Consider the following 144,179-nt stretch of genomic DNA (forward strand, 5'->3'; position numbering starts at 1 on the left):
TAGTGATCTTCCTAAAAAATGAGGCTACAATATTTAGGCTTATGTTTGGAAGCATCATCAACGGATGATGTTGGAGGATCCTGTTTTGGGGTATCATAATTTTATTTTCCTTTACCCTTATTTTTACCTTTTAAGGCTTTATCTGTTGTTGAGTGATAAAAGGTGTCATTTTAACTCTTAATTATCTTCACATTAATTGTCAACCCAGGGAGGATTTTTTATCTCAAGAGTGTACTTAGTTTGAGGCGGCTATTTACTCAAGAGTAATGTTTTGCAGTGTATAGTGCTTTAAAATGCAAATATAAATGAATGTTGGAAACAAAATTTAATTGGAATAGTAAGAAACTGAAATGTTCTAAACTAAATCATTCACTCAAACAATCATTAATCAAGGATTCAATAATGATAACTCTCTCCCCTATAAACTGATGCAAATAAAAATTAATCATGGGAAAGACCTCCAATCTGAGAACTTAGACAGCTATAGTCAATGTTCTTTACAGTTGTTGATCTTTCAATCCACACTAAAGCAAATAACTGGAAATGGAAATTCAATTGGAAATGCTTACTAAAACAACCTTGCAGAAATCAGAAAGATATAATACAGAGAAGCAGCTTAATCTACCAAAGGCTAGGCCCTTAGCCACCAATGAACGTTGCTGGGCTACTTCAGATAAGATGAATGAACAACAACCCTTTTATTTATTAATCATCAAATTGTGAAATCATTACAACAGTGAAAGCCTTGAGAATTACAATGGTAATGCAACAATCCCCCTTTCCTCCTATTCTATCCCATCCTATCTCTAATAATCCCTGACTTAATCTCTCATAATCTATTCCATCATGAATAATCCATCATCCCCTTCTCTGATCTCTATTCTCATTTAAATACATAAAGAGCAGAGAGAAGTTATAACAGATATGATTACAATATGATTTCTATTACAAAGTTGGATTGTTCTCAACAAATTGATAAGCAAGATCATAGCTAAAATATCTTTCAATCAATCATTCAACAAGAACAGGTCGAATTTGGCATTGCATTTGGGATAATTTCGAAAATAGATACACAGCGAATCTAAGAAAAAAATCTTCAGAGAACCTTCCTTTTCTCTTAATATGGACCAAATTTGGGAAAAATAATCATCACAAAACTAATTTAGTCCGTTTTGAACAAAACCCATGTTTCGGATTTTCCAGATTCTTCTCCATTTGCCCAAAACATCCAATGAAAAATTGTCACTTCCTATTCCAACGAATTTCTGAGTTGGCACATTTAATGATGGGCTAGAGATCAAATCTTCAATCTGGAAAATATCTTGGAGGCTAAAAATGGTGAGTAATATTACAACCAATTTATTAATAAACCATCATTGGTAAAATCATGCATAATCATCAATTTATTAAAAATAAAAGATAATAAATAACATTTATCCATCAGAGTATAAATAATTATAAAATGAAATTATATGATAAATCGTGATAAATGACATGATAAAGAAGAATAGAAATAGATGAAATAGGTGTTAAAATCTAATAATAATAATGATATATTAACAATCCAACATACCCCCAAACTGAATATATTGCATGTCCTCATGCAACAAAAAAGTAAATATATTGCATGTCCTCATGCAACCCAAAGACAAAACCCATGTGTTAACCAAACAATAAAAAATTTGTTCATCCCAACTCATGAAATAGATGGAACAAATGAATTCTTACTCAAATAATGAATATTCAATTTTAACAATGTTGATGAAGGCATAAAAATTTTTACATTGACGTTCAAGTTATGTGTATATGAAGTTGCAACAAAATATGATATAAGTAACAACAAACTTCATTAACCATTTTCTCAAAAACTAAAAATCAGATTTTGTTGAAATTTGGCAAGTAGATTTCTATTATATTAATGTTTCTATGATCCAAAAATCAGATCGTTTTGATGCACAAATCATGAAATATAAACAAAATGGCTGTAGGTGATAGTGCATGATTTCTGAAATTTTATGAACCAATTTAACATAAAATTATCTGGATTTGTGTATTTTAATGATACGTTTGTGTTTTCCAGAAATCACAAGAATTGAGTTCATAGTTTTAAAAATATATGGAAACTGTATAAAAATGAAATTGCATTCCTTAAATGATAAAGAAAGTAGAAAACATCCATCATGTGTAGCAATTCCTCCCCCAAACTGAAGAATTAGCATGCCCTCATGCAATGCTAGAAAACAAATTAAGGTGGTTGCTACCATATTTTGAATTCTATGCTTGGTGTAAAACAACATGGAATAAGGGGGTTTTGAGAATTAATAAGAAGATCAATGGATGATAAAGACATGGTCATAAGAATGAAAGGAATGAAAGCAACACTCCCCCAAACTGAAAGATGATATGCCGCTAATGGGAAGTGGTAAATATGTGGAATGAAGGATGATAAATAATGCTCAATGGATTTTCATGAAATTCTCCTAAATTCGTAATAAATCAGAAAATTATGTTATTTTACCTCAAGTTCTACCTCTGAAAAAAATGTGGAATGACATATATGGACTGACATTTGTTGAAGCTAATGTAGGCCGAGTTGGTGTTGAAAGTGATGCAAAAGGTGGAATCCATGTAAGCACATCATGTCTGAACAATTGTTCATGTTCGCGAGTTGCTCGAACCTCTTCTGTTAGTTGAAATAATGTGGTCATGCTGCAAATAGTGTTTCCCCTCCATACTTGTCGTTTCCTGTAAGAAAATCAGTGTTTTGCATACAATGTTCTTGAATCCACAGTGTTAGTTTTGAATAGAAACAGATAAGATGCATGCAAAAACTTCAATCAAAAAAACTTTTGTATACATGCAATACTAATATTTTGTCAAATCAACAAGTTATGGCAGAGTGCAGTAATCATATCGCATGCTATCCCATAATGCATACATTCCCCCCTCCAATTGGAAAATGAATTTCATGACCATAAAGCCTATGAAAGGTGTTATGCTGACGACAAGGCAAGGGAATGAACAATACACCAGTAAATGAAGCAGAGTACACATATCAATGATAGGACAGAGAGAGTTATGGTTATAATGAGAGCAGAATGTGTAAAGATAGTTATGAATAAGAGATAGGATTCTTTGGATTGGTGATAAGTGATGCAAAAAAGAAAAAGGACAGCAATATGCCAAAAAGATGCTTTGTCGATGGTATTCTAGCTGAAAATGATGCGATTGATCTGAAAACAAATTTTCATGTGTAAAAGTTCAAAACAAGGAAAAAATTAAGGAAATAACTTCTCTGATAAAAAGAAAGAATAAGAAAATGGTATTATAGTAATAATTGACGCTAAGATATAACTTCAATACCATAAGTAGAGCCTCTGCTACCAACAGGTGTCCATAGCCTCAGCAGGGTTGCTTTTTAACCCGTATGAGCCAGGATCCTCAATTTAAAAATGAAGACTTCCAATGTTGTTCTACAAAAGAAATCAATGTGCTGGCGTGGTAACCAGATAACCACAGTTCCATTCACTAGGATGTAGCGAAAGTGATTAGGCCAGCTCTTGATGAGACCTCCTGTTCCAAGGATAATTTGGCTATCCAATGGATCATAACCCTGGTGTGGTGGCCATAATGGGAATGTCACTTTGTTATAGCCTTATGAACATGGTAGTCTGACTCATAATGAGACCCCCTATCCTTTATCTGCGAACAAAATTTTGTTGTTATTACACATTTTTATGATAAAAAGAGGGAGGCGCAGTATTCCTTAAGAGTGGGGATGGTGGAAGAAGTTGAACATGTCAATAGAAAAATAATATACCCATAATCTCATTTATTACAAACAGAGAATATTATAACTAGGAAGGTTGGAACTAGCATGGCATTAAAATGATCAATCAGTATCATGTACAACAACAAACAATGCAGTAAAATAGTATATAAATAATTGTGTCCCTTTTGAAAATAATTTATCATCAAGGATTTGTCATGTTAAAGATCATAACTTGAATGATATTAACTCGCTTCAATAGAATCCATAATTCTTGTCCTCATAAAAGTACTGTACTTCATGCCATGAAAAGGGAATCAGTAAAATGCGGTTGAGATGAACTAGGAATAATCCCACAAGAGGAAGGAAGGGTTGTTCTCGAAAATACTCCCAAAGTATTGCTCCTTTGAAGGAACAACAAAAACACTTGAAAAAGTGATGTTCCTTGTAGCGAACACAAAAGAAAATGCACGCCAATAGCAAAAATACACACGAAAAATTGTTGTTCCCTGTAGGGAACAGTGGAAAAAAATACACCCAAAAAAAGTGTTGTTCCTTAAAAGGGACAGCAAAAAAATGCATGCGAAAAAGTGTTGTTCCTTAAAAGGAACAACAAAAAATACACCCAAAAAAGTGTTGTTCCTTTGAAAGAAATAAAAGAAATGGGTAAATGTTGTTGCTTTGAAAGGAATAGCAGAAATGCGAAAGTGTTGTTCAAAAATGTGAAAATTTTGTTCCTTTGAAAGGAACAGCAAAAATGCGAAAATGTTGTTTCTTCGGAAAGGAACAGTAAAAATGCGGAAATGTTGTTCCTTCGGAAAGGAACAACAAAATGTGGAAGTGTTGTTCCTTTGAAAAGGAACAAAAAAATGTGGAAGTATTTTTCCTTTGAGAGAAATAGCAAAAATGCAAAAGTGTTGTTCCTTTCAAAGGAACAACAGAAATGCGAAATGTTGTTCCTTTGAAAGAAACACAGAAATGTGAAATTACTGTTCCTTTGAAAGGAACAACAAAAATGTGAAAGTGTTGTTCCTTTGAAAGGAACAGAAAAAATGCACAATCATAAAATGTAAGTATGCAAAAAATGAATTAGTTGTTCACTGCATTAATGTTGAGGATGGGTTACAATTTGAAGGAAGAAACACTTGAAACAAAAAAATATAAGAGAAATTAGAAAAGAAACATCTTATTTAAAAACAATATGTAAATAAATAAATTAAGTTATAACAACTATGATGTTATTTCTTAAGGCAAGGAAAAAATGATCTCTTTGAAAAATGTTTTGGCAGCAGTGACATGACATGAATCTTCAAATGGAAATCAATTATTTATTTCTTCTGTTATGAATCCGTTGGGCAATGAGTTGGATGAAATTTCCTTGTTTCATTAAAATTTCTTTCAAGAATCTCTCGTCCACAAATTGATCTTTTTTATTCTCCTAGTACCTGCAAAAAAACGAGTGTCTACCTACAATAAAACATTAAATCATAGAGAAAAAGAGGTGATCGGGCTCCCCTAATCCAAGAATTATGCAAAAAAAAACAACAAGTAATTACTCTGTATAACATATCCACGGAGAAAATAACAAAGTAAAATTTATTTGTCACCTGCGGGAGAGCAGTGGTCGACCATACTAACCAGCGGTGTTTTTATCACAACTTCTTTGTTCTTCATCCAAATGGAGTGATTCCAAAGCCATATGAGAGCTAATTCAAAGGTATATCTCCAATTCAATGATATGATATGTCAGTTTTACTTAGAACTACCTGCATAACAGAGTCATTTTCGATTACCCCACTTAGACCAACAGTGGATATTTTAAGCATAGATTCTTCATTTGATGTCGGATTCAAATGATTCGAATTGGAAATGAATGTAGATTCATTTATTTATCTCCAATAAAAACATATTTTGAATACAATAATAATTGATAGGTAAAATACTCTAAGGAACAACCGGAAAGACAAAGTTTTAAGAGTGTTGATTTATGATAGACAGGCAATATTTTGATCATAACTTCCTCATAAGATATCGAAAATGAGTGATTCAAATTTTTTTGTAAACTAGATTCATAGGGGAATCTACCATAGAAACTAGTTTTAGAAATTCAATCATTTAGGCCTTCAAAAATTGACTGTCCCAACTCTGTTCCTGAGCTGCCCGCTAGATATCTTGTCAATGTTTTGGTTATAATTTTTTTGTTTCAGATCCAAATTGAGTGATTCAAATTGAGTTAGAAAGTAGACATCAAGGGATACTTAGGATAGAAACAGGTTTTAAAAATATAGTTATTTATGCCTCCAAAAACGGATTGTCCCAACTCTGTTCCTGAGCTGCCTACCAGACACCTTGTCAATGTTGTGGTTCTAATTTTTTTGTTTCAAATCCAAATTGAGTAATTCAAGTTGGGTTGAAAAGTAGACATCAAGGGCTACTTAGGATAGAAATAGGTTTTAAAAATATTCCCTTTTTTCCCTTTGAAATATGACTATCATGACTGTGTTTTCAGACATTTCATCAAGCCCACAAGCCAAAAAAATATGATATTCAATAATCTTTTTCAAATTGGTGATAAAAGTGAATATGAATGTTTGTAGAACAATTATTTCCATTATAATTTATCTACATACGCAAATTGATTAAAACATTTACCACCAATGTTGATTTTCACAGCATGTTGCAACAAAAAGAACTAGTTTTACATAAAAACAAAATGTATTTATTTATGTCCTTATTTATTTATTTTCTACACTAACCTACTTTGATTGAAAAATGAATATGACTACGTATAAGAGTACTTCCAGTGGATCCATTTTTGAAATAAGGCTTTAAGCATGCACATACCCAAATTTGAAAATTGCATGTTAATAAATATTAGGGTATGAGAAGCTAACTTCCCTTGAAAAGATGGTGTCAAAAATTGTTGAAGTATGGAGTGATGCTGCAAGCAAATGATGGAGTGAAAACAAATGATGGAGTGAAACCAATTTTCAATATATCCTTTACTTTGTTGATTTCCCATATCCATCATATCATGAAGTTCTTGAGCTTTTAAAATGGTTTGTTGATGCAAACTAAAAGAAACCTCATTTTCTTCCATAACGTCTACAATTTTTGAATTTGAAACATTCTGAATCTCAATATGAGTTTTTTTCTAATGGTGGATGTGAGATAGAATGGGTGAGATAGAATGGGTGGAAAGGGTGGGTAAATTTTGCAGTTCAACACTGTAAGCATGTTGTGCTAGTTATTATGGTGAGGGTGTGGAATGAATTGAGCAGGAAATTGTGTACGAAATGGAGCATTTTGATGATGTAGATGATTGGGTTGAGTGAATGATTTTGATATGAAAACAGGATGTTGTGGAAGAGCTGGTGAAGAATATAGAGAATGTGTTTGTGCTACAAGATGAGGGAGATTGTCATGCCATCATAATATGAACCATGCCAAACTTGTAGACAAGATTGGTGGTGGTTATATTGAGATTGACATGGCTGCCCTGACACATTAGTATTCCATAATGATTATGCAGGTAAGAAAGTGGAGAGGAAGTGTTTTGAACCATACCTGTAGACCATGATTTCCATGGTTTTGACCTTGTCGTAGCTTCCTCATCTCTTTAATATGCTACTTCCATCCTAGATAAGGAAGAGTGAGTATATATGAGATGCTCCTTTTGGCAATGAGGGAAAAACACTTCTTCAATTTCGTGACTTTCTTGAACCTGCAAAACATTCAATTTTGAATTTAAAGATTAATAAAATCAACTTCAAAATTTTCAAATAAAATATTGAATTCAGCTCTTATGTCTCATGTTCTTGTAGCAGATTTTGAAAAGAAAGCATAAACGTCTCTAGAATTATTACCAGCCTTGGAGATTCCTTTTGAATACCTTGTGCACAATTCATAAACATAATCATATGATAACTGAAAAACATCACCTTTTCCTATCAGATTTAAGAGTTCTAAAAATTCATCTTTAATTCCTTTGAGTAGGATTGTTTTTAAGATCTCTTTTTGCAAATACTTATGCTTTTATTTTTGAAGGTTGTATTGAAATCGATCTACATAGTCCTCCAAGCTTTCATATTTCCCTTGTATCATATCAAAAATATCTTCATTGTCCTTGCAATAGCCCTGGTACTTTTTCAAGAATATGTTCTTCATATCCTCCCATCTTTGGATGCAGTTCCCACCTAGGCTCATTAACCATCGGAGAGCTACTCCTTTTAGAGTAAGAGGAAACACTTTCAACTTTTCATCATTAGTACAATAATTATATCCTCTACAAAGTATTTCGAACTCAAATAAGAATGTATCTGGATCTTCATTTGTCAAGCCATGAAAATTTGGTACATAAGATGGGGGAATTATGTGCATTTGTGTCACTCCTCCTAAATCTTTGACAGGAAATTCAAAAGTAGAAATGTGAGCCATTTCTTACCATAATATAAGATGTTCTTCATGTGTTTATTTGAGGTTCCTTCTTCAAATGTTCATGTCAATTGGTTAATGAAATGGGTGGTGCTTATATCACCACTTGAGTGAAATCATGAGATTTGTTTTTCAATATTTCTATTTTGTTTTTTTTTAGTCATTCACACAGAAATTCAAACATTTATTTCTACCATAAGTTCTTTAACAATTCTGCTGGAAAGCGGGCAGAGGAGCAACGCTTTTACATTCTCCGTACGCAAGTTCCTACCTTCCATTTTTAATACCCAGTTCTCTCCTAATAGGCACTCATAAGATGCACACTACTTAGAAATTGCTACACTCTCCCTGGCAACAACACCAAAATGTTGAGTGATAAAAGGTGTCTTTCTAACTCCTAATTATATTCACATTAATTTTCAACCCAAGGACAGGTTTTTATCTCAAGAGTGTACTCAGTCTGAGGCGACTATTTACTCAAGAGTAATGTTTTGCAGTATAGTGCTTTAAAATGGAAAGATAAATGAATGCTGGAAACAAAATCTAATTGGAACAACAAAAAACTGAAATGTTTTGAACTAAATCATTCACTCAAACAATCATCAGTCGAGGACTCAGCAATGATAACTCTCTCCCCTGTAAACTGATGCAAATGAAAATCAATCATAGGAAAGATCTCTAATCTAAGAACTTAGACAACTATAGTCAATGTTCTTTACAGTTGTTGATCTTTTAATCCACACTAAAGAAAATAACTCGAAATGGAAATTCAATTGGAAATGCTTACTAAAACACACTTGCAAAAATTAGAAAGATATAATACAGAGCGGCAACTTAATCCACCAAAAGCTGGGCCCTTAGCTGCCAGCGAATGCTGCTGGGCTATTTAGATAAGACGAATGAACAGTAACCCTTTTATTTATTAATCATCAAATTGTGAAATAATTACAACAGCAAAAGCCTTGAGAATTAAAATGGTAATGCAACAATCCCCCTTTCCTCCTATCCTATCTTATCCTATCTCTAATAATCGTTGACTTAATCTCTCATAATCTATTCCATCATGAATAATCCATCATCCCCTTTTATGATCTCTGTTCTCATTTAAATACACAGAGAGAAGAGAGAAGTTACAATAGATATGATTACAATATGATTTATATTACAAAATTGGATTGTTCTCAACAGATTGATAAGCAAGATCGTATCTGGAATATCTTTCCATCAATCATTCAATAGGAATAGGTCGAATTTGGCATTGCAACTGGTATAATTTGGAAAACAGCCAAACAATGAATTTGAGAAAAAAGTATTCAGAGAACCTTCCATTTCTCTTAGTACAGACCAAATTTGGGAAAACTACTCATCATGAAACTAATATGATATGTTCTAGACAAAACCCATGTTTCAAATTTTCTAAATTCTTCTCCATTTGCCCAAAACATCCAATGCAAAATTGTCACTTCTTGTTCCAGCGAATTTTTTAGTTGGACCATTTAATGATGAGCTGGAGATCAAATCTTCAATCTAGAAAATATCTTGGAGGCTAAAAATGGTGAGTAATGTTACAACCAATTTATTAATAAATCATCATTAGTAAAATCATGCATAATCATCAATCTATTGAAAATAAAGGAGAATAAATAATATTTATCCATAAGAGCATAAATAATTATAAAATGGAATTATATGATAAATCATTATAAATGACATGATAAAGAAGAGTAGAAATGGATGAAATAGGTGTTAAAAACTAATAATAATAATGATATATTAACGGCCCAACATCTACCGTGGTAGATTGAACAACATTGACCTGAGCGGGTTTACCACGATTTGAAGAGGGTTTCAAAGGAGGAATGGACACAGTATTCGAAATATTTTTTTCTTCGAAGAAGATTTATTGGAAGTTTGAGACACTGATCCAATAATACCATCAACGGGTGGTACGTCCGGAGATTTAGAAGATGCTAGATCCATAGATGGCCTCAGAGCATCAGGCAAGAGATCATATAAGATGCCAGATTGGGAATACACCAAATCGAAATATTGGGCATGGGCAATGGCTTGACATTGAGTAGCCCAACCTCCCATTTCTATGTCTGCAACCATTTAATTGATGTATGATTTGGTAAAACATTCAATTAACAACTCATAAGGTATATCAAACTGGATAAGGCGACGTAGATGTCTCCATTCATGGATGTGATCAAAGATGTGGGTAGTAGTATTCTGTTTCAGAGGCATAATCAGATGGGTACCAGTTTCATAACAAGTTGGTAATTGGAAGTGAGTAAGGACTTCCATGGCCAAAGAATTGAAAAGTTCATAAGGAACTTCGAGGTAAGTCGATGTACCACTTCACGGCAGCACCCATCAAGGTTCGCTAAAAAAGGCGTAGATGAACAAAGTCTTCAACCTAGGAATTGGATGAACACCATAAGTGGTAAGTCATGACATGGGCCTGGGGGTGTTCTCGAGACTTTCCTTCAAACTTTGGGAAATTGCTAGGAATCTTAGTGAGAATCAAAGTCCAATAAGATGAATGAAGTATTGGATAATTAGTGAGCCTTGACACATCTGACAGATCCAACGTTGCCAGAAATGGAAATTGTGGATTGAAAGGCATGGAAGGCCTTTAATAACGCCTAGCTTGTGGATTCCATCGTTGCTAGTATGGGTTTTTCCCCAAAATTGGTGGATTTTGACCATAAGAAGCTTGATATTACCCACACTAAGAGGTACCTAGACCATACAAAGGTGGATGTTGCACCCACAAAGGTGGGTTTTGACCAGGGTAAGGTTGATACTAACCTGCCATAGGCAGTTGAGAACCACAAGGTGCATAAAAAATCTGTGTGACATATGAATTATAAGGTTGTTGTTGCAACTATTGGTCCTGGTGATAAAAATGATGGCCCTGCTACTATAGGGCTTGACCTTGTGGCTGCAAGGGTTGACCTTGTTGATAGAAAGGTTGGTTCTGTTGCTGCAAGGGTTGTCCTTACTGCTGCAACGATTGTTGGTAAGGCCCTTTTTCTACATAAGGTCCTTGTTCAATGAAAGGTTGTTGTTGTACATAAGGTTGTTGTTGGTAAGTTCCTTGTGGAATCTGCATAGTTCCAGGTTGGTACTGATAAGTTCTAGCTTGACCAGCTACCCCAAATGAGTGATTTGAACTAGGTAGCATCTGGAGGCCTTCCTTTTGAGTAAAGGGTGGATTTTGAGGCTTGTGAGAGACATACAGAGGGTACGGTTGCTGGTAGGGTATCTGAGCCAAAAAGGGTTGTTAATACCGGATTTGTCCTAATCCAGATGGAATTAATGATCCACTAGGATAAGGTACACTACCAACATTTTGACTAGCTCTAGTAATGTGAGTTTGAGGTGTATTGAGATAAGGTCCACCTGAAACAAGAGGTACATAAGGCAGAGGTGGTTTTTGCCCCCCAAGCGGTGGAATAACTGGTGGCACATATTGTCCACTTAATGGAGGATCTTGGGAACTTATAGGGACATTGATTTCCCCAACCGTAACTGTCAGTTGTATAAGAGCTGATGAAATTGTAACTTGTAGAGGAATTTGTGAGGCTGCATTTGAAACAAACAAACTTGAAGTAGGCATGGCGCCTAATGACCAAATGGAATTGTGATATAGTGAAGGGGCACTTGGAGTACCTAAAACCAATTTAGCCAATGACATATAACTAGGTGGAAATATAGCCCTGCTGCTTTCAGGGGGTGGTGGAGGTGAAACACATCCCACATATGGATAACCTTCAGGTGGAGAGTCATATTCAGAATCATTATCAACGCCAATAGTATGAGTAACTAAGACTTCTGGAGGACCTTGAGAAGAGGCTAAGAAACTCACCTTTTGAAGCCATGGGTGGAAACAATTAGCGAGGAGGAATCCGAGATGGACGTGGAAATAGCTCCAAAGGAACACTAGGATTGTTGTACTATAAGGTTTTTGAGGAGATATAACCAACAGATAAAAAAGAAAATTTAGAGGGAATAAAACAAACCTCTGTGGACTCTAAGGTGTTTCTAGATTAGATCCCTAATATGAAGATGAGTCTTGAGATGGAGGACGAGAAGTAAGGGGCTGGATTCTTTGGATTATTACAAGTTCAAGAACTTGGGCTTCAAGTGACTATGAAAATTGAGGATGAACACCTTCTAATGACCCTTCAGTATCATATGATGAAGGGGAAATGTAAGGTGAACCCAATGGTTCAACCACGATCACCTTTTTCTCAAAAACAATAAAAGGGCTGGTTTATTTGAGCCAAAAATTTAAAATATGCTATTAATTAGGCAATATGAGGTCAAGGATAACCTCACAGGTAAGTCATGTTATCATGGGCAATTAAATTTTAGAACTTAAAACAAGAAATAAATCAAAAAGGGTGTACTAGGCAAGAGGGTTTACCAAGTATCCGTGAACCATTATATACACATTAGCCAAAACCAAGGACTTAACGTACAAGGACCGGTCTCCTCGAATGTTGTGTTTGGTGTACCACGTTTACAAGGCAACTGACTCAGTTACATGTGGCTAAAGGATAGGAACCTAATGGAGTCTCCCAATATATACTTGATGGTACGGGGAGTACAGTCCGTGTTAGTGTTGTCTAATGCATAACCATTCGACGGGAGAGTTCTCGTATGCTTACCATACTAGAGTGCCTCTGATATACCCTAGAGTACTGGAGAAAATCTGATATAATTTTGTACTGGAATGACATTTCAGCCCTGGGATACAATGAAGGAAGTTAATGAAAGCTCCTAGGTTTATAAATGTCAAAGCACGTCTATAACATAGACCTCTAAATGTTTGTGTTAGGCTCCAAATTTTCCTTAGGTTATTTTAGTAAATTTTAATTTTTTTCTGGATTTTGGTTTCAATTTTGGGCTCAAACGATGTCACTTGAATCCTAGTATGAAACTATATGAGAAAAAGGAAACCTTTCATTTCAATTAATTCTACGCTAGCGAGGGAAGAGAGTACAATAAATTAATGCATCAAACAATATGCCTCCACTAACTTTTGCAAATGAAAAATGCAAGAGAAAAACTAAACTTCACTTCCACTAATGAATATGCAATTTATTAGAAGCAAAAAATGATATTCATTTCACTAAAATGAACTTTTACTTATATTATGCTTTTTGATTTTTAGATGTCTATATGCAACTAAGCTCAACTAAAGCAAAAATGAAGATTTTATTCCAAAATGCTCTTAAATGGAACAAGCCATCAATCAAAATAACACCAAATTCAAAGCACTTCAACAAAATGTCTTTCACTTTATCTTTCAAATAGATAATAAAATACGTTCATTTCTGTTTGCAAACCAAACAATTTAATATATGCTGGATAAGCAACAAAGATCAATTTCAAAATGCAAGACAACCTAATACACATGAAAAACAACTTTGCACAAAACAAACTAAAATCAATGCAAGTCAATGTTTCAAGCGATTTTACCAACAGAACATACCTAATCATTAGCAAACCAGAGACTCAAAGACACCTATAAGAGACAATAGGCAACCAATCGACCTACAAACCCTAAAATCAATCAAATTGCACTCATATACTTGAAAGTCCAAAGAAGTAAACATTCACAAATAAAACAAGGTAATCAACCAAAAGTAGTCATATAGGACAGAACAAGACTCTCAGGGGCTCAAACACAGAGGGATTGACACAAAAACCCTAAATTTTTCCAATCTCAAGGATCAACGCGAATGTCAAGGCCAAATAGGCGTTGAACAGGGGATAAGCGTGACTTTTTCGAGAAAAAGCATGCAGGCAGTGCGACTGTCAGATTCAAAATCGTGCTGGTCAAGGAAACAAGCAAAAAATAAAAATAATTTCACAAAATTTTCGAGACTGAGCACTCCAAGAGAGTATATAGTGATTGTGCAAACCTATATGAACCCAAACTAACTAAGAACACGATGGTTGGTCAAACTAATAAAGAGATCAGTTGAGAAAGGAGGATGAAAAGGTTATAAACTACCTAGTAGAGTCACCATTTTGTTGTGAAGCCAAATCCCCTTCGCAAACAAAGGTGATCCCTCTAGCGTAATGAGTGGGTCTAGCAACAACCAAACAATCTAATACTCACTTTCCTAAGTTATGATTGACAAACGAAATCAGAAAGATGAACCTACCTCACTCTGATGCTAATTGCTCACTCTGTAGATATGGCTTTGAATGTTTCACTCCAAGCCTCGCTCCTAACCCATTCTTTACATCCAAAAACCTGTAAGGAAGTTCAAAGTACTAGACAAGACACGGAGCATATATAACATCTATCAAGTATTAACTACTCAATAGATCAAGTAACATTAAGCTAATCGCATAAATATTATACAATTATGGAAAGTGAACATCAGATGTATATATTAAGAAAATGAAAAGGGAAGCATACAACATATGCCTTGATTTTGAGGCCTTCCTTTGAGTGGATTTCCAAGTCCAAGAAAATACTCTTCAAGAACTCTTTCTCCAAGCTAGAATGGGAAGCATGTAAGCATAATCTCAGCATAGAGATGCAACAATAAATGACCAACCATTTGGGAATGGAATGGGGTGAACTTCTAAGAAGGGAGAGGGAGTTAGGGATCCACAAAAGAGGGAGGAAGGTCCACATATCAAGGTGAAAGCCCATGATGATAAGATCAAGAGGTCCAAGTGAGATAGCTTTACCATATAGAAAAAAACCAATATCCATCTCATTGTTCACGAAGGTTCTAATGAGCAAAGCTTCTCCTACAGTTTGGGAAACCCTGCCAGAAGGAGTTCAGTGTGAATTTTGCTATGAAAAATTGCACTGGAAGTGTGAGTGTCTAATTGAGCAACCTGCCATCAGTGCGGGCATGTAATGGAGCAAAATGCGTTGATGCTAAAATTAGGTTTTAAGGCAACTTCCTCTAGAATGATTTTAGGGCAGCTTTCCTTTGATTCTTCAAGAAGGTTTTAGTATGTATATCATGATGGATATTCTTCACAGTAGTCAACATTTTGGAACTCTAGGAGATGGCACAAGAAGTGAATAAGAGACATGACAAAACACTGTGTAACAAATAGTAACTTGATAAAACTAATGAACCACATAATTACCTATTTTTGAAATAAAATGGTGCAAACCTAAAACTTAGATGTATATAATACTTTTACTAGTATGTACACTTCTTATAAAGTCAAAGGTATATTAAGGGAAAATAAAGAATAAAAATGAAGAATATCATTGAAGAGAAGACATAGGATATGGAGAACAACAATACAGCCATGAAGAAGCAGTTACAAGCTTCAATATTAGCGTAGAAGAGATAGATTCTAATGAGCATTGAAAGATTATAGAGTCATTATAGAAGATAGAAACTATAATGAGCTTGAATATGAAAGTGTTGATATGAAGAGATGATAATGAGAGGATGTTTAAATCCAAAGAGAAGCAAAATCTGTCTAACACTCAACAACCACAAAGATTTAATGATTCAGGTTTGAGGTATGAGAAATGATGTAGAGTCCATTTAAGAAGATCGTAATCACTAAAATCATTTTAATGACATTAAGAAACCTTGAAGCATAAAACATAAATGGAATTGATATATAAAAAATAAATCTTATTTCCATATTTATTTATGACGTTGAAAGAAAAAGAAAAAGAATATTTATTATATATTATGAACTTGCAATACCTCTCTTAATTTTTTTAGCATAAAAATAAAATGTTAAATATATCTATGTAATATCTTACATTATTAATGTTGGATAAACCATTATGATATTATATTATGGTGATCATCAACATCACCACCACCACAATGATCATCTTCATTAACAATATAAAAACTACATATATGCCATTTGATTGTATATGATTTCCATTCACATTAGAATATCAAAATCACTTTCTTTTCGACAGGTAAAAAGGATATTTTTAAAAGGATTTACACCTATTAACTTATAATGATGACATTGAAAACATCTATCATAATTTTATTATAACCATCTTTTGTTCCATTAGAAAGTTCCTTATCAAGATGTCATATAAAAAGAATAATAGAACTAACAATCCTTGGTATGATAATGACTATAAAGTTTCTTCAAAAGTGATTGGGGATGCTCCTAATGGATCCTTAAAGATTGATAAGATAAATACATACAAATACCTTATTAAAATAATGAAAAGGTAAATATATAAATATAAATCAAGAGAAACTACTACACTTATCTAAATTTAATCTTAGAACGTTTTGGAGAAAAATTCTAACTTGTAAAAGTAATCAAAATAATTGTATTCCCTTGAAGAACTAGAATCCCTACCTTAAAAGAATTTATGAATTCTCTATGTCCACAGAAACCATTTTTAATGCCCCTATATAGGATGATATATTTTCTTTGAAAGACATTGAGTTTGGGGTTAAGTATATTGCTAATATGAAAGCAAAGGATATTGAAGGCTACCTAGTAGAAACTTTTAAAATGGGAGGATCTATCCTCATGCCTCACATACAATTGCCTAGTTTGGAAGTGAGGCAAGGCTTATGTAACCTTTGGGAGCAGAGCCTCATTATGTCTACCTTTAATGGTGGGGATAAAATCATTCTTTGTAATTAGAGGACCATTATAATCAAGTACATTTTATCTAAGTTGTATGAAGTTTTTTTTGAAAAGAAGATTATCTTATGGCTAGAAATACATGGTAAAATAAATAAAGGCCAATATGGGTTTAGGATATTCAACTATGGACCACCTTATTACTCGAAGGATCATTGCAGAGGAATGTTTCAACAATAAAACTAATACATTATATTGGTTCATTGACTTTATAAAAGCTTCTAACACCATTTGTATGACAAAGCTAAGGAAGAGGATGAAAGCGATAATGGTTCCTCTTTAGTTAATGGTTTTTGTGACAAGGCTATAGGAGAATGTTATCGCAAAGTTTAGGACTATTGAGTATTGGTTAGAGGACACTAAATGGAAGATCAATGTCAAGAGAGGGTGTCCTTCATCTCCTACCGATACTAGAGCACATATTGATAGTTTATAAGAGTGTTTGGAAGATCCAAGTTATGTTTCTCCCATGCTCATTAGTGTATTCATAACACTTCTCCTTTATGCTAAAATATTGTTCTTTTTGGCTACGAGCCATTATGTTCTTGGAAAGAAATTAAAAATCCTCTAATATTTCTGCTCAAAGATCGGTATCATTGTTAAGGTTGACAAAAATAAAAGCATGATACTTAAATAAAAAAGGATCACATATGATACTTTCATATATTACAACAACTACTTGGATGAAGTTCCTTCATTCATATATATGGAATTGATATCCATGACAATCTCAATTTGAATTATAACACTGAGAAAATGATGAGTGGAGGAAGGAAATCTTATTATGGGCTTCAAAATTTTTTTAACTAAACATATCTTTAAATATGTGATTTAAAAAAAAAAAAAAAAAAACTCCTCTTTAAGACTGTTGTCACTCCTTTTATTTTATATGGACGTGAGGTATGGGGTTGCAACATCTCCAAAATGTTGTGGAGCAATATAGAATATATCCAAAAGTAATTTATAACCTACAAACTTAAGATTGAAGGAAGTACTCCCTATCCTATCCTCTTATATGAAGAAACCCTTTCTCTCATTGACAACATAGTTAGGACTAGGTTTCTTATGTATGATAAGAATTTAAACAACATGGAAGTCGAGATGTTGCTTAAATTTCTTTTAACTCTAATCAAAAACCCCACCTTCAGCTAGGATGGGATAAGGATGCCTAGTCCTGGTAGACCATTGGGGGATAAAGGAGTAGATAATTTGTAGAATAAGCTTAATATTATAAATATATATACTTCAAAATTTAAGGACAAATTATGGACTGATAAGGAGTAACACTGAAAATATGAAAGTAAGGTATTATAAGGCAGTGATCAATTGACTGTTGAAAAAAAAAATGTCTATCTTCACATGTACTATTATGAAGAAAATGGGCATTGTTATAATAAGAACAAATTCTCATGAGATTCATAGTGAAATTGGGTGTTGATCAAATCTCAAAACACCATGGGAGGAAAGAGTCTATCACCTTTGCAACACTAAGAGGTTTGAAGATGAAAATCACTCTCTTCAATTATTCATCATATATTCACATGCGATCTAATTTTCAAAATTGTCACACTTCCTTCATCCTTTAAATCTGCAAAATTATGATGATTTTGAAACGTCTCTCTTAATTCTCTTAACCATAGAAAAAATTATTAAAAAATTACTCATAATCTCTTACCTTATTTAGATCCAATAAAACATATCAATCTTAGTAGACATCAATCATGACCATTATTATCAATTTTCATTTTATATTTATAAAATATTTAAATAATTTTAAAACTAATTGCATTAAAGTTTATATTTCATTTTAATGAATCTTAATGTTTATTCTTTATTAATATTATTTTAATTTTTCACTTTGAAAAATTTTATATTAAAATATATTTTTATTAAAAAAAGTCTATCTAAAATAAATATTTAGCCGAAGGCTTTCCTATATTGGCCCCTGGTGGATGTACTGTCATTGACCTTTTATTTTTTTTAAATCAACAATCTGGATTTCATGATAGTTGAATATTCTTCATATGATTAAGCATCGAAGGGTTGTTATTAAGTCTATCATTTCATCTCACTCTTAGAAACTTAAATAAATATTTTATCAAATTGGAAAAATGATCGGTAGGTAGAACAACAATCGGTAGGCGAAAGTGGAAGTGGCATCGCTTCCATTATCTCTTTTGCCTTCTCTGATGTGATGGAACGTGAAGTGAAATTTGGTCTGACCCCGCTATAGATTCTCTCTGAGAAACGACCTGAGCATGACCTTTGTAGGTTGCAATTGGGCATACTTACTGGCACCTATAAGATTGAAATAATTCATGTTGGCTCCTTTCGAGATTATAGATATCGTCCTAAATTTTGTTGAAAAGACGAAGGCAACAAAGCATGAATTCACACATAAAACATGAGATGTGGCTCTTCTATTGATCACAAAAAACATGATGCTTATAATGAATCGGGTGAAGGGTATATGTCCTTTTCCAACTAGCTACTTGCCTAAAATATGTTGACATGCATCCACTTGCAACCACACACTAAAAGTCGTCTATGATTGAACTCGACTTGAATCAACACTAAAATACTCAATCACTCAATCACTTAGTTAACTCACTCACTATGTTTAGATAACTCCACATGCAGGAGTAATTACAATTTCTAACACTCCCCCTTAATTACGATTGTATGACTCAACATGACTCAACTATGCCTGGTAGGATTATAATAGAAATTGACTTAGTTATCACTCAAATTTTCCTACTGGTCTATGTCTCAGCTAGGCTTACAATGACTCAAGACTTCCACACTTTTGCATTTTATTTTTCTCTTCTTCCAAATTTTATATCCTCGAAATTGTTTCATTCTCTGTTGCGCTTTCTTGTTGTAGGCTTTATTCACTTGTTGCTGCTGCAATTTTTCTTTTACTTGTCTTGAATTTGTGCTATAAAAAAAATTGATCTTGTCCACTACATCTACCTCTTCAAGTATTCATTCAACCATGGACTACTACCATAACATTGCATCTTCAAACTGTCTTCTTTTCTTTGCTTTTTGCGCTTCATATTCCTGACTTTCTTTCTGCCATATTTCTTGATAGCGGAATCTTATCTCTTCTTGACTCCATTGTTGAAAAATGGTTTCAATGCATTCATCTTTGTCTTCAGAAACATCCATGTCATTCTTTTCACTTTCACCATCAAGTACTGTTGTCTTCTTCCTGTAATCTACACACTCAAGATCAATATTCACCATTTCATTCAATTCTTTATTCTGGCTACTGCTTTAAGACTCACATCAATTTGTTCTATTGGTTTTTGAATCCATTCTTCAATGAGCTACAAATCTTCATCAAATATATTAGCGACCTTGCTTTCAACTTCTGCTCCCATGATATTTTGAACACCTGCATATTCAAAAACAATGTTAAAAACATATTTCATATGACTCTCTTCAGTGAGAGCCTCCTGCTCTACATCTGCCTTCTTTTCAACTGCATGGAGGTTGTCTTCCACTGTTATGATATTAGTGGATATTCTGATTCAAAACTCTTCAATCACTTTATCATGTTCTTTATCATCAACTGCTGCTAGATGACATACAACTTCACGAGAAGTTTCAACTGCTTCATATCTTGTTGCTAGAATAACAGCTTCACCCTTCAATGTTTCATCAAACATTGTGCTTACCATATTTCCACAATCAATCCATGTTTCAAAAAACAAACCACACATATCATCAATATAATGTCCATCCACACTTTGCCGGGATATCTGATCATGCATGTGCTCATTGTCAATTTCATTGACAATTTCAATTTCACCAAATCCATTAGCTGCGGCTAGATTCACCAATTCACATCTCACTTTTTATTCATCATCCACATGCGTCTCACTATAGTGGGATGCACCATCGTCTATATTGTCCACATTACAGTGGAGTCCTTGAGCATTTATTTGCTCTTGTTCTGTTTCACACACAGAGGCTCATGCTTCTCTCTCTGCAATATTTGTTGCATCCTCTTCATCCATATTCATCCTTGCATAATGGGTTTCAATTTTATGGTATTGACAACCATCATCCACATTTGAATGGGATTCTCTAAGCTTTGTTTTCCTCTCGGAGTCTTGCCCATCTATGCTCAGAGCTATGACTGACTTCTTTGCTTGTGACATAACCTGTTGTTGTATGTCACTCTCCTTTGTGCCAAACTATGCTTCCAAGATCTTCCATGCTTCCTTGGAAGCTGTAGCTTTTCCTACTTTACATAAACACTTCTCATCCAATGCATATTTTATAAAATTCAATGCTAAAACGTCACATACTACATCATATGGGTTATTAGATTCATACTCAATTAACTCTTTAGCTTTAAGAAAAGTTAACATCTCGATAACCCAATGATCAAAATATTCACCTGTAAACATAGGAGGTGGTAGCAAATCAAAGCTACACCAATCACCCTCGATTTCTTCTTTGTCTTCTACTAGACTTCTCAGTTTCTCAGCGATTGTCTGAACCTCTCTAACCATGGCAATGATCTTTGCCTCTTCTATTCGATTTCTTTTCTTAATATGCTTCAATTGCGCTTTGCGACCCATGACTGCGGTCTTTTCCTTTCCTTATAGATTCTTTTCTGATTGCATAAGGCTATCTTCCATATCACCCTCGAAAGAAAATATCATTTTCAATATGCGCCTACATAAGGCACAATCTTCACTCAAACACTGTCATGCTTAACAAAAAACCATATAATTTTATAAATAGACAAACTTTATAATAAAAACCCTGTAAAAAATTCTCCTTTCTGATTAAAAAACAAAAGTTTATGTTTTTTTTTTTAAAAAAAACTTAAAAAAAATCGTGTTCCAAAACCCTTTTGAAAACTTTAATAAAAAACCTTTTCAACATAACCTACGTTTGTCCAAATCTTTTTTTCAAAAATTATGTAAGCCCTATTTAATGGCCTACAATAAAAAAATTTCTAATATGATTGACACGTAAGTTTCAAACCAAACCTTTTGAATGACTTGGTGCTCAATCAAATTATACCCTTTAAAATGACCTTGCCCACTTGACTTTTCACGTCTTGACTTTCTCGGGCTCACACGCCTCTCGATAGATCACGCTATTCTCTCAAGGAAAGAGCTAACCAGTCATATATTGGGTATTGCTCATTCCTGTGTTATCAATCTAAGTGGTGTGCTGCTATGAAGACATTAAATACCCAATATATAACTGATTAGCTCCAACCATTCCCTCACAGACTAAGGCAAGAGGAATTATGACCGACACACGATGCCAGTTTTCTCTGAGCTATGCCTCGACTCTCTCCACGACAACTTCTTTGGGCGGTTCTACAGGCTAGTTTTCATTCACACACAGATAGATAGTTCAGGTTATTCCCTCACGGGCTAGGGCGAGGAGTTATGACCGACACAGGATGCCAGTTTTCTCTGAGCTATGCCTCGACTCTCTCCACGACAACTTATTTGGGCGGTTCTACAGGCTAGTTTTCATTGGCGACGGAAATTACTTTTGACTTTCGGTCATGACAGTGGCTCTACAAACTTTTATGATTTTTTTAACGCTGCGTACCTTCCACGATAACGAAGAGCCCGTTAATGATTTAAAGCCCCTGCTTAGTTCACAGCTGCGTCTGCGTCTGCTTCTCCAAATCTGATAGGTTTTGAAACCCTCAAAGAATTTGGGAAAAATATTTTCACTAAATAAATCTTCGCTTTTGTGAAGAATAACGTGGAATTCACGACCAAGAGTCTGGCGTTACTGCTGTAACCTTTCCAACGAAAGATCGACCAGCACACGGACGGTTGTTAATCCGTTTTCTGTATTGCTTTCGATTTCCTCACACTGCCCTGCAAGCTGCGGCTGCAGGTTCTCTCACTTTTTTAGATCTGATACCTACTAATTTGTTGAAAAGTAGGGAAAAACAAAGCATTCACACATAAAATACGAGTTGTGATTCTTTTATTGATCATATAAAACATGATCTTACAATGAACCGGGTGTAAAAGATATTTATCATTTTCCAACTAACTACTTGCTTAAAATATCTTAACATATGCAACCACACACTAAAAATAGTCTATCACTTAACTAGACTTAAGTGAAATACTCAATCACTTAATTAATTCATTCTCTATATTTAACTAACTTCACATGCTAGAGTAATTACAATTTCTAAGAAATTTCAACGATTCGACCACATACGAGGCCACATTAACAAATGACGTAGCATATCCATACCCATCTGGAGACCCTGTCAACAATCTGAACAGCAAGATCATGAAATTGGTCATCGAAACCACGCCAGACACCGTGAGTTCTGGTGAGAATAGATCATCCAACCAGATCCCTGAAAAATGGTTGAATGTCATTGTCCCCTAAAGAAAAATGCAACAAAGAAGAGGTACGTGGCCATGTATGAATACGAAAGCGCTTCAGGAGAATCGACCCATTTGCTCATCAACGGATTACCCTTCGACCCACAGGTTACAGGTTACCCTTCTTGTCCAGTTTTCTCCCTTGAATTCTCGACATTGTTATCTATTTAATGCAAGTGCGCAACCAGGATAGTCTATCAGTGGCATGTAAGTCATTTTTCCTAATTTTCATTAATTTTTGGCGGATGGAACCAGTGTTAATTTAGTATGAATGATTTGGGTGTGGAATTGCAATTCTTAATCACAAAGATAATGAGATGATGAGGCCTCTCATCAAGTGGACATGATTAAGGACAATACACGAGTCATTGAATCGTATGTGGTGGACATGCCAGAGGTGAATAGCCCGAGTGATACACGCATGTTCGTGGACACCATTATTAAATGCAATTATAGTCACTGGCTCACATCTTACTGTTGAGTTCTATAGACCTGATGGAGCTTTAATTATATGCGTTGATTACCAGAGCCCATCTTGGATTTAAGATGCAGAGAATGAATCAATGAAAAGATTGCATAACCCAGTTAGTCGAATGTTTTGAAGGTCGCAGATGCCTTTTGCGTATGACTAATTCTGTTTGAAAATTTTCAGGTCATGTGAAGAATTTTATATTCTTAAGAAATAAAATTACCTTGGTAAAATAAAATAAAATTGGGGTGACCAAATTATCCAGTGCTAACTCTTACAATGAACAATCCATGGACTCTACAATGTTTTAAATGGAAACCTAACATACAATAAATAATTTAGAAAACAAGACCTTTCCTAAGGTATTAAACGCATTCACTAATTTTCCATGGATAAGTGCCATTAATCCAGTGGAAATAATTCATATCCAAATCAAAATTGTGAAGTTGAAATCAAAACGGGCACTGAAATGAGTTAAAGTTTGGTCATAATTAATTTAATCACCCCCTCATAACTTAAATATAAAAAAATACTTTTATGTGTTGAAATGGAAAACTATTCTCAAGGAAAGAATCAAGGAAATAACTAAAGAATCTTTATTTTATTAAATAACTAAAGAAGGAAGGAAATATCATTACTCTTCTTTTGTTTCACTGCAAATAATCTCATGATTTATTGGTAAATTAACTTGGTTAAAGCTTTAAAAAAAATATTATTGTTTCAATGCCAAATATTCCATGGTAAACTACTTAAATAAAAATGAAGAGAAATATTTATTTTTTGATTTAGAATTTATTTTTAAATCACTTATTGAAAACTTGAATAAATCTTTGTTATCCATATTTACTGCAAGTTAGTGCTTTGGTTGAATTTTTGTTGCCATTTCCTCTCAGCTCGGAGAAGTGAAATGCTTTGGTTAAAAAAATTATTATTGTTTTAATGGAAAATATTCCATCTTAAACTAAAATAAAAATGAAGAGAAATATTAATTTTTTGGATTTAGAAATAATTTTTAAATTACTTATTGAAAGCTTGAATAAATCTTTGTTATCCATATTTACTGCAAGTTAGTATTTTGATTGAATTTTTGTTGCCATTTCCTCTCAGCTCATAGAAGTGAAGTGCTTTGGTTGAATTTTTGTTCCCATTTCCTCTCAGCTTAGAGAAATTGTGTTGTTTCGCAAAATATGAGTCTCTCACAATGATTTCATTTTGTAAAAAAAAATTCATTTAAAACTTGCTTATATATATTGATCTTATATGTAAAACAATAGCGCTTCCATTTTAGTTTGAGATCTATATTGGATCTTCATAATTTCGTAGTGTATTGTTTTATTGATCTATTTTTTTATAAGTTTTTAGGATTCTACCGTTCTGAAGTCAAGTTGTTTTTGAAGCGTTGGGTGAATTACAAATTCGCTTTCATAGTAATTTACTTGCTTGTTTTTGGTTTAATAAGATGTTACTATATGAAAGAAAGTTGGAATTGAACTTATTTATTCAGTGAAACTTGTAATTGAATCAACTATTCGAGCTTACTTATCAACATAAATGAAAGAGATAGAAAAATAAATGGCAATATAGTTGGCAAAATAAGAAGCAACTAAAGGCACTAATTCATTTATTTTTTTTTTGTGGTTCAAGGACATCTTGGTCAATGGGTGGTCGCTACGTCCACGGAAAAATCTGCGCTGATCGACCCTAAAGAAAATCTAGCCCCATAGCCCACTAGCAAGGCCTAACCGCAAGGGCTTTGGGCAGAATGGACCCGATGACTTCCCTGTAAGCGGGGCACTGATTTTGAACAACTAAGCTAACCCTTGGGCTTGGCACTACTTCATATATATATATATATATATATATATATATATATATATAGTTTGAATTGATAAAAACCTAAAATAAAAGCATTTGTTCATTCTTTGGTCTTCCAACTACAAAGTAATTAAAATGATAACTATAAATTAAATTGTAGGGGTTACTTTCGAAATGTTTATTTTTAAAATGAAAAATCTATAAACAAAATGATTAATAAAAACACAATCCAATATGTAAATTTATATTAATTATAAAAACGAGATAAAGTTAAATATGTCAACTATATTTTATATTGATGATATGCACAAAAATAAGTGAATACAAATAGTAAAATAACTCTTTCCTTTATTTTCAACCTTTAAAAATTTTAGTTAGTATTATCTCCATTGGTTTATGGAAATTCTTATTGTTATTATTATTCTAGATAAGAGATGATGTGAGAGTAAAACAAGTCAACCATGGTCAAATGTCAAATTGGTCAACTATGGTTGAATGTCAAATTGCAACAAAGATTGTCTCAATATGAAAATCAACCATGGTACAATGTCGCATTTAGACAAGGATTGTCTCAATATGAAAATCATCCATGGAAAGCCATGGTCAACTATGGTTAGTCATGATCAATCATTGTCAACCATGGTTAACAATGGTCCAACGTTGCATTGTCATAAATATTGTCTGAATATGAAAATTAATCATGGTGAACCGTGGTTCAACATCATATTGTGCCAAATAATGTCTCAATATCTAATCAACCGTGGTCAGCCATGTTTATTTTAGCATTTATACTATTTATCAAATGGTTTATATAACTTGGCTTTTAATATTTATCTTAGGGTTTATCATAGGATTTTCTTAATATCAAAATCAATCATGCTCAACCATGGTCATCCATGGTCCAATGTCATATTATGACAAGGATTGTATGAATATTAAAATCAACCATGGTCAACCATGGTCAAACGTTTCATTTTGAAAAAAATCGCCTGGATATTAAAATCAACAATGGTCAACCATGGTCCAATGTCACATTATGATAAGGATTGTCTCAATATGAAAATCACCCATGGTTAAGCATGTTCCAACGTTGCATTCTGACAAAGATTGTATCAATATGTAAATCAACAATAGTCAATCATGGCTAATTATGGTCAATCATGGTCAATAATAATGATCACATTATGACAAATATTGTCTCTTGGTGAAACGTCACATTGTGACAACAATGGTCATCCATGGTCAACCATGTTCAGTTATTGCATTCTTACAAAGATTGTCACAATATGAAAGTCAACCAATGTCAACCATGGTCAATCATGTTCAACCATGGTCACATTGTGACGAAGATTGTCCCTTTGTCCAACGTCACATTCTGACAACATGGTCTTCCATGGTAAACAATGGTCCAATGTTGCATTGTGCTAAAGATTGTCTCAATATGAAAATGAATCATTGTGCAAGGTCGCATTCTGAGAAAGGTTGTCTCAATATTAAAATCAATAATAGTCAACCATAGTCCAACATCGCATTGTGACAAAGATTTTTTCAATATGAAAATCAATCATGGTCAACCATGTTTAATTTAGGGTTTATCATATTTATCTTAGGGTTTATATAACTTGGGTTTATAACCATGATCAAACATATTTGGCCATGGTAAACCATGGTAGATGATGGCCCAATATCGCATTGTGACAAATATTGTCTCAATAAATGAATGTTGCTTAACCATGCTCCAACGTCGCATTGTCACAAAGATTTTGTCTATATTGAGATCAATCATGGTCAACCATGTTGAACCACGTTTATTTTAGGATTTATAATAGCGATCTTAAGGTTTATATAAATTCGATTTATAAACTATGGTCCAATTTCGCATTGTGACAGAGTTTGTCTCGATATGAAAATCAATTGTGGTCAACAATGGTCCAATGCCACATTGTGACAAATATTGTCTTGACAATAAAATCAGTCATGGTCAACCATGGTTCAATGTTGCATTGTGACAAGTATAGTCTCAATATGAAAATCAACCATGGTTAATAACCATGGTCACATTTTGACAAATATTGTCTCTTGGTCCAACATCACATTGTGACAACAATTGTCATCCATGGTCCAATGTCATTTTCTGAGAAGTGTTGTCTCAATATGAAAATCAACTGTGGTCAATCATGTTCAGCCATAGTCAATAACCATGGCCACATTGTGACAAATATTGTCTCTTGGTGCAATGTCACATTGTGACAACTTGGTCATCAATGGTCAACCATGGTCCAATGACACATTGTGATAAAGATTGTCTCAATATGAAAATCAATCATGCTCAACCATTATCCAATGTCGCATTGTCAAAAAGGTTATCTCAATATGAAAATCAATCATGGTCAACCATATTTTAACGTTAGATTGTGACAAAGATTTTGTTAATAAGAAAATCAACTGTGGTCAACCATTGTCAACCATGTTTATTTTAGGGTTTATATTTTTTATCTTAGGGTTTATAATATTTACCCCTTGGGTTTAATATTATTCCCTTGGATTTTTAGTATTAATCCCTTGGGTTTATTATTCTCTTGGGTTTATAATATTTATCTTAGGATTTATATACCTTGGTTTTATAATATTAATACCTTGGGTTTAATATTATTCCCTTAGGTATATAATACCTTGGGGATTTAGAATTAATCCCTTGGGTTTATCAATCTAAGGGCTTATATTCCTAGGGTATAATATTATTCATAAGGTTTATAATATTAATCCTAGGGTTTAATATAAATCCCTTGGGTTTATAATCATGATGCATTGTCACATCCTAACAAAGTTTGGCTGAATATGAAAATAAACCATGGTCAACCATGGTCTAATGTCCCATTGTCACAAATATTGTCTTAATATCAAAATAAACCATGGCTAAACATGGCCAACCATGTTTATATTAGGTTTTATGGTATTTATGTTAGGGTTTATATACCTAGGCTTTATAAAATTAATCGCTTGGGTTTAATATAGCTCCCTTGGGTTTATAATCTCGTGCATTTATTACAGCTGTTGATGTCCAATGTTGAAGTGTGAGAAATATTGTCTCGACATTAAAATTGATCATGGTCAACCATGGTCGAATGTCGCATTGTGACAAGGATTGTCTCAATATGAAAATCAACCATGGTCAACCATGTTCTGATGTTGCATTTTGAAATATATTGTTTTAATATGGAAATCAACTATGATCAACCATGGTGAATAACCATGGTCACATTGTGACAAATATTGTCTCTTGGTCCAATATCACATTGTGATAACCTTGGCCATCCATGGTTAACCATGTTCCAACATGGCATTCTGACAAAGATTGTTTCAGTATGAAAATAAACCATGGTCAACCATGTTCAACCATGGTGAATAACCATGGTCACATTATGACAACATGGTCATCCATCGTCAACCCTGGTCCAACGTTGTATTGTGACAAAGATTGTCTCAATATGAGAATCAACAATGGGCAACCATGGTCAACCATTGTCCAACGTTGCATTTTGAGAAAGGTTGTATCAATATGAAAATCAATCATGATCAACAATTGTCCAACGTTTCATTATGACAAAGATTTTGTCAATATGAAAATCAAGTGTGGTCAACCATGGTCAACCAATGTCCAACGTCACATTGTCTGAAAGATTTTGTCAATATGAAAATCAAGCATCATCAATCATGGTCAACCACGTTTATTTTAGGGTTTATAATATTTACCCATTAGGTTTAATATTATTTCCTTGGGTTTATAATCCCTTGGGTTTTTAGTATTAATCCCTTCGATTTATTATTCCCTTGGGTTTATAATATTTATCTTAGGGTTTATATACCTTGGGTTTATAATATTAATCCCTTAGATTTAATATTATTCCCTTGGTATTATAATACCATGGGGGCTTAGAATTAGTCTGTTGGGTTTATCAATCTAAGGGTTTATATTCCTACAATATAATATAAATCATAGGGTTTAATATAAATCCCTTGGGTTTATATTCATGGTCAACCATGCACAACCATAGTTCAATGTCACATTGTGACAAAGTTTGACCCAATATAAAAATCAACCTGGGTCTAATGTCGCATTGCCACAAATATTGTCTCAATATCAAAATCAACCATCATAAAACATGGTCAAACATGCTTATTTTAGGGTTTATGGTATTTATGTTAGGGTTTATATACCTAAGGTTTCTAATATTTATCCCTTGGGTTTAATATAACTCCCTTGGGTTATAATCCCTTCGGTTTTTAGTATTAATCCATTGGGTTTATTATCGTTGGCGAGGTCCATTGTTGCAGTGTGAGAAAGTTTGTCTCAACATTAAAATCAATCATCGTCAACCATCATCTGATGTCTCATTGTGACAAGAATTATCTCAATATGAAAATCAACCATGGTCAACCATGTTCCAACATTGCATTCTAACACAGATTTTCTCAATATGGAAATCGACCATGATCAACCATGGAAGGATCAACCATGTTTAATAACCATGGTCACATTGTGACAATGATATTCTCTTGGTCCAACATTGCATTCTGACAAAGATTGTCTCTTGGTAAAACATCACATTGTGACAACCATCGCCATCCATGGTCAACTGTGTTCCAATGTCGCATTATGACAAAGACTGTTTTAGTATGAAAATCAACCATGGATAACCATGGTCAACCATGTTCATCATGGTCACATTGTGACAAATATTGTCTCTTGATCCAACGTCACATTGTGACAACTTGGTCATCCATGGTCAACCATGGTCCAACATCCCGTTGTCACAAAGATTGTCTCAATATGAAAATAAAAAATGGTCAACCATGGTCAAACATTGTCCAGCGTCGCATTTTGAGAAAGGTTGTCTCAATACGAAAATCCATCATGGTCAACCATAGTCCAACATTGCATTGTGACAAAGACTTTGTCAATATGAAAATCAACCATTTTCAACCATGGTCCAACATCACATTTCCACAAAGATATTTTCAATATGAAAATCAACCATGGTCAACCATGTTTATTTTAGGGTTTATAATATTAACCGCTTGGATTTAATATTATTCCTTTGGGTTTATAATCTCTTTGGTTTTTAGTATTTTTCCATTGGGTTAATTATTTTCTTGGGTTTATAATATTTATCTTAGAGTTTATATACCTTGGGTTTATTATATTAATCCCTTGGGTTTAATATTATTCCCTTTTGTTTATAATGCCTTCTGGTTTTAGAATTAATCCCTTGGGTTTATCAATCTAAGGGTTTATATTCCTAGGGTATAATATTATTCATAAGGTTTATAATATCAATCCTATGATTTAATATAAATCCCATGGTTTTATAATCATGGTCAAGCATGCACAACCATTGTGCAATGTCACATTATGACAAATTTTGACTCGATAAGAAAATCAACCATGGTTAAGCATGGTCGACCATGGTATAATGTCACATTGTCACAAATTTTCTCTCAAATCAAAATCAACCATGGTAAAACATGTTCAACCATGTTTATTTTAGGGTTTATAGTATTTATGTTAGGGTTTATAATATTAATCCCTTAGATTTTTAGTATTAATCCCTTGGGTTTATTACTGTTGGTGAGGTCCAATGTCGTAGTGTGAGAAAGGTTTTCTCAACATTAAAATCGATTACGGTCAACCATGGTTCAATGTCTCATCATGACAAGGATTGTTTCAATATGAAAATCGAACATGGTCAACCATGGTGAATAACCATGGTCACATTATGACAAAGATTGTCTCTTGGTCCAACATCACATTATGGCAACCATGGCCATCCATGGTTAACCATGTTCCAATGTTGCATTCTGACAAATAGTGTTTCAATATGAAAATCATCCATGGTCAACCATGGTCAACCATGTTCAACCATGTACAATAACCATCGTGACATTGTGACAAATATTGTCTCTTGGTCCAACGTCACATTGTGACAACATGGTTATCCATGGTTAACCATGGTCCAATGTCACATTGTGACAAAGATTATCTCAATATGAAAATAAACAATGGTCAAGTGTTTTCCAACATGAAATTTTGTGAAATTTTGTCCCAATATGAAAATCAATCATGGTCAACCATAGTCCAACATTGCATTTTTACAAAGATTTTGTTAATATGAAAATCAATTGTGGTCAACCATGGTAAACCATGTCTATTTTAGGGTTTATAATATTTATCTTAGGGTTTATATACCTTGGATTTATAACCACGGTCAACCATGGTCCAATGTCCTGTTTTCATAAAGATTTTGTCAATATAAAAATCAACCATTGTCAACCATGTTTATTTTAGGGTTTATAATATTTATCTTAGGATTTATACACCTTGGGTTTATAATCCATGGTCAACCATGGTCCAATGTCCTGTTTTCATAAAGATTTTGTCAATATAAAAATCAACCATGGTCAACGATGTTTATTTTAGGGTTTATAATATTTATCTTAGGATTTATACACCTTGGGTTTATAATCCATGGTCAACCATGGTCCAATGTCGCATTATGACAAATATTGTCTCAATATGAAAATCAACCATGGTCAACTATGCTCCAATGTCCCATTGTGACAAAGATTTTCTCGACATTAAAATCAACCATGTTCAACCATGGTTCAATATCACGTTGTGAGAATGATTGTCTCAATATGAAAATCAACCATAGTCAACCATGTTTATTTTAGGGTTTAAAGTATTTATCTTAAGATATATATACCTAGGGTTTATAATATTGATCCCCTCGGTTTAATATTGCTCCTTTATGTTTTTAATATTAATCTCATGAGTTTATTAATCTTTTATGTTTATAATATTAATTCGTTGGATTGAATTAATCTGTTGAGTATATTAATCAATTGGTTAGAATTAATCAATAATAAATGAAAAAAACCTAATGAATTGTTAATAGCTAATTAATTAATACTTAATTTATTAATAATAAAAAATTGATTATTAAATACCCAATAATAATATAAATAATATTAATTAATAATAATGAATTAAATCCTTTATTAAATAACAATACACGTAAATTTTTTTATTAATTAATAATATATTATTAATAATATTAATAAGAATATTTAATTAATAAATAATTATTTTGATAAAAAATTTCAGCTTATATCAACCACATTCACGATGTCGTTTTACTAATTTCGCTCAACGGGGTGTTAAAAGAGATTACATACAAATCCGTTATAATAAACCGTATGACTTTTTCTTTTATTTGCTCATCAACTACGTTTTGAGTACCTATATTGAGATCTCGACCCACCCGGATCATTATAACCAATAGTGGGGGTAGCGCCTACTGCGGTAAGCCTTTAAGGATCTCGTACGTGAGGAAATATTCCCCACGTGCAAAATGAAGTAAAGAAGAGCCTTGGGGGACAAAGTATCAGTGAAAATGTTTGTGGCTGTTGTGGTTGTTTTTTTTTTTTTTTTTCCATAATTATTATTGGTAATTGGTAGCCTATAATGTAATTGTTTATTAGTTAATAAAAGCTTATATATATATATATATATATATTAGATTTGAACAAAATTTATAGGAAAAAAATGTCTTAAAAACTTATATTATATTTAAGAGAGATATTTTTAAGTGTTTAAAAATTTTATAATTATTTTTTTTTGAAGTAATTATTTTTTTAAGTAAAATTTCAGAATATTTCGAATTAATAATGCTTTTTAAAAGATTGTATAAAAGCAATAAATAAAAATATAAGAAGAGTTAATCACCGGCAATATTAATTTTTTAGATTTATCAAATTTATGACATAAAAACCAGTTTATTTTTTGAATAAATGATGTATAACATATTTTTATACTTATTTTTTATCTAACACAACCATATTAATAAATATGATTAATATGCTCATAAATGTTAACTTAATATATACTATATAAAAAATTAATATATCAATATTAATATATTAATATTATTAATTAAATATTGTTAATTATTTAAATACTTCATTTAGAGAAGAATAATAAACCTTTAAGGTAATTTTTTTTTAATGTTACATAAATATAATACATTACATACATATAATAGGTGTTCCATACTCATATAAATATACATATTGACGTCGTTATGACATGCTACATACCAATCACTTATTTCACTTGAATATTGAAATCAAAAGCTTGTTGTAACAACATTTGCATTAGCATCTGTGCCAAATTACGTTTGAATACGCATCTAAGTGTAGCATGGTATTAATATTGCAATTTCCTAAAATTCAGTGATTTCATTGAGGGTGGCACCTTCATTTAAATTCACTATGAGATTACTTTAAAAAAAATTAATCTTGAGATTTATATTTAATTTAAAATTTGTAATTTGTATTTTATTTAGATGAAATATTAAAATTTTAAATATATAAATTAAATGGTTAGTAAATACTGATAAGTATTAATTTATGATATTAGTTAAAATATTCAGATGTAATGCATTTTATATTGTTCAAATTAAAAAAAATAGAAAAACTAATGAAATTAGAATTCTATTTTAAATTGTTATTATTAACTATTATGTAAAAATTTGAGATATGAGTTAAACATAATATAATTTCAAAAACATCTCACAATATTTCCAATCATAGAGAATCACACCCACTTTACTATAAAAGTTCTTAACTTATATATATATATATATATATATATAAAATTGGAAATCCTGCTCACAACGAAAGAAGTTTTCTCTTTAGAAGACATTAAGTTTGGGGTTAATCGTCTCGCTAATGGGAAAGCTAAGGACAGTGAAGGTTGCCAGGCAGAAATTTAAAAATTGGAGGTCCTGTCCTCATTCCCCATATCCACAAGCTTTTCAATCAAGCAGTCAAGTAAGGGTTCCCTAACCTTGGACTGAGAGCCTCATTATCCCTATTTTTAAAAGTGGGGATACAAATAACCCGTCTAATTATCAGACAATTATGATCAGCCCTCTCTTATCCAAGTTATATGGTAGTATTTTGGAAAAGAAGTTAAGCATATGGCTTGAAAGTGAAGGTAAACGGGCTAAAGGCCAAGGCAGGTTTCAAAAGGCATCACTCAACAACATACCACCTTATTACGCTTAGGATCATTGCGGAGGAATGTCGTAATGATAAATCCAATTTATTTTGTTGCTTTGTGGACTTTAGAAAGGCTTTCGATACAGTTCCTAGATACAACCTTTGGAATAGATTAGAAGAGCTAAAGTTTCCTCTCGAGTTGAGAGTTGCTGCTATAAGGTTATACGAGAATGTAATTGCCAAGCTAAAGAGAAATGAGGGGTGGTCGAAAGATATTAAGTGTAACATCGGAGTTAAACAAGGTTGCCCCCTCTCCCCTACCCTATTTGGCATTTACATTGATAAGATCGAAGGCTATTTATAGGAAGCAGGATGTGATGGCACGATATTAGCTAGGATAGTTGTCATCCTTCTTCTCTATGCTAACGATATTGTTCTTTTTGCAAGGTGCCCATCTGATCTTGATAAGTAACTCAGGCTTCTTAAGGATTTCTGCTCTACCATGGGATTGACTATTAACACTGACAAAACAAAAGTTATGATTATCAAATCCAAGAAGGACACTTACGCTAATTTTATGTATGACAATAATAACTTGGAGGAAGTGTATTCTTACAAGTATCTAGGAACTGATATTCATCACAAGCTCAACTAGAACCATAACATTGACAAAAGGATTAATGGGGGGTGGAAAGCTTATTTTGGTCTTGAAAATAATTGTAAAACAACAAACCTCGTAATGTTGGATAAAAAGAAGTTCCTCTTTGAAACTTTAGTCATTCCTGTTATCTTATATGGCTGTGAGGTTTGGGGTTGCAACATCTCCAGAGAATCATGGAGAAAGATCGAGCAAATCCAGAAGCGTTTTATAACTTATAACCTGAAAATTAAAAGCAATGCACCCTATCCTATTATCCTTATAGAAGCAGGTCTTTCCCCTATTGAGAGCCTAGCTATGATTAGGTTTCTGTCGTACAAGCACAAACTCAATAACATAGACAATCATAGACTTCCTAAGCTAGCTTTAAATTCCAGCCAAAACCACCTAAGGCTCAATCGGGGTGGCATAAAGACACAAGGGCCTGGTTAAACTATTGGGAGATCAATGAGAATGATGCATTGCAAAACATTAATATCATTAAAGATATTGCTACTTCTAAGTTCAAAGAAAAAATGTGGTGTGAGAAAGATTTAGCGGCTAAAAGAAAATTAAGTTATTATAAGAAGGTCATCAACCCCACCCCAGAAGATCAAAAGTATCTCTCTATTTTAACTAGCTCAAAGAAGAAAATTAATATAGAAAAGATTAGAACAAATTCTCATGCGCTCCATAGTGAAACAGGTCGTTGGGCGGTTCCTAAAACACCATGGATGGAAAGGATCTGCCATATATGTGAGAATAGGAACATCGAGGATGAAAACCACTTCCTCTTAGAGTGCCCCGCGTACAACCAAATTAGATCTCAGTTTCACAATCTTTGTTACAATACTGACCTTCCTAGCCTTTTACAATGTCAAAATTATAGTGAGCTTGGGAGGCTTCTCTCCAAGCTTTTTGAGCATAGGAATAAAATCTTAAATCAAAATAAATAATTTGTTTCTTTAGGTCTGATAAACCAATGTTTGGTCTCAGCGGACATTAAGCACCATCATCGTCATCATATATATATATAGATCACACTCAATAATTTGTTTCTTTAGGTCCGATAAACCAATGTTTGGTCTCAGCGGACGTTAAGCACCATCATCATCATCATCATCATCATATATATATATATATATATATATATATATATATATATATATATATATATATATATATATATATATATATATATATAGCACACTCAATATAATTTATCTTGATATAAATTTTTTTAATTAATTAACTTGAGATAAATTAATTAAAATAATATAATTAACTTGGAAATAAATATTAACTCTTAATATATAATTTTATTATAAATATTTTGGTATATTTCATGACGGTTGGATCTCTAACATCCACCTAATATTCAGTGATAATTAAATTAAAATAACAATAAATCTATTTTAAAATAAATATTTCTATCAACATAATTAAGCATAAACATGACTCATAAGTTAAATACAAATATTAATTGACAACTTGTAATTTGTAACATGAATTGAGATACTGAGTCATTGGAAATAGTTTGCACAAATTTTAATATTTAAAAAACTACACCTATTTTTAATTATGAGAACTTCTTTAACCTAAAAATATTAATATGTTTTTTTATTTCCGACTTTGTGATCCATATCATTATCAAATAGAATTTTCACAATAATCACATAGTTGATTTGGAGTCAACGTTTCAAACCATCTATTGTGGTTCATCCTCGGGACAAGGATGAAAAACCAGATCTGAGATTAGGTATAAATAGCAGAAATGTCCCCATGTGCTTGAAGTTGCTGTTAGAAATCTGGTCAAGTAAATAAATAATTTTAGTAATAAGAAGAACATTACAGATTAGTTAAGTCAAAATAATATTAAAAATAAATTAGTTAGGATATTAAATATTAATGTAAACATAATAGAATAATTAAAAATATAATTTAGTTAGGATAATAAATACTAATGTAAACATAATAGAATACTTAAACATAGATAACCATTAAATAATAATAATAATAATAAATTAAATAAAAGATATATATACATAAATAAATAAAAACAAACAAACAAACCAAACATATATATATATATATATATATATATATATATATATATAAAATGAATAATGAATAAATGATAGGGTTAATAAAAATCAACCAATACACATAAAGACAGAAAATAAAAAGGAAACAGACATAATAAGGAGAGAAATATAGAAGTCAAGAAGAAAGGGCAGGAACCCAACTCCTACTTAAGGTCTAGCCATCATCCCTATTGAGATTCCTCATATGCTTTTCAATTTCAATGACCTCACGTAACTTCCTATGATGAAAGTGGCCAATCATAGCGATGACCTGGGAGTTCTCAATGCATACATGATGCAAAGTTTTCTCTGCATGCTCAGCAATAGCCGAGCAATGGGAACACCTAAGCCTAAGGTCAACATCATGTTCCTGAATATGAATATTAATGGAGTGCCTTGTTTCTGCAATATAGGGAATCCCACAAGAGCAGGGGATTGAATAAACCTCTTTCATGTCTTTAGGGTTAACAGGGTCCTTAACAGATCTAAGGGAGCTTCTCATTGTAGTAAGGGGGTTAAAGGTAGCCATGACATTATTATTTTTAAGGATGTGAGCAATCTTGTCTGTGGTTCCCTGGATAAAAGGAGGTTTAACCATGTGAACCGGATCATCCAAACCTTTTTTAACCCTGGGAGCCTTACTGGCTCTTTGAAAATCCTTAAGACCCTGAAAATTGCTATAACCATTCTTTCTAAAAACTCTCAAAAGAAGAGATTTCTCCTCCTCTAAGTGACCAACATTGGAAATTATTAAGGTACGAGTGGCTAGAGTGTTAAGAACCCCAATCTTCTGGGCCGAAAAGTGGTGGGAGCTCGCATGAAGATATTGCTACGTGTGAGTTTTTTTTATGAAAAACACAATGTGACAAGGAGCCATCATCCAACTTGCACAGAATAACATCGAGGAAAGGAAGACACCCATCAACCTCAACCTCCATTATCAATTTGATAGAGTTAGGTTGAGAGTTAAGATGATGAAGGAAGAGGTCCATCTTCTCGCACCCATGGGACCAAGTGACACAAGTGTCATCGACAAACAATTTTCCAACGCTTGGGTTTAAATGGAGCGAAGGCCAAAGCTTTGGTCTCGAAATCCTCCATGAATAAGTTAGCAATGACAGGGGGTAGCAAGGATCCCATAGCAACACCATAAGTTTGCTCATAGAATTCCCCTTGGAAACTGAAAAAGGTCAAGGTAAGGTAAAGGCCAACTAACTTGGCAGTGTCATCTTCACTGATCCTACTTATGACACTAATGGCTTCTTGGATGGGGATTTTTGTATACAGGGACACCACATTGAAGCTCACCGACAAATCACTAGTGGCAAGCTTCAAACCTTTGAACTCATTAACAAAAGAAGCAGAGTCCTTAACAAAGGAATAAGTGTGACCAACCAAAGGCTTGAGGTTTTGGGCAAGAACTTTGGCAAGGAAATAAGTGGGACCACCTATCGTATTGACGATAGGCCTTAGAGGGGCCCCTTCCTTATGGATTTTGGGAAGACCATAGATTCTAGGGGAAAGGGGGTTACTCTCAATAAGTTTTTTTCTAAGGGGGTTGAGCAGAGGATTAGACTTTATGGCACAAGCAACATCCTTGGCAACTTTTTTAAGGAGGTTCTTATAGAGTCTTCTGCAACTCCCACTATTCAGGAGATGGTCTAACATCTTGATAATGCAGTCGGATTTGTCCAAAATAACAACCACGCCACCTTTATCAGCTTTGAGAATGAAAAGGTTAGGGTTATCTTTAAGGGACTTAAGGGCAAGGAACTCATCCTTACTAATGTTACTCTTGGGAGGCTTAGCCTTCCTAAGGATAACAGTGCAATTTTGCCTAATGGCTTCCTTAACATTGTCAAGAAGGTCTCTATTCCCAAATTCAATATTACAGAGAATATCCTCTTTGGGAATTTTTCGAGGGGCCAAGGGAAAATTCAAACCTTTTTCTAGGAGGTGAAACACAAAAGGGTCAAAATCTAAACTAGACAAATTAATGACAGTCCAATGGGGAGAACTACGATGACTACCACAACTATCTAAAGAGGAATTATTATTATTATCATCATCATCATCATCATCATCATCATCTAAAAAAGAATTATTGTTATTATAAGAATTATTATTATTATTTTGACCTAACTAATCTATAACGTTCTTCTTATTACTAAAATTATTTATTTACTTAACTAGATTTCTAATGGCTACTTTTGGAACATGGGGACATCTCTCATATTTATACCTAATCTCAGATCTGGTTTTTCATCCTTGTCCCGAGGATGAACCACAATAGATGGTTCAAAACATCGACTTCAAATCAACTTTGATTATTCCAAAAATTCTATTTGATAATGATATGGATCATAGAAGTCTAAAATAAAAAATTATATCCCTATACGGAAGGGAAATGACTAATAATGTTCGACTATTTGAACGATCTCGTTTGCAGGTTTCTAAGAGAAAAACCGATATGACCTTCCTTAAACGTTGCAGAGATGCCTCTGTGGTCCCGGTGTTTGCTCGTATTAATCACCCTCTTAACAAGTCTCATAATAAGCCTTTATTCTTAAGAACCAGTTTATCTTTAATCAGATCTGAGATTTGAAGGATAAGAAGGGAGTTGGATCTTCTTTCGAAAAGATTACGTCCTCTCCATATTGAGCTAGCGAATGGCATCTCGAGTGATCTGTGGAAGGTAATTGATGGTTGTTCTTCTTTGAAAACTTCGTGGCTTGATGATATCTGTAAAGATAAATAGTCTTCAAAATTTCGCAAGCTGCAAGATGGGTTTTCTCCCATTGATGACAAATCAACGTTCTCAACTTCAACATCACACCGGATTGGCGAAGATCAAATTTCAACGCTCCACTCGTGCGTCATGAACCTCAACTCCGTTCAGGATGTAGCTGCCTCAGTACATCAGTCGCCAGTCATTGCAGATTCGAGAACTTCAGGGCAACATAAACTGGATGATTCTAGTAACGTGTCTTCAGATCCCTGCCCTCACTCGAATGGAAGTTTCGATGGAATTGTTTTGTGTTCTCGTGATTCATCCATCGATGCTGATGTGGTCAAACTCCCCCTCTCTGATAAGGAAACTGGAACCGAGGCTTTCGGTTTTCTGCATCCTTTGCCCCCTTCCCCTCATGACTTTCTCTCTCCTTCCTCATTATTTCCGCCTCCTTGTCAGATCCCTTCCACTGATTCACCCAGTGCCTCTCCCTCATATCTCTTTTATTCCCCTCCGTCCTGTCCCTCCCCCTCTCCTTCGTGTCTCGTACCCTCTTCCAACTACATCTCTCCTTCCCATCCCTCACTCGCATCATTGCATTACCGTGCCACTGGTGCCTCTTGTAGGGTATTTTTCGATGGGAAATACCAAAACCAGACATTCTAACACCACAGAGCCTATGCTCTGTTTCCACTGTTCCAGGACCTTTGTGCACAGGGAAGCTTTTAAAACAAATCTACTCATAACAGAGTATTACACAGCCATAAAAATATTTCTATTGATTAAAATACAAAGCCTGATACAAACTTCATCCTCTTTCACTCAGAGGGATTTTCAAAGAAAACTTACATTCAGCAAAAACTCTGTTTTCACCTGAGAAATTACTGTGCTGGGTTTACTGCAGTAAAACCCCTTTTACATTCACTGGTGTAAAAACCTTCTTTTACATGCTGCTGTAAAAACAAAATTTACACATGCTTACCCAAGAAAATTATATGCCTCCCCTGCTTGCGGTGTTTTACTTTTCTTCACTTCCAGTTAAATAAAAAAAATTTACAGATGTGCTCTCACCTTTTCTTTTCTTCATGCACTGCTGTGCAAAACCACACATGGTTTTTCCCTACACAAAATTACATCAACTGGTTCTATCTTTTTACACACTGCTGTGTGTTCAATACATACCACACATGGTTTTTGCTTCACCACTCTGATTTTTACTCTACTGTGAACTCACACTAAAACCTCCCGTGTGCCATCCAAGAAACAATGGTCAACACAGTAATAAATTACATACTCATATCCCATACAGAATTTATGTAATAAGTACATACGCCCATACCTTTTCATAAAAAAAAGCTTACGAACTCTATGTAAAACTTTAATATTTTACCTACCACTATGACATTTCATTAAGACGTATGGTCAACCAAAACTTAGATTTACTCCACACAACATTTAATATTTGCCGTCGGGTGAATTTCAAACATTATGCAATTTGGTTTTGGGAAGCCATCGGGTCCACTCCATCGCATCGCAACTTTTCTCATGTCAAAGACCCCGACTCTATGACATTGCCGATAGCGATGTGCCGATGCGATATCGGCGATCGCTTATCGGAAACACAAAAGCTCCTTTATAATTCCTTCACTTCGACTTTGCCGATGCGATATCGGCGATCGCTTATCGCAAACACAAAGGCTCCTTTATAATTCCTTCACTTCATTTTGCCGATGCGATATCGGCGATCGCAGTTGAAATTATATTTTCAACACTCCCCTTTAATTTCAACTGTCGGGCATTCAATCATACCCAAACACTTCCTCACATGGAGGGATTCACTAACTGCTGTTACAAGAATATCTTCCTCACATAGAGGGGTTCACCTGAAACTGTGCTTAAGAGCACCTTCCTCATGACAGAGGGATCTACCAAACTATGCTAGAGAGCATCTTCCTCTGAATAGAGGGATTCACCAATGTAACTGTTCTTAAGAGCACCTTCCTCATTACAGAGGGATTCACTAATGACAATGTGCTTAAAAGCACCTTCCTCTTCAATAGAGGGTTTCACCAAATGACTGCTTCAAATGCAGTTCCAAAACAAACAACCATTGCACTGCTGTGTGTGCAAACTCATTACGATGTTCTTTTATGCTGCTGCATATTCTCTGCTGCACTGTTGTGCCATCTTCTTTACTGTGTCTACCTCACACTGCTGTGTCTACACTTGCACTGCTTCTGCACTTTTCAAAGACAAAATACTCTGTCTTTCTTGGAACAATTACGCTGTCCCAATTTACAAATTTACACTGCTGTGTGTAAACATTTCTTACACTCACTGCTGTTGCATATATTGCATTTCAATTCAATTCATTACATTTACCTTTACTGCTGTAAGGAAAATTTCTTTTGCATGTGCTGCTGTCCATTACATCTCATTCCTTCAACAAAACTTTAATGTTGATGCATCTTTCTTGTTTGCATCGCTGTGTGCTTCTCCTTCTTGCCATCATGCTGCTGTCCATAACTTCCTGCTGCTGCATTTTTTCATATTCACTGCTGTTCATACCCATAACCATAGACTGTCATCCCTGGGTTTTTATTTGCTGCTGCGTTGCCTCTGCAATTTGCATTGTCGCTGCCTTTTTGTTTCATCATACTGCTGTGTGCCCATACTCTTGGCACTTCATTCTCCACAAAAAAATAACACAGGCTGCTGCCTTTTCTTATGCACCCTTGCTTCACACGATCTTCAGTTTCATTTTTTTAATTACACAATGCACTACTGTGCAATTCCTTTCATTTTTCTGCTGCCACACATATCATTCACCCATGTGCATTAAAAATCTGCTGTCCCTGTTTTTCTTTATGCATTTCTTTGCATGCTGCATTGCATATGAAGAAAAACATTACATTTTTTTTGCTGTGTATTGTACTCACTCTGCTGTGAGTGTGTTCTCTCATATTACATAGAAGGAAACTACCTTCCATTGCTATGCGTTTCAATGTATGTGCTCCATAAAAAAAATTCCAAACTGTTGTTTTATGTTCTGTCTTCCCACTGCTGTGAGGGTTTCCATGCTTTGCATTTTTTTCTTATCTCGCTGCTGCTCTTTACATTTCAGCGCTGCCATCTTTTCTTCTTTATGCATTTCTGTGCATATTGCATAAACACAAAGCAAAAACATTGCTGATTTCATCACTACTGCATATTACCTTTCAGAGGGATTAACAAAGATTTCATTTGCAACTGCTGCACTGCAATACATCCTCCATCAACAAATGACTGTTAATACAGTCCAGCAACAAAAAAAATTACAAGCTCCCCTTTAATGTGTGCTTGTCTTCTTTTGGCAGACTCTTCTCAAAACAAATTTAGATCCACTGGGGAGTTCAAGGGGTTTTCAGATTGTCTTTCCTTCCTTCTCCATACTTGTGTAGATTTCTTCTTTTGCATGGGTCTAGCTTGTGTAAGAGCCCATGTCAAGTTACAATCTCGTGTCATATGCCCAATGTTATGACACTTGAAACATTCTACATTTTTCATGAATGACATTTCATGATTTCTTCTAAAATTGTCTCTTGGAGGTTTTCGGAGACCACAACATTTATCTTTATGAAATGTTCTACATTCTTTTGCCATGTGACCAAAGTTTGAGCAAGCATAACAATAACCATAAAATGAACTTTGGTACCTGGGAGATGGAGGTTTCCTTGATGCACTTCTGAAGCCTTGCTGCCTTGAGATTCTTTGTTGATGGCTATTGCCTCTTACCTCTTTGACATCAGCTACATTTCTTCTTGAAGCTGATTTTCTACTTGGAGCAGGATTCCTTTTATTGCAGCCTTCTTTTTTCTCCTTGCCTTTGCTGGAACTAGGAGCATCACCATCTCTCTCTGCCTTCTTCACATCTCCTTTTCTTAAAGCATCTTCATCCTTGTTTGAGGGTTCAGCTACATACCCAAGTCCTGATTTATCAAATGGAGATCTGTGATAGCTGAGCATGTCATCCAGAGCTTGAGAGCTCTTCATGATCTTGTTCATCCCTTCAACCTTCTTCCTGAGGAGGACAATCTCTTCTTCCAACTTTTCACATACATTATTTTTCTTTGCTAGTTGTCCCTCAGTTTCTTCCTTGCTACGAGTAGCTTCAGCTGCTACTATTTTGAAGGAGATAATATCTGACTTCATTTTGGAGATTTCTGCTTGACTGCTCTCCATTTTCTTTTCAGCTCCTTGTGCCTGCTTCCTGGCTTCTTGTAGTTCAGACTTAAGGGAGGAGACCTCTACCTTGTACTGTCCAATCTCTTCTACAAGTTTATTCACTCTCTTGTGCCTTTGTTCAAGTTGACTTGTCAAGACATCTGCCTGCTTCTTTGCTTCATTCAGCGGATTTGTCATGGATATGACTTCTTCATGATGTTTCCTCTTGCATTCTTCAAGTTCCTTCTTGAGCTTTGTAAGTTCTTCATCTCTTTCTTTTACTTGAAGCTTGATGAGGTCAAGCTTTTCATTCTCAGCTTCTATGATGGGTTCTTCTTGACTCATTGTCATGGTCAGTGCTCCCTTTGCATGAAGGTCATGCAGTCTATCCCATATATCCTTTGCTGATGTATATTTTCCTAGATTCCTCTTCACAGAATCAGGGAGTCCATCCAAGATTAGTTTTGCTGCTTGTGCATCATACTCCATGGATTCTTTATCCATCTTGCTGTCATCAATCACTGACTCCCAGACTTCAATCCCCTCAGACATTAGGAAAGCCCTCATCATTATTTCCCATACATCAAAGTTTCCATCAAACTTTGGGGTTTCAAATAGAATGTATTCTAATGGATTGCCTTCAAGTTTAGTAGAAGGGGGAGACACATTTTTAACAGGCTTGGAGGCTTTCTTCTTTGACCTTGCCATTCTTATCTGGGCTTCTAATACTTGACTGTGTTTTTTTAAAACAACTGACTGTCTTTAATAATAACTCAGAAACTTGGGAAATACCTGAATCCCTTTGGCTGAAACTTCACACTGCTGGAGAAGCTTTCTCTGCTGCAACCACACCTTCCTTCAGCTTCTTTGAGTCTTCAAAGAGCACGAACCTGCTCTGTCACCATCAAAGAGCCTGGACTAGCTCTGATACCACTGTAGGGTATTTTTCGATGGGAAATACCAAAACCAGACATTCTAACACCACAGAGCCTATGCTCTGTTTCCACTGTTCCAGGACCTTTGTGCACAGGGAAGCTTTTAAAACAAATCTACTCATAACAGAGTATTACACAGCCATAAAAATATTTCTATTGATTAAAATACAAAGCCTGATACAAACTTCATCCTCTTTCACTTAGAGGGATTTTCAAAGAAAACTTACATTCAGCAAAAACTCTGTTTTCACCTGAGAAATTACTGTGCTGGGTTTACTGCAGTAAAACCCCTTTTACATTCACTGGTGTAAAAACCTTCTTTTACATGCTGCTGTAAAAACAAAATTTACACATGCTTACCCAAGAAAATTATATGCCTCCCCTGCTTGCGGTGTTTTACTTTTCTTCACTTCCAGTTAAATAAAAAAAATTTACAGATGTGCTCTCACCTTTTCTTTTCTTCATGCACTGCTGTGCAAAACCACACATGGTTTTTCGCTTTTACTGCACCTTCGTTTTACAATGCTCCACCATTTCCTTTATGCACTGCTGTGCAAAACCACACATGGTTTTTCCCTACACAAAATTACATCAACTGGTTCTATCTTTTTACACACTGCTGTGTGTTCAATACATACCACACATGGTTTTTGCTTCACCACTCTGATTTTTACTCTACTGTGAACTCACACTAAAACCTCCCGTGTGCCATCCAAGAAACAATGGTCAACACAGTAATAAATTACATACTCATATCCCATACAGAATTTATGTAATAAGTACATACGCCCATACCTTTTCATAAAAAAAAGCTTACGAACTCTATGTAAAACTTTAATATTTTACCTACCACTATGACATTTCATTAAGACGTATGGTCAACCAAAACTTAGATTTACTCCACACAACATTTAATATTTGTCGTCGGGTGAATTTCAAACATTATGCAATTTGGTTTTGGGAAGTCATCGGGTCCACTCCATCGCATCGCAACTTTTCTCATGTCAAAGACCCCGACTCTATGACATTGCCGATAGCGATGTGCCGATGCGATATCGGCGATCGCTTATCGGAAACACAAAAGCTCCTTTATAATTCCTTCACTTCGACTTTGCCGATGCGATATCGGCGATCGCTTATCGCAAACACAAAGGCTCCTTTATAATTCCTTCACTTCATTTTGCCGATGCGATATCGGCGATCGCAGTTGAAATTATATTTTCAACACCTCTCCCTCCCATCCCTTTGGATCCCGCATTGTTTGTTCCTCACCCTTGCCCTCGTTCCTCATGTCTTCGTTCGCCTCTCCTTCTCAACCCTCCTTCCCTCTGTTTCCTGCTCGCTCACCATCTAACCCCTCCGTCCCTTCCTTCTCTCTCTCATCGTCTCACTCCCCTCCTTGCCCCCCATCTTCCTCCTTCGTTTTACCTTCTCCCTATCCCTCGGCTTTCTCCTCCTCCCTCATTGAACCCAATTTGACTTTGTCTCTCCCTTCCATTCCTAGAACATCCCTCTTCCACATTAAGAATTCGGTTAGTAATTTGTTTAACAACTGTAATAATTATAATTATAATAATATTTATTTTAATAATCTGTTTATTAATAATAATAATAGTTCTAATATTAACAATAATAACAACATTAATAATAATTAGCCTAATAATAATAATAATTCAAATAATAATATTAATAATAATAATAATTCTTATAATTCAAACAATAATATTAATAATAATAATAATTCTTGTAATGATGATGATGATGATGATGATGATGATGATGATGATGATGATGATGATGATGATGATGATGATGACACTTTAGATAGTTGTGGTGTTCGTCGTAGTTCTCCCCATAGGACTCTCATTAATTTGTCTAGTTTAGATTTTGACCCTTTTGTGTTTCACCTCCTCGAAAAAGGTTTGAATTTTGCCTTGGCCCCTTGAAAAATTCCCAAGGAAGATATTATCTGTAATATTGAATTTGGGATTAGAGACCTTTGTGACAATGTTATGGAAGCCATTAGCCAAGATTGTGTAGTTATCCTTAGGAAGGCTAAGCCTACCAAGAGTAACATTAGTAAGGATGAGTTCCTTGCCCTTAAGTCCCTTAAATATAACCCTAACCTTCTCATTCTCAAAGCTGATAAATGCAGCGCCGTCATTATTTTGGACAAATCCGACTCCATTAGCAAGATTTTAGACCATCTCCTTAATAGTGGGAGTTAGAAAACACTCAATAAGAACCCCCTTTAAAAAGTTTCCAAGGATGTTCCTTGTGCCATAAAGTCTAATCCTTTGCTCAACCCCCTTAGCAAAAAACTTATTGAGAGTAACCCCCTTTCCCCTAGAATCTATGGTCTTCCCAAAATCCATAAGGAAGGGGCCCCTCTAAGACCTATCATCAATACGATAGGTAGTCCCACTTATTTCCTTGCCAAATTTCTTGCCCAGAAGCTCAAGCCTTTGGTTGGTTGCACTGATTCCTTTGTTAAGGACTCTACTTCTTTTGTTAATGAGTTCAAAGGCTTGAAGCTTTCCCCTAGTGATTTGTTGGTGAGATTTGATGTGGTGTCCCTTTATACAAAAATCCCCATCCACGAAGCCATTAGTGGCATAAGTAGGATCACTGGTGATGACACTGCCAAGTTAGTTGCCCTTTGTCTTACCTTGACCTTTTTCAGTTTCCAAGGGGAATTCTATGAGCAGAATTGTGGTGTTGTTATGGGATCCCCGCTATCCCCTGTCATTGCTAACTTATTCATGGAGGATTTTGAGACCAAATCTTTGGCCTCCACTCCTTTTAAACCCAAACATTGGAAAATGTTTGTCAATGACACTTGTGTCGTTTGGTCCCATGGGCGCAAGAAGTTGGACCTCTTCCTTCATCATCTTAACTCTCAATTTGACTCCATCAAATTCATAATGGAGGTTGAGGTTGATGGGTGCCTTCCTTTCCTCGATGTTCTTCTGTGCAGGTTGGATGATGGCTCCTTATCACAATGTGTTTTTTGTAAAAAAACTCACACAGAGAAATATCTTCACGCGAACTCCCACTACTTTCTAGCCCAGAAGATTGGGGTTCTTAACCTCTAGCCTCATGTGCCTTAAGAATTTTGGATGTTGGTCACGTGGAGGGGGAGAAATCTCATCTTTTGAGAGTTTTTAGAAAGAATGGTTATAGCAATTTTCATGATCTTACGACTTTTCAAAGAGCTAGTAAGGCTCTGAGGGTTAAAAAAGGTTCGAATGATCTAGTTCACATGGTTAAACTTCCTTTTATCCAGGGAACCACGGACAAGATTTCTCACATCCTTAAAATTCATAAAGTTGTGGCTACCTTTAACCCCCTTAATACCATCAGAAACTCCCTTAGATTTGTTAAGGACCCTGTTAACCCTAAAGACATGAAAGGGGTTTATTCAATCCCCTGCTCTTGTGGGATTCCCTACATTGGGGAAACATGTCGCTCCATTAATCTTCGTATTCAGGAACATGCTGCTGACCTCAGGCATAGGCATTCCCATTCCTCGGCTATTGCTAAGCATGCAGAGAAAACTTTGCATCATGTCTGCATTGAGAACTCTCGGGTCATCGCTAGGATTGACCACTTTCATCATAGGAAGTTACGTGAGGCCATTGAAATTGAAAAGCATCTGAGGAATCTCAATAGGGATGATGGTTGGACCTTAAGTAGGAGTTGGGTTCCTACCCTTTCTTCTTGACTTCTATGTTTCTGTCCTTATTATATGTGTTTCCTTTTTATTTTCCATTTTTATGTATATTGGTTGATTTTTAATAACCTCATCATTTATTCATTATTCAATTTTTATATATTTATTTATTATATATGATGATGATGGTGGTGGTGGTTAACATCCACTGAGACCAAACATACATATATATATATATATATATATATATATATATATTATTATTATTATTATTATTAAGTATTCTATTATGTTTAGATTAGTATTTATTATCCTAACTAAATTATATTTTTAATTATTCTATTATGTTTATCTTAATATTTAATATTTTAATGAATTTATTTTTAATATTATTTTGATTTAACTAATCTGTAATGTTCTTCTTATTACTAAACTTATTTATTTACTTAACTAGATTTTTAATGGCTACTTCTAGCATAGCACATGGGGACATCTCTGCTATTTATACCTAATTTCAGATCTGATTTTTTATCCTTGTCCTAAAAATGAACCACAATAGATAATTCGAATGGAAGACTCCAAATTAACTATGTGACTATTCTGAAAATTCTATTTTATAATATTAATATGTATTCTATTTTATAATATTAATATGTATTTTTTTATAAAATAAATTTAGTAAGTATGTTCAACTCGTTATTGCTCCACTTAATCTTCTTTCACGACTTTAATAGAGTTGGAAAAGGTAAAAATGCATTTGTGATTGGAAATTTTATTTAGATATTTTGCTGCATGAGAGATAAGTCTTAAATTTATTAATGTATTTGATTTTTTATGAAAATTTAAATATTTTAGGGGCAACGGATCGGGAGGGGTGATAGATCACTCTGGTGATACACCTGGGGATCAGGTGTTCAGCCACTAATAACAAGGCCAAATTTCTAGTTTTATAGAAAGATTTAGACAATGCCCAAAATCATGGCATTAAGAAAATTATCATTCTTGGGACTCCATGTTAGTAATCAGAATGGTCTCAAATGGCATTAAGAATATTATCATTCCTGGGACTCCATGTTAGTGATGAGAATGGTCTCAAACACCAAATATGCATCTAATAATTTGAGCTCTTCGGTGGTGAAAAGGATCATCCTTCAATTTAAAAAAATTGGAAAAATCTCCCAATTCCATGTTATGAGACATTTAAATTGCGAGGTTGATGGAATAGCGAACCAAGGAGCAGAATTGGCGGTTGGAAAAGTGAATTAAATGAAAGAGACTAGGGATTTGCTAGAGACAAGGGATTTGCTCCCATTTCATAGAAGAATGATAACAAAACTGGAGATACAGTACATCAATGATGGCGTGAGAGGATCCCTCATCTCTAGTTAATAACTCCTCGCATGCCCGACAGGTGGGTAGAGGATGCGTTAAGACTCCACTTGGATGAAACTCGACGGTACGTGGTGTGGTATCTCAATGAGCTCTTCATTTTCTCCGAAGCGCTTTGTTGACAAAATTCTAAATAAATGGGTGATTGTCATCCCGATATGACGATATTAGATTCGCCAGTATTAATGGTGAATAGAACGATACAATTTCCATGTTGCGCCATTGTAAATTGGTAGCATGGAATGTTAATGCAGCACCTTTGGCAGAACAGATTCTCAAAGACACGAAGTTCGATGAAATTCAGGCATTAATGGTGACGGCGCAGAGCAATCGAGGGTGTCAGGAAGAGGATGGCTTATTTATGTTGGTTCTGCCGCATGCAGGGGCATCTGTATTCCTTCCTTACAGTTGTCTTCCCTTGAAAGGCTTGGTGATAAGTTTGACGGAAGGGCAACCACCGGAGGCTGAGCCGGAGCGACGGATGAAAGTTGTGGAATTCTTGTTCAAATTACTCAAGTGGAGGATATACCTTCTTACATGCAGAGTTGAGATGCTGGAGAATGACAGGGCCAGCAATGCGGCATGCACAAATGCTAGGCTTGAAATTCTAAAGGTGAGGGTGGATAAGAAGATTATGAAGATAATTGTCGATCCTCTATCCATTAATTCTGAGCTATTTTGTGACAATTTATTTTCTAAAGCCTACGATACTTTAGCTGGAGAGATAGACTCCGTTCCCAGTGGGAAGTAGATGACCTACAACGATGGCACAGCTAGTGCAGGGACGAGCAGAGGGGAAGAAGTCTATAGTGAGGAAATCAGTGCATCAAAGCATAATTAACTAAGTTCTATTATTTATTACAAATACATTTTTCTTTTCTTGTTATTTTGCAGGTCATATGGGAAATATAATGGAATGTATTAGCATATGGGGTTGGTCAAGGGAAGAAAGTCTTGTTGGTCTTGATCTGGTTATACCGGAAGGTAGAAGTAACTGAGACGACTTAAGAAAGTTTTGTTAATTTTGGAATGTAGAAGCAACTGAGACGACTTTGATCTGCTTATACCGGAATGTAGAAGCAATTCAGACTACTTAAGAAAGTTTTGTTAATTTTGGAATATAGAAGCAACTGACACGACTTGAAAGTTTTGTTAATTTTGTTGTAAATGGTTCTTTTCATGTCATCCAAATTTTATAATAAAAAGTAATTGGTTCGTTAAATATATAGATTTTTTTTTTTTTTTTTCATCGTGTGCTTATTACCACAAGGCAGTCACATAAAATTTGGCTTTTTTGTACACTTCTTTTGGCTTTTTCGTACACTTCTTTCAGCTGCAAGCATGCGTATTAACTCCACTAGAAAGCTATTTGTTCCTCTTTCTAACCTATATTTACACTTTATCACTTGTGGCTCTCTCATGAATAAAACAAAATCCCCACTAACTTGTGGGTGAACTTAAGAAGCCCCATCAAAATAAGTCCAAGAACTTGATTTTGCTACCTCTTTCACAAATATTTATCTTACAGGTTTCTAGATTTTTGATTGTTTAAAGCTGTTGAGTATATTGAGGCCTAGAGAAGCACATAATATAGCTACATAGTTGGCATATTCTTATCATAAAAGAAATTCACATTCCCATCAAGTCAAATACCGTCATGAAATGTTGATTGGAAACACGTTGTAGCATTTTACACTTGTGTTCTTACACTAGTTCTTCATACAATATTCAATTTTATTTCTTGTTCAAACAACACTAAGGCTAGTAAAAAGCTCCTCTTTCCACACCTATACAGTGCATTATTTTAAAAATTAGTTCAGTTCGATTTCGAACTAGACAAACTAGACAAGTTGATAGGCAATTGAGTTGACTTGGCCTTCAACTCGGCTTGGGGGGCCAATTTTGTATGAAACTGGCTTGAACTAGCTCGAACCTGTTTGAGTTGATGTAGACGATAATGTCCCCAAGGGGTCTGAGGAGTTTGACGACTCTAAGCCAGAAGATGTTTTTATAAATCTTGTTGATGATCCCATTTCTAGCATTGGCGATGAGTATGATGAGCCAAGATTTTAATTGAGCCAGAATTTTAAGATGAGTGGTGATGAGTATGTTAAGATTTTTAATTGAGCACAATTTTAATTTCCTCTTAAAATCCTGTGCTAATTTTTTAATCGTCATCTTGAATCAAAACAATAAGAGAAACAACTTTGCATGTAATTGTTATTATGTTGAATTAAGACAATAGGAAGAACAATCAGAAAAACAACTTTTTAGCTACATTCACTTGTCAAATTAATTCATTTCACTTTTATTAACTCGGATTTGGGGATAAGTGAGAAGGCGGTAGTAGGTGAATCTATCGTTCTGAAAATTTGACAGACATGTTGTTAAAATTGGCAACTAGGGCCAAAATCCATGTGGGTCATCTTATTTATGGTAGCTGATATTTTTCTTGGATTTCTCTCTTTAAGAGGCATAGGATTGATCTAAAGATCATATGATTCCGAGATGTATTTTTGGAGATATGAATTTATTTGTATTATTTTACAAATTGTCAAGGTCGGCCAGCCAGTAAAATACCCCAGCTCAACCTCAACGTGGCATTATAAATGGAGGAGGCCTCAAATAATTTGTCACACACACTTCTCTCATGCTCTCTCTCCACTCGTTTAGGTTTGGTGGCAAGAGATGTCAAGAAGGAGAAGCCCTAGCCGCAATCGTCATGAAGAAGCCCTAGTTGCAGGGGAAGAGGAGACTAAGGGAGAAGCCCTAGCCACAGTTTTGAAGGAGATCTGGCTACAAATCAAAAGATCTCTTATATGCAGTAGAGGAGCCTCTAATCTGCATCAAAGTGAAGGCTACAATCTGTCGTTAAGGTAGGCTCTATATGCTATTCAAAAAGGGATATCTAGCCGTAGTGAAGGAGGCCTAATATGAAACAAAGAGGAGCTCCTATCCGCTATCAAGAGATCCCTAAATCCACAGTAATAAAGGAGACTAATATGCTATCAAGGGAGGTCCTATCCATTGCCAAGAAGAAGCTCCAATACGCAGAAAGCAAGGAGCCCTAATCTGCTTTCAAAAAGATCCCTTAACTCACAGTTAAGTGGACCTATCCGCTGTCAAAAGGGAATCCCTCATCCACAATAAAGAGAGGCTTTTATCTGCAACTTGTAGGTGGCCTAATCTACAACAAAGAGGATTCCTAGCCAATGTCTAAGATGAGCCCTAGGCTGTAGCAAAAAGGAGCCTTAACATAAAATTTAGAACCCTGGAAAGCCAACGTGTTTGCTCTAGGCGATATTGTCATAAAGGAAGTTGTTCTAGGCATGCCTTAAGCACAACTTGCTAGTTTGATAAGCCACAGTCATAAAGTGAAGGAATGTGTTGAAAATATCTGCTCCATAGATCAGCATATGTACATAGTTAGATGCTTGAAAGTGCTGGCAGCAAAGACAAGTTCTTATAGGATAAGATACTGCTAATTTGATGATGTTTTAAGGAATTTTTGTATAGGAGTTTCTATGTACTAGGCCATAGGACATAGCACCATAGCAAGGGCTACTTAGGGCTGCATATGGTTCCCTAACTAGAATTGCAAGAGCAACTAGAAAACAGAGGAATGTTTCATTAGTATCATGTGGAGGGCCATTAGTTTGATGATCTCCTCAAAGGCTATGCTACAACACTCTTAGTGATTGGTTGAACACTGTCATGATAATTCAAGGTTGCATCCTTGAACTATCATCATTAGTAGAATGATGGACTTTCTACTGCTATCATAAATATCAGTTTGTATGTTTGTACTCTCTCTCTCTCTCTCTCTGCAAAAATATGAAGACTAAAGAAGATTTGATCAAGGGTTTCCCCACATTGGGGTTTTTCCTTGGTTGTTGCCACATCTTGTGTCCTCTTGTATTGGCTTGTCTTCTACTATTTATGTTTATGTTCTACTTCATTTTACTATCATGCTAATGTGATTGCTAATTTGGATATTGAAATTGGGATAATAAGAAAATTGAAGTAAATTGCTCTAAGCATAGAACGTACCAAAACATGGTACCAGAGTTGAGGTGAAGACAAATCCCAAGAAAGAGTGAAAGATAAATCATTGAACACAGTTGGACAAGGTCAAAGGCTCAATGAGTTCCTCATCTCACTTCCTGGCTAAAGACAAGCTCCGTAAAAAGTCTGACATTGGAAGAACAAGAAATGTTGGATTATGTGAAGGGTAAAATCCATGAGCCTCCATCAAATGCACTGGCTGCTACAAAGAACAAGTACAACAAGGCTGAAGTCAAAGCGAAGATCATTATTAGAGATTCCATTAGCAACTGTCTAGTGGCTTACATCTCCGATCTAAACACCTCCAAGGAGATCTACGATAAATTGGTAAGAATGTTCAAGGTTAGTGATGCAAATCAATTATTTTCCTCAAAAATAAGTTGAAGGATATTAAGAAGGGCAAGGACGAGGATATTGAATCCTACTTGTCAGGCATCACTGGGAACAAGAATGATCTTCTATCAATTAGAGAAATTATATCTGGTAGGGAACTAACTAACACTACTCTTGGAGGACTCCCACCTGAGTGGTATATATTTAGAACCACTATTCCCAATAATGATCGAATTCCAGGGTTTGAAGAATTGATGTCGACATGAATTAAAGAATAAACCAGGATGGTGGAGCAAGAGATGTCGTCTAATAGAAGTAACCCTACTTCTTTCTCTGCTCATGCCAAAAGGAGAAATAATGTAGGGTCTAAAGGTCATTTCCATGGAAAGCTTGGATCTAAGGGAGGAAGAAAAGGCAGATGCTTTGCTTGCAATATGTTTGGCCACTATGTGAGGGGGTGTCCAAATAGAAGGGACACATCACATGATGATGATCACAATCATTCCAGGGGAAACTTGAACAAAAAATATCGAAGCAATGATAGGTACAATGGCAAACGAAAAAGGAATGTTGGACATCAAGGAAATGGTTGACCCTCCAAGAAAGTAAGGAACTCCATGTATGAAAAATCAAATGTTGTTTCTGATAAGTAAAAGGAGTATTATCTTATATCATCCCTCTCCACTACCTCTCCTCTGGACTCTTTGCGAAATTTTCTTATTGATAGTGGTGCTTCAAGGCTCTTCACGAGATACATGGAAGCACTCTCTAATCTGATAGAGAAGGAAACACACTTGGAGATTATTCTTGGAGATGATACCACCTATCCCATAAAGTGTGTAGGGAATCTTACCCTTCAATTGAATGAGGGTAACTTGATTCATTTACAAAAATTTCTATATGTACTTGATCTCAAGAATAACCTAGTGTCCATTTCGGCAATGGAAGACAAAGGTTACAAGGTGGAATTCATCGATGGAAAGGTACGTGTTTGGAAAAGAAATTTTAAAGATGATATTACTCTTGGGTTTAGGGTTGGAAGTTTGTATCAAGTTGCAGGAAGTCCATTGGGGGCGATGTCTTGCGACACATCTCTTCAAACTGATCTATGGCACCAGAGGTTTGCCCATCTTCATTGTAAGACCCTACCTGATATCAGACAGATGGTGATGAGGATTCATGAATTTAAAGAAGAGCATGAAGGTATATGTCCAGGATGTATCGAGGAAAATCTTACAAGTAATAACAAGACCACAGATGTGGAACAACCTGAGGGGTTTGAGGTTCATGACCAAGAATCGCATATATGCAGGTTGAAGAAAGCTCTCTATGAATTGAAGCAAGCACCCCGGGCTTGGTATGACAGGATTGGCAGTGATCTCATGAACCTAAGATACACTAGGAGTGAATCTGATCTATACCTTTTCTTTAAGGTTGTGGATGATAGACCTCTCATACTAGTACTCTATGAGCATGACCTCTTTCTAACAGGTACATACCCTCTCATTTACAAAAGAAAGAGGGAGTTGGATTCTGAATTTAGAATGGTGAACTGCAAGCCTGTGACTACCCTCATGGAGCTTAAATTTAAGAAGTTATGCGGTAGTGTTACCGGACCTGAATTGGGAAATTCTTCTGAGTATCATCAACTAAGAGAAGCACTGATGTTCTTGGTGAACTCCCATCCGGATATATGTTTCGCAGTTAACACATTGAGCCAATATATGGTTTAGCCTCATCACACACATTGGATTGGTGCCAAGAACCATCTGAGATATCTTCGGGGCACAACCACTCATGGACTGAGATACATTGTTGAAGATGAAGGACTGCATGGTTATTTTGATATTGATTGGGCAGGGAGTATGGTGGATTGCAAAAGTAATTTTGAGTGTTGTTTCTCTTTGGGTTCTGGTTCGATATCCTCGATGAGCTGGAAGCAAAAGTCGGTTTCTTTTAGCACTAGTGAGGTCATATACATAGCTACGAGTATAGCCTCCTGTGAAGCTATCTAGTTGGAGAAGCCCTTTACTGAGTTGTCTGCCCTTTAGTTAGTTTTCTGGACACGTGCTGGATACCACCGTGATCCTCTGTGACTACCAGAGTGGGATCCAATTATCTCAGAATCCTGTATTGCATGATCGCTCCCAACTCATAGACAATAGGTACCAATTTATCTGGGATATGGTACAACAAGGAGCAATAAGGTTCCATCACATTGGGATTGATGAACAGGTCACCAGTATTATGACGAAGCCCCAGGAAAAGGTCAAATTCTTGACTTTCTGAGAATGACTAGGAGTCATGGAGAGACCCTCTCCTGAGGGTCCTGTATGATATGGATATTGAGCTTTGGGAGCTCCAGGGGGCATGGGGTACTACTTGGAGCAATGGGCAACCATAGGGTGAGTGGTTTGCAATATAGGCAGGATGAGTGGTTTATTATTCTCCTACTAAGACACAATCATAGGGTGAGTGGTTTAGCCTTCCCCTAGTGATTTGTTGTGTACAGGGTGAGTGGTTCAACCTTCCCCTAGGATACCCCATGGCAACATGTACGCAGGATGAGCGGTCCATCCTTCTCCTATTGAGACATCCTACCATGTGGTCTAGGACTCATGGGAAGTACCTCTCATATGGCCAATGAGTAGGGAAATGAGAATAGGGACCATAGTACTTCCGATGGACACATCATGTACTACCGTACTCCCTATACTAGGATGATATTGATCTGGAATCAATTGGAAATGACTTCGAGTCAGTAAGATTGGTATGAGACATTGTGTTTATTTGGAACTGATTTCGGATCAGTAAGAGTTGTATGAGACACTCTCTTTATTTCGAACTGATTTCGGATCAGTAAGAGTGGTATGAGACACTCTCTTTATATGGGACTCACTTTGGGCCAGTAGAGAATGGTATGATAAATTCTATATCACTTCTTCTTCTTCATAGTTTAGTAGAGAAGAGCAGTACAGGGCACCACGTTGATGGCAGAGATAGTACAAAATGGCAGATGGATTAGCAGATGGAGTTCTCCCTAGTTGAGAGGGAGTGTTAAAATTGGAAAATAGGGCCAAACTCCTTGTGGTTCATCTTATTTATGGTGTCTGATATTTTTCTTGGATTCCTCTCTTTGAGAGGTGTATGATTGATCTAAATATCATCTCATTCTAACATGTATTTATGGAGATATGAGTTTATTTGTATTATTTGAAAAATTGTCAAGGTTGGCCAGCAAGCAAATTACCCCAACTCAACCTCAATGTGGCATTATAAATAGAGGAGGCATGAATTAATTTTTCTCACACAGTTATCTCATGATCTCTCTCCACTCGTTTGGGTTTGGTGGCAAGAGAGGTCAAGAGAGAGAATCCATAGCTGCAGTCCTCATAAAGAAGCCTAGCCACAGGTGAAGAGGAGACTAAGGGCAAAGCCATAGCTGTAGTTTTGAAGGAGATCTAGACACAGATCAAAAGAAATCTTATACACAGTAGAGGAGGATGTAATCTAAATCAAAGGGAAGGTTCCAATCCGCAGTTAAGGTAGTCTCTATAGGTTGTTCAAAAAGGGAGATCTAGCCGCAATGAAGCAGGCCTAATATGTAGCAAAGAGGAGCTCTAATCCACTATGAAGAGAGCCCTAAATTCACATTCATAAAGGAGACTAAGACATTGTCAAGGGAGGTCCTATCCACTGTCAAGAAGAATCTCCATTACACTGCAAACAGGGAGCCCTAATGCGTTGTCAATAGGAGCCCTTAACTCACAGTCAGGTGGACTTATCCAATGTCAAAAGGGAAGCCCTCATCCATAGTAAAGAGGAATGTTGCATCAGTATCATGTGTAGGGCCATTAGTTTGATGATCTCCTCAAAGGATATGCTACAACACTCTTAGTGATTGTTTGAAGACTGTCATGAGAATTTAGGGTTGCATCCTTGAACTGTCATCATTAGCAGAATGATGGACTTTCTACTGCTATCATAAATATCAGTTTTGTATATTTGCACTCTCTCTCTCTATTGATATATTCAAGACTAAATAAGATTTCATCAAGGGTTTCCCCACATTGGGGATTGTCCTTAGTTGGTGCCACATCTTGTGTCCTCCTGTCTTGGCTTGTCTTCTACTATTTATGTTCTATCTACATTTTACTATGATGCTAATGTGATTTCTAATCTGGATATTGAAATCAGGATAAGAATAAAATTGAAAGAAATTTCTCTAAGCATAGAATATACCAAAACTTAACACATTCCTCCCAAGCTCGATCTTTCGCAAGTGGTAGAGGTGTACGCGAGCGTTACAGGGGCTGAAGTGGCGAAGTGGGAGTTTCTTCATCTCTGGCATAAGAATAGATATTTGGTCCTGTTGCCCAAGAATATTGAAGAATACATCGCAAAGAAGAAAACAAAAGATTGGAAGGGTTTGAGGGTCAAGGTAAAGCTCACTATTCAGAAAAGGCAAGCCATGTTCACTGTGGTGTTGAGTGCGTCTTCCCTGGTCAAGAGCCTTGGTTCCAGGATCTAGTTTCCCTATGAAAATAAGGCAGTTTCACTATGAGTATAACATTCCCCCCTCCCTATGAAACCTAAGGTGGTTTTCCTCTAGTTTAACTAGTGAATTCATGGGCCAGGTGGTAGTGGAAGCATAATGATAACAAGTCTCCTTGGTCTCCCGTCTTTTCGATCTTACTAACTCGGCTACTCAGCTAATGATCTTCTCTTATCCTTTTGATGTCTTGGTGTTTCTTTTTGTTCTTTGCATATTGTTGTGTTTCCATGTCCCATATTCATAGGATAGGTCAAGTGGTGCCTGCAGCATGGCTTTCATTTGTAATAAATCATGGGGTGGAATAGATAAATATAGAACATAAGGGCGTATAGCAGAGATTAGGGTCTGTTGGCTGAATCCATTAGACGAATAGACAAGGCACAAACATTTCTATGATTTGTGTTACACCCCTCATAAATAGAGGATCAAGGCGGCAAGACAAGAGAAATCTAGAGAAAGATGCTCATTCCAACTAAAAGGAAGATGCTCATTGCACTTTTTCCTCAACTGCAAGTGAAAAACCAATCAAAGATTATAAGGCCAAGTCTGGCAGTGCTCCTTCTGGAACTGTATTCAGCTTTAAATGTAATGAGAGAGCTGAGAAGCGTAAAATGTTTTTCACAAAATTAGAGGTAAAATTGAATGCAAAGGAAGTGGAGAAAAACTAATTGCAAGTTAAACCAAAGGAGTTGCAAGAAGCGGAGAGAAAGATGCTTAAGAAAAATTTGACATTTAAAGCATCTTCAATGCCATCATTCTATCACAAAGCAGCTCCATCGAAGGTTGAGCTGAAGAATATACCTCTTACCCACCCAGAATCCCCCAAGTTAGGGTGGAGAAAGAGTTATGCTAGTGTAGAATCTGAAAGTGATCCAAATCAAGTTTGTAGAACATCTCACTTTAATTTGGACCAGAAAAAGGGAAATGGGTATGTAAAAACATGAAGACAACTGTAGTTAACGAAATGAATTGAAAGAGAACTGTCGTGAGGTCATTGAAAAAGGAATCTTCCAAAAAATATTTACTGTAAAATTCTAGTGAAAGACCTTTTAGCCTCAAACAAGAAATTTCAAACAATCCAAAAGACAGACTTGTTGTTGAATCTCCCAAGGATGGTAATTAAATCACAAGCACCAATTCAAAAAATTCTTCTGTAAAAAGTGATATGAATGGATTAACTCTACAAAAATTTGAAGTTGCTGAAGATCAAAAGGAAACCAAACATTTAGATGGGAAGATTGGAATTGGAAACACTAGTAATGATAGAGACAATGAAACTTTGTTGAATTATGAAGTTGTTGAAGAAGAAACAATGGGATTGAACCTATAAGTAGGAAGAATGACATTACAAAGGCTACTGAAGTGAGCCTAACTCTGCCAAATTATGAAGTTGTTGAAGAAATGATTGAAGCTAAAACCTTACAATGGAAGGATGAGTTGCCAAAAACTAAGGTTTAAAGTGACATATTGGAATATTTAGGTTCTTTGATTGAAACTTATGAAGGTGGCAACATCACATCAGGATTTGTTACAGGGCTTTTAGTTGAAAACGTGTAGGTTACAGATGGCTTTCATCTGGAAAATGAATCAGATTCCCATGTTAATCTACGCAAGGGATGGATCTAAGGTAACAAAACTGATGTGAAACAAATGGACCCCAACTCTGTTCGATCATCTCAACATGGCTCAGTTGAAGAAATGAATGGGAAGGGAATTTAGAATTCTAAAAAATAATAACTTAAATCTATGATGATGCACTACTTCAAGAATTCAATGAGAGATAATGGAAGAACTACCCCTTCAAAGAAAACAAACAAAGGAAACGATAATATGATTCGAACTATGTACAATCGTGGTTTTAGTTCTCTGTTGCTCTTAGAAAATATCTACCTGCATTTTGGAGTCAGTGAAGGTTGTTCCCTAAATGTCGTTCTTATATTCCTTGTCAAGGACATCTTCCAATGGTTTCAATGTTGATAATAAAATACTTTTTACTACATTTCTACTATAATATTTATTTTCGTATTGATAAAGGTTTGTAGTTGTGCATGTTTGAAAGAAAACAACGATAATCTATAATGTGAGAGTGCGTTAACTCCTATTTCAAATTCCTTATGGGGAGCGGCATAATAGAAAAAAAAAGCTTTGAAGAACTGAGTTTGTTGTGGGCTAGCTATATATATATATATATATATATATATATATATATATATATATATATATATATATATATCATAACTGTAATTACACAACTTTGTTTCATATTATTGTTTAATTTTTATCTACTATACTTGTTATACTGTATAAAACATTGATTCTACTTCCATTACTATTAGAAAAAATATGGTTGGGTTCTTGACGTGGTACATGATGGCTAGCAATGTCCTCTCAGTGAGATTTCATTAGTTCTAGTGACATGGAACATTCTCCAAACTGCCTCCTAGAAGAATTGACTTGGTAAGTGGTTTTTTTGGAAGGATTGCCATCATGAGATAAGCATGAAAACCAAGTGCAAATACTAAGGTCAATTTTCAACATGATGTAAGAGCAAGGTCTCGAAATTGATTGGTAGTGACTAGGAGATCTAAGCCAAAGTGAGGCTTAAAGAGGTGTTAGATCATCATAACATTAGCCCCTAAATGAAATTCACAGGCCCCTAAATGTCTCAAAATCCCCATGGTTCTGGAAACAAATTCACAGACCACCTTCTTCCAGTTTTTAACTTCATTAAACCTTAAAAACCCTAAAAATATGAACAAATAACCAAAAATAAAAATAACAAAAGGCTTTCATTTCAAATACCAATTGAGAATTCTTCCTTCATTATTTAGAAATATTGACCTCTCCTTCATAAATCTTGGCCTAGACATCCTTAGGATCCTTTCCATCCACCATGCATCTAACGAAGAGGCATGTGCCCGAAATATCCTTCATCATCTGAGACAATTCCTTCGCCATGGACCTCAGCCTCATAACTCTAGTGATTTCAATGAGCTTCGCCATTGAAATATTCAGTTTCTTGGAAGGATTCACATTCTCGTCATGTAGATGTGTATTTTTAGATAGAAAAGGATTTGCAAGCTGCAGGCTACTTGTGTATCTAGTTCACTGACATCTTGTCTATTTTAGGAACTGAAGAATATGGGGTACAAGAACTAAAACATCCTTATTGCAACTGTTCACATTATATTTTGGATTTCCACTATTAAAATCAGAATCTACTTATAAGATATCTCCAATTGGCTATAATTTTTTAAAAGCACTTGATTTCTTAGTTCTTGAAAAACTCTAACAACATTGTAATGATTTCCTTTGCCTGGGGAGATCCAACTAAACCTTACTACCATTATAGATTTTATCATTTGGGTAAATTTATCTGATATGCTCAGTTATTGTAATTTGATTATGCGCCCAAAAATCAAATCACAGATGGTAGGAAGTCATGACTGTCTCAAAAGTAGTCTTCATGTGGCTATAGGAAATGCATATGGAGGACATTTGAATGCTCAATTCCAGATAACTAGGATTGACGAAAATTGGGAACACAACATATTGAGAGATGTTTTAAGAGCCATACTTGTACTTCTTTTAAATAATCTTGGTATGGATTAACATTAGTTATGTTGAGCGGTTTGTACATTAGAAGGAAAACTCCCAAATGTATAGTGAAGTATGAAAGGAAGATTGGAGAGCTTACTAGGGAGTATGAATTGAAGAAAAATGAATGTGACGAGGCTTGGATGTCCCTTAATGACTGTAATCATCAAAATGAAGACCTGAGGACTGAAATGAATAACATGTCATTTGATGGTGAATGTCTAGGTGGAACAAATTGATCTTTTTTTCCTTTTTACCGATAAGCCAACGAATTGGAATTATCAAATGAGAAAATCTCCATTTTACATATGAAGATATAAAAGGCAAAACTTCTCAATTAAGGGAGCTTTAAGACACATACCAAAGGCATAATCTTTTTTGGGTTTCACCAGTTGAAGACTTGAAGGCTAAAATTCAGATAACTTTGGTATTGAATAATATTAACATACAAATTTAAGTTGAGTCTTCTTCATGTAATACACCTCGTCAGATATTCTATGAATAATCTTGTCGAATACTTGGTAGAAAATATTAAAGAGAGATTATGTTAACCTTTCGGAGGAGGCACATAAATGTGCTAGTGCTATCCCTGACATTGTCGGGATGACATCTCTTGCGCAATCTCTAGGAAGTGTGACAAATATTTTGTTTCTGGGAAAATCTTTGCTAACATTTTATTAATTTTTATGAAGAAGAATCTCAACAAAGAGGCAATGTAAAGGAAAAAGCTTCACAATAAAGTGGTAGAGTTTACAAGAAACATGATGATTTCATTCTTTTTATGCATTACACAAGGATTAGCATGTTAGATAACGTGATTTTCTTGTCTTTTTTAGGAAACATCAGAGAATGTTGTAGATGTTGTCCATTGAGCGATGGAGAAATATCAGCGGGAGCTTCTCCAATGGAAGAATTTGATATAAATAGAGACAATGAACTAAGCATCATGTTAATGATTCTTCAAAGAAGGTGTTCAAATTTGATCTTGTTTTTAGTATTTACTAATCAAGAAAATCAAGGTAAGATGTACAAAATAATATCTTTTGGATCTGAAATTTATTATTAATAAGTACACAAATTCATTAATTAGAGATGTTTCAATGGGCAGTGGTTGTTTTTGTCGATACTGCACCAATTGCCATGTCAGTTTTGGACCGGGTATAATGAGTGTATCTTTGCATATGGGCGAATTGGAACTGGGAAGGCATTTACCATGGAGGGAACAAATGACGATAGGGGAGTAAACTATTCAACATTAGAGGAGCTCTTTCATGTAGCTAATTAGAGAAATGGAATATTTAAATATGATATCTTAGTAAGCGTATTGGAATTTTACAACGGGTAAATTCATGATCTACTTGCATCCCCAACTCAGCCAGGGCATACCATTAAAATCTAACTTTTTCCTTTCTTGGTGTTTACGTTCATTTCTAGTTTCGTGAACAAAGATGAGATACATTTGATACATATATTGTTCTATTATACGCAACATTTTTAGTATATTGAATTGAGAATGACAGGGTGGTCTGTCATTAGGCTTGAAGTAAAGCAAGGTATTAGAAGGTGTCCATCATGGTCCAGTCCTTGTTGAAGAACAAGTACTCATGAGGTTTGGGAAGTTTAACAAACTGAAAGCAGTGCAGGGCCATTGGCTTTACCAATTCTAATGAACATAGTAGTCGTTCTCATTGGTGTGCATTTTTTCATCAAGGCTCACCTCATACTATTATATAATGATTAATTGGGATAAATTCAATGAAGAACATATAATAAACTTTCCCCTATGCTACATCTTATGTGCAATTTTGTTGGATCAAAAATATTGACTAAATTGAGTCGAATAATACCAATTTGTAAAATAGTTGATAACCTATTTGAATCAATTATCAGAGTTTATCTTATAGTTTATGTCAAAGAAAGTACTTATTTGAATAGTTTAAGACCCACTAGAAGAAAATTAAAATATTTTATTTTTGCATGTGAGAATTACTTTATCTATATGACAATATCAACTAGTAAGGTAGTTATGTTTTGTTTGTGTTATTTTCTATGGTAACGAGTTATTCTAAGTTTGTGATTATAATGTTACCATACACAGTGTAATTTATGTGATGGTAAAGGGAGAATGTACCAGGAGCAAGTTTTGGCTTGTTGATCTGGAAAAAATTGACAGAATAGAAAAATAAATGTTGAATAGGAGTGCCTTAAGGAAGCTCAATCTATCAAAAAATCTCTTTCTACTCTTGGTGATGTTATATCTGCATTAGCAACTAAAAACAACCACATACCCTATAGGGTTGTTGCATTGTAACTATCTGAAGGGTTCAAAATATTTTTACTAATGTTCATTTGTCACTTCCTTTTGCATATTTTGTCTCTTTTTGAAATCAAATTTAATAATGACATGACTGTTGTTTTTGGTGATTTTAGGAATTCTAAGCTTACAATTTTTCTCCAAGATTCATTAGGTGTCATTCCAATAAATTTTCTCCTGATGTGCTTTTTCCTTTAAGTTCATTGAACTTTGCCACCAGAGTTAGGGGCATAGAACTTGGTCCAACATGGAAATAATTTGATTCTTGTGAGCTTTTGAAGTATAAAAAAAATGGTACTTTCAAATAAATTTATTTTACATTTCTAGTTAGCATACGATTAGAATGATTTTACATGCCTTTTTTCGATGAGTATTGTTATTGAATTCAGAACATTCCTTATACATTAGGCTGGTTAGGCTATTCCTAAAAGTGTGAATGACTTTGTGTAGTTTGAGAAGGAAAAACAAGAAGGAAAGGTAAAGGATGGAATGATGTAGAAGATGGATGAGAACATCTAGAACTTGGATGTGAAACTTAAGGGAAGAGAACAACTTTGTAGAAATTTTCAAGAAGAGGTATTGATTGTGCATTCATTTTTTCCAGTAAATGTGATGGTCAGGAACTTCATTTAGAGTGCGTTAAAGAGATTGAAGTTCTATAGGTAAAATAACTAGAAGGATAACTTGAAACTAGGCTCAGAGAGAAACAACAACAATGGGAGAAGGAGATCATGCAATATGGGGAAAAATTCAGAGCAAAAGAGTAGATGTGTAGGAAATATTAAAGAGAAGGTAATGCTTATTTTCATTTTTATTTAACTTTCTTTTTAAGTGCTAAAGCTTTCATTTGTTTGATTTGGTGTACTAAAGTAAGATTTTTCCTAATATTACTAGTCATGTAGGTAAAGGATCTTGAAGCACAACTTAAGGACAAAGTGAAAGGGAAACGATTACAGACAAAAAATGAACTAGAAGAACAACTTGCAATTAGGCTCAAAGAGTGGAGACAACAAGCAAAGAATGAGAGATTGTAATATCTGTAAAAACTTAAAGGAAAAGAACAGATTTCCACTATTAGACCATCAATTAGGGGCCTTCATAACTTGCGACATATGATATACTATTTGAGGGCTTTGGGAATGAAGGGAGAGTTGATGGGGCCAAAAATATTTTTCTTGAGTATTTGTGAAAGGGCTGTTTGGCTCAGGAGCCTCACAATTAGTTTGAGAAACCACAATCTTATATGTTTTTTAGGATGTTTTATTTCTCAGGGATCTGACAGATAGTCTTATAGAATTAGTAATTATCTTTCCATCCTTGTTTTGCATGCCATTTATAAACATTATCACAACAATGGTAATCTTACATTGCAAGAATTCATCATTTTGTTTGGAGTGTTTCAATTGTTTTTGTCACAATTTCTAGACATCCATTCTTTCAGATGGGTGAATTTAGTTTGCACATTCAACACTACCAGATTTGTTGCCACAACTATTGGTTTCTCTTTATATGATGGTAGTCATCGCTATCCCTCAGCAACTGATTATTGTAAGAACTTTTGGATATGTATATTTGAGCTGAATGCATCTTTGTTTTTGATTAATTTGAACTTTGTCTATATACTTTCTTTGGGGAAAGATTCTATCATAACAAACATGCCATTGAAAAATATTTGGGATGACCAAGTACTGGGTGCCATGTTGAGAATTAAATTAGGAAATGAATACGCTAATTCTCTTTAACTTGATAATTATTTGTGTTTCCCTTTTTTCTTATTATCTTTGTTCCTTATTATTACAATGCGAGATACATCAAACAATTACCAAAAAATAGGAACAATGACACAGTATATAGGATGCAATCCAGCGCCAAAATCCCTCCTCTTGAAGGGAAAACCCTTAAATCTATTCTCCTTTTATAGATCCTTCAATTGACGAATACCATGACTTTGTGACTTAGACAAATACCCTCCAAGATCAATATCAATTACTAACTCAGCCTCCTGCTACAAGAACTTTGACCTCCTACTGAAAATATGAAATTTTGTCTTCTCGACAATTGCTATAGTTGTTGTTGCCATACTAGAAGACTTTGATCTTCTTCTTTGGAGCCTCTTCTTCCCTTCACTTCCCTTTCCTAGAGACTTAGGACTAGAGATATACCCTATGTGACCTTCACTTGACTTATTTTCTCTCTTCCTTCCAAGATCAAACCAAATATAACCCTTATGTAGAAACCCTAGCATTGACTTGCACGTGGGAGAGAGAACTAACCCAAACAATTTGACTTCCTTTGATGTCTTCTTCATCCTCTTCCTCGACCTCTTCTTCAGCCCTTCTTCATGTATAATGAGAGATGAAAGTGTGTTTCTATGGAGGATGAGTTCCTCTATTTATATAGGCCTATTTATGGGATAGACATGGCTCTTCAATAGGCCGACTTGATAGCTTCTAGGCCGACTTGATCTTGGAGGGCATTTCGACACTCTAAAGACAAAAATATGTTTTCTTTAAAATATAGAATGTGCCCATTGGGGTCTTAAATATATGACAATGACTCTTATACCTAGGAAAAACCCTAGAATCACTCAATGGGTGCTTGACCTATAAAAATAGGTAACCTTGTTTTGTTACCTAAAAATTTAGCGTAATTAGATTACATATTTTGGAATATATAGGAAAATATGTAGATTTAGCGAAGTCAATGGTTTTTCTTCACTCATGTCTCTAGATTTTCAAAATATTTTTAAATCTATAATTGTGACAAGGATCGCCCTTTCCAAAAAACAAACTGGCACATTAATTTTTGAACTTAGAATTAGTTTTGTTTCATAAAACCTGAGTCTAATTAGATTGAAAATTTTGGAATATTTAGGAAACTTTATAGACACGAGTGAAGTTAGTGGTTTAACTTCACTCATGTCCATGAAATTTCCAAAATATTTTAAAATCTACAATCAAGATAAACATGGCCCTTTCCTAAAAAAACACTAATACGTATCCCTCAAAAGCACTTGCAAGCTTAAAATGCCTTTATACGAATATAATGTATATTTTGCAGGCTACCTCATTCTCAATGGCTATGAAGGTCATGCCACTTTTAAAAAACATTTATCATAATCTAGAATTCTTTCAAGATCCTCATACATTTGATCTTTCCAAATTTGAGGTTAGTGAATGTGATGTTTTCAGAATTTTTGGATTTTGAGGAGCATCATTGGTTTTATATATATGTGTGCACGTGTGTGTTTTCCAAGGTTCAAAGTTGACATTAATGAAAAAAAAATATTTTCATTGTCCAGGGTTTGTAGTGGACATTAATGAAATTTGTGATTTTCGATGTCTTCTTTTCAATATCTATTGATATATTATTTAACTCTAAACATATTAAGATTGCAACTTTGTTGTTGTAGAGACCTCCAAAACAGAACATGTTTCTTCCTCTTGGCAGTGTAGTCCATTCATGCCCTCGGAATGAATTAGAAAAGTGGACATGCTTATCTTGATCCACAATCTCACAACCAAGTACAGGTACCATTTCTACCAATATATGATTCCCTAAATTTATTGAAAAACTTAAAAGCTACAAAATTATATTTTTAGATCATTTCAATCTTGAAGTTTTCAAGATGCAGACTAGATTTGAGTTTCGGCTAATAGATATACATAGAACTTACAATTTGTTTATTCACCCATCCCCATCAGTTCGTCACACATACCTCACTATGTTATTGATATAAAAGTTTCTCAAGTAGAAAGGAATATGTAGACAATACTTTAGGCATTGGATTTTGTAATTATCTAGCTATATTTGGGAGGCCTTTCACAAATATAATGAAATATTTCCAGAAGTACCAGGTTTTCAAAAAATAAATAATATACCCATAAAAAAACTTGACTGTAAGGAAAAGCATATAGGAAAATATTGCAAGGCGGAGACATGGTGGTGGATGTCTTGTTTATTGTTAATGGTGATCTATCAAGACTTCTAAGACTTATTTTTGGACTTCATGCAGGTGGGATGTTGTGGGCACTGAGAGAAGAATTCAATATGGCCGCTTCCTTGTTCCCAAACAAGGACTTCCAGTAAAAGTCAGGCCCAAGATTGAAAAATATCCAAGCACATGACCCTCCTCATCACATACTTCTCAATGTTTCCAATGATAGCAATAGTGGTTGCACAAGACATATACGTAATATTTCACACTACTACACAGGGGGTTGTTTAAGTAAAAAAATAATTAAGATGAAATTAATATTTTGTATGAAGCATTTAATTAAATAAATTTGGATTGAATTAATTTTGATCTGAGATCATGTATGAGACTTTTCATTGTTCTCTTTTTTATATTAAAATATGCTGAAAGATATGCAAAATCGAGGTTTTCATATAACATGGCAGGGAGGAGCGTAGGTTGGGCTAAAGGGGCTATTCAGTTTGCTAAATGAGGTTTTCATACATACATGAGTGTTCAAATGGTTTAGAAGAACTATTCATTTTGCTAAAACTAATTAAACCATGTGGTAATGGTGTGAATGAAGTGATTTGAAGCATTTGGGGACCGTATTTCATTATTGACAAAATCTGATGCAGAAAGCAATATGAAAGGTAATTGTTGTGCCAAGATATTAACAACTTGTGCTAATTCTAGTTATTTTTCTTTGTAGGACTAGATTAAATGTTTTGTAAATTATTGTGTATTATTAGCTTGTTGTGTGGGTCATGCTACAAGGGTGTGAAATTTAAATAACTCGATTGAGTTATTTTTAATTAAGTTAAAAATATGTGTTGCGTGATTATAGATTTTATAAACACTATGCCATTATTCGTTGAGCATTTTTTTTTAAATCAATGTTTGCATGTGCAATTTCAAGGACTGCTATAACTTACATTATTTTTTAAAGGGTGCTAGCTTAATGGAAAAGCACCTGCCTTATAAGCAGGAGTTTGGTGGTTCGATCCCACTACACCCTAAAATGAATGATATTGCATTTTATTTTTAAATTAGATATTTTTTTATATTGATTTATTTCAATGGTTAGATATTTTTCTAGATTCATTGTTTTATATTATCTCTAAGGAGAAAAAAGTGATATTGTATTGCTTTCAAATATAAATTTTTATTGTCTCTAGAGAGACAATAGCTAGGATTAAAGACTCATTGTCTCTATAAAGACAATATGTATTTAATCCCAATTAATGGATTTGAAGAGACAAAAATTAAATTGTCTCCTAAGAGAAAACAAAGTTTGTGTTGTATATTGTTGTTATAGAGAGAAATTTTTAAGATAATAATTTTTTAAGAAAATTAATTTGAGACACCCACTTACAGACAATATTTAAGACAATATACAAGTTTTGTTTTGTCTCTAGTTGACACAATTTTCCCAAAAATTGTCTTAAACACCCCTCATGTGTAGTAGTGTGATTTGTACATGTTGTACATGGGCTGATGCATGTAGGTGGTGTTCTGTACCTGTCATGCATATGGTGTTGTGTACATTTGGTGTTGTGTGCACATCATTCATGTGGTGTTTTGTACACATTGTGTAGGTGGTGTTGGGTACATGCAGTGTTGTGTATACGTTGTGACAGTGGAACTATGTACATGTGTTATTGTGTACATGTTGTACACGTTGTGTTGTGAAAATGTGGTACTATGTTATTGTGTTACGAGTATTGTGTAGTTGTTGTATCGTGAGATGTGTATTCGTTGTGTTGTAGTATGTGTACATATATATGTATTGTGTTGTGTTGTACACCGGGTGTAGGTATGTGTTTTATCTTGTCTTATACACTGTGTGTAGGTGTATGTTTTTTGTTGCGTTGTACACTAGGTGGAGGTGTAGGTGTTTTGATTTATATTGTGTGTATATGTAATTGATTGAAGAGGAGAGAAGGGACTAGGTGCTTGCTGAGTATGGTAACCAATTGAGTGTGTTTATGGAAAGGAAAAGGAAAAAGGTAGAAGAAAAGGACTGGTTAAATGATAAGTATCGATATTTTATTTCAATTTTATTATGCATGTGATCTATGACTCTGATTTGTGATGGTTAAAGTGATCTATTATTCTGGTTTATGATGATTACATGAGATTCGTGATTTTGATTTATGATGGTTGTGCTTTGAGCTAACGAGATGTGATATGTTAATACATGATGATTTCATCAAATAGCTAGTCTAACTCGTTGTGACAAGAAATAGAGAAAATTGAGGGTGCACCTTATTAGCGAGCCACTGATGAGGTATGGTGTGAATTTATTTCAATTAATTTTGAGTCTAATGGAAATTATGTTCTTGGCACAGGAAAGCATGCTAGAAAATGCCTGGGGTGGGTGGTTGAAACTGAATGAAAGAATTATCAGTGTAAGTAAAAATAATTGGAACATGTAGAAGTATGCTAGTAAAGCACTTCAGGATTAGGGACATTCTCAGACACTGGTACCCAATAGTGTCCATTGATTTCCATGAGCATGCTATGACTGGTATCATGGTTTTGAGGTAGGTATATGCCTTGGTTTTTAGACCTTCCAATAGGAGGAAACCTTTCCAAGGGTGGGGTTGCCCGAGGGACTATGTAGTAGAGAAGGGGATCCTCACGAAACTTGGAAGGTGTCTGACTACATAGAAGGGGGTGATTGGATTTCTCGAGGAACTGTGTAGCAGAGAAGGGAAGGTCGATGATGGATTTTTTTTGTCATTACCATTGCCGGATGGAATCAAATCCACATTAGGAGTGTTCCCTAGAACAATGAGCCGGTAACTATTGATTGAGATGCCAAGTGGCACATGATTGTAGCGCTAGACATTGGATGCAATTTTGAATTTGGCAGTGGATTCTAGACTTCTTGGGAAGGAGGTGAATCTTGGTACTAGTTTTGAGGATGGAGGTGTGAGCCTTTGGATTCCCTTGTTGTTGATGCGGGTATCATATTGTTTTATTTTCTCGTTGAGAAAATGTGCATATGTATATATTATTGTAAATATTATATCGAGCTGTATTTATAAATCTACATGAACATTATGGTTATTTGTTGGTTGAAGCAAATATTTATGAGTATATGTGTTTGTTATTGTAAATACCGTAAACAATTCTATTATAAAGCTCCAGTACATGGTATGTTTGTCATGTTTTCAGCAGTGATCAATGTAAATACTGCATTGAGTTATATTATAAATATCCATGGGTAGTATGTTTTTTTCAGCGGTATTTCTAGTTATAGGTATAATAGAACACCGAGGATGGTGTTCCCGGAAGGGGGAGGGTTTTGTAACAACCCTAGGTGAATTTCCATGTAAGAAAAGGATAATACCAAGGTCATGTGACACGTATTCTAAGTTGAATGGTGGGAAAAACATCCTATTTGGTGTCCCTTTCAGTTTATTATAGCTAGGGATATTGGCAAAGGAAAGAGGCATTAATTGACATTTTCTTTATCAAAATAATGGAAAATAGAAGAAAAGGAACGTGAAAGTTCACCGGTTGCATGTGAGGAAGAAAATGAAGGAAAAATAATGGAAATTGAAGAAAATAGAGGCCTCAATGATAAAAAAGCTTCTAAGGATCAATTCATGGCTTTTTTTTCAGTGCTAACTTTTGTTAGTTTTATCTTGGAGCTATCTCTTCTATTATCTCTCTCTCATACTCTTAGACATTTAGAGTTTTCTTGGAGAACTCTTGGAGGAGTGTGGCATACTCTGGATTTGGAGCAAGAAGGCAAAGGAAAAGATAGAAAATGCAAATGGGGTGGTGGGATTAGTAGTTACAGCTGGATTTCTTTGCAGGTACTAAATTACATGTATCATTTCCTTTCTAGTTTTGGCATGCATCACAGATGCATGTGATTTCTTGGATATGTATTGTCATTGACATGGAGGATTTCTTGGATTGACAAGGTTTTGCCTAACCTTACCATTTCCTAGATAAACATGGTTTGTGGCTTTTCCCTTTTTTTTTTTTTTTCTGGTTGGTTCACATGTTCCTTATGGTTATGGGTTGATTTATTAGTATCTAGAGCCTTGGTTGGAAAAACGCTTTGGAAGCCCTGTAACAACTTGGATTGAGTAACTCGTCTTGGAAGCCATGCTTGGAAAAACACTTTGGATCCCTTGGGGGGTTGAATTACTAATCCTGGAAGCCCTATTTGGACAAATGCTTTGGAGCTTGACAACTGTTGTTGGTTGAGTTACTAGTCCTGGAAGCCTTGGTTGGAACAAATGCTCCAAAGCCCTGGACAGCCTGGGTAGAGACTAATATGGTGATGGTTAGTGATTTTAGACTATGAGGTGGAATCACTGGTTGAGGATTGAGGTGGTTTGGCCTCTGGAAGCCCTAGTTTGGTTTTGTTTGATTTGTTTCATGAAATCCCACATTCATGCCTAGAATATAGTGCATGGGTGATTGGATGAAAGAGAGATTTGGTTCAGCCCAATCTATGGTCGGGTGGTACGTGGAAGTCCTTAACTAGGTTGGATTTGAATATATTAATAAGAGCTCATTTTCCTTGGTATTTTCATGAGTAAATATGCTTGATATTATTTGGCTTTAATGGTTTTTTCCTCATTGATATATCTTTGGTTATTTGTTGGTAATAAGGATGTTTTATGACAGTTATGATGTATGGATATCATCATGTTTTGGTTATTATATTAGATGTAATGAATGAATGACCTAATAGATAATAATGTGGCTATTGCAAGGAGATATCGATCCTCTTTGATGATTCTCATATAAGTATGAGATCTTTAGGTGCAGATCTATTGTTATGATCTGTAGATTTCATGTTTATGATATGTTTAACGAAATATATGGCATGTCTAGTAGGGATAAAATTAATTTCTTGTTCAAGTGTTTGCATTAGTAGCCTTGTTTTAATGTTATTTAACATTTCCGGAAGTTTCATGAATTTTTGGGCAGGGGCCTAAGTCCTGGCCCAGAAAAAGTGGCACCAAAACTAGGGCCATTGGCACAAAAATGTATGTAAAAAGGCCACATTCGTATGGATTCCTTGTTGTGTGAGAGACTATAAGGTCCTTGTCACATGCATGCCTTGCCATGGGAGCAATTGAAGCTCTAGGGAATTATAAAAGCAAGTTCTCTCAGGGGTTGGACACCTGAAGGAGCTGGTTGGCTCATTAAGGTTCTGTAGCTTTTAAGGAAGGTTAGTTTGGTATTTCCATGTCATTTCGACTTCCTTAAGTATACCTAGGGAGTTGAATCATATCATAGTAACACTTTGTCACATGTTTACCCTGGTGGATCAACTAGCTTGGGTCAATGTGGGAGGAGGGTGTTATATCTACTATAAAATCAGAAAGGCATAAAGATTTTCTTTATACTTGATAATTACTTGTGATTTTATTGACTTCTTATTAGGTTTCTCTTATATATTCTTTCTTTTAGTCCATCAAGCAATTACGAAATCAATAGAACATGACCAATGGACACCAGATGTAGGGTCACAACCAAGGAAAAACCCCTCTCTAGGGGAAAACCTAGTCCATAATTCTTCCTTCAATATTTTTCTAGAGATATTCCATGACTCTTAACCTTGACATGAACTTTCCTCCACACCAGGCCAACCTTTTTCCTTACCTGCAGATGACCCTTCTTAACCTAGCAGCATCATCAGTAGTGGCAGCACTTTCTTCGACCCAACAACTTCGACCTTGCCTTAGATACTTTGATCTTCATTGAAATACTTCAATCTTCATTTAGAGCCTTTGATCATGGCCCAATACAACTTCTTGAGGTGACAACATCACACGGACACTTGCAACAACATTAACACAGAAACTGGTTATGGCATCATATAACAACTGGCTACGACATCAATAAGAGAACTTTGATGTTTGAAACTAGGGCATGAGAGAGAGATAGTTTCACCAAGGGTTTGAGTTGGCCTTTCTCCTTCTCCTAGTCCAAACTCGCACTTGCTTCTCCTCCTTCTTCTATTTTGCACTTCTTTCAGCTTCAAGAGAGATCAAAATTTCTTACGAGAGTATGCTTTAAATGGATTTCAAACTAATTTATTTATGTTCCTTTGGCGAGGTCGAATATCCCTCCTTCAGGTCTACTTGATCTCTCTTTAAAAGTACAATGACTCTATTGACTCGGGATAAATCCTAGAGGTCCTCAATGGGGACTTCGACCTAAAACATGATGGCCAAGGCATGAAACTCATGCTTTAATAATTCATAATAATAATAATAATTTTCTTTATTCTTTTGATAAGTACATTACAAGATTACTCAGATATATTAAATGAAGACCGGACCTAGTTACATTTTCCAACACTCCCTCTTTACTAAGGAGGTATTCATCACATACAAGTACATGGAAGGTCTCAGCTATATGAACCATGAAGAACTTTAGGCACCACAATGCCATGGACTAGATTCTTGACCAGGGAAATCCTCCATTCATCCCTAAAAAATTTAGGCACCACAATGCCACAGACTAGATTTCTGACCAGGGAAATCTATCCCAGTGGGAATAATATACACTCAAGCTTTCAGCCTCTCTAGATACCATCAGGATTACTTGCTAACCACCAACCCAAATATCCATGTGTGTATCCAAATACATAGCTCTATAATCAACACCATATTTTTCCAACTTCGGGGCCTAGACATCAACAAAAAGTGTCATACAGATGTCCTCTCGGGTAATGCTTCACTCACAAAGCCTCATCACTCCTTCATACAACAGACGAAGGAGAACCAATCTCTCCCAATCAACCTGATCAGTAACCATCATGTTATCAAAACCTTTGAGAGATTCACCTGTACAAACTAGCGCCAATTAATAATATACTTTCATATGTACATAATCAAACACAAACCTCCGGGGTCTTCCAGGAAACTTGATGTTCAAATTTTCATAGTAGGACTATCAACCCAATATTTGACGAAAGATTGCTCAATCATACAGTTCCCTACTTATCATGTAGTAACATATCCTTCAAAATTCATTCTCCAATCAAAACTATGTTATTCCCTCCCTCTCAACTATGGAGTTTCCCTTTAACCAATCTCCCTCTTAATATTAGGGAGATCTTTCTTATTCAGGCTCCTTCTTAACCGAGGGAGATCAACTTCTTTACTTCAACATTGGAGAATCTTTTATGGCTTACAACTATTTCATCAGAGTTATTATTGTGATCAATGTTCACATCGAACATCTTCACCATATTGAAGATTGTGTACCTGCAAAACTTAGATGGAAAGTACAAAAAAATCTATAGAAGCATGAATTTAGTCATATTACAATTATGGAAGAATTTCAACCTTACACATATCAGATACCCTAACTTAATTACAAACAAGAGGCATATACTTTTCAACATATTGCTAGGGACTTTGTCATAAATCCTAGATGACTTCATAACACCTTTCATTACATATACGGTTTCAATGTTTCTTCCATAGGTATGACATACCCCCGTGCAACATAAACCCTAGAAATAAGCAAACAAATATAGATCTACAAGGCATATAACAACTTTCATAATTCATATGTTAGACTTTTTACTAGGGTTTCATATAAATCCTAGATTTCATAAAAAAATAAATTAAAACCAACCACAACTTAGTCATCAACATGAATAGCTTCCACTAGGGTTAGTTACAACCCCTATATTTTCAATCAATTGGCAAATCACAACTAAAAATCAGATTTCAATGATCTTGCACAAATCTCAAATTATCATATTGTCATCATACATTAGGGGTTTTTACTTCTACTAAGGTTTAACTCCAAAGCCCTATAATTTCCTTTTCACAATCTCAACAATCATTATAAATAGATCTTAGATTGTTATATCACACTTACTAGAAAATTTAACTACTACTAGGGTTTAGATACAAAACCATAGATTTTCAAATACCATCATCCTAGAATATCATCCAAGGATTTATATCTAAGACTTATTCCCATCAATAACTAGGTCAACACAAATATCTAGGAATTCATTATCATGCACAAGCATATCATATGTCAGACAACATTAATGCATTAGACATATACTGACTTAGACCAAGCTAGCGTTTCGATCACATATATACCTAGGGCTTCATTCCTAGGATATTACTTGAAATGCATAACAAAGGCTTTTCTTATAGTCTCAACCAAGCCATAAAGATCTAGGGTTTCATAACTTAGGAAAGAAAACCCTACTCTTCCAAAATTTCAAAGGTTCAAGATCTGAGACAAACATCATTCAACCCTAACATGTTAATATTTCATTATCATACCGAAATCCCAAACATGACATCATCAACAAGAACTTCAAAATAGCATTTCACAATAACCCTAAGCAGTCTAGGGTTTCACACATTCTCAGCATACACTTAGGATAGGATTTTCCATTAGTCCTGTCTAGGGTTTTATAAAATTAGTTAAGAATATGAGTGTGGTAGATTTATCAATTAATGAATCACCCAAAACAAGAATCAATATGATTCAATATAGCTAAACAAAATGATGTTAGTAATAGATTGTCAAATGAATAAGCATTTAATATAAAGCAATTAATGTTTTGTATTTCAAGGCATACTTTTTTTTTGTTGACAAAACTTATCTTGGGTGGCTTTCTTCCACAATCCTAGAGGATATAGCAAATGTCTTCCTAATCAAGACAATAGAGGGAGAATGGTGATCAGTATTTAATATAATCAAAACTAAATGAGTACATGAAACCAAAAATTGAAAGGAAATGAGATACTTATCTTTGGGAGTTTTTGGGGTCTCCCTCCAAAACTTGAGGGTTACCTATAAACTTATAAAACAAAAGAAAATTATTTTCCAAAAACATGTTAAAATCTATAAATTCTAAAAATGAAAAATAGAATATTTAAGACTAAAAGAAAAAGACTTAATAGTGTAAATCCCTTATATCAGATTCTTCAGGTTTGACATTCTTTGGGTCTCCTTCTCCAACAATCTTAGCATGATCTATATCTCTCTTATTATTCTTTGGATAGTCGGTACAATCAGTCCTTTAGTAACCCTTCTTGTAGCATTGATACCATTCTACCTTGGACATGTCTACTTTCATCCTTGGTCCTTTCTAGTCCTTTCCTTTGTGTTGATCAATGTAGGAATTTGATACTCCTTCATGATTGGCAAGTAGAGAGATCCTCAATTCTTATTGACTGCAGGTAGTCCATAGTTCTTCAAAAGTAGGAGCTTCCTTGCAATTGTTAAGACCTGCAACGGATGCACCCCTAGTAGGTGGAAATCCTATTGTCTGGAAAAATTTCATCAATGGCCAAAATATCGTCTTTGATTCTCGTTATCTTCACAAATAACAATGCCACTATATATTGTTAAGTCATATTTGTGGTCCTTAGTTCATTCTTTGGGCTTGCCACTTGACTAATGTTCTTAATAATGAATAACTTTGACAAGGCTTCATACATTTCCTTAGCATGATTGATGTTGGGTATGAATGGGACAAGATTGTCTTTTATTCCTTCTCCTATTAGAGTCATGGCCACCAATTTTAATTCTCTTAATTTTACTTTTCAGCATCACTGGAGTCATCTCTAGACTTCTTTACCTTTCCTTTGACCAAATGTAGTACCTTGTTCTTTCAAGGATGAGGCCAATCCTCTTCTTCCAAGACTTGTATTTTGAGGCTCGTTTAAGTTTGTTCTCTCTATTGATTTTGTTAGACATTTTCCTTAACTATAGTAGTCTCCTACCCTAAGATAATCATTTTGAATGGTTCCTTGATGAAGTGCTTGAGACTGCCTTTTTTTCTTTCTTTCTTCACCAAAGCTTTGAAACCATGTTAGAAAAATGGAAAGGCAGAAATATTTTCTTTATACTTGATAATTACTTGTGATGTTCTTGACTTATTATTAGGTTTATTTTATATCTTCTTTCTTTTAGTTCATCAACCAATTACCAAATCAATAACACATAAACAATGGACACCAGATGTAGACTCTCAGCTAGGGAAAAAACCCTCTCTAGGTGAAAACCCAGTCAATAATTCTTTCTTCAATAGTTTTTCCGATGTAATCCAAGACTCTTAACCTTGAAACACACTTTCCTCCACACCAAGTCATATTTCTTCCTTACTTGTAGATGATCCTTCTTAACCTAACAACAACAGCAATAATGGAAACACTTTATTCGACCCAGCAACTTCAATCTTGCCTTAGAGACTTCGATTTTCACTAAAAGACTTTGATCTTCACATAGAACCTTCGATCTTGGCCCAATACATCTTCTTGAGGTGACAACATCATACGACAACTGACCAGAACATCAACAAGGCAACTGGTTACGACAACAATAACAAAACTTTGATCTTCCAAACCAGGGCACGAGAGAGAGATAGTTGCACCAAAGCTTTGATTGTCCCTTTCTCCTTCTCCTAGACCAAACTCGCACTTCCTTCTCCTCCTTCTTCTATTTCACACTTCTTCCCGTTTCATGAGAGATCAAACTTGCTTGTGACAAGGTATGATTCAAATGGAATTCAAACTTCTCTGTTTATAATCCTTTGGTGATGTTGAATAGCCCTCCTTGAGGCCGACTTGATCATCTTAAGGTCGACTTGGTGTGGAGACAACATAATTCATATTTGACTTAATACTTAACCTTTTTACATGATTCAAAATCCCAAGAAGGGTCTCTTTAAAAGTACAATGACTTTGTTGACACAAAATAAATCTTAGAAGTCCTCAATGGGGACTTTGACCTAAAATATGACAACCCAAGCATGAAACCCATGCTTTAATAAGTCATAATAATAATAATAATTCTTTTCTTTATTGTTTTGACAAGTACATTGGAAGATGACTCAAATACATTAAATGAAGACCGAACCTAGTTACCTTTTCTAGCAACATCCACTAGGAGGGAGAAGAATCGAACCCACACCGGGGATGCTAAAAATTTATCTTTCTCTAGGTTGTAACACTCTTTCCAATTTTTGAGGAATAGCCCCGCGTTACCCATGAAATACGAGCCATTCTCAAACACCTGTTTCGAATCCTCCAAGTCCGCAAAGCCTCACCGTAAAGAAACCCTTTGCCCTCAATCATAGTTCCACTACTCCACTTTAGTTCCATTTGGTTTGGATCCACCGCACAATATCTTGTTCTTTGGGCCTGATGCCCATAAATTTACAAATCCAAGCATGATCTTTCATGAATTTCCATGTTTTCTCTAGTCGATTTTTAGGGATCACAAATTTGGGGTTTTTAACAACTTTCGGGAGGTAACGATTTCATCCTTTAGACTATCATTGTGCCCCCATAGTTGGGGAATTTGTTGTGCCCACGTTGTCTCATCGAAACCAGAATTTTTGGGATGTTGCATACTTTGGTCCTTTGATGACATCGCGAAAGGAGGAGTGTCTCAGTCAACAGCTCAAAAAACTCCAACTTGTTTTCAATCATTGTTTGATCTGCCTTTCGAGGTGGTTGTGGCAGGGGTTGCGTCACTCTTCCTGCTGAAAACAAATTACTGCAAACCTTAGCAGAGCGAGCTTCGTAATAATATTATCATATTATTATAATATAATAGTATTTATTTTAAACTTTCATTATAATTGTTTTAATTATTATCATATTTATAATAGGAGTTGTCTTTAGTGCGACTTTTTGGACTTTTTACTCTGACTTTTTGGACTTTCCGGTGTTGGAATCTCACCGAAAAATTTGAGGCGAAATCTTGATTTGTGTTCTTGAAACTGGTTTTTTGACTGCATATAGATTGACCACTGTGAAAAACCCTAGGTCACTTACCCATGATTTCACTAAATTCCTAAAATTAGACTAGAAAAGACCTACTAGAAAAGCTTCTAAATCCACACAACAACACTATATAATTATTATTATTAATATTAACAATAATATTTATATTAAATTTATATCTATTTAATAACGTAAACGTGCATATAATTGATATATACTTATTTATGCAAGGTGTTTCAACTGCATTAATGAATATAGTTGTGTTAATTTAATTCAAATAATTATAAAAATTTCAAAGGGAAAATTTTAATTCCAAATTGACATAAAAATATATATTAAAATAAGTAAATGAATATTAACTTACTTACACTTCAGAGCTAATCCATAAGATGATTATAATACATTTGATCACATGTGAAATGAAAATATATATTAAAAATAGTAAATGAATATTAACTTACGTACACTTCAGAGCTGATTCATAAGATGATTATAATACATTCGTACACTTCAGAGCTGATTCATAAGATGATTATAATACATTTGATAAAATGTAAAGTGAAACTGAATTAAATGCTATGTAACGTCTAAAGGTTTTTAGTAGAATGCCATGGGAGCGGCTGCCCACCGAACACTATGGGTTGGTAGAGTCACGGCACCGAACACTCGTTGTGAATAGGTCAGCTTTACATTGGAATTGACGTTTCTTATAGATGAACAGAACATTAATACAAAATAAATAATTTTCTATGTTGACTGCGGAAACGGGCCGAGTGAGATATTATATTTTGATCGATGGTGGTTGTGGATGAACATAAAAAAATGCATATGAATTCCAAAATTTTGTGGTTTTAATTTAGTGAGATAACTTGCTGGGTTGATTTTTAAATACGAAAGGAATAAGGATATTGGTTCCTTTGTATTTTGAACAAGTCATACCATATCATAGCTGGTTGATCACTGCGCCCACTTCAATCAGGTTGCATGCTATATGAACACTAGTTCATACATAGTACCTGTGGCTGTTCCCTCCGTCTGATATTGTTATTTGGAGTTGTTTGATATTAGCAGAGCACATAGCGAACTATGGCGTCAAATGTTTTAGGTTTTCTCAACGACAAGAGCATATTAGTAACTGGATCGACCGGTTTCCTCGGCAAAAGTATTTGAGACAGTAATGTTATTCTTACTTATATCTGGTTTTCACGCTCACAATGATGCTAATTGCACTTTGTTTACTTGATGCAGTTTTCGTGGAGAAAATATTGCGTACGCAGCCCGGGATTAGACGCATTTTTGTTTTGTTAAGAGCGGAAGATTTGGAATCTGCCAAACTCCGATTTAAAAACGAAGTAAGAAATCGCTGGACTATTTGTATTCATCCATGGATTAAATCTATGACTACTGTTATCGTTCAGTAAAGAAATAGTTTCTTGCGCTATGAATGGCAGGTTATAGGAGCAGAGTTGTTCAAGACTTTGAGGGGGCAACATGGGGACAACTTTGAAAACTTTGTGTTCCAGAAAGTTGTCCCTGTAGTGGGAGACGTTGCAGCAGATCATAATCTTGGAATTGACCAAGAGAGCACGAGAGAGCATCTTTGGGAGATTCTGGATGCCGTTGTAAATATTGCAGCAAGCACAGCGTTTGATGACAGGTTTGTTGCGTTCATAGCTAGTTGTAATTGTTCCAATTATATAATTGAAGTGTTTATTGCCTAACATCAAGCAAACGTAGATATGACGTTTCACTCAATGTCAACACACGCGGAGCTGAAAATGTTGTGGAATTCGCCAAACGATGCCGTAATCTTCAAATCCTCCTGCACGTCTCGACCGGTAAGTGGGATTCATGACAGTTATGTTTATGATTCATAATAAATTGGATTTATATGTTGTGGCTACATCTCTCTTTCTTTCACGTATAGAATATATTTATTTATTTTTATCCGAAAACAATGCGTTGGATTGTTATTTGTGTAATTTGTATTTTCTAATAAAGTCTTCAGAATTTATTTTAATAGAGATTTAAAATTTTAAGATATTTCCTATAATATATATAAATATAAACTATTTTAGATATATATAAAGATTTAATTTTATATCCAAAATATTTATGTTTTTTAATTAATTAATAAATGAAATAATCTTTTTCCTGATATTTTTTTAGTTAATTTCAATTACATTTGAAATTTTTGAAGTAACTAAATCCATTTATACTTTTAAAAATATATTTTAAAGACTTTTATAATAAACCCTTTTTAAAGACTTATTATAATATATTCACCTTTTCAAAAAATCCTTTTATGCAACTTCAGCAAAGAAAACCTATTTTATATTAAAAGGGCTTTTAAAAAGGCCCTCTAATAACCAAACTGAAACAACGTGAATTTTGACACAGTCGTTTTTAATTTTGTTGATTTTTTTTAAGGGCTGCGGCCTATAATGTGGTTCTTTGTTAGGCCCATGAGTGTTATAACGCACTGAATACCACTCTAATGTGTGTTATAGCTTAAACAATAGGAAATTTTTATTTATTTTTTCTTACGGATTATTGTTAACTTGTTTTTTTTTTTTTTGCTTTTTGTAATCTTGTTTTGATATCAATTTATTGGAAATACAAAGGAGCTAAAACACAAATTTCATACCTACAACTTTTCCATTGATACACAAAACTTAATTTCGTTTTCCTTGGTTCTTTGTAACCTTGTTTCAATACCAATTTGTTGGAAAGACATGTTGGTAAAGCAGAGAAGACAAAACACAATTCACATATAAAACAAGAGCTGCTGCTCTTTTATTGATCACACAAAACATAATGATTACAATGAACCTGGTGAAGGGTATTTAAACCTTTTCCAACTAGCTAACTCCCTGAAATATCCTGACATGCAACTACATGCAATCTCACACTCAAAGTAGTCTATCACTTAACTCACTTGACTCAACACTCAAACACTCAATCATGCAATCACTCAGTTAATTGACTCTCTATTTTTCGCTTACTCCTCATGCAGGAGTAATTATCTTATTTTAACATTCCCCCTTAATTGCGACCGCTAAACTAAAACATAACTCATGACAACTCAAACGTGCCTGCTGGTCTATGTCTCAGCTAGGTTTACAACACCCAAGTTTCTTCTATGAAACTCAAACACATCTTGTGCTAATGACTTAGCTTCAAGTGAACTTCTCCATTGCTCACAAGTTCTCTAATAAAGTGAGATCTAGTATCAATATGCTTGCTTTTTTGATGAAACACACTATTCTTGGATAGTGCAACCGCTAAGGTGCTGTCACAATATATTGTTGTTGATCCTTGTTGTTTCTGCTTGAGTCCATCAAGTACTTTTCTTAACCACACTCCTTGACATGTTGCTGATGTTGTTGCTACATATTCTGCTTCTGCTGACGAAAGTGTCACAATGGGTTGCTTCTTAGATGCCCATGAAATCACACCTGAACCAAGGTGGAACACAAAACCAGAAGTGCTCTTCCTATCATCCACACTAACTGCAAAATCACTATCTCTGTATCCAATCAATTCTTTATTTTCTGTGCTTGCATACATTATGCCACAATCTCTAGTTAATGCTATGTATCTCAAAATTTGTTTTCCTACACTCCAATGTGTGTTTTTTGGAGTCTCCATAAATATGGAAATCAAACTCACTCCTTGCATGATATCCAGTCTTGTAGCTATTAGATACATGAGGCTACCAACCAATCTTTTGAATAAAGTTGGATTGAAATCTGATCCTTCATCATTCTTGCTTAACTTTGTACCTGTTGCAACTAATGTAGGGACAGGTTTGCAATTTTCCATCTTGAATCTTTTCAACAAATCTTTGGAATATTTATTTTGACAAATAAAAATTCCTTTTTCAGATTGCTCAACTACTATGCGAATAAAATATTTCAAGAGACCAAGATTTGTCATCTCAAATTATTTCATCATGGATTCATTAAATTCATCTATGTCAAAATCACCTATAAAAATCATGTCATCAACATATAAGAAAACAATCAAAATCTGTCCATGATCATTTACCTTTCTGTACAAGGTAGGCTCAATGTTGCTTCTGCAAAATCCATTCTTAACCATGTAGGTGTTGATTCTGCTATACCAAGCTCTAGGCATTTACTTCAGTCCATAGAGCACTTTCTTCAAATTGTAAACTTTGTTTTCATTACTCTCAACTTCATAGCCTGGAGGTTGCTGCACATAAATTTCTCCTTCTAGAATTCCATTCAAAAAGGCTGATTTCGCATCCATCTTATATACTTTCCACTTTTTCTGAGCTGTTATGGCTAGAAATGTTCTTACAGTATCCAATCTAACTACTGGAGCAAACATTTCTCCAAATTCTATTCCCGGTTGCTGCGAGAATCCTTTTGCTACAAGTCTTGCTTTAAATTTGTCAATTTCACCTTTCTCATTCAACTTTGTCTTGTACACCCACTTCACACCAATGAGATTTTTGTCCTTTGGTAAATCAACCAAATTCTATGTGTCATTATTTTCAATAGTTTCAATTTCTTCATCCATGGCTTGCACCTAATTTTCATCTTTGATTGCTTCTTCAAACGAAGAAGGTTGGAATGACAACAATGCAAAATTTGAACTAACATCCAGATCATCATAAATATATTTCAAACTTCTCATATTTCTCTTACCATTGCTTGATTCATCACCTAATTGATTAATTGTTGGGAGAATCTTGATCTGTTGATCTGCTTAAGGATCCATGCTTCTATGAAAATCTTGGAGTCCTTGTTGGTGTGTCTCTGTTTGGTGTCTTCACCTGTGATTCTTGCTGCTCCTTTTCTGCTACATCATCTTCTTCCATCAGTGGCACTTGTGCATCAACTGTTTTGTCTATAGTTCCATTCCATGACTCTTGTTCCTTGAACACAACATCTCTGCTAATTATGGTCTTCTTTGTGACAGGGTTATACAATTTGTAAGCTTTTGATTGCTCATTATAACCAATAAATATGTATTTTTCACTTTTATCATCCAATTTGCCTCTTCGCTCCTTAGGCACATGTGCATAAGCTACACATCCAAATACTCTGAGATGAGATATGCTACAATACATACCTGACCATGCTTGTTCTGGTACTTTTTTCATCACACTCTTTGTAGGAGATCTGTTGATCACATAAATAGTACATGAAACTGCTTCTGCCCGATACTCATTAGACAAGTTTCTGCCTTTCAACATGCTTCTTACCATGTTCATAATTGTCCTATTCTTTCTCTCTGCTACACAACTTTGCTACGGTGTGTACCTAGTTGTAAATTGTCTTCTGATTCCATTTTGTTTGCAGTAATCATGGAATTCCTTTGAGCCATATTCTCCACCAAAATCTAACCTCAATACCTTAATCTGTCGATCACTTTGGTTCTCTGCTAAGGCTTTGAATTCTTTGAACTTTGCAAAAGTTTCAGACTCCTGCTTCAAAAATTAAACCTAAGTCTTTCTACTATAGTCATCAATGAAAGTGAGGAAGTAGCAACTTCCACCAATCGAGTGTGTCCTCATAGATCCACACAAGTCTGTATGCACTAGCTCAAGAGGTTTCTTTGCTCTGTATGCAACTCCCTTTGGAAAACTTTCACGGTGTTGTTTTCCCAAGATGCAACACTGACAAGTACTGGCAGGCTCTTTGATGGGAGGTAATCCTCTGACCATCTGTTTCTCCTGCAACAATCTTAAACTAGAAAAGTGCAAGTGCCTGAATCGAAAGTGGCATAACTAATAATCATCAGAACATGCAAGTGTAAAAGAACTCATCTGACCAATGTTATTCAAAATTAGAGGAAAAAGTTTGTTCCTCGTCATTTACACCTTTGCTATCAGTTGCTTGCTTGGGGGCTTGTCATATATAAGAACTTCTTGACCTTGAAAGATAGCTTTGTATCATTTCTATGTAAATTGACCAACACTTAACAAATTATGTTTGAGACTAGGAACATAATATACCTCTGAGATTGTCTTTGGCTCCCCCTGCTTGGTCAGAATGTTGACCACTCCTTTGCCATCTACTTCCACAGTCTTGTCAGTCCTTAAATTTACCTCTGTTTTCACAGATTGATCGAAATTTGCAACCAAATCCTTGTTGCATGTCATGTGGTTACTGCAACCACTATCTAACAACCACACAATAGCAGAAGGTTCATGCATGGTATGGTAAGCTAGGAACATAGATTTAGTACTCTCTGTAGTGACATCAGCTTTCTGGTTCCCTTGATCAACTATTTTCTTTCTCCAATCACGAGCAAAATGACCAAATTTATTACACTAATAACGTATCACCTTTGATTTGTCAACTCTTTGATTATTGTTGAAGCTTTTGTAGTTGCTTCCATTTGCATGTTTATGATCTTTTTGGTCACATCTCTGACCACCATATATTCCACTTCATCCTTTGCCTCTCGTTCTACTTCTGGTTCGACCTCTGTCTCTTGAAATAGAAACCTGACTTTTGAAAGTGGTCTCTAAAGTGGAATCCTTATTTATGTCTATCCTTGTCTCATGTGATAGAAGTGATCCCATAAGCTCATCAACTATCAATGATGCCAAATTCTTGGCTTCTTCTATGGTTGCTACCACAATATCAAATTTAGTAGACAAAGATCAAAGGACCTTCTCAATCACTCTTTGATCTTTTATATCTTCATCATAAATCTTTAATTGATTTACAGCAGTTATGACCCGATTCATGAAAGAATCGATGTCCTCTGTCTCCTTCATCCACAGACTTTCAAAATCTCTCATAGTATTCTGCAACTTAACAATATTAATTTTGGCCATACCTTTATAGTTTGTCGCCAAAGTATCTGATGCTACTTTTGTTGAAGACGTGGTCATAATCTTTTGGAACATTTCTAGGTCCACTCCTTGTTGAATATGTTGCAACGCATGTGCATTCTTCTCGTCCTTCTTCCATTGTTCCCTCTCTGCATTAGTGAGAGCTTGTTTTTCTTCTTAGTTCATAGGTTCTGAAAAGCCAAACATCACATAATCCCAAATATCATGTTGCAAGGTCACCATCTTAAGGGCCCACACATCATAATCTTTTCATGTAAACGGTGGGAACAAGACGGCTGCAAATTTGGGAAAGCCATCTTTCTCCAAATATTTTTCTTTAAAAAATCGAAAAAAAATTCTCCTTTAATAAACTTTGCAAAACTTATTTAAAAAAAAAAATCTCTTATCTTCAAAAATTTTCTTCGTAAAATAAAAACCCTTCATTATTTTTTAATATAAGAAAACTTTTATATAAAAAATATTTATAAATAAAAAATCTTTATATAAAAAAAAACTCTCTATAATCACTACAAAAGAAATCGTATGATAAAACCGCGTAACAAAATCTTACCCAGCTTTAAAAGATCACGTGACTTTACTTTCAAACACGTTAACTATGTATTGAGTTGCGGCACACGGTAATTTTTCTGCGAAACTGCGGCTTGCTCGGTTGTTGACCAATCAATTTTCGAGGCAACGGTGTTCACGGCAGCTGTGGCTGCTTCTTCATTAAACTTTATCTATGCTATTTACAAACCAAACGAGTACGGCTAGAGAGGGTGAGAAACTTCCGACTATTTTCTTACTCGCACATGCATGATGTAGCTGTAGAATCTCTCGATGTTAAACCTTGCTCTGATACCAATGTGTTGCTAAAGCAGAAAAGACAAAACACAATTCATAGATAAAACATGAGCTGTTGCTTTTATGTGGATCACACAAAACATAATGATTACAATGCATTTTGTGAAGGGTATTTAAACGTTTTTCAACTAGCTAACTGCCTGAAATATCTTGACATGCAACTACATGCAATCTCACACTCAAAGTAGTCTATCACTTAACTCATTTGACTCAACCTTCAAATATTCAATCATGCAATCACTCAGTAACTTACTCTCTATTTTTAGCTAACTCCTCATGTAGGAGTAATTATCTTATTTTAACAAGACAAAGGAGCCAAAACACAAATTTCACACTTACGACTCTTCTATTGATTACACAAAACTTAATTATTACAATGAACCAGATAACGGAGATTTTTATATTTCCAACTAATAACTCGCCTAAAATAATTTAACATACAATCACACACTAAATTCCACTATGACTTAACTCAACACTCACTTAACTTACTCTCTAACTTTAACCAACTCTTCATTTAAGAATAATTAAATTATTTTAACAGTAAACTCTAGTTGTATAATACAATTTTTTTTTATCTCGATTTAATTAAGAATGCGAATATATATATATATATGTATTCTATCCTCAAAATTAAGATACACTGATCTAAGATACACTGATCTTACTGTAATGTGACAAAAGCTTACGTTGTTGGGTACGGAAGTGGAAGAATAAAAGAGAGCCAACTGGAAATGGGAGTATCTATGACCACCGCCAATGGACTGGATGACGAAAAATGTCCACCTCTGAGCCTAAATATTGAAGCGGAATTCGGTTTGCTGGAGAATACACTAGCCAAGTTACAAATGAACTCGTCACCTACTGCTTCAAGTAGCACGGGTTCTCATCCACACAAAGAAGCCATTAAAGAGCTCAAAGAGTTGGGTTTACAAAGGTATTTTTTTCCCTGAGAAACCATTGCATTCAGTTCTTTCATTTTAGATGTTTCATAGATTATTTTTTGTTTTGACATTAAAATATCTGAGCAGGGCAAAAATGTTTGGGTGGCCAAATACTTACACATTTACCAAAGCTATGGGAGAGATGTTACTGGTGAACGCGAGGGGAAACCTTCCGGTGGTCATCGTCCGACCGACCATTATTGAGAGCACATTGGCAGAGCCCTTCCCTGGCTGGATGGAAGGCACCAGGTTCTCATAGCCATTTTTATTTATCACATTTCCTTCATAGTCTCGCTCACCACCAACTTTTCGCATTGGTATTATTAGTATGAATGTCATAATCTCATGATAATATGCTTTCTCGGGGATGTAATGCAGAACTATGGATACCTTTATAGTAGCATACGGAAAGGGGCGACTCGCTTGCTTCATGGCCGATCCGGAGCTCATCCTGGACGTGGTTTGTCCGCTACTCCAAGCATTAATAGTTTTTCGGTATCTTTTTACTTGTCCATAAGTCTAGAATTAGATTGATGTTGATGTCAGGATTATTTAGATATTTTTTGGTCGTCTATAAGTCAAGAATTAGATTGATGTTGATGTCAGGATTATTTAGAGAATCACATTATTTTAGCTGTAAATTATTTTTAATATTTCGGCGCTTTAATTTCTATAGATTTGATCTTGTACTTACTTTATATATACAATAGGGAAGATTTATAACATTTTGAAATGGATTTTTTTTTTTAAATAAAAAGAATTTAGTAGTTGTGTTTATTTTAGATTAAGTTATTTAATAATTTTAATTTACTTTTTAGTAAATATTAGATAGATTGTAGAGATGTAATCCTCTTGGAATATAATAGAATATTTATAATAAAATTTAGAATTTATTTTAAATTATTATGTTATTATAATTAATTTGTTTCAAATTAATTCAAAAAAGTGTTATATCAACACATGTTATATTGAACATGTAGTATTCATCAAACCATGGTATTCACCCAAAAAATATTTAGAAATTAAAAATTTCTATAATAGATATTATTACAAATATTGTTAGACATTATGTTTTTTAAAATGTATATGTTTAACTCAAACATTAGGTTTTTTATAACTAATAATAAATACTAAGTTCAAATAAAATTATATTTTAGTTAAAATTTTTAATATTTTTAATTAACCAAATAAATATTTTGATATATATTCTAAATTAATATCCATACACATAAGAATAATCTATTCCAAATTTTTATATATTATTTATAAAAAAACTAAATTTAAAATAGATAATCATTCTTCCCACCCTCCAAATAACAATCTACTTATTATAAATCTTTTTAACATAACTATATTTCTTTAATTAACAACTCACTAAACTATTTCAAAACCACTCCTATGGAATTAGTTATTTTTGTTTTACTTCTCTTTATATATATATGTATATCATTTAATGAGGCATACCGATCTGTTATCGCGCTGTAAAACGTGCCTCTCCTCCTGTAGAAATAAACCGTATATTATTGTTTGTTGACATTATTTGTTTGGAGATCAACAGATTCCAGCAGATATGGTGGTAAACCAGATGCTAGCAGCTAATAAACCGTATATTATTGTTTGTTGACATTATTTGTTTGGAGATCAACAGATTCCAGCAGATATGGTGGTAAACCAGATGCTAGCAGCTATGGCGACACATGTTTACCAGAATGATCTGTTTATTTATCACGTAGCATCATCTGGGGAAAATCCATTGCCTTGCTCCCTTCTAAAGGATGAGGCATATAATTATTTTTCAAGGAATCCTTGTGTGAGCAAGGATGGAAAACTAATTCACGTAAAAGAGGTCTTCTTTCTGGAGAGCATGAGCAGCTTTCGCCTGTACATGTTACAACGCTACAAAGTACCTCTTCAGGCAAGCTAATACTCCACTCTTCCTTACAAACATCATCTTAATTTCAATATTGCGCTTTCAGTATAGTTTTAACTTTTACCGATTAATTAGCACAGTGATGTTGGTTGTTGGTTATGAATAGGTGATCGGTGTAGTAAACAAAGTCATCTCCATCTTCACAGCACGTTTTACACCTCGTTACGACCGTATGCTCCGAAATTACAACTTCATCATGTATTTAGCAGAATTGTACGCGCCTTACATCTTCTTTCAGGGAAGGTATTGTCGCTATTTTTTTTTTCAATTTCTCATTTCGTCACGCATTATACTGTTTTTCTCTATCTGTTGTCACCATTATAATAAGGTGGTTGATTCTGTGGCTATATCAGCTTTGACATAACAAATACTGAACGCCTATTGCAAAAGATTTCCGCAGAAGACTTGAAAGCGTTCAACTTCGATGTAAAATGCATCGATTGGGTCGATTACCTGTCAAACGTCCATATCCCTGGGGTAGTCAAATATGTGCTTAAGTGATGACATTGATAACCTCGTCAACAGCTAAGTCCAGTTATACTATATCATATGATTGTGAAGTCTTTCAACCAAATAATTCCTACACCATTTGCTTCATAAACATGATTTTTGGAATAAACCGCTACCTTTACTCTTAAATTGACATTGTATCTATTTGGCAAGGCCCAGATGGCTTAATTTTATAACTATCAAGAAATCTTGCTTCGTAAAAAGATAAAAAATGTATAGATCGTTATTGAAATAAACGTTTACTTTTATTTCCAAAGTTTTCACCTTTAATTAAATTGATTAATTAAAAAATGTTACATAAACAAATGCTATATGAATTGAGTTATTGTTTTTCGACATGTGGTATTGATAAGTTATGGTAATCTCCATCGCTCTGAAAGTTATGGTAATCTCCATATTATTGTAACAAATGTCATTTATATATTAATAAGTTATAGCTTTTGGACATGTGGTATTGATAAGTCATACTATTTTCCCATATTATTGTAACAAAACTCATTTATAGATTAATAATAGCAATGGTAAAATGAGAGTAAATATCCATGGTTAAGAATCTTATTCCAAATTTCTCATATATATAATTTTTTTTATATAATTAATAAAATGATAATAATAATTTAAAATAAAATTATAATTTAGTGAATTTTTTTAATGTTTTTCTAATTTTATCATTATGAGATGTATTATGTGGTAAGACTCAAATAGAGTCTTTCTATCGCTCGCTCCAAAAGTAAAATATGACACTTCATACACCTAAAAGTTCATAGAACGAAAAGAATCTATTTTGAAGTCCCCGTATTATACTCATTATACCTGGCATTGAACAGAGCTAGTTTTTATGTTTATTAGTCCTTGGAAATTCTAACAATTCATTTTCTTTTGGATACCCATTGGATGAGCTTTACTCCATATATTCTATATATATAAATATAATACTATATATATATATATATAAAATACTAAAAAATCAAGTTGTAATTGTTTTTATGGGTTCATATTTTTAAGGTGTCTCTTTCTGAGTAAATAGAGAAGTGAGAATCACAATAACAAGCTATCTAATGTTTATAGAGAAGTGAGAATCACAATAACAAGGTATATAATGTTTATCGATTTTAAAATATCTAATAATAAATAAAAATTAAAACTAAGTAACCACTCACAAAACAATAGTAATTTATCTAGTAAATTTTTGGAATTGATTATCCGAGAGCCTAAAGGTTTAGATTTAGATAAAGGATTTGAAACACAAAAAAAATAAAGGATTTGAAACACAAAAAAAGTGAGCAATGCACGTCATAAATTTAAAAAAAGAAATTGGGAAACCATATATACCAGCAAGGATTCTTAAAAGCTATTTTAAACAAAGAAAGCAATTGAAGATATCATTTTGTTTTGAAGATTACCAACCATGGTTCCTCAAATATGGATATGGAATATTTAGATATTTTGGTTTCCATTGTTGTTTTCGTTCTCATTTTTAGTTTTTTTAGTTGAAGGTATAAAATATTGTAATATTATCTATGGCTCGATCAGTACAGCTCAAGCAAATAATCTCCACTGCTAAAAAAATTTGGTCACTGTTACCGGCTCTGATGGATGAATGAACACTTTACCAAATGTTGGTGTGAATACGCTCACAAGCTCCAACCTAGAGTTGATCCAAATAATGAGTGGGAAGGGATTGTGTTTTCAGTGATGGAAAATGATAATTTCCAAGTTCCTTTTGCTCAAACATATTTAATAGAAGAAAGTAAAGTATTTAGCGTCATTTTAGTGAATATAAAATGTGGTGTAAATCTTAATAAATATATTTTTCAATACAGTAGTAGAGAAGAAAGCGAGACCATTTGGATACATGTAAAGCTATCACTCAAATGTAAATTTATTGAAAATGTTTTTTAATTATCAATAATATTTTATAAAATATTTAAAATTTATTTCTAAAATAGCTATGATTTTTTAATTTTTTATTAAATTTATTAATTAAAAAAAATCATGTTATGGTCATATGAAAGAAGTTATGGTTATTGGATAATATATTTTTTTTTTACTTTATCTAAAGCTTATTTTTACAAGGAGATGTGTTTATTTTTTAATTTGATAATTTTTTTTTAAATATGATAGATCCATAAAATGAATTTTTAATTTCTTATTGCAACATATAGAGTTTGCAATTTTTTTTAACAGTGATTATTTATAGATTATTGTTGAATAGTTTCAGACATGCTTAACTGAGTTTGGTGGTTTCTAACTGTGTAGTCATTATCTAAAGTCACCCGCCTTCACCATCATCTTGATTTTATTAATCTCGTATATTTTAAAGAATTTATAAAATAGAGATAACAATTTATGAGGAAGGAAAATAATTCTTTTATTTAAAATAAAAAATTATACTTGCTTTTATCATTTGATAGAACTAAGTCAATTCTCTACATGTAATGCAATAGAAGATACATATCATAGAAGCATATAGGCAACATAGCAACATAACAAGAACCATATTTGATTTTTTAGTTTAATTTTGTAAGAAATAGAAGCAGATATGTTATAAACAAAGATGAAACAACTAAATATTTGAATGAGATAATAGAGTAATCATTTTTGCATAATACTTTTTTCATAATAGCAATCATCCATGGATCTTGGTGCAAAGATTTGGATTGCATGCTTCATTAAGATACCATAATAATTTTATGAACATTTCTTACATCACTCATGGTTCAAGTTCTTTTAATTTTGTGCAAAATATAAGGTCATAAAGGTTCAACTCATGCAACTTCATACATAAATTGAATTAAATGCTTATGTAATTACTTGGTTTGGGCTAAGAACTAAGTAATATTTATCTTTTTGCATTGTGTGTAAATCAACTACAAAAAATCATTAAGATAAGGTCATAAATAGTCGATTTATGTCACTTCATATAAAAATTGAATTAAATTTTTTTGTAATCACTTGTTTCATGCTAATAATTAAGTAATATATCTTTGCAAATTTTTGTGCTAGTGACTATGTTTCCATGCATCACTTTTTATGGATTGATGTCTACCGATATTTAACATCCATTTAATTTGGGAACTAAGACTTTTATGAGGAAATTTGTTTAAAGATTCTTCTTCTAGATCCATTACATTGTCAACATTTTGAACCAACTAATGTGGCTCATCATCAAAACAAAGTGATGAACAACATTAGTTTAAAATATAGATATCATAGTTAAAAATATTTTAGGTAAGCATAACATGATTTATTCTTGTAAAATCTCTAACAATAAAAAAATATAAATATTTGTATATAGAAATTATTGATAAATCTAAATAACTACAATCAACATCACTAAATTTATAAGCTTCCATTTAAGATAATAATAATCAATGTATGTATATATGTGTATACATATTATATTAATAAAATTATTTTCTAATCCAACATGTTAAACATATGTTTAGTTATATATAATATAATTTTTAATATTAATTAGGTTTTTAGGGTTAAATTATTTAGCAAAGAAAGTTATGTAAATATTATAAGGTATTTGATTCGAACCTTAATTTACCCCTAATTTACATTAGGGGAAGGTATGGTGCATCCAAAATGTATAGTGGTCATAGATGGAATCTATCGAAGGTCATGCTACTACACCTAGTGGTTATAGTGGTAGATCATAGAATCAACCTAACACAATCAACCCCTTCTTGACTTTGTAACTAGGGTTGGTCTTCATAATGTACATTCAGTCACTTGATGTATTTGTATATATCATTGTAAAGTATATTTACAAATGCGTGAGCAAAAGGAAAATTTATTTTGAGACAAAGTACCTTTCATAATTTTTAAAGATGAAAATTTGAATTTTTGAAATGTAAATTTTAGTTCCAAAAGTGACAAGTCAGCTTCCCTCCAAGTCAAGTCAACGCTAGTCAAGAGACACATCCATTCACCTAGGACATACTACTATATAAATACAACTAGACCTCCTCTGTTTGGGCATTCACATTCTCACACACAAGACATTTTTTAGGCAAACAAGTGAAGGAAAAGAAGGACGAAGTAGGATGAAGGAGGTTGAAATATCTCCTTCCTCTCTCTCTTGAAATCGTACGTGTGGTTTAGTCTCTCTCTCAGTAGTTCACTTTTTTGTAGGGAAATTGTTATAGGGGGGCGAAATTTTTGGGTTAGTAGGGCAACTATTGTAGGGCTGAAAATTTTGGGGAAACTAGCTATTGCAGGATGACAAAAAATTTGGGTCAGATAGGCAGAGTGAAGTGTGGGATCAAATTGGGTGACTTGACTTGGAGGAGAAAGACGGGTTTGACCATAGGTCAAGGTATGTCTCTCACTAAGCAAGAGGAATTTTTGTATTGAAAAATGTTGTTGGGTTTCCCCCTTTATGGGTTTTCCTAGGGTAAATCTTGTCTTGTTTTGTGAGTCGTCATATCTATTGTTCCACTCTTATTTGTGGTTGAATTTATGAAGTATAATTGTTTAATGATATATTTCAATCAGTTATAAGGATATCTACATCAAAAGTAATGATTAAAATTCCAAAATATTGTGCTAACCCTAATTGCACTAAGAAAATCAACACGGTATTAGATATTTCATGAAGGAAGAAGGGAACATTGAGATCACCTTGGCAAAACTGTAGAAAGCATTTTATTCAAGCCCTTCTTATAGGTTGGTTTCTATGGATTCTTCTGTGAAATCTAAAAAACAAGATGGAGAGAGCATCTAATTTCAGAGCTTGGAAAGTTAGAATAAATATTCTTCTTACCAAGAATAAGGTGTTGGACATTGTGGTAGGAAAGGTTATTGAACTAGAAGATGATGTAGGAAAATCAAAGTTCAAGGAGGATGACATCAATGATATGATCATTATAGTGGACTCTATTAGGGATAATTTGGTTCCCCATATTTCAAAACTTGACACTTAAAAGAACATGTATGGTTCCCTAATGAATCTCTACACTGTTAAGAACGTTGGTCAATCAATGAGCTTGACGAATGAACTTGGAAACACAAGGATGGATCATGAAGACACTATTTCTTCTTAATATTTATGCATTTGTCAAATAAGATATCAAATACAAGCAATTGGAGAATCCATTCTCGATCAAGAACTAGTGATTACAACACTAAATGGTCTTTGTAGGTCATGGGATGCTTTTGCAGCAAGTATAAATAGCTGAAAGGAGACTCCTACATTTAAACAACTATGGACATCATGTGCTCAAGAAGAAGCCATATTGATAGCTAGAGATTGTCAAGATAAGTAATTTCAATCCCTTGCAACTCGTTTCGAGAACAAAAGAAATAAGAAGTTTGGACCTCAACACAAGAAGTCAAGAAAGGGATATTCTCCCTCTAAGAAGAAGAAATACTTATCAAAGATCCAATGTTATGGTTGTCATGAATATGGACATTTCAAGAGATATTTTCTTGACATGGCCAATAAAAAGAAGAGAAAAGGGAAGAAACATGCTTCCACAACAAATGTTGAAGAAGAAAAAGCAAAGAAATTCAAAGGTGAAAATGATTTCTTTTACTATTCTTCTTTGATAGGTTCCTTTGAAAATAGTAATGACATGTGCCTGGTAGATAGTGGATCATAAAGGCACATGGCTGGAGGGCATCAGAATCTATCAAGCATAATAGAAAATAAATTATCTAAAATAGTTGAACTGGGAGATAATAATAACTATGTAATGAAACGTGTTGGAAAGGCATCCATAGAGTTGGAATATGGTAACATTGTACATCTCAACAATGTTCTTTAGGTACCAGGTTTGAAAAAGAATCTTGTCTATCTTTATTGTTTATAATATAAAGGAGATAGAGTTGCTTTTGTGGATGGAAAAGTACTTATTTGGTCCAAGGGATATAGTATAGATGATGCTACAGTTATTGGAATTTGTGATGGAAGGTTGTATAGACATATGAGTCAACAATATCAATAATTAGTGCATGATGAGATAAATCCAACTGAGCTATGGCATAGAAGATATGGATATCTTCATTTCATAGCATTACCTGAGTTGAGTCAAATAGTATTAGGTGTTCCTGAATTGCAAATAAAGAATGTTGGTGTATGCAAAGGTTGTTCTCTTGGGAGGAACATCAAGAAACCATTTCAAAACAATGATAATAGATCTAAGGAATCTTTGGATTTGATTCATTCTAGTGTATGTGGTTTGATGCCTATAAAATCACTTGGTTATTTATTGTACGATATGAAATTTATTGATGAATTTTTCTATAAGATACAGATATATCTCTTGAAGGCTAAGGATGAGGTATTTGAAAAGTTCTAGGAATGCAAAGCTGAAGTGGAAAACTTGACAAGTAGGAAGATCAAGATATTGAGATATGACAATCGGGGATAATACACCTCAAAGGAGATCGTTTATTTTTGCAAGCAGGTTGGGATTAAGATGGAGCTAATTGTTGCCTATAATCCACAACACAATGGTGCAGCAAAATGAAAGAATGGGTCCATTGAAGAATATGTCAAGGCCATGATGCATGATTTATAGGCATCACAAATAATTTTCTACAATAAAAATTAGAAGTCTTCATAGAGTTCTAGAAGGTATGGCTCCTTAAGAAGGTTTCTCTAAAAGGAAGCCAAAGGTTAGCAACATGAGAATCTTTGGTTGTATTACATATATTCATGTTCCTAAGGATAAGACAAAAAATTTTGATTCTTTCGGAAAGAAGGACATATTTGTTGGACATAACGAATCACCGAAGGCTTGTAGAGTATACATTCCAAAGCAGTGATAGATTGAGGTCATCTGAGATGTGTCATTCAACGAGAAGGAGAGATATTGGAAGTCGAAGGAAGTCCCTGTAAATTCCTTGGATGAATTGAATCGGGATGCCTCAAGGGAGGAGCATTCAAGTTCTACAAAATGTGCCAGAAGGCTAGAAGGGCCTCAAGATCTAGAAAAACCAGTTATAGTTCTAGAGATCAAGAGCAGACCAACATGGCTTACATCCACATTAGGAGAGGTGGAAAGACATGCAAATATTAATGACACATTTAGAGAGGTGAAGAAATATAATAAGTTCTCAAACTATGCAGCTCTCATGACAAAACTCATTGATAAAAAACCTTCCACATATGAAAAATTAGCTAGCCAATAGGTATGGAAGGAAGCGATGAATGAGGAATACTAGTAAATCATTAAGAATGAAGTATGGGAGATTGTGCCAAGACCTGATGGAAGTCAATGGTGACTTCCAAGTGGATATACAAGATTAAGCATGTTGCATATGATAATATCAACAAATAGAAGGTGTGGTTCGTGTCTAGTGGGTTCTCCCTGAAAGAGGGAGAAGATTATGATGAGACTTTTTTCTAGTTGTCAAGTACACCTCTATTGGATCCATCATTTTTCTTGCTACTTCGTTGGAATGGAAATTGCACTAAATGGATGTCAAGACTACTTTCCTCAATGGTGTGATTAAGGAAGAAGTGTACATAGAGAAACCTCAAGGCTTTGAGGTATTATGAAAGGAATCTCATTTTTGCAAGTTGAAGAAAGCCTTGTATGGGCTAAAGCAAGCTCTAAGAGCTTCTTATCCTTATATCGATAACTATTTGATGAGGCTGGGATTTACCAAGAGTGAAGTCAATCCAAACATTCACTTTAAGGTTGTGAAGAATGCACCTCTGATCTTATTATTATATGTTGATGACTTATTTTTGACAGGTGTCGATCCTCTTATCATTCAATGGAAGAATCAATTGGCTTATGAGTTCGATATAAAGGATCTTGGGTTGATGCACTATTACTTGGGATTAGAAGTGTGGTAGAAACTTCGAAAAGTCTTCCTTGGTTAAGGAACGTATATGTTAGAGTTCCTTTAGATATTTGGTATATTGGATTGCAAATCCATGGTGATTCCCATGGTGAGAAACTTGAAGAAGTTAAGAGGATTCAACTCTAGATCGGTAGATCCATCTATGTATCAATAGCTGATTGGTTCGTCAATGTATTTAGTTAACACCAAGTCAAACATATCCTTTGTTGTTAAAACATTGATCTAGCTCTAGGTTGAACTGAGACATGAGAATTGGATTGCAGCAAAGAACATTTTGAGATATTTGTGTGGTATAACGAATTACGGATTGAGATTTGTTCCAAACAATAATGTACAACTTCTGGGATATACAAATTCTGATTAGGCAGGAAGTGCTGAAGATAGAAAGAGTACATCAAGAGTATGCTTCAGTTTGGGATACACTGTTATATCATGGATGATTAGGAATTAGAGGCCTATTGCACTCAAAAATTCAAAAGTATAGTTCATCGTAACCAATGAGGCTTGTAGAGAAGAAATATGGGTACAAAAGTTGTTTGAAGGAATGTTCGGCCAAAAGTTTGAACTGATGGTGTCACAATGCGATAACCAAAGCTATGTGAAGATTTTAGAGAATACTATGTTCCATGATAGGTCAAGACATATTAAGATCAAGTACCAGTACATATGTGACATGGAACAGAGGAAAGTACTAAGGCTAAAGTATATCTCCACCAATGAGGAGAAAAATAATGTTCTGATGAAGTTGTTGCTAAGAGATAAGTTTGTATAACAATTCCATTTGATAATTTACTTTAAAAGAAGTGAAATAATTCTCTTAAATATTTATATATATATGAGAAATTTATATCTATGAGTGTTTCCTACTAAGATATAACAATCTTTGACCATCAAGTGGTGGTTTCTTAGATAAGATACACAAGTGTAGGGGCTCATTATTCATATTCAAAGGGGTTAAACAATTGCAAAATGAATTAATTGACAAAAATATTCTACTTAATTTCAATTCAATTGTGATAAAACCTTTAGACCCTTTTCTCGCAAAAGTTAGTGAACATGTCATGTGTGATCCATTTTCCTTTTTAAATAGTTCACATATGATATCTAGCATTAGGGGGTCATTTAACACATGAATTCCTACTCGTACTACCATAAAATAATAAGGAGTACTCACCATTGGCACCTCCACATCATTAGTTAGTGGGATTTCTATGTCTTAGAAATCAAATGCCACCTTTGTGGACTTTAGCTAATCCATACAACTACCCCCTCCTTACATATGGCTACCTTTAGCATGACCACTACGTCAACATAGTTTTCTACATCTATATTCTCTTTTAACAGGGGTGGAAACCTTGGTTTACATTAGTAGTGGCATCCCACATATTTAAATTAAACCCATGGGTAGCTTAGCAATCCATAACATACACATTCCTCTTTTCTCGATCTTTCCTCATGGAGTTGGTCCACTGAGTCTCCACTTAGTCAATGAGTGTGATAGTGCTTAAATTCATGGGATATTAAAGAGTATCTCTAATATCACTAGATATTTATAAAAAAACTCCCAAAATATTTGTGTTGAACCCCAATCTTTACATCATTCTAATAGAAATTACCCTCTATTTTTCACAATAATTTCAAAACCCCATAGTTAGAGCTAACATAGGTACGTGGGTCAATAATTCCCCTTGGGATAATGAGGTTGCAAGATCTATTACTTTTATTGAACCATAAGTTTGATAGCTCTATTTGTTACAATAGGCCTCATAGAGGACCTAATATTTTCATTTTGTTTAAATTATATGTTTTTGTAAGAAAATACCATAGTTTTTAGAATGGTTTCTCTTTTCCTAGTTGTAAGAGTGGTTGATCAATGATTTCCTCTTGTAAGGAAGAATTTGTCACGTATTGCCTCAATGAATGAAATTATTGCCACTAAATATTCTAGATGTGATGAATTTTGATAAGATCACAGAAAGATGTGTTTTCCATGATCCATCACTAGTCTCTGAATTTGTGTATGCCTTATTTCTCATTAAGTTATAGGTCTTAAACCTATACCTTCACATCTTGCATCATTGTATAAAAGGAAGCTTCGTGGGGTACACTACACATCTAGAACTAGAACTTAATAAGGCACTTAATAGCCTTATGCTACCAAAATATAATTAGAGAGATTTTTTTCATAGTACTTAGAATCTATTTTTGGTTCTTTGTAACTTCCCTATCTAGCCTTTTATTTTAAAAGTAGCATCTACGAACACATCAATGTGAATTAATGATTAATATTAATTTACTAATTAATGCAATTAAAAGTTAAACCACCTTATGGATGCTTGGTGTGAGGGAAAATTTCCCAACTGTTCTTATTTCCCTAAAAAAGTGCACCCTTATCTATTGAACTAAACACCAAACCCCTTTCCAACAGTGGAAAATCATTCCCTATTCTGACCACCAACTTACCACTTGGTACAAAGCAAATAATCACTCATGGATCTTTGATATAGTGTTGATTTCAAACATTGCATGATCAAATATAAACAACATCTTCAGTAGTTTTCCACTATCTTTGGGTAACCATACTAATTTCCACTTTTTGTGCAATCTATACTAAACTATAAGTATTCCATTAAAATACACACTTGATCTAGTTTTTGGTTGTTACTATGCGTATAGGTGTACTATTACATCTTTGCTAGAATATGTGAATAGTATATTCTTGGGAAAACTTCTAAAAATGAAAACTAGTTTGGGTTGGATGAACAATAATCATTTGACACAATAGCCCCTAGCTCCCTTCGATAAGGGATGGGGTGGCTTGTGCTGACCGTAAAATCCCTCTATGTGATCTGACAAGGCATGAAAGTGACCTTTAGCTCTGTGGAGGGAGCATGGAGAAGAACATAAATAACCACCTCATAGTAGAAAACAGGACATGGAGAAAAATTTTCTTTGTAGTTCAGAATTTTCCAAAACCATTTCCCTCTCACTATGCTTTGTCAGTCACTTACAATTATCTCAAATGGTAAATCCATATCGGAGGTGATCAATTGTAAGAGATTTACCTAGTGCAACTGATCTACGATTAGGAGAAGAGTGGAAGTTCCTCTTTCGATTGCCTTATCAACCAATCATACTCTTTGTTTGTGAATGTTTCTTCTTAGATTAGATTAACGTGGTTACAATTATGTGTTAGGTGTGATGTAGTCATCTAAATTATATTATATGTTGTTGGAATTGCATGGTGTTGTTAAGAGAGGAGTTTTTTTATATTATATTGAATGACTTCTAGATCCACATATCTTGAGAGATGGGATGTGAAATGTGTTCAATAATCTCCAACGACCACTCATAACCTGGTGTACTTGTGAAAGATGCGTATTAACTGGCATAATTTCATGTTTAACAATTGTATCCACTCATATAACCTACCACTACTATTCATTCTGCATTAAACATTATAAGTGGATTGTGTGTTTGAATCCATATTTACCCAATCACCAATAGACTGCATGTGTATAACATATATCCATATGAGTCTCTTTTGTATACTAAGGAGTTGTAGTTATTTTGTAAACTTTCACGAATATGTATGGATATCATTTATTAATTATTGTTGTCGTTGAATATTACAGCATAGATATTAATAACACATGCCAGGTCCATTCTGCAAGTCACGTAAACAGCCAAGCAACAAGAAGCAAATTCGATTGAGGATCTTGTTCATAACAAGGGAAATATATAATCAAATTATATAACCACAATCCTTTTTTGTTGTTTGATCAAATATATTTGAAAAGGATTGTTGTTTGATAGAATATGCTTAACATTTTATTTACAGTAAAAACAGTAAGATAAAACATGAAGCAATAGTACAACTAACATGGGGTCGGTGCATTATTGCACCAACCAAAGAAGAATGGAGGAGGCGAGATGATTGGTCTTCTCATATATTTGCATTTCTTCCTTTCATTTGAAAGGAGCTAGGCCAAAGATATTGGAACAACTCCTTGTAGCTATGTGATTAATGGGATCTCTATCCCTAAATCTATATTTATAACAGGCCATTTTTTGGTTGGCCCTGTAACTTTTTACAAACATGACAAAACTAACCTCACGACAGCGACAACAAATTCATGAATACAATACTTCGCAAGGAGTCAACGATGCACATGAAATATTACATGGTTTACATGGTTTTGGTTAACTATTGCCACGGTGGAATGGGTACCAGAGATTAATGCCCTCATCCATTACGACCGATGAATGACCCTGCATTATCAGTTATATATTTTGTTTGGAATTAATAAAGAGTGTTTATTTACGGAAGAAAAAAGTCGTTATTTCCCTCATGTTTTTTTGGATGGATACCAAGTTGTGACTAGAGTATCTAGCATGTCAAAGTGCATTAGCATGAAACCCATGTAACCAATGTCGTCTATTGTACTGAGGTAACCCATGTAACAAACGTTGTCTATTGCACTGAGATTACCTCATTCCCTTGTAATACTTGTTCAACGGTGTGATTGTGAGGCCCCTGTTTGCTTCCTTGTTCAATGTGTGATTGGGTTCCTGCATTAGGTTCTTGTAAATAGTAAATTAATAAAAGTCTTAATGGAGGGCAATGTGAAATTGCCAACAAACAGTCAAGACTCATGAGTCAGTCGATGTAGTGCTGTTTATTTGCATTCATTAAATTTGTGAACAAGTTCTCCTGGGTTTTAGATTGACTTATACTGCAGGGAAAATATTTATATGCTATCCTAAGTTTAATTCATATAGAAGGGTGATACTAATTTAACACATATCATGGGTTTCAATGCCTATATGGTTTCTATGTCTCGCAAGTATTAGATTTTTGCTTTGTGTGGGAGGAAATTTATGGTAATTTATGGTCATGTTGGATTTGTTGGAAACCATTAATTAGTAGCGATGAATTCAAATTTTTGGGGAGATGAGTTCGTTACATAATAACATGAGTTCTTACACTTAGCATTTCTATTTACTCATCAAATTTTTGGGGAGCTGAGTTTGTTACATAATAAGTTGAGTTCTGACACTTAGCATTGCTATTTACTCCCATGGAGGTATCAGGAAAGTTTTGGTAATCTTTCGAAAAGTTCTATAGGCAGTGTGGCTGCTTCACTCAAATAAAACCACAATTAAGTGTGGTTGATCAACTCAAATAAGGCCGTAATGAAAAGTATTTTTGTATGTGCAATATGCATAACGATTACACTCGTCATAAGTTTGTATGCATGCATGCCTTCGCATGTGCACAACATGCACAACTAGCTCACATGGAATGTAGATCATATGTTTACACCCCATGTGCATTCAAAGTCATAATACCTCTCTTCCACTCACAAATTGATTTGAGTTCATATATGCAATTTTCTATGTGCATTAAGAATTATAATATTGTTAAGGATGGTTGAAAACACTCATATATTTTACACAAAGGTGTATGCGCTCAACACACACACTTTACATTCAGAGATTACTCTAATATATAGATTTTCTCAGGTCTAATTTATTCCTAACCTAGAAAGAGAGGTTGAGAGAATTTCTCAACCATCTCAAACCAACATCTCAAATATAGGATGTAAGCATTAACTCCAACATCCCCTCTCAATGCTTACATTATATAAATTTATTGAAAGCATCCACAAACAACAAAATACACAGTCATTCTTTAACTGGTATAGACTCCATCAAGTTGCCTCATAACCCTCGTAAAGGTGTAGTTGGCAAGTTGGATTCCCGAGTTCGAATCTTAACTCCAAAATCAATGACGTCCCGAAGTCAATTACTGAACATCATCCCAAGTCGCCACATAACCTCACTAGAAGGCCACTCCCATGTGTTCAACGAATGATGGATTCTTCCCAAGATCTGCAACTACTGTACTATCGGACAACCATCTATGTTGAGCCTTTTCACTGATTTGTTCTAAAAAATTTTAAGAGGTTCAAATTGTTCATTGTATTCATCATTAGAATTCAATGGATATTCATATGTGGTTATATTCGTTGATTCTTTCCCTAACAGATCACTGGCATGATTTTTGTAATTCCACACTGTACACCCAATTTTCCTGCAATAGTAGCATTCAATTTCACTTTTGTTTGCATTTTTCTTTTTCATCCTTGTATTTGTAAATAATACATTTTATATTGGAGAGTTCTCTTCTGTATCCTCTAGTTTTAGTCTCTTGTCTTCTGCGAGAAGTGTTTCATTTGTCTCATGTAATTTTTGTGAATACATTTGACTCAAAGTGAAGACAACATTACTATAACTTGAAGGAAGACTATCTAGTAATATTGCTTTAGCATCTTCATCCTCTACCATGGAACCTGCTTAAGCTAATTGTCTTATAAGAGACATTAAACTGTTTACATGATTGGACATAGATGTCTCTTCATTCCTTCTCAGTCTAAATAATTACAATTTTATGGAAAAATTTTCATTTGTAGTTTTTACACCAAATAGCTGGGTCAAATGTTCCCATATTTCCTTAGATGGTTTAGTGAGATCTACAAGATGTAATTGCGAAACTGAAAGAGAAAGTCCAATAATGGACTTAGCTTTTCCATCTCTATTTTTCCATTCAATTAACTGTTTAACATCTGTAGGTGCTACTTCTGAACCATTCACTATGCTCCACAAAGTTTTCTTCATTAATTGCATTTGAATTTCTACTTTCCATGAAGTGAAATTTGCACCACTGAAATTTTTTAAAACCATGAACTCCATAATCAAATAAAACTATTAAAAAATAATTGTTTAAACTTCAACATTTTTTTTTTTCTCGGTAAAGACTAAATCTATTAAGTAAAATATAGTACAGACAGGAAAAGCAAAAGACCGTCAGACCGGAAATGATGGATTCATCAACCTCGGTCCCGGAGGAAAGATACAATCACAGAGCTACAGGAAAAGCAAAAGACCGACAGACCGGAAATGATGGATTCATCAACCTCGGTCTCGGAGGGAAGATACAATCTCAGCTACATCAGAAGATTCGAGAGCAAATACTAACTATCAGGCTATTACCCCAGCGGGACAGTAACTACACCACAATGTTTTTTCCCTTTCTTTTTGTTAACTTTTGTCCAGCCATCATGGGGAGGATGGGCTAGAACAACTTGAAGACTGGAGTTCTCTATCTTCGGGGACTCCTTCTCTGAATCAGAGGATGAAGTCTCATGGGGACGTTTCTGGGAGCTTGCTGAGACATGGGTGTGCCCCATATTGTCCGTGGGCGGTTCCATCGGCTGAGGCGTCTGATCTGGTTCTGACTCTCTTTCCTCCTTTTCCATACTTGGGGGGCTGGAGCTTCCAGCTGGCGGCGGTGGACAGGGAGCCCAACGCTTGGGCTTAGAATGTGCGAAGAGGCCCTTTTTCGTTCTTGCTGTCAGCGATGGGCAGGAGTTATGCAGGTGCCCTGTTAGGTGACAATGGCGGCATCTGAAGGCAGTGTTTTCGTACTCTAGAAACTGGGTCCAGACAAAGTCCTTGATCTTGAGATTGATGTACTCTGGCAATCCCTTGCTTAAATCAAGCTCCACACAAACTCTAGCGTATGTATAGAGACCTTGCCGCTCTCTCTTGTAATCTCCCATTAGAAAGCTACCCAAGGCATTGCCTATTTGCCTGTATACTTCTGTACGCCACAGGTGAACTGGGAGATTTGGAAGTCTGATCCATACCGGGGCTTTGGTGATGACTGCTGAAGCTGGGTCAAAGTCTGGAAACCATGGAGTTAGGAAAAGGCCAGCTGAACCCATGAACCAAGGGCCTTCGTCTAGGGCGTTGTAGCAGTGCTCGAGGTCATCGAACAGCACTATAAAATATCCCTTTGCACAGAAATAAACCTTGCAACGGTCAGTCCAGTTGTCCTTGATCCAGTCATAAAGATCCTGTGAGCGCGGCCAGAGCCCATTGAATCTGCAGATGATGGCCCTTTCAGCAAATTTCTGGGTGTCGTCTTCAAGATCAGGGTAGGAGATCTCAACTGAGGGAACCTCCTCCACTTTGTCAACCAAAAAAGGCTTGGGTGAAGTCTGCACTGGTGGATCTGTCTTTTCAGTCTGCTTGGCATGGACTGCATCTTTATACGAAAACGCCTTAGCTGAGGATGGCTCTCCCACAGCTCCTCCTCTCAGACGAAGGGTTAAGATAATAGATGCGTCTTTCTCAATGCCATAAAAAGAAATAGGAAAGAGATCCTCAAGATGTTTACCTTCGTAGAGAAGCCGTTGAGCTGCAGAGGGGATCCCCAGTTTGATGTCCAGTGCATGCTTGAGATTCTGCACTAGATCCGTCTGGCAAACCCATTGTAGCATAGTTTTGCCTGTAAGGAGCCTGATTTGTATCTGGAATGATGAGGAAGATTCTGAAAGCCTCTTTCCCCAACCGATCTGTGGAGAGGGTAGGCAAATGCCTTGATAGATTTTCGATTCCTGTATTTGTCTCATGAGCAGGGGCGGCGTGCATCTGTTTGGTGCCGTCCCTTCCTTTCTGGAAGCCATGGTCAGAGGAAAAGCTAAGGGATCTGCAAGATCTTTCTTGTCCGCTGCTCCATCAATCGGAAGGGGGCTGCAAAGGCACGCCGTGGAAGCAGGGGGTCGGGGCCAGGCTTTCCCTGAGCTCTCGGCTAAGAGGTTTGCAGGCCCTTTTAGATCTGCGGCACCAGTGTTCATGGCGTGGAAATCTTGTGTGCCTGCCTCTGAGTGAAAACCCCTTGATCTTTGCCCAGATCTCTCCAACCCCTTCGCAGCCGGAACAATCCGTGACCCAACGGCGGCATGGGCATGGAGGCAGCAGTGCTGGGGTTCGAGCCGGTGTTCATGGCGTGGTCATGTTGCGGATCTGCAGCTGAGAGACAGCCCCTTAGTCTTTGCCCAGATCTCTCGAACCCCTTCGCACTCAGAGCGAGCCGAGAGCCGACGGCGGCCGAGGGCATGGAGACGGCGGAGCTAGGGTTCGCCATGGAAGCCATCATGTTGAGAATATCTGTTTAAACTTCAACATTGAGGTGCTTTCTGCAATTAAAAAAAAAACATCTTCAGTTTATTTGTGAAAATCGCATGCCTCAAATAGACCTCGAAATTCGAACAAAATTAAACAAGACAGTCTCACATAAGAATGCACTGAAATGTGCAGCTTCTAGAGAATTTTTCTTTTATAATTTCTGAACAGTGCAGTCAACTCATCTAATCTCCATGCCCTATTCTCTATGGCTCATTCTCCTCCCATCTCACTGTTCTATGCTCAATGGCTTAGATAAAACTCACGATAATGACGATGCTCCACGAAAGCCTCCACAATACACCAAGACAATTTACACTTATGGGAGGAACGTGCCCCAATCGTTAAGAAGAATATTTGAGTGGATTTGCTAAACTTGTAGAAGCCATTGTTGATGTTGCTTCTGGAGGGGAATCTAAATCTGATTACGTATCCAAGTCCTTCAACAAGTCAGTGCATAGAGAATGGATTTCCATGTAGACAGTGGCCCTTCATTACTTCTCATGGAGGGACCATTGTTTGAATTGGCAAATCTACTTCACACGTAGGCAGTGGTTGTTTGAATCAGAAAATCCATTCGCTCTATGTCACTTCACCCACATTCTTCATAATTGATCGAGGTACACTACAAAATGGGCCCTTCTTTTCCATCAAAGCAATGGATTCTCGTGTTTGTGGCTCTCATCAGATCTCAATCTTGCAACATGTTCAATGACAATTTTTCACTCAAAAACCTCAGCCACGTTTCAAGGAAACTCAACTCCAACCTTGAGCTCTGATACCATGTTAAGAATGGTTGAAAGCACTCATATATTTCACACAAAGGTGTATGTGCTCAACATACACACACTTTACATTCAGAGATTACTCTAATATATAGAGTTTCTCAGATCTAATTTATTCCTAACTTAGAAGGAAAGGTTGAGAGAATTTCTCAACCATCTCAGACCAACATCTCAAATATAAGATGTAAGCATTAACTCCAACAAATATTAACTTTGAATTGTTTTAGTTTATATACATGAACCATCCCGTGTGCATTGTGATATCTCTCTCTCTCTCTCTCTCTCTCTCTCTCTCTCTCTCTCTCTCTATATATATATATATATATATATATATATATGAAGTTAATTATATTGATATTTATACCAAATTATTTACACGTATTTTTTTAATTACATTTTCACTCATTCATATATAGTTATGTATTGTCTTATGTATAGATGAATACATATATGCCATGGTTTAAACATTATATATATATATATATATATATATATATATATATATATATATATATATATATAACTTAGATTATGTATGTTTGATTTGTGTAGATAGTGCTTCTTTAAGGTTATATATCTATAAATAAATAAATAAATAAATAAATAAATAAATAAATAAATAAATACATACATACATACATACATACATACATACATACATACATACATATATATATATATATATATATAATGGATGGTTATATCTATATCTATAGATTTATATCTATATCTATATCTATATCTATATCTATATCTATATATATATATATATATATATATATAGATATATATATATATATATAATGGATCTCAATTGACGCAATGTTTATTTAGCTAGAAGAGTTCTTACTGAGTTGGGACTTGACAAACAAATTAATAATTAATTTCGCAAAAATTTTAAATTTGGCATTTTTCATAAATTGATGACATTGGGGAATTGGAATTAAAAACATTTGTAACTCCTCCTATAAACCACTAAAACACTAGTAATACGGTAGGTATTTCTACATCCATCCACATTTGGGATAGGGATAAGGAAGGTATATAGAAACATAGAGTTGGAAGGTACTTCAAAAGTCTCAATATAACATTACATTATTGTGTTTATTTCATTATTAAAGTAGATACATGGCATTTCCTGTCCAGTATGCATGGTACTTAGTCATTTATATTATACATTGGCCTGTGAGTTTTTTCGTGAACAAAATGAAGTATATCAGGTTGTTATTTATATTTTTTTATGCTAAATGAGCTTGAGGGAGGTAGTTTATCTCATTTCTATGTAGATAGATAATTATAAGTGCTAGAAGTGGAGTCTCGAAGTTACATCAAGTGAGATCATGAGAGGAAAAATGAAAAGCCAATGTAAGGTCCTACCTCATTTCCTTATTAGTGTATATTGAATGAACAATTTAAATTTAAATATAGTGTGAGAGGCCATAAAGATCTATTCATGCTCTATATTTGATCTCAATGAAATTGGTGAGAGGGAATTCTTACTCATATGGGAGTTTCTCTAGCAACATAATTGACAAATCCATTGAGAATAGCTTAGTTTGTCTTCCATCGTTTGAAAGGTTTGATTGGTTACTTATTTTTTCTTTTTCTTTTTTTAAGTTTTTGGTATCATAATGCTATGTCTTATATTGTTTTAGATGTTTAAAACCTCAAAATATCTTAGATCTTAGATAAATCTACAAAGTTTCTCATTTATCTTCCCAAATTAGTTCTATTTCTTTAACAAAAGTGGCCAATCACTCTTTTCCATGCTTGCAAGAAGTGATTGTTTCCCTCCGGTCAGTTGTTACTGAAAGACAATATGGAAATTCATATTATAAGGGAGTTATTTGCTTTTTGTGCTTAGTTTACTCTCAGATCTAGTAGAGTATTGACCTAGGCAGGTTACATGAGTTCTATAATTGACTTGCAGGTCCTTGTGTAATTTTTATTTTTTCCATTTTATTGCTAGTTGGTAATAAAGAACATCAGATAATGTTTAGCTTTTGTTTTATGATGTTGATGAGCTTTGCCTAGTGAGAAATGATTCAACTAGAATCCTTGTGCATTGTATTTGTAGGTTGTTTTTGTAGAGTATTTGTTGTTTCATTTGTGTTTCTTTTTTACATCCAAAGGAAATTCACATTGCATACATATTTCTTACAAAACTTTGGTATTTCTTCACATATCAACATTGAATTGCAAATAGTGACCTTACTGGTACAATATAACCATTTGTTTTCTTTCTATGATTTTGTTTTTCTTTTCCATTTTCATAATCATAATTAGTGAAAATGAAAAATTTTGCATCCCATAATCACTTAGGGTAAAGAATTTTTGGGTGTTGTTTTATACATTGCATTGGTTTGGAGATTGAAACCTTGAGGATCTAAAATTGTTCTCAATATAGTTGGTAAATATATTTAGAGAGTCAGGTTGCTATTCATTTTTTGAAATTGTGGAAAAGGAAAACTTCCCTTATCTCCTTTAGATAGTTTCCACATAAGAAAAAATTTACATCTTGTGCATTTTCATATTTCAAATTTCTCATTAATTCTTCTAATGTTTTGTACGAGGATGTCTCAATCCACCTCTAAAGCCAATGGTTAACTGTTTGTCTATATTGAGATAAGTATGAGTGAATATGTCATGAAAACATGAATTACATAATCATTGGAGACATGCTATATCAATGTTGAGTAGATATTGTATTATGTTGATGTCTTTTCAGTGAAAAAGTTCAACATGTACCGAGTGATTACTGTGTTAGAGCATTTTGTGGTCATATTTATAGTATTTCCACATAAATATTACACATTGGATAATTTTGGCCCACAGTCTTAAAGTATTGTGTGACATTGGATTAGAAGTATCACCCTTGTCAAGTTGTCACTTGAAAAATGCATGCAGACATTTCTCCACTTCACTCCATTATTGATGTTGTCTCCTAACAATGTGGGAATTTATTTTATGACTTATAATCATTCCTTCAAAAATGACCATGGTTACATCATTTTGTTCATTGACTAATCTACTAAGTGGCTTGAAGCTATGTCTACCTACTTCAACGACAACACCATAATAATGTTATTCATATTCAATCATCATAATATTTATATGTTTAGGGTGGCTAAATCCATTGTTATGGATCACTAGAGAAACTATTGAGAGAAAATGATGTGAAATTACTTGTACAATGGGTTATCATCACTAGAGCTCAAAATTTTACTATCATTAGGCTAATGCTCAAGGAAAAGCCATCAATAAGGTTTTGAATGTAATGATCCAATAAATGATAGGGAAACACAAATAAGGCTAGAACCTTATGTTTTCTTAGCGTTATGGGAATATCAAATTTTAGTGAAAACTTCGAGTAAGTCTACACCATTTCAACATGTCTATGAAGTGGAGGTAACATTATTGATTGAGTGAAAAATCCCTTCATTGAAATCAGTTGTACAATTACTACCTAACAATTATTCCAAGGATGAAAATATCTTATATTTTCATTATCTATATGAACACCATCATGAAGCAATAATAGAAAAATAAAAAGGTAAATACTGAGTCAAAAATAAATATGATAAAAAACTTTGAACCTGAATCTTTATGGTGACACTTGGTTTTGATATATGATCGAAACCATATCAAATTAGGGGCTAGAAAATTAGAACCAGTATGACACGGTCCTTAAATTTTTATACATGTATTTCAAAAGGGGGGAACATGTTAGTTGATTATAAAGGAAATTATTTTCCATAGCCACGTAATGGGATTACCTCAATAACTATTATGCATAAGATACAAGGTTTTATAGTTATTTGTATACTATATATTCATAGTGAGTGATCTGGTGTGAGATCTTTCTTTGCTCTTGCATGTGAATTGATTTGGTCTAATGCTTATCATGATCAATGGTTCATTTATATATGTCAACGTAAACCCAAACCTATGGAGGATTCAAAGGTATAACCAATTGATGTGAACGAATTTTCACACTAAGAAAAAATGTAAAACATTCTCAGAAATTTGATGTTAAAATATCCCTTATTGGAAATGGTATTTGTGGTAGTAGAAGTGCCTTCAACCATTGAAAATAGTCCCGAGGACAATGAGAAGATGAAGCTTATGAAGAAGCTAATGAACAAGCCAAGTGGACACCTTGAAAAATCATTAGCTAAGTGTGCATAGTGATGGTAGGCATGTAAGTATGGAAACCAGCTAAGATAAATAAGAAAGGTAATGGAATTGAGTAATAATTCCTTTATGCAATGCTTTTATCTTTCTAATATTTTTTCACTTGAATCCTCCAATTGAATGGATACCCTTCTTAAGGGATGATCAAAGAAGGAAGAAAATATCATAAAATATTTAATAAAGATCCTAGTAATATATGCATATTTTAAACTACTATGATGGACAATAGGTAGAGCTAAGTGAGTAACAGATTAACAAGTAAAAAAAAAACTAAGTATAATAACACATTGAGGGAATTTATGGGTTTGTGTGATGCATGAAGTAAATACATGATTTCATTATATGATTGAGCACATAGGACTTTTGTTGAGAGATTATATATTTGAAGCAAATGATTGTATCACTTAGTAATGAGTTATTATAAAATGATATCATTAGAATGAATTTTGATTTTCTCTAGTTGATATAAATTACCAGAGAACTACTCATATGAATACATGCTTGTCACTAAATACTTGTTGGATATGAAAAATGAAAGAGCCTATTCATATGAAAATGGTTCTATGAAAATTTGGTAAGGCATATGCTTGATGCATTGAAATAATTTATGATTGTGTGGAACAAGTACAAGTATGATTGAATGACATGAAAATAAATTGTTATTAATGTTATAATAATTAATGAGCACTGAAGTCGAGGGTGTGAACCCTTTGCCTTAGAGAAATTAAAGTGGAAAAGTGAATTTCTAATAAATTTTGAGATAGGTATCTTAGTGGAGAGACTAAATGTATAAATATCAACATTGAGATAACCTTGGATTACTAAAATAAAATATTAAATGCATGATTGATTGCCAAGAATGATGGCAATGTATGTGTATGCATAATGTAAAACTGATTATTTTCAAATTGTGTGGTATGTAGCTGAAATGATTGAATGATTGACTATGTGATGATTTTGAAAACAATTTAGTATATGTTGTAAATGGTGCATTGAAAGGATTTTATGCATGAGAAATTAAAATTATTTGGTCAAGTGGAAGTGAAAATCATAGGTATAATGCCCTTGAGAATGGCACAAAATGTGATTCCATAATGATAGTTGGATATTATAATCTACAACGAGCCAATCATTATGATAAGGGTCTCATACTTGAGATATTTGACTGACGTATGAAACAAGTTTGAAAAATAATTTTTTGATCGAAAACCTTATGATACATATGATAAGAGATATATGCATTTGAAATAGGTGAGATAAGATATATATCTCGGGAGGATATATTCTGGTTATAAAGAAAGAAAACTAGAAATAATATCATTATGGTTACACTAGACCCTATGGTATCTCATGATCACCATGAACATGACATGTGAGATGTGTTGTGCTACGATGAATTAGCTGTAAGAATCTATGAGTCTTTTGGACTTCTTGTAACATGGAGAAAAAAATGAATACTAAGATGCATACCTTCTATCCAAATACTTGGAATTTTTCTCATTCATATTCCTTCAACAATTATGTAATGATGGTATGGGAACAACTCTCATCCCAGACTTAGCTCAACTACCACCCACCCTCGAGCCTCAATCTATTATTTCAAAATTTACCAATATTTTCCCACAACTTAAATATGTTTTTATTATTATTTCCCCTTTCTTAAACAATGTCTCTCCATCATAAAGGACTCAACTCCCAAGACTCTACTTGTCATAATTATCCTTATCTTAATTTTTATTTTTCTATGTCTTGTTTGTCTTTCCCTATATATTTATTTCTTTTATTAATTTAATTGATTTGGGGCATGAAATACTCCCCACTTTAATGAACTTTATCCCCAAGTTAACTTGATCATGCAACTAATTATTCCATAATATCATTTTCCACCATGACAGGTATCTTTTGCTAAGACAATAACATCATTTGCAAGCATCTACGAATAAGATGAATGCTAAAATAATGGATTTCACAAGAAATATAAGCCTCTCCTTCTAGCCTAGAGAACTTTGCAATGGGGATTGTTATCTCTAAGAATAATTTGGAGTTGTAACATCATAAAATTTTTGTTATTAAAATAACTCAGAGAATCATTTCCATTAATATAGATCATATTTAGTATTGTGAAAGAAATTATAAAATGGAAAATGCGCACCAACAATATTCCCTATAACATATATTTGGTCCTTCCATTTCTGTCAAATAACAAAATATTTGCATATCATATATCCAATCTATAGAGATCTATTAAACATAAATTGTTTGTGGGATCTACTTGCAATATCAATGTGTTATTGATGCAAAAACCCTTGAATGGAAGAAAAAATTATGAAAGATTACATCTCGGAAAGTTTTATACCTCACAACACTAGATCAAGTTTAAGTTAAGATACATCTATGATTTTATGTGATGGTGCATAACACTAGGTCTTTTTATAGTTAAGGAAATTATGGATTTGTCGTAAATATTATCCATATTTATAAGTATTTTCGTCTTTATCTCTTAGGATTTGACATGAATTGTCAAACATCTTGTATGAAAATAATACCAAAACATGACCAATACCATTGATCTTTGTTGAATCCATGGAGAGATAAGGTATTCATCTATGACATATAAAAAATAATTCTTCATTAGAATTAAACTTTCAACTTGATTTTGTAATCATGACTTTCAACTTATCAAATTACAAGGAAAAACATATGCTCCATCTTCACAAATTGACTCTTGAAATGTCCTTTCAAGCACAATTTAACACCACCTTAACCTAATAAGGTAAAGTAATAATTACAAACTTGGCTAATCTAGGGTTTCACTCAATGATGCTTCTAAATGCCATCTATTCCATCCTAGAGTGAATAAATCATAATAAAATGTATTACTTTTCAAAATCAATTCAATTTTCTAAACAATTACCAGAATTAAAGGATTTCCAAAATTAGTGTCGACTAAATAGAATATAACATATGGGATCTGTACAACCAAGGAAAAAGAGTGGCCAATAGTAAAATGTAGAAGGAATCTCAAATATAACACAAGTGTGATAATTGAAGCATAAGTTATAGTACAAATTATTTATGATCACATATGATAAAAGTCAAAGTAGGAAGGTGGGTTGACTACCAACATGTGGAATGGAATATAAGTGAAAAAAATCTTTCATGGAGCCTTAGATGGATTTTCATGGTGGTATTTTGTTCTACAAGTCCTTTAAGATTTATTTTTTACCATGCCAAGAAAATCCAATCCAATCCAATATGAAACTTTCCCCCTCTTCCTACCAAAATTACTATGGTTTTGTTTACTTGATGGATTTCATTTTATATGAATTTTTTGTTGAGTATGATTATACAAACTGCTAACAGTTTGGGAGCTCAAAAGGATTTCAAAATTTCCCCTTAACTTTAGTATTCTCCACTATTTATTCACATTATTACTATTAAAAGAAGTTATAAATAAGAAATGAGAAATGCTCTACACAAGAAGAGGGTAGGGAAGTCGATTTCAGTATGAGATCATTGCATTACTTGATTGGGTAATTCTAAATACATGAGGAATGAGGATGGAATCAAAGTACTCTAGGACTACAACTAATGATGACAAGTCATAAGGAAGAGGTAGCACTGATGAGATCCATGCCTAGAATTTCGTAACACAATGGAAGAAGAAACTTGGGTATTGTTATGAATCGTAGAATGAAAGAGTTTAGATGAACATAGAAGAAAAATTAATATTGTTTCTTAACACCATTTTCATTTCCATTACTTGTTATATCGTCCATTCCAAATAAATTCAATAGGTGTTCTTCATCCATCCCTAGAGCTTGAGTATTCTTATTCCTCTTCCATGAGGATATTTCTTTTAGGTGTTATCCCATAGGTCCCAGAATCAAAACCTAGTTCTGATACCACATGTAACACCTAGAAAAAATGAATACTAAGATATGTACCTGGTATCCAAAGACTTTGAATTAAGATCCTTCATGCTGCTTCAACAACTCCAAAAAGATGGCATGGGAACAACTCTCCTCCTATCTATTGGTTCAACTCAATCACCATCCACCCCTGAGTCTCAATATATTATTGCCATATTGTGACTAGTATTTCCCCTTACCTTGAAGATGCATCTCTTATTATTTCCCAATTTCTTATATGTAATGTTTACACCATAGAGGACTCAAATCCCAAGACTCTACTTTTCATAATTATACTTATCTTAATTTTCCTTTTCCAATTTCTTGTTTTTCTTTCCTTGATTATTTTATTAGTTTAATTGATTTGGTACATGTCACTTATCATTTAAATAAGTCTTAGCAAGGTAAGCCACTGAAGGGATTATATTGTAGATAAGGGGACTAATTGAGCCTATAAGGGTGAGTCACTATAAGAAAGAGGATACTTGAATGAGTTATTATGAAATAAATTATATCACATGCTCATTGGGATCATGAGTACATTCAGGTGTGTTAGAGAAAGTAGTGAGCCAATCATTTCTCGTAATAAACTATTTTGAATTAAGGGATAACCATACTTATGGGCCAAATAATTGCAACAAGAATGTTGAGTTCCTCACTTTAAATATCAACATGGGCTTTGTACAAACTTGTGATGTATCATGCACTGTATGTGAAAACTACATTGATACAATTATATTTCAAAAATGAAGCATGCCAATCATAGGAATGTAAGAAGGAAGCAAATGACCATAAACTAAATGCTAATTCTATTGCAAGGAAGCTTATAAATTGAAAGAAAAATACTCTAATAATAAGAAATGGAAGCTGTAATAAAGGAAATGCGCATAAAGGAAATGAATAAGAAGTAAATTTTTATAAATTAAACTATTCTAATAACAAGAAAAGAAACAATAAAGAAAACATTTATAATGACAAACCATAAAAAAAACTATTCTAATTACAAATCGTAACGAAAAATCAGCAAAGGAACTATAAGAAAGTAAATGCATGTTGGTAATGAAAGTACAAGAATTCCTCATAGGAGAGGAGAAGACAGACGAACAGAGGACACAGAAAAAGCGATAGGGTTTCAAGTTTTTGAGCTCCATGGTGGCGCGGAAAGGGGGGAGCTCCACTCCCTCCTACAGGTAGGCAGTGGCCAGCTGAGGTAAGAAACCTATAGAATCTATCAGAGGTCCTTTAGGAGAAGGGAGGAAAACAACACAAAAGAAAATGAGGAAGAAGACAAGAAACAGGGAGCAGAAAACAAGGCGCAAAAGGGGCCATGTAAACCCAAGGCTGAGGTCACTCCCAAAGTAGTTTTAAATGATCCTGCTCTGCAGGCGCACAGGGACCACATGTGGACCTATGCTATCATTTGTAAATTCATGGGATTATGGCCCACTGAAAAGGCATTACAAACGTGGATTAAATACCACTGGAAACCAAAAGGAAGCATAGACCTGCATCTAGGGTCAAAGGGTTTCTTCACTGTGGTCTTTACAAATATTGAGGATAAAGACAGGGTGTTTGAAGGAGGACCCTACTTCTACGCAGCAGCAGGCCTCTACATGCAGCCGTGGATGATGAATTTTGTCCCGGAGCGAGATACTTTCACTTCGGTCCCGGTTTGGGTAAGACTCTATTCCCCACCTCTTGATTACTGGCAAACGGAATCATTATCTGCCATAGGAAATAAACTAGGGCATCTTGTCAAAGGATCTGAGACCAACAGAAGGGGAAAATACACTTCCTTCGCGCGAATATGTGTGGATATGGATCTCTCTGGAGCTCTACCGGATGAGGTCATATTGGAAGTTTATGATGAAGAATAGGCGCAAATAGTAGATTATGAACATATTCCCTTCTGATGTTGCAGGTGCCATGAGCATGGGCACCTATTTAGAGACTGCCCTCTCAGTAAAATAGAGAACAGAAGTAAAGCAATTACAATGAAAGATACTGAAAACTTTCACAAAGTGGGATATAGAGGAAAAGGTGGTAAAAGGGGGCAGAAGCAACAACAAACAGAAGGGCAACAGGTCATTATGAATAGGTTCCAAGTTCTAGAAGAAGAGGAAGAGATAACAAAAGTAGATCAGGTAATGGAAGGAAGACCAGGGGAGAAGGAGAAAGAAGAAGATAAGGAACAAACGCAGGAGAGTAATAAATAGAAAGAGACTATGATGCACGATGGAGAACTTGAGATGGACCAAGAAATGACCCAAAGTGAGATGGAAATAGAGGATCATGAACTGCAGGAGATTCTTGATAGAGAACACCTAGATCTGGAAGGGTTCTTGAAATAGGGAACCATGGGAGGGCTAGACTCATTAGCTCAGGAAGAGTTAAACAGAGTACAACAGTTGTTCCTATGGAACACTAAGGCTAAAGGGTTGGGAAGGCAATGAAATAATGAAAGTCAAGGCAATGAAGGTGTGAAAACTCTGAAAACCATACCAGGATTAGCTCCTAGAAACCTAGGAAAGAAAAAAGGCAGAAAAAAACAAAAGGAGTTATTGATGGAATGTGGAAAGATAATGATAGATTTAGGTAAGATGAAAGACCTAACCAGTTACTCCTTTACAAATCTTTAATAATGAAGTTCACATCTTGGAATATCAGAGGTCTAGGTAGTAGAAGAAAACAAAGAATACTTAGTAATAGAATGAAACAAGAAGCTCTATATATGATCTTTATCCAGGAAACTAAATGTTTCATTCAAAAAATAAAAGAAATTCACAGCAAATGGCTCAATAGATTTGAGTTTCTAGAAGTTAAAGCAGATAATACAACAGGAGGCATACTCACTCTTTGGAACCCCCAAAAGCTTGGCATAATAGATGCCGAGGCATCGAGGAATTATTTATTAGTGGTTATTCAGCCATTGGGAGATACGGAGACTTATCCGGTTACAAATGTTTATGGCGCTCAAAGAATGGATGATAAACTCAAGTTTCTAGATTCTCTTGTGGATCTAAGAGATAGACATGTAGGAGTACCATGGATCATGGGTGGGGACTTCAACATGATCAAATCACTTTCGGAGAAAAAAGGAGGAACAAGAACTTTAAGCAAAGACTCCATAGCATTTCAAACTTTTATAGATAATATGAAGCTAGTTGACACTGATATGAGTAATGGCCTCTTTACGTGGAACAATAAAAGAGGAGGAGAGTCTCAAGTAGCCTCAAAGCTAGATAGATTCATTATCTCAGAGGACCTTATGCTCATCGACAAGGAAATGATAGTGAGAATTCTCCCCTTTGGAGGCTCAGACCATTGGCCTGTACAACTTGAGGTTCAGGGCATTGGTACTCCCAAGAACAGACCTTTTAGATTTGAGAACATCTGGCTCACCCACCCAGATTTCATCAACAACATTGCAAATTGGTGGACAAAATATATGCATATCCAGGGTACAAGAATGTTTCTGCTACACAAAAGATTAAAGCACATCAAGATCAGACTTAAAGACTGGAACAAGAATGAATTTGGCAAAATTTTTGAAGTGAAAAAAGCTGTTGAAGACAAAATGCAGGAATTGAATCAAACCCTTATCACGGATGGCTTTGACAAAGTAAAAAATGATCAAGTTACCAAACATCATCAAGACTGGGAGAATTTATGTAAACAAGAGGAAATATTTTCGAGACAAAAATCTAGAGTTCAATGGCTAAAAAAATGGGAGAGAAACACTAGATTTTTCCATAGATCCACCATGGCAAACAGATCTCATAATAGGATCTCTTTGATCAAGGACGAGGGAGGTCATATTCTTAATTCCCATGAAGATATAGAAACTATGTTTGTCTAGCACTTTCGAGGTATAGCAAAGGAACCCATTTCAGACAGAGATCATTCTATCAGGGACTTAACAAGGCATATACCTAGGCTTGTAACAAGAGAGGATAACTTCAATCTTAATAGGCCAGTGACTGAAGAGGAGGTTAGTGTGGTCATCAAAGAAATGAAGAATGGAAAAGCGCCAGGCCCTGATGGTTTCAATGTGGATTTCTTTAAATCTTGCTGGAACATTGTTAAACAGGACATTCTGAATGTGGTGGAGGATTCTAGAATGAATAGAACCATTTTGAAGGTGTTCAATACTTCCTTCATCTCCCTGATCCCCAAACAGGATAATGCTTAGACTCCAGATAGGTTTAGACACATAGCTTTGTCCAATGTGGTGTACAAGATAATATCCAAGGTTGTTGCCAATAGACTCAAACCACTTCTTCCTACTCTAGTTTTTGTGGAGAAGTCTAGTTATGTGGAGGGTAGACAAATTCTCAATAACATCATTCAAGCGCATGAGGTGGTGCACTCATTGTTAAGCAACAGGAAGGCTGGCATGATCATGCAATTGGATGTAGCCAAACCTTACGATAAGTTGAATTGGACCTATATCAGGAAGGTCCTTATAGCTTTTGGGTTTGATCATAACTGGGTAAGATGGGTCATGGCCCTGGTGACTTCTTCTAGCTTTTCAATTCTAGTTAATGCTTTTCCCTCCAAGAAATTTTCTCCTTCAAGAGGCCTCAGGCAAGGATATCCACTCTCCCCCTTTCTCTTTATCCTCATGGTGGGAGGACTTGGTTAGTCAATCAAGCATGCGAAAGAAGTTGGCAACATCAAGGGGCTCCAACTCTCTGAGACTACAAAGGTTTTGACCCATCAACAATTTGTTGATGATACCATGCTGCAAGGAATCCCAATGGTCAAAGAAGCTCTAGCTTATTAACAAATCCTGTGTGACTTTGCCATGGCTACAGGTATGGAAGTTAATCTCTCCAAATCCAAGATTTTTTTCTTTAATACCAATATTGCAATTTAGAGAAATATCTCTAGAATTCTGGGCTTTCAAAGGGATGTACTTCCCTCCAAATACTTGGGAGTTCCTCTAACTGAAAAACCTTTGCACAAGAGTATTTGGGAGACTGTGATTAATAAGATGCAGGATAAAATAAGGAAATGGACTATTAGGTCTTTAAACATGGCTGGTCAGTTAGTGCTTACAAAATTTGTTCTTCAATCTATCCCTGTTTTCATGCTATCAGCCCTTCTAGCTCCAAAAGGAGTTTTCCAACATTTTAGAAATATTCAAAGAGACTTTATTTGGGGTAAGGGGGAGAAGAGATGGAAATGGGCCTTGGTAGCCTAGGATAAGATTTTCAAACCTAAAAACTATGGGGGTCTTGGATTAGATGATCCAGAAATACTAAACAAAGTTTTAGGGGCCAAATTATGGTGGCGTTGGGTAAAAGATCCAAAAGCTCAGTGGGCTAGTATCTGGAAAGAAAAATATGCCATCACTTGGAAAGATAATGATCTCATAAGGATGACTGGCATCATAAAAGGCTCACACGTCTAGAATAAGGCTTGGGAGAATAGAGGCTTAGTACAAACTAATAGCTCTTGGGAAATCAGAGAGGGAGATCTTGCTTTGTTTCGGGAGGATAAATGGCAACAAGAACCTACACTGCTAAGAGAGGACTTTCTGGACCTCAAGAAAGAAACTGATACCAAAGAGTTATTTAGGGTAAAACATTTTTGGGATCAAACCAATATTGAAGGAAAATGGAGAACCTGGAAGAATATAGATTACAGGAATGATAGCCCCTTGAAAGCAAAAGCTGAGGCAATTTTGAAAATGTTGGAACAAAGGGAAATTTTAGTGATAGAGGGGCATGACCAACCTAGATGGGGTAACAATAATGAAGGTACCTTCAATCTTAAGGAGGCAAAATGCAAACTCCTGGAGCTGGACTCCAATGTATCGGACAGGGTTTGGTAGAACCTATGGAGGCATCAAGGATGGATGAAGATCAAACTCTTCATGTGGCTGGTTCATCACAAGAAAATTCTGACTTGGGAAAACATTCGGAAGAGGGGTGTTCTGGGTCCTTCCTGATGCCAGCTCTGTGAGGCCCAGGAGGAAACAATGGATCACCTTCTCAATAATTGAATTTTCAGATCCAGTTTGTGGGACACTTTTGCCACTATTTTTCGACAGACAGACAGGGACAAATGAAGCATTATCAACACCATAAATAACTGGAGACAAAACTTCTCTGATTATGAATTTCTTTGCTCAGATTGGGCTTTAATGCCAAGCTTTATAATATGGAATGTTTGGAAAGAAAGGAACAACAGAATCTTCACAATTGAAAAAAGGTCCTCCCAACGCATGTTTGAGCAGATCTTAAGATGGCTTAAGGAGACGATAGGTACTTTTGTGAGAACTCCCCCAAAGGATCCACCTTCGGAAGCTGAACTGTAGATACTTCTTCAGTTGGGTATGCAGGGGCTTATACCACAGGGCTTGGATAGGAAGGTATTGAAACTGGACTCTAAGTAAGATTACTGGCACCCCCCCGGGCAGGGTTTTTTTAAATACAACATTGATGGGGCCTCAAAAGGCAACCTAGGTATTGCTAGCTTTGGAGGGGTTGTTAAGGGATGAAAATGGCTACATCATTTTTATTTTCCATTTCCATTTGGGAAGAGCCACAAATAATATGGCAGAATTAATGTCCCTTGAGCATTATTTAGAAGTCTTGAAGTAGAATAGTCTCCAGAATATAATAGTTGAAGATGATTCTGAGTTAATCATTAACTCAGTCAAGAGAATCAGCTATGGCATAGAGCCAGAAAAGGTCTCAAAACACTGGAGGTTGCTTCAGGTCTTTCAAAAGATTCAACTTCACCTCCTGGGCTTATGTACCATGAGTTTTACCTATGTGCTATGGAAGGCTAATAAATTGGCAGAGATCCTCGCCAATCAAGGGGTGCTCTGCACCAAAAGTAGGGTCGAGCTGAGTTGGCAAGAGTTTCCACAGAACAGAATGAAGGCGCTATGTCAAGATCTGGAGGATGAGGAAAGAATGGTGTTTCATAACAGAGTCACAGAGACGGGGTCTAATTGATTTGGTTTATTTATGAAGTGTTTTGGTTTATTTATGAAGTTTTATTTCTGTAGCGAGGTCTCTTTTGGGATGCAAGTCACTGTCAGCCTCCTCAACCCTGGCAAGAACAGTCGTAGAAGTCTCTGGAGGATGTTGCTCGGTAGATGCAGTTTCTTGGATAGACAGCTAGATGGAGGAAATTTCAGCTTCCTTTGGTTCAGTCGCCTAAGGAGATGGGTTTATGTGAGAGGCTGGACTCCTAGCTTTCTCAACAGACTCAAAACCCCAATTTTTCTTTTTGTGGTGGCAATACCGCTCGCAGGGTGGTTTTTGGGTTATCGCAAGGCCTTCAAGCTGAAAGTGGTCTTTCAGAGTTGGGAGCAATTCCACTCACAAACCAACACATGGCCAAGGGACGGGAAGGAATACTTCCCTCATCGTGTGGTAATTCTCGGTGCTGTTGTCACGTGCGATATGTTCCAAAGCAGTTGGATCAAGCACGATGATTCTACGGTCAAGATTAAGCGTGCATGTTGGTGGGTCCAGGGCGCTTATCGCATGGTCATTCTCCGTGCTTTTAGGTCTTGCAATTTTTTCCTCCGCCGTTGGATCTAGCGAGGAGATTCGATGATTGAGGAAACGTATGCATGTCCGGATGAGCGTTATCTTCTGTGCTTGTAGCGCTTCATGGTGGGAATCGGTGGGTTTCGGGCATACTACATGCTCGAGGGTTATCCCCCATTCGGACCCGAAATCCTTTTAGAATGGTCCCTATTTCCTCATCATGTCTGATTCTAATTTTAAAGTGGATGCATGTTCTTCCCCTGATTTGAATCTCGTCCGTCAGATCTCTGAGGGGGGTTCGATCGGTCTCGGCCTTTGTTTGTATTTCGTGGGTTTTGTAGTTTTGTTCATGGGACATTGGCTTGGCTTTTAAGCCTTTAGCCCGGTGACCTAGGCTTTAAGTGGCTTGTTATTTCTTGGGCCCACAGTTCCTTTGGGACTATTGTATTTTATGTAATTTGTCTTCTGATTTAATGAAATAGAAGGTACGACTCTTACTTTAGCAAAAAAAAAAAAGAAAGTACAAGAATTCCATAAATAAAAACACAACTATTGGACAAAATTAAGTTAGAAGCTATTAAATCAATAGGTAGAGGGTATTCAATCATCATTGGAGCTCCAAATTAGGTCCAAGCCCTGGATCATGCAATGGGGCGAATGCTTTGAGATAAAAACACTATTTCGACCAAGAACTTCAACCAAAATCTTGTATTACCTCCAAATTTGAATTTACAATACAAAAATGATGAAGATTCAATCCTTTGTAGGAGACTTCATATTATACTTGAAAAAGGAATCAAATCTATGTTTAATTAATCTGTTTATTGATGAAATTTGTTCCAATATCTCCTAATATCATTAAGCCTATTTTATCAGATTACTTCTGTCTTCTAGAAAAGTTGAAGGGAAAAATCCCTTAAAAACCTCAACAATATTCAAGTTTGTATGGATGAATGAATGAGAGAGATTAATCTTATTTCTTTATTGAATTCCTATGCTTAACACTTGGGGATCATATTATCCTTCATATATATAATAGATGCAAGAAAAAAACATAAATCACTCTAATATAGAGCATATGTCAAATTTCAAATTAAATTAAGTTAATTATATATAATTAGAGAAACATAAGTCACATTTTTCATTAAGAGGATTAAATTTCCATGAGAATTATGTCTTAGGGGCAAGGATGTGTTATGCAACCAGCTCACAAAATAGAAGAAAAGATAGATCAACGACTTCAAAATCAGCCTCTTCGAGGGGGAAACCTCCTTTACATTACACAAATGAATAATTCTTGGATGATTCAGATGACCAAACCTCCTTCCTATATATAGTATTCTAAGGGGTCACAATATAATAAGATCGAACATAACAATAATAATGTAAGGGAACAACAATAACAATAGTGGACTTCTATGGGGCACAATAATAACAATTTGGGGACAACATAGGCATAACAACAACAATAAGCATCTAAAATGAAAATAAAAATAAAGGAATACACTAGTATTATAAGGACCTAACCTAACCCTCTCCTTTAAACAATTGTTGTCCTCAATGCTTGAGTAGTTCTGGATTCTTTTGTATAAAATTCTCATCCTCCCATGTGTAATCTTTAGTGGGTAAGTTCTTCCACTTAATGAGATACTTTGAAATTGATTGACTTCATAGATGTCAATTTCTTATTTCTGTGACTACTTTAGGTTCCAATATGATTTTTCCTTCCTCGTCAAGTACTGGCAATATTGTTTGAACTCAGAGCTTGTCACCTATAACCTTTTTTAAGCATGATAGGTGGAAAATTGGGTGCACTCGGAAGATGCAAGAAGCTCCAATTTGTATGCCATAGTACCAATATTTTGTAACACCTTGTATGGACCATAATACTTCAGTGATAATTTATTATCCTTCTTGAGGGACATTTGTTTATATGATTGTAGTCGCAGAAATACTAAGTCACCTACATCAAAACTTCTTTCGCTGTGATATTTATCTACCTATTGCTTTATTCTATGTCGTGCCAAAGTGAGTTTATCCTTTAAGATTTGCAGAACTTGTTGTTGATGCTCGATGTGATCCTCCAATGCTTGAACCTTAGAATTTTCTCTTAAATATGATGTGATGGACGGTGGATGATATCCATAAAGTGCCATAAATGGGGTCATTTTTGCTGCAGTATGGAAGGAAGTGTTATACCACCATTCATCAAGAGGAAACCACTTGACCCGTTTTGTTTATTTATGAGATACAAAGAAACAAAGATATCCTTCCAAACATTATTTCACTATCTCAATTTTCCCATCAGACTGGGGATGATAATATGAGCTATGAGCTAACTAAGTACCCAGACAAGAAAATAATAATGTCCAAAAATTCTAGTGAAAATGGGATCTCTGTCGCTTAAAATAATCTTTGGGTTTCCATGTAGCTTTTGAGTTGTTTCCATAAATGCAGTAGCTACTATATTGGCTTTAAATGGATGAGCTAATTCACAAAAGTGTGTATACACGGTAAGTCTATCAACTATCACCATGATGACACTCTTTCCTTCGAACTTGGGTAAACTTGTGATAAAATCCATTGAAACCTCCTCCAAACATTGACTTGGATTGGATAAAGGTTGTAATAGACTCGGGACCTTAATTGTATCAACATTATTTTGTTGGAAAACCAAAAATTCTGCCACAAAATTTTGAACATCAGATTTAAGGCCATCCCAAAAAAATTCCTTCTTAACCCTGTGGTAAGTTTTTAAAAATCTTGACTTCCCTCCTAAGGGAGAGGTTTGCAGTTCTAGAAGAATATTTTATTTTAGTTGGGAATTCTTACAAAGGTATAAGCAATCTTTGTACCATAACAAATCATTTTTCCAGCTAAATGTATCAAATGTACTGGGATCTTGCTGCAACTTTCGAATGAGTGCCCACACTTCTTCGTCATTCTTCCATTCATCCCATTATTCGTTTATCCAATCTGGTTGGATAATAGAAATGGCACAAAACAATGCTTCCACATCCTCATCCTTTCTTGAGAGAGCATCTGTAATAACAATTTTCTTCCCTCTTTTGTAGATGATTTCAAATTCATAACCCAACATCTTTGTGACCCATTTTTGCTGCTCTTCTGAAGATAATCTTTGTTCTAAAAAGTATTCAAGACTATCATGATTTTTTTTTACCTTGAAGTGTATTCCCATTAGGTGAGGTCGCCATTTCTTAAATGCATGTAGTATTGCCAACATTTCCTTCTCATAAATATCTTTGTGTAAATAATTTTCTTTCATTGGATGAATTTCAACAGAAATGGGTCTTCCTTCTTTCATTAAAACAACACTAATTCCATTTCCTGAGGTGTCACATTCCGCAATAAAGGTTTTTGTGAAGTCTAGCGTAGCTAAGACCGGTGATTGACACATTACTTATTTAAGATGTTCAAAGGCTTGCGTTGCTTCTAGAGTCCAAGAAAACACATCTTTCTTATGTAATGTTGTTAGAGGTGTTGCTATCTCCCATTATTCTTAATAAACTTGTGATAATACCCTGTCAACTAGAGAAATTCTCGTAGATGATTTATGGATGTGGGGATTTTCCATTCCTTAATGGCTTTAATTTTTCTAGGGTCTACCTTAACAGCTTCATGAGATACAGTATGACCCATATATTCCACCTCTTGTACTCCAAAGAAACATTTGAAGTTTTTGCATATAATTGTTTCACCTCTAATATTTTGAGCACCCTATTGACATGTTGAAGATGATCCTTCCAAGACTTGTTATAGATTAGTATATCATCAAAAATTAATAATACTTCTAACGAAGGGTTTGAAAATGGAATTCATCAAAACTTTAAATGTAGAAGGTGCATTGGTAAGGACAAAAGGCATGACCAAAAATTCATAATGACCCTCATGAGTTCTAAATGTTATTTTTAGAATGTCTTCAGTCTTCACTTTGATTTGATGATATCCTGAATGAATATCCAACTTGGTGAAGTAAATTTCTCCATGTAATTTATCAATAACAAGAATGGGAAACTTATCTTTAATAGTGATCTTGTTTAGCTCCCTATAATCTGGACACATGTGCCATGATCCATCCTTCTTGTGCACCAATACTACTGGAGGAGAGAAAGAACTTTGACTAGGTTAAATTATACCATCCTCTAGCATTTTTGTAACCATACATTCAACTTCACTCTTTTGGGAATATGGATATTTGTAAGGCTTTATGTTTAGAGGAACACTTCCTAGAATCAAATCAATAGCATGATCAAGATCACGGATAGGTGGGAGGCCTTTGGAAGTCTCAAATATGTTGGAATGATTGTCCAAAATCTTTTGGATATTTGGAGAAATAAATTATTTTGATGTGGGAACCTCTAGTGAACATAATTGTGTAATTATGCCCTATTTTTCTTTCTTTAGAAGCATTGCCATGATGTTAGAGCTGATTATATTTCATGGTTTCCCTCCGATACCCCTTAATTCAAATTCCTTTCCTTCCCAAAAAATTTCAAGAAAAGTTCTTGAAAATTAAAAGTTATCATACACAAAGATCGTAGCCATTGGACTCCTAGTACAATATCAGCACCACCCATTGGAATGGAAAGAATTGGACTATTCAATACATATTCTCCCATGGATACTTGATATTATGGAAATTTTCAGTGAAATTTATGGTTCCTCCATTTGCAACCATCACTTGGCACTCTGGTGCTAGATATAGGAAGAAATTCAATTCCTTGGCTATCTTGCAATGAATAAAATTATAGGTACAACCTGAATCAATCAACACTATTAACTTTTTCTTCTTGATATGTCCTTCTATATTGAGGGTTTGAGGAGTGGTAATTCCTGAGAATGCATTACAATATATAGCCATATTCATTTTTTTATTTTTCTAGGGTTGGTTCCTGGTGTATACCTCTTCTTTTCACATTTCTTGTTCCTTTTCTTCCTCCTCTTCACAATCTGTGTAAAATAATTTCTTCTCAGCGCACTTATGACATTTAGTGTATTTTCTATCATAACTGTAACAAAGCCCTTTTGCTCTTTTTTCTTGCAATTTTTGTGGCATCAACCTTGTAGGTTGTGGAAGGCTAGGGGTGGCAACACTTCCATATTTATAGTTGTGAGTGGTAGGCTTCCTTATTCCCATAATTTTGCTTTCAATTTTTCTTTCCAACCTGAATGCCTTCTCCAATGAATCAGGTTTCAAAAGGAGAACCTCATTTTGGACATTATCCTTTAAAGTGCCTATGAACACATCAATCTTATGCTCCTCTGGGATATCTCTTACCCTTATATTCAATTATTTGGAAGTCCTCAATGTGTTGCACCATTGAACGCTTTTGTTTGAGAGATAAAGAAGGTTTTTCTTTTTTTATCCTCATAATATGCTATCATTTCCTCCATAAAAATTGACCAAGTGACAATTTTTTTACAAGAGAAAAATCATCGATACCATACAAACTGATTGGGTTCTAAATTTAAAGTTGTTATAAGTACCTTTTGCGTGTTTTACACATTATGGAGATAAAAATATTACTCCATTTGTAGTATCCATGTTACGGGATCCTTGCCATCAAACTTCCTCATATCGACCTTCGGGAAATGGTGGGTCTTGAATCCAACATTAGATTTTATGAAATCATGATTAACATTTATTTTGTTCTCATCATGAGTTTCCTCTACTACCATTTCTCCATTAGGAAGCATTTCTTATAGCAAATTTGCCAAACCTTCCATGTCTTTTTTCAAATCTCCAATGTTTCCTTTCATACCATCCATCTTAGCTTCCATTCCATCCATCTTAGTGTCCTTCTTAGCTTCTGTTACTTTTGTGAGAGTGAAATTTGTTGCACTTGGTCTCATAATTTGGAAATATCATGTTGCATTTCTTCCTCTTCTTCATGAGTCATAGTAGAGCTTTCAGGTTGCTTACTAGGCATTTCCATTTTATTTCTTTGGGGAATCAATTAATGATAATAAAAAAATTACCATGCCCTTTTACTTATTTCAAACTAATTTTTCAAAAAAAAACTTATGCAAACTATAAAAAGACTACACACCTTTTTTCTTCTCTGTAGAAGCTCAATATTGAATCTGTTGTATCTCTGTAATTTCAGATCTCCAATGTCTAAAATTTCATCCTGTGGTAGCCCACTAAGCCCTCATTCTAACCCTAGAAGTATGATCAATATTGGATTATTCAAGAAAGGGTTATGTGAAATCTCCCATGATAACCTCATTATAGACTAGTTCAGTAGAGTGAACTTGTGCGAAGAGCCATGTGTCACAATTTCAACCTTTGGACCTGAAAATGATACAAAGAAAACTAAAGTCCGTCCTTTTTCTATAGCTTCTAATGAAATTTCAAGCAGATTCTTAGAGAGAAAGTTATGAGCATTGTCCCAAGGTCGCCTGTTTGGGATGTAATTCGGGAGCTTGCAAAAACCCTAACTTCCTTGGATCATATATCTGAAAATATAGTGAGACAAGATTTGAAATTCGCACCCGAGATTAATAAATATTGTAGCTCAATTGGGTTTTTAGTTATGCTTCTGAAACATTGTAGAAAACAAGTTATTGCCAAAATTCCATGATGACCTGTTTGGAGTAGCGAAACCCTAGAATCCAAAGCTATGATACCAAATGTTATGCAACCAACTCACAAAATAGAAGAAAAGATAGATCAATGACTTCATAATCAGATTCTTCGAGGGTCCAACCTCCTTTACATTAAACAAATAAATAATTCTTGGATGATTCAAATGACAAAACCTCCTTTCTATATAATGTACCTTCCTTTTTAATGTACCTTCAATTTTTATCAATGTGGATCTTCCCAAAAGCATGCATAATGGGTACTCATTGGATGTGGAATTTAATTCCACATCCAACGAGTGTCTACACTTGAAATTTGAGTAAGCGCATAAGGAGATCAGCCAAAAATACAATTAAAATTAGTTTTCTACTTTTCCCTCCAAAATTGATAACTCTTGTTTTATTATTTTAACTATTATTTTATTATTTTTGCTTAGGAGGCCTCTTTTAAGCATAAATTTCCTGTAATCCACCATAACGCTACTTGAAGTATATTTCACATTGTCGTATCACTTAGAAAATGTTTATCTGTCGACACCTTGTGGGTTTATTTAATTATACCTTGCCTCTTGCATTCTAAAGTGCATTGTTGAAGTAACTCATCTACTCCCAACTTGTATAATTGTCCACTAATTAGTGTGAAAGGAGTTTTTTTCATTGTTAAGAATTTCTTATTTTTCTCACAAAAGTCTTCGAGTTCTTTTCCCATGGGGCCTTCACTCAATGAACCTCTCACATATCACATGTGTTCATGCCATTCCAAACAATACCCTTAATTTGACAACATATTGGAAAATAACGTTAAAAATCACATTATTTAACCCCTTACCAATACAAACCCTATACACCTTTCCAATTTAAAAAACCCCTAATTTCACTAGATATTGTAGGTATCCATTTTTTCATTATCATTTTTTATACCCTTTTGTATCTGTGCATTAACTTTGAGCTCCATTGCTTATACATGAAAATATAAAAACACTTCCCCCTTTATATGCTCAATATATTATGTCATTTTTGTCTCAATATATATCCCCCAATATGAATGCACGTGGTATGGTATTTCTCTCCCAATGAATCCCCTGTGGCTTTTCCTCTATGTTAAGATTAAATAATTTTTGCAAATTTTGTGGGAGTGGCTTTGACTAAAAAAACGTGCATTGGGTAAATTATCATCAATATCTATTAGTTCTTCTCATGAGTTGAATTGAGATAGGTGGTGAGGCCCAACATGTTTTTTTTGTGGTCATACTATTTTTTCAAATTCAAATTCTTGAAATAATAGCAACCGTTCTCAAATCCTCCCAAAATGTATAGGTTTATTAACAAGGTATTTTAAGTCATGTTGATCAATGAAACATTTCAACGAATTGGCCAAAATATAGTGGCAGAAATTTTACAAGGCGAAGATCATGGCTAATTCCTCCTATTCTATTGTTGAATAACTTCTTTATACCTTGTTTACTTTTTAACTAACATGTGTTTGGATGATTCACTTTTTGGTGTCACGTTGTGCTAAAACTACTCTAATTTCTACATTAGACGCACTCATATACCTGAAACTTTTTGGACCAACAAGGAAATTTCTAAATTGGTGCCTCTACCAGTTTCTTTTCTGATAATTTGAATGATTCATTGTACAACGGTTTTCTCCATATATACTAAACATATTTTCTTAATAGTTCATCGATTGGAAATTTTATATTGGAGTGATGTCTAATATATTTTTTATAGTACCTTGCACGCTCTAGAAATATTTTTCTCTACTTTTGGTTGACATGGGGCTTTAGGTCAAGGATCACTTTAATTTTTTCCATATAGGATTTGATTCCTTTCTTACATACTACATGCCCTAATAATATTCCAATTGGTGTGGAAAACAAACACTTTTTAATATTGAGAGATAGATGAATCTGCCTACACTTTTAGTAGTATTCCTTACATACCACATGCCCTAGTAGTATTCCAATTGGTGTGGCAAATAGACACTTTTTAATATTGAGAGACAAATTAATATGTCTACCTTCCTTGCATACCACATGCTCTAGAAGTATTCTAATTGGTGTGGAACATAGAATTTTTTTAATATTGAGAGACAAATGAATCTATCTACACTTTTTACAGTATTCCTTCAATACCAGTAGTCATCTATTTGGCCTATTTTTGGTCAACCATCTTTAGAAATGTAATTTCTTATTATTCTTATTTTAGCATCCATCTATTTATCAACTTTTGGCTCATTGAGTCTCTAATTTCCAAAATTTACTTAATGATATGCAGATGGAAAATCTAGTTTCTCGGGTTTACCATCCTAAACTTTCGATATTTTAGATATCATTATAATGCATTTTTTATTCTCTAAATGATTCTATTTCCAACAAAATCTCTTCACCAGAAATTTGATATTTCACATATTGAATCGAGAAGTTCCTCTTTTTCCTGATGGTTGGCATGATATATGATTACATGTTACAGTCAATGGTAGTCAATTTTCATTTTCCCTTTTTCTTTTTTTTGTACAATACGTTTGTTCAAAAAAAAACTTTAATTTGGTGAGTTCCTTCAACTAGTTCTTTTTTAGTAAGATGAAACTCAAAATATTTTATAAATATATTCTTTAATTCATTTCTTTTAGAGCATTTCCCCTTGATCTTTTTTTTTTATACCACTTATTTGGTAGATCATCAAGAGTACTAGGAAACATGTGTGGTGAATATTTCTCATCTCTATAGCCAATTCTATTTTATTTTGCTTCACATTGTTTAATATGGGCTAGAAGATCTCTTCTTAGGTCAAAGTTGGGAATGTTGGCCACTACGTAAAAGTTCTCTCCCTCAAAAGCGTTCAATAAAATATGTCGCAATAGTTGTCCACATTTGAATTTGATGGGCATGGACATCCCACCATGTTGTTTTTTCTCCAATAAAAGTTGTAACAAGAATTTGTACTCTTTCTTTCTCACATTTAGATACTTCATAAATGTGATTCGTAGGGGAAATTTTTTCTTTAAATCTTTGTGTAGTACCAAATTCATTTTTCACATTGGTTGGAAATAGTGTAGGAGATTATCTTACTTCTCTTTCATGCACAATTAGCATTTCTTTAGCTATGAATATTGGTTATGTTTCCTTGATTGGTATTGCTTCGATTATCCAACATTCCTTAGCCATTGATTCATAATTTCCAATTTTCCATTCATAAAGCTTAGTGTCTAAGCTTTTTCCAATGGAAAGTAGGGATCATAGAAGAATATTTCATGTTGCATTGGGATCCACATTTTCTTTATCCTCATGCATAAATTGATATAAGTGTTTTGTCTCTGTTTCATCATCTAGTGATTTAGCCCATGGTTTTCCTTCTTATGGATCTAATGGGATCACAATCTATCTATTATTTCTAATAAACCTTATGATGAGCTCCAAAAATGGGTAACTTATTGGGCTCATTTTTCCTATTATTTTCCATAAATCCAGCATTCTTCATAGTTTATGCATGCTTTTGAGTATATTTATGTTAATTGGATGAATTAGAATAGTCACTTCACCATGAAGGCTAATACGTGTTTATTGCATATTTTTGGACAACTTTTGGACCAAGGTCAAGCATTTATGAGCCATTTGACAGCCAAATACGAGGGAAAAAGGCTAAGAATTCGTAGGAAGGGTGTCTCCTGCACTAAATGGCCCTTCCTCGAGTTCTCCACCATCAGCTCAGAGTTCAGCAGCCCACTAAAGTTGATTTCCAAGGGCAGCAGAGCAGCTTTTGTGAAGTGGCTGAGTACTTGCAGTTTTGAGTAGCCAAGCCCCTTGAATTAAGGAGGAATGTTGGAGGTCCTCATAGTGCATAAATAGGAAGGCTTCCAGCCTTCGTACTTTACTTTTTGAACATTTTGGATTTTTCACTTTAGTGCTGCTCTGCCTTTCAGCTCATTTTGGAGCTTCTGCTGTAAAACATTTTTTTGTGACATGGTTATTTTCTGAGTAATGGAAATCAGTTTCAGTTCGCATCAGCTTTGTGTTTCTTCTCAGGAGCTTGTACCTCTCGGGGTTGGGCCCAACCCAAGTGCCAGATCTTCCTCTATGTACTGTTATATGTTTTTGCTGTCTTCATAAAATAATTTCTGCTAGTAGATTAAACTCTTGCTTGGTTACCTAGGTCATTTTTGATGATTGAAAAAGCTTTTCATGTTTCATAGTGATTTGATAGGTTGGTAACAAAAAAGATCTTCGAAAAAGGCCATCAAGAAACCCTGGATCTCACCTCTCCCTCCTCGAGACCATGAGCTGAGACTAAGGTGTCCTTGCTGCCACAAAAACACTGTTCTTGCTTCTTCATGAAATTGCTAGTGTTAGTTTCTCAGTTGCAAAAGTTGATACCATATGCGATTACATGCTTAGATCCATTCTTGCTTGGTTTTCATAGTTATTTTACATGATTTTATACCAATGAATTTCTGTTCATCATGGTGGCTGGTTCCTAGGTCAAAGTAGGTTAGAATCGCTAGATATTTGGTTTGCATGGTCTTTATTTGGTCAGTTTCAAGAAATAGTGTGCATAACACCTATGATACCTCCCAGACTACCCTTCCTCCATTAGTGCAACCTGCTCCATCCCCTAACTCAGATTCTTGCCCTTTGTTTGCCACATTTTCTCACTTTGACCTAATTTCCATATTTTTGTGCAACATTGCTCTATCCATCCTTGAACAAATCCAACCATCCTCATCACTTCTCAGCTTCATTTTCCAGGTCCTAGATCCCTCCACATCCTCATCCAACCTCCATCTCCACCTTTCTACCTTTCTTCCACCATCAACCTTTCAAAATCCCCTTTTGAAACATCCCGTAGAACATCCTGTAGAACCCTTGCAGACTTCCTGTAGAAGATCACGTGAGCGGTTTTTCGAGGTCTGAACACTATGAAACTCTCTGGAAGGGTGTTAGGGACCCCTTAGTCCCTCCTCTTACCTTTCCAACCTCCTGCAAGTTCCTACCCCATTTCCTTTCGCCAACCAACGTCTGCACAGTTAAAAACAGTTAAAGCACATGCACATATGATTTTTACAAAATTACTCAAAAATACAAAAAGATGTTCCTTTTCAGATTTCATTGCAGAAGTAGCTTAGACACATGCACTTTACCTCCCCAAGAGTCAATGGCATCCCTTTCTGTAGTTTCATCCTCTTTTTTTTGCACTAGTAGGGGTAGTTAGTAAAACTATTGTTTGCTAGGGTTTGCATTTCCTTTCAGCTTTCAGCCTCTTTTTGCAAGTAGATTAGCTTTCTTTGAGTTACTTTCGTCCATCACAGTTAAAAGCTTCTTCTAAGAGCTCATATAAGTTGGCTTAAGCTCCTAGCGGACTTGTGCTAGCTGATCTAGTGACAGCGTGCGGCAAGAGCTAGTACTTGTGCATATAGCACCGTCACTTCCAAGTTTGTTACGAACTACTGGGTTGATAAAAGTAAAGAAGGGAGTCCCGGGAGTTGCAACATCATTGCTACAATACTGGAGCCCACCATCTTTTTAGCGCTATTGCTGGGGAAGCATCAGAGTATTTGTGATTTCTGCTTTTCTTCTATTTTCTACTTCAATCTTCTATTAAGTAGTTTATTTCAGCAAGCATAGAGTAGTTGTTTCATTTCCATCCTACAATTTCATTTCCGTAAAAGTAGATTAGACATTTCCTACTTTCATTTCATTTCAGCAAGCATAGATTAGGTATTTCCTACTTTCATAGATTAGCATTTCAATTCCGCAATTTCAATTTTGCAAGCGTAGATTAGCATTTCAATTCTACAAGCGTAGCTTAACATTTTATTTCAGCAACATAGATTAGTCATTTCCTGCTTTCATTTAAATTCTGCATTTTCATTTCAACAATATAGATTTTAGTTAGTTGTAGTTCAATCTCTTTCAGTTTTGCATGTAAAAGCAGAAAAAACACCAAAACTCCACTAAAAATATTCCATTTCATGCCTCGTAGAAACAGAGACAATACAGGGAAATTCTTATCCAATACCCCCACCGCATCACTGAGTCACCCTTCTCTCTTCTTCGGTGGCAGTGATCCAGAAGAACCTATAGGTGAACCTCCAGAGATATACGAAGATCCTATAACAGAAGAAGAGTAAGAAAACATTCCTCTTGAGACCATGGCTGAACACAGAAATGGTATAGGAGATGAGGAGAGAATAGAAGGTGCCTTTCCCATCCCAGAGACCAACGGGGACATGAAAATGAAAAACATAAGTCCCTCAGCCTTACCTCACTTCCATGGATTGACCACTAAAGACCCTGATACCTTCCTATTTGAGTTTGTTGTCCTTTGTCGAACTTATGAAGATGCAGAAGACGAGCAAAAGTTGAAACTCTTTCCCTCGACCCTCAAGGATGCAGCACTACGCTAGTTCATGGGGTTACCTGCAAACAGTATCACAACTTGGGCTTAGATGCAGCAAGCCTTTAACAAAAAATACCAGGACTACTGTAGGTCAAAGGAAACGAAGGGAGAGACCTTTTGGATGACCATGGGAAGTGATGAGTCTTTAGAAGACTATGAAGAAAGGTTCCAACTTAGTTATAAAAGGGCCAAGTGCACACTTGACCCCGAATCTATGAAGCTGGTTCTGCTCCAAGGAGTCCCTAAAGACCTTCTAGATACCATCCATTTACTAGCTGGAGGAGACATCTACCAACTACCTTATGAGGACATAAAGACTGTGTTTAGAAACCACTCTAGGGCAGCCCGGAAAAGAGGTAGGGGGAATCCACTTTCAGCTAGTGCCACCTTCTCCAAGCATGAGTTTGCAAATCAGATGTAAAACCTCAAAAGTGAGATGAGACAGACCATTGCCATGCAACTTGATGCTTTCCGAATCCAACAGAAGAAAGAGGAAGTGAGAAGGCTTTGGGCATCTTTTGTCCGTGCCAGATGTACAAGGAAGCATCCTAAGAACGAATGTCCATTGCACTCAATGGAGGTATGTTTCATTTGTGAGGAATATCACCCCAAAAACTAGTGCCCAACTCACTCAGACTTAAAGCCATGTACCAAGGGGCTGAAGGAGCCACTGAACCACTCTACTTCCTCAACCAAAGGAGGCCGCATGGATCCAGACCTTACCAGCAGGGGATGCAAGGGACATCCCAAACTTATTACAATCCCAACCAATCCGCTCACATGCCTTCTTGGGGCCCCCCTGCTCATCCTTCTTGGTCCGTACCTCCTCCTTGGTCTTATCCATCTCAATACCATACTCAACTTGCTTCTCATTCATTTCACTCTCATGTTCAGCCACAACCTTAATGGAATGGAACTCAACCGGGGTGGAGGCCCTAATACAACTCTCCTCCCACTATTTTGCCTCCACCACTTGCTCAACCACAACCATTACCTCCTGCTCCTCCAAGACAACCCCATATGCTTGCTCAATCGAACCCGAACCCCAACAACAGACAGGCCCAGCAGGTATACACTGGAGAGATGACATGCCCTACCTATGCTGTGGAGATTCAGGAGATCAACCTTCAATCTGCAAAGGTCCTTCCAGATTTCCAACCTCCTCCCCTAGAGGATGAGGAAGGGAAACAGGAAAGTGAACCCAAAGCCATTCCACCCTTTCCTCAGAGACTAACAGTAGCAACGCAACCAAACCCAGAGGATATTGAACTTCTGGGAGAACTTAAATAGTTGTGTGTGAAAATCCCACTTCTCCAGGCCATAAAAGATGTACCAATATACAACAAATTGATCAAGGATAAGTGTTTCAGGCACCCAGGCAAGCGCAAGAGAGATGCCCCGACTATTAATGTCATAGGACAACTGTCCGATCTGATGTTGGGGCAAATAATCTGTCCAAAATATTTGGATCCTGGGAGTCCTATAGTTGATGTCCACATCAATGGCACCATAATCCCCCACACACTGATCGATCTAGGGGCTGCCATTAATGTGATGACCAGGGACACTATGCTCAAACTCAACCTTCAGAGTTCCTTAAGAAAGACCTAGATAGTACTGTAGTTAGAAAACCGCTCCACCGTGACTCCCGAAGGGATTGTGTAGGATGTCTTGGTCTCTCTTGATTCTTGGGAGTACCCTGTGGACTTTTTGGTCCTTCAGCCAAAGGAAAAACTCACTAGATACCCCCTCATTTTGGGAAGGCCTTGGTTAGCTACTGCGGATGCTTAGATCAGTTGTCAAGCTGGGAGCATGACCATCAAGAATGGGCCTATGTCCAAACAGCTAGTCCTATACCCTCCCACCCAACCTCTGCTAGAACATGACTTACCTCTCTGGATGGAGGAGGAAGATGAGGATGAAGTCTACTCTGCACCAGTGTGCATAGTGGAAGCCACTTGGGGAGGTCCTCAAACCGAGGATGACCTAATTGAGAATTTGATTCAAAATACACCTCTCGGTGTGCTGCCATTAGAGGAGTTGGTGGAAGGTACCCAAGCCAGCACTTTAGTGGACCTCTGTGTGGCTGATCTGACCTCTCCCAGAGTTAAGAATGTGGAATTTGGCCCTAAAAGAACCTTGAAGATCAGCTCATCCTTATCTCCCCCTCAGGAGAAGGAGCTATGTAGCTTATTGAACCGCCACTTGGATGCGTTCGCTTGGAGCTATAAGGAGATGAAATGAGTCCATCCGTCGGTCTGTAACCATCACATTTACATTAAAGAGGATTGTAAACCGGTCAGGCAACCTCAGAGGAGAATGAATCTAGCCCTTAAGGACATTGTTAAAGAAGAATTGCAAAAGTTGTTGGATGTAGGATTCATCTACCCCATCTTGAACAACGAATGGGTTTCTCCTCTGGTGCTTGTGCCCAATAAAAATGGAAAGTGGAGAATCTATGTTGATTATCAAGAACTTAACAAAGCCACCAAGAAGGACCATTTCCCTTTGCCTTTCATAGATCAAGTGCTAGATGGACTGGTAGAGAAGAAGTTCTTTTCTTTCCTAGATGGGTTCAGCAGGTATAATCAGATCCAAATCAGCCCGGAAGACCAAGATAAGACCACTTTCACTTGTCCATGGGGTACCTTTGCCTATCGGGTCCTTCCCTTTGGGCTATGCAACACTCTGCCACTTTCCAAAGAGTAGTACTGAGCATATTTGCTGAGCTGGTTCACGATTCGGTAGAAATCTATATGGATGACTTTACTCCTTATGGGTCCAACTTCCAAGAAGCATTGACTAACCTAGGAAAAGTTTTAACCAAGTGTATTGAAATGAACTTGTCCCTAAGTCCTGAAAAATGTGAATTCCTGATGACTGAAGGGGACCGTGCTAGGTCATACAATCTCTCAGCAAGGATTTTAGGTGGATTATAACAAAATTGCTATCATCCAAAAGGTTCCACCTCCTCAAAAGGTAAGAGATGTTCGTAGTTTTCTAGGCTTAGCAGGATACTATAGAAGATTCATTAAAGATTTTAGTAAGCTAGCCTCACCATTGTTTGGTCTTTTGGGGAAAGATGTTGAGTTTAAATGGACTGACAACTACCAAGAGGCTCTGGATGAGTTGAAAGATAAGCTACTAACTGCCCCAATCTTGAGAGGTCCAAACTGGGCCCTACCTTTCCACATCCACACTAATGCCTCGAACAAAGCCATAGTGGCAGCTTTAGGACAAGTTGAAGAGAAGCTACCATATGCCATACACTTTGTTAGCAAAAACCTGTCCAAGGCATAATTAAACTATACTGTGACCGAGAAAGAGCTCCTAGCTGTAGTCCATTCCCTAAACAAGTTCAGACACTACATCACTGGTTATCAAAAATCTGTACGCACTAATCATGCTGCGATAAGGTATTTGATGAATAAACCTGAGGTGAATGATCATATCATTAGATCGTTTCTTTTATTGCATCAATTTGACTTAACCATTGTTGACAAGCCAGGAAAGGAAAATGTTGTTGCTGATTTTCTGTCTTGATTAGATTTGCCTGCAGGTGAAGAAGGGATGGTGGATGACCAGATGCCAGATGAACACCTATTTTCTATTTCAGTACTCTCTCCATGGTTTGCTAATATAGCAAACTACTTGGTCTTAGCACAGTTCCCTCCACACCTATCCTCAAAAGAGAAGAGCAGAATTGTGAGGAAAAGTGCCCCCTTTACTTGGATTGGGGGCAAATTGTTTAAACTTGGCCCAGATCAGATCCTGAGGCATTGTGTTAGTGAGGAGGAAGTTTTTGAAATTCTCCTAACTTGTTACAATGGACCTTGTGGAGGCCACTTTGCAGCAAAAAAGGGTTTCCTTCAAAATTCTACAGGAAGGCTACTATTGGCCCACTCTTCATCAAGATGTTAGAAGATACATCAGCCAATGTGACCGATTTCAAAGGATGGGGAAACCGACTTCGAGGGATGAAATGCCCCTCCAACCTCAAGTGACGTTTGAGCCATTTGAGAAGTGGGGCATGGATTTTGTGGGTCCTATCAACCCTCCTTCAAAGCAAAAGTCTTACATCGTTGTGTGCACAGACTACTTGACAAAGTGGGTAGAAACAAAGGCAATCACGGTAGCGACAGAAGAAAAGGTGGCCGAGTTTTTAAGGGAAAATATCTTCTACAAGTTTGGCTACCCAAGAGAATTAGTCACAGATCAAGGAAGTTAGTTCACCTCTAATCTGATTGAAGACCTGCTCGCTCATCACAAGATCAAGCACAAAACTTCCACCCCTTATCATTCGCAAGCAAATGGGCAGGTGGAAGTAACTAATAGGGCTTTAGAAGAGATTTTGAATAAAGTGGTGAGCAGCAACAGAAAGGACCTGGGCCTACAACACCACTTGGAAAACCACAACAGCTTTCACACCTTATGAGCTGGTCTACGGGAAGAAGGCTTTGTTGTCCATAGAGTTCGAGTACAACATATTAAGGCTGGCAGCTCAGTTGCACTTGGATCTCAGCCATGTGCAACAAGAAAGGTTACTACAGCTGAATGGACTAGATGAACAGAGAATGCAGACCCTCCTCCACTCAGAAGTAGTTCAACTCTGGAGAAAGATATGGCATGATCGACACCTTAACGAAAAGCAATTTCATCTAGGAGATTGGGCACTGTTATATGACTCAAGATACAAGGATTTCAAAGGGAAGCTGAGGACAAGGTGGTTGGGACCATATGCAGTGGAGAAATTCAACGACAATGGTTAAGTCCTTATCAGGACCATTGATGAAGAAGCCATCCCCATGCTCGTCAATCGGCATCGATTGAAAATCTACAGGAAGCCCCTTTCCAAGCAGGAGTTCATTGAAACTTTGGATAAATCAATGCTGGTAGTGGAGCAGGGCCCTGTCTCTACTCCACCCACACCTTGATCATCAAAAAAAAAAAAAAGAGAAAAAAAAAAAAACAGAAAAGAATAAAAATATCCTTGGGTGAAAACCTCTTAGAGACGCCCAGGGAAGACAATGATGGTGAAATCCTCCTGGAAGCGCCCCAGCTGTCTCACCAAAAGAAAAGAAGAAAAAGAAATAGGCCTAATTTCTGTTGAATAATTGCAGGTTGCAGGGAAGACATTACAGGTTAGGAGGGTTGCGCAAAACAAGGACAGAGGTCAGTAACAGGCTGCAAGCATCCCTCATAGACACTTCCTCCATGACCACTCCCCTTTCCTAGGATTTTCTCACATTTGGGTTAATATTTCACCTTCTACAGGAAGTTCTGGGCCTTCTACAAGAAGTTCCATGTCTTCTACAGGGAGATGTTGTAGAACCTTCAGATAGGCCAAAATTGATCTTGGAAGGGAATCTGAAGGTTGGAATCTGCCCGCTAGGCCTGCAAACACCCCTATTTCCATCCATCACCACATGTCACCCTGTTTCACATCTTTACACCTCCGTTGCACCCATCCTATTATTTGTTCCTGCACAGTCACATAAAAATAACCTTGTTTTCCTCATACTGCCAGTAAAACCTTTTATTGACAAATCAAGAGCAGTTTTCTTTTCACTTACCATACATGTCAATCTCCATCTGGACTCCTCTTCAGCCAAACCCCTCCACAGCAGTATAGCCCTCCTCATGTTAGCTTGCATCCCAGGAGGAGAAGCAGCTACAGGACATCCTATAGGAATCCTGTAGCAGCCGATCCCTCTGGGAGACATACTCTGGAGACAGGGATAGCCGAAAACGACAAAGGAAACATGCAAAGGGCTCATCTCAAACGAGAAAATATTGTCAGCAGCTGAAGCTAAGCGAAACCTGTGCATGTAGTGGTAGAAAACAAAGGAATGGGTTCCAAAACCCATGCATGTAGCATCAATGAAGGAAGGAATGGGTTCTAACACTTGTGCATGAAGCAGCAGTGAATGAAGGAGTGGTTCCAAGACCCGAAATATGCATAACACGGCTGTGACCATGCAGGTAAGTGTCTAAACTCATTTGTCAATTGTATAAACTATATTTTAA

At 35.2% G+C, this 144,179-nt stretch overlaps 1 protein-coding gene and 1 pseudogene across 1 annotated transcript; both read left to right on the forward strand.

Moving 5' to 3' along the window:
• Positions 1-50,991: 50,991 nt before the first annotated feature.
• LOC149181999 (kinesin-like protein KIN-14R) lies at positions 50,992-65,101 on the forward strand (annotated as a pseudogene).
• Positions 65,102-81,753: 16,652 nt separating this feature from the next.
• On the forward strand, positions 81,754-92,089 carry LOC149182000 (putative fatty acyl-CoA reductase 4). Its single transcript, XM_089418448.1, has 10 exons — positions 81,754-81,980; positions 82,067-82,170; positions 82,270-82,475; positions 82,556-82,656; positions 89,184-89,436; positions 89,531-89,692; positions 89,822-89,903; positions 91,092-91,358; positions 91,480-91,616; positions 91,727-92,089. The coding sequence occupies exons 1-10, from the start codon at positions 81,905-81,907 to the stop codon at positions 91,872-91,874; spliced, it is 1,536 nt and encodes a 511-aa protein (XP_089274574.1). The 5' UTR covers positions 81,754-81,904; the 3' UTR covers positions 91,875-92,089.
• Positions 92,090-144,179: the final 52,090 nt, after the last annotated feature.

This window comes from Pinus tabuliformis, chromosome 3_2 (assembly GCF_031772625.1).
Source record: "Pinus tabuliformis cultivar Carrire ecotype Pingquan chromosome 3_2, CPIR1, whole genome shotgun sequence".
Taxonomy (NCBI): Eukaryota; Viridiplantae; Streptophyta; class Pinopsida; order Pinales; family Pinaceae; genus Pinus; species Pinus tabuliformis.

Excerpts from the sequence above, each read along its gene's own strand:
- LOC149182000 (XM_089418448.1), top strand. The coding sequence starts at position 81,905 with ATGGCGTCAAATGTTTTAGGTTTTCTCAACGACAAGAGCATATTAGTA. Across the intron at positions 89,693-89,821 it reads GGCTGGATGGAAGGCACCAG|AACTATGGATACCTTTATAG; the intron begins GTTCTCATAGCC and ends GATGTAATGCAG. Across the intron at positions 91,359-91,479 it reads GCTACAAAGTACCTCTTCAG|GTGATCGGTGTAGTAAACAA; the intron begins GCAAGCTAATAC and ends GGTTATGAATAG.